This window comes from Diabrotica undecimpunctata, chromosome 9, assembly GCF_040954645.1.
Source record: "Diabrotica undecimpunctata isolate CICGRU chromosome 9, icDiaUnde3, whole genome shotgun sequence".
Taxonomy (NCBI): Eukaryota; Metazoa; Arthropoda; class Insecta; order Coleoptera; family Chrysomelidae; genus Diabrotica; species Diabrotica undecimpunctata.
The window spans coordinates 70,315,105-70,459,283 of NC_092811.1; the positions used below are offsets into that span (position 1 = coordinate 70,315,105).

Consider the following 144,179-nt stretch of genomic DNA (forward strand, 5'->3'; position numbering starts at 1 on the left):
TCTTTTTTACTATTTCCTAAGTCCCAAATGTTTCATAACATACAGGACCTGTTATTAAAATCTTTAGTTAAGAACAAATTTAGACACATGTATAGTTGGTTGCCTATCGATATGTACAAAATTTCATGTACTCCAGTCTACCTAAACCAATTTATAAAACAAATTTTTTCAATGTTTTTCAACATAAATATAGGACAAATTCACATTACAGACTACAACATTGATGGTTGATACTGTTATATTATTATAATTTTAATTTATTCAATTTTAAATAATGCTGGCATTTTTAGACAACTACCTAAGTTGCACTGACTACTTTGTTCCGACATCCGTCCTTACATGTCAATACTGTCATTTTTATCAGTTGTTATCAACAGGTCCTTGAAGACACTTTGTCTCAGGACCATATAACCGATGTAGAGCCATACGTTGCCATGTTACCAATTCCAACGGTAACTTAAACATCCTAATTTTTAATAACATATAATGTAACATATTTGTAAATTTACAACATTTAAAGGGTTTTCACCCATATATTTTAGTGGCTCATAGCATGTATAATTTGTAAGTATTAACCACATTTTGCATAACCTTAGTCAACATTTTAAATTTTACGTTCTTTGTAATTAAAGTGGTTATATACTTTCAGGTTACACTGATCATGGAATTTATATTCCGAAAACGTTCTGTAATATATTTGTGATATAGCCCGTTTAGGTATTTTATTATATACCTTTTACTAACGATTTGAAATAAAAAATTTTGTGATACATGGTATACAGCCAGCTACAGGAACTTAGTTTCCTAGTGGATTTCACTTGTTATTGTTGTATGTCTTACTGATGACTTGTCACTTGTCATAAGACAGATTAAAAAAGATACCTCATGTTAAATCCATAATAAAGAATTATCGTTTAGTGTAAATCTGTGTTTTACTGGTCTAAATACACAACAGTAATTTGGCGACGAGATTACAGCTACTCACGCAATTGTAGTAACATGATCTTTATAGGACAAAACGAAACCTCTCAAATACAGAGAGGATGATGTAACCACATATTTGGAAAGAATGGAGCAATTGTTTTTGTGGAATGAGGTAGGAGACGAAAAAAAGGTACCATTGTTCCTTACATTATTGGGAAAAGAAGCTTATAAAACTATAAAAGATTTTACTGTTCCAGAAGTCCCAAGTACCAGAACTTATTCACAGTTGAAATCCACTCTGTTAACTATAGTCCAAACTATAGTCCAAAAAAGTTAGTAATAGCCGAAAGGCTTTTATAATTGTCACCAGGAATCTCATGAGAATCTCACAGAGTTTGCTGAAAAATTAAAAAGTTTATCTAAAGACTAGTTTTGGCGAATTTCTGGATGAGGCTCTTCGCGATAAGTTCGTCTGTGGGCTGCAAATACCTCTACCAATAGAAGTAACAGAAGGTCAAGCTAAGTAAGTAGGAGCAGATGTAAACAAAGTCTGTAAAAGTAAATTTTTCAAGTAAAAAGTCCAGTAAGTTCGATAAGCACCCAAATAAAAGTAACGTCAAGCTTGATAATAAAGAGGAGCGTTGGAAGTCTTGTCCCAAATGTGCAAGGTGCCATAAGCCTGAAAATTGTCCTGCGAAAAATTGGGAATGTTTTCATTGTCACAAGAAAGGGCACACCAGCCGTGTCTATAAAAGAGTCAACTATTTGGAAGGTCCAGAAAATCAAGACAATTCAGCAGCAGGTTCTACATCTAGTGATGACTCATAGGAATTAAGTTTCATTGGCCAGATTCATAGTAAGAATGAAATACCCCATAGAGTAAGTCTTAGTGTAGAAAATACAAGTCTAATATTTGAGATTGATTCAGGAGCCTGTAAATCTGTAATGCATTTGTCAGATTATAAAAAACATTTTGGTTTTTTAGAACTTTTTCCCGGTAACTTATAGTCTTAAAGTAGTAACAGGGGATAATGTCAGAATATTAGGAGAAATTGATGTCGCGGTAGTCTATAAAAACTGTACATTTTGTTTACCTATTGTTATTTTAGATTGCCAGTACAAGTTCAATCCACTGTTAGGAAGAAACTGGTTGAGTATTCTGAACCCAGACTGGAAAAATATACTTCAAATATGCCAGGAGTCTGAAGAGTCAAACTTGAAGTCAAAAAGTAAGCAAATGGCTACAAAATTAAGTCAAAAATCAAAGTGTAGGTCAGTTGGTCATAATGTGTCACAATATATAATATTCAATATTTATTCCGAAGAAATATTTAACAAATGTATGGAAAATGCAAATGAGGGCATAAAAATAAACGGCGAGTTAACGAACAATATAAGATATGCCGACGACACAATGATCCCTGCCAGTACCATAGACGAATTACAGCAGGTAATGGAAAGAGTTTATTCAGTTAGTGAGGAATACGGCCTGAGCCTCAACATCAAGAAGACAAAGTGGATGCTGATAAGCAGGAAGCAACAGCCTGCTCGACAGTTACGGATAAGTAACATATTAATTGACCATGTAGAATCTTATGTGTACCTTGGCACCAACGTAAATGCAAAATGGGAACAGGCCACAGAAATTAAGGCGAGAATAGAACGAGCTAGAGCAGCATTTAGCAATATGAAAAAGCTCCTCATAAGCAGGGATTTGTCTCTTCCCCTAAAACTACGTCTAGTTAAATGCTACATTTTTCCGATCTTACTGTATGGTGTGGAGGGCTGGACGCTGACGGAGACGCTTACCAGAAAACTAGAAGCATTCGAAATATGGGTGTATCGACGCATTCTTCGTATATCCTGGACCGAACATGTCAGCAACATAGAGGTAATCCAAAGAATCGGAAAGGAGAAAGAAATCGTGAATACAATTAAATAAAGAAAGCTTGAATATCTAGGCCACATATTGAGACACGATAAGTACCGTCTACTGCAATTGATTGTCCAGGGAAAAATAGACAGTAAGCGAGGGCCAGGCAGGAGAAGACACTCGTGGCTCCAAAATCTGAGAAAGTGGTTCGGGCTCACATCGGTCGAACTATTCAGAAGCGCCGCAAACAAGATCAGAATTGCCATGTTAATACGGACAGGCTACTTGAAGAAGAAGGCTTACCAACAATTAAAACTAAGTAAACAGTCTAAAGAACTATTAACTATAAACACTCATATGAGTCTTTTTACATTGAACAGGTTAACATATGGAATTAATGCTGCACCAGGTCTTTTTCAGACTGTTATGGATAGTATTTTAGTAGGGTTGAAAAAAACTAAATGTTATCTAGATGATATACTTGTGTATGGTGACACCTTGGAAGAATGTCATAAAAATGTTTATAAGGTATTTGAGAGATTGTCTGAGTTTAATGTTAAGGTGAATGAGAAAAAGTGTATTTTTTATGAGACTAGTATTGAGTTTTTTGGGTATAGAATTGATGAGTTTGGTATTCATCCAAAGTCTGACAAAGTAGATAGTATTAATAAAATGTCTTCGCTTCAAAACATAACTAAATTAAAGTAATGTTACGTCACGTAACGTTACGTGAACGTGTAACGTTCCAACGAACATTCATTGGACGTCAATCTATGACGTGCCAACGAATATTCATTGGGTGCCAATTTGTAACCCTTCGAGGCTCAATTTGTAACATCCCAACGTTGAGCTGCTGTTGTCAACTTGTAACCGCAAACCTTAGTTTGCTGCTACAACCCGACTAACATCACTAACAACGTTGGAGCGACAAATCGTTTCCCGTTGGGACCAATTTTTAACGCCATAACCCCTAATGTATCAATTGCAAAATTGCTACATTAGACGTTATACGAAACACTCCCTGGCTAGCTCACTCAGGACGTGAATATGGCCTACTCTGGAGCAACACACGCAAACAAGTAAAAAGAAGAAACAATACACAGTTAAATTAACACATGTTTATTAAAATATTAAAAAAAAATGACAGAAAAATACATGTTTAAATATGATATTGAATTTAAATAAAAATTATTCGACTTCTTGCTACAGTGTTACATTATAGTAAAGAAAAATGTTTGTCACCAAATCCTAGGTTTTATCCTCGTCTTTTCTTCTATGGTTGTTAGCAAGCCATGTTGTTAGCTGTGGATTTTCTTGCCCCGGAGTCAACTCTCCTATCGGAATGATAGTGCCATTCTAAGGCCGGTTGGTCTTCTGGATGTTAATAGAATTTGACCCGCACCTGAGAAATGTATCCCGGAGGTTGACTAAAATGAAGAAAAACACACCTTGCTTCAGAAAATGGTGAAACCAAAATGAGAGACCTTGCTTGGGGGATGAATAGGTGACCAATCAAATTTAACAAAATTTTATCATTATTCACCCAAGCAAGTCGAGAAACAATTCATATTTATGTATTTATCAAAAGCAAATAAGTAAAAGTAAGGATATATAATATTTTAAAGCAAATGGTAATTACTTTTTACAACTGAAATATTCTAATATTAATTAAAAAGCGGATTCGGTAAAATGACAAGATATATTTATTGAAAAGCTAGATAATTTAGAATTTAGAAACATTTCTATATAGAAATGGTAGTTTGTCAAAAGTTAATTATTATTAAAATCAAAAGATATTATTAAGGATTTAAAATTAATATTTAAAACTATAAAAATATTCGTAAAACTTTTACATACTATATTAAAGAAACTATATATATTTCTTATCGCTAGTTTTTTATATAAAATAAAAAACATAAGAAATATCCATAAAAATATGTACCTACTTACATACCATAATCATAAATAATGATCTTAGAATTTTAAAGTTAAAATTATAAAAAGATTTTTATAGAACAGGTAGAATCAGGAAACCGATAAAATATATTATACTCTTACCTCCTAATCAGGAGACGACACAACAATTGGTTATTGTACTTTTACAGAAGTCATGAAGAAAATCGACATTTTTAGAAATAGAAGCCATTATATCGACTTTTGTATCGAACGGGAAGGGGGAAATGTCAACAAAAAGGAGTCTTTCACAGACAGTTAACCAATAATGCAATGACAATGTCACTAGCATTAAACTAAACAGAGAATAAAGATGGCACCTCTCGCTCCAAAGTAACAGAAATAGAGATGAAAATAAAATTCATTCTTTAGAAACTTGAGTAAAAGATAAAAATGATGATTATTAAGAAAATAGAAAAGGTAGATACTGAAATATATATATATATATATATATATATATATATATATATATATATATATATATATATATATATATATATATATATATATATAAGAAGATAGATTTGGACGCCAACTGGTTTTTACACCAAATACCAGTAAAAATGAAAAGAGAATAATGAATCAATTAAGTAACGACATAATTCTGATACAATCTATATCTGAGAAAATATATAGAAAAATAAGAGATACAATGGAGGATATAGAAGAATATGAATTATGACAGAAGATATGGAAATTCGAGAATAGAATTAACGAAATATATTAACATAAGAAAGAAAGCAGGCAATGTAGCAATTATAACGCTACACACTTCCACCACCCAGTAGAAAAATTTCTAAAGTACCTTGAGAAATTTTTCTCATCACTAAACTCATTATATGTTATGATCATCAAAATAATAATAAAGGTAATCTTTACCAAATAATAAAGTTTAATAAAGTTTAGATACTATTATTTAAACAAAATAAAGTGAAAATGGTTAACTTGTGATAAGATATAAAAATTAATATACTTATATTAACCTAAGTAAAAAAATAAATGACTATCACCCAACGAATTATAGTATCTGTTAAACTAAAATTTTAACTACATAATTATAAACTATGTATTACAGTATTGTAATACTATATACACTAAATGACTTTAGAGTGAGCACTCTGGGTATTATTTCATCCCCAACGAATTATAGTATTCGTCACACTAAAATTGTAAGGTAAATAATCCTATGCTATACCTTATAGCAATTCCTTACAAGGCTTTAGAGTTAATACTCAGGGAAATATTTTATCCCAACGAATTATAGTATTCGTCACACTAAAATTGGTCGTAGACCAAGAGGGAGAAAAGCTACGTTAAGGGTTATTCGCAATCTTTGGTACTGTACATCGATTATACACTGGGCCGATTGAAATCATGTTGTTATGAACGCAGTAGCCCATAATCCATGGTTAAACCTCGAAAGCGCTCCTCAGAGACGACAGTCCTGTGTACTATGAACCCCACGACGCCTATACCCTAAAGACAACCTTACCATTAAAGGAAGATCCAGTGGTATAAATGTACATCTCCACCACAGTTCGGTCCCATATATATGTAATTACATAAATATCATACAAAAACAACTAATATGGGGACGATGTATCTATCACCCATGTAGATAAACATCGTTAGAAAGACATTCTTTCAAGCATGTTAGTTCTTAAGGGAAGCTAATTTTAAACCAAAGTCATTATGATATTAGCAATATCACTAATGCAGTAGGTATATAAATCCAAATATTAGTTATCATAATACTAATCTAGATTTTAGTTGCATATATTGCATGAGATAGTATGAGTAGAACATGATAAGCAGTTAAGAAAGATAAGGTAAACATCAAAATATAAAAGAAATAAGTAAAAATTTAGTAAGACCAATCTAGACATCTATTAAGTATAAAATTTACACAAGATGAAAAGAAAACTGTACAAAATTATACTCAGTTGAACTGAAGAAGAAAAATCAGTCATAAATATACTTTGATTTAAATCCAAACGTTATGCACCTGTTAGAATAATAAAGTAATCTATACAGAAAAATTGTATAGAGCAAAGTTATACAAGAGGTTATAAAAAACAAAACCTTTCCATTGTCATTTCAAAGAGACACAACCCTACATCAGATTTCTAAATAGTAGTATGCATAAGGTTAAATCTACCTTGTAAATGCAATAAAAAAAATTCATTAAAATATAACACTCGAGAAAAAGAAAATTCATTGTAGTTATGCATTGATGAGGGCAATCATTGTGAACTAAATCAGAGAAACTTATTATGACTAAACTTCAATAGACTGGAAACAATTACATTGTTTATTAAAGATAAGAAGATAATGAGAATGAATTCTCGGCATATTGCATATGCATATTTATGGACTAAGGCAACTCAATAAAACAGCAAATTGACATTAAGCTAGTATAAGATAAAGTAATTTTTGTACCAAATAGTATCAAAAATTAAAGGTAGGTAAATATCAAGATAATTAAGTAACACAAGTAATTTTGATTGTCAGATAAAGATAAGTATATTCTTCACAATACCTAGTAAGTCAAAGTTCTACACAAAAGACATTAAAGACACTGCATAAAATTTGGCTTACTTATGATAAAGGAAAATACAAAGCAAAGATAAGATAAGTTGTGGTAATATCATATAAAATTGCTATAACACTAAACACTATCCAGGGATCTACACAAAAGAAATAGAACTAGAACTGCATAAATATAGACGTATGTATTTAAAATGTTAAAGACAAAATTCAAATGCAATCGAAAACTTCAAAGCTTCATAATCTTACACCAGAGGTTTCTATAAAAGAAGATATATGCATAAGATTACTTTCACTCCAAAAGATAAAGAATTATGCCTAACGCAACACCCCTAATGGGTAAATGGAAAATATTAACGACCTTGTTAATAGTTTTCCTGCAGTGACCTCAAGTCCTGCGAAGATAAATCATCCTAGGCAATTTTTATGTGCTTGTCCGAACAAATCTCATATTTGAATCCACTCAACGGAAAAATAAGACACTTGCACTAGGTATGAAAATTAGACATAAGTTATTACCGCAATAGTTTTAATAACACCATAAAGGTAATACAAGTAGCTAACTTGCAAAGGTAAGAGATAATGTGTTATTAAACGAAGATAAAGATAAGTAAATAACAATCAAACTTGTGGAAGGTAGTAGATAAATTTTCTAGCAAAGGTTCGCATAACTAAATATTTTATTGAAAAGTCCAGAAATAACGAAGATATTTGTTAACGCAGGTAATAAAAATATGTATAAGCTTAACAAAAGAGATAAGAAGATAATTTAAAATATATGCAATACAAGATATATGTAAGTTTAAATTACACTTAAAGGTAAGATATAATAGTATAACTGCAAGTTTTACTCAAAAGATATATTTTTAATATGCATTACTGATTTTCATCGTCACTAGAATCAGTGACATCTAATTTAATATCCCTGACATGAAAATTTCCAAGATCATTTCCATCTAGATCCTTTAAATTGTAGATTAATTTAGACAAAACTTTATTGACAATACAAGGGACAAATTTTGGTGCTAGTTTTGCAGAGAAATCATCGACAGCTTTTGATAGGACAAAATTTTTCTTCCAGACTTTATCACCAACGTGATATTTGACATCACGTCTACGAAGGTTATACCTGCTAGAATTCGTCCCATAAGAGTGACGTATTCTCTTTTGCACTTCTTTGAAAATAGAAGACATATTTTCTAGTGGTCTTGCTTGCTTTGTCTTCTATTGCACCAAAGAAGGAACCGTCCAAAGGGATATTTCTGGCAAAAGTTAGAAACGAAGGACTAAATTGTGTAACTTCGTGTTTGGCTAGGCGAATAGCCTGGGCAATCTTAAAGATTTCTTTGTCCCAATCTTTATGATTATCATGTATAAAAGAACGAATAGCTGTTACGATAGTTTTGTTAACTCTCTCAGTAGGATTTATTTGAGAAAAATATCTCGCATTATACCAAATTTTTTGTACCTTGTATTTATTCATTAAATTTTTGAAATCATTGGAAACGAACTGTTTCCCATTATCAACGGCGAAAATTTGTGGTACCCCAAAGATAAGAAAAACTTGATTTTCAATAAATTTAACAATATCTGTAGAGGTAGCATTTGCCATTGGATGGACAAAAACAAATTTCGTGAACCAGTCGACAACAACTAAAAGAAAACGATTTCCATTTTTAGATCTAGGATAAGGACCTAATAAGTCAGCAGATAAAAACTGAAATGGAAAATTAATATCCCTGTACTTTCCCATTAAACCAGCAGGAGGTACATTTCCTGGTTTACTAGCAGCACGGATTTTGCACTTACTGATATAGTTTGCGACATAAAGTCTCAATGATTGGGAGAACTTGGACGTCGTCGCTTTAAATTTGATTTTTCTGGACTACTGCTGGTATAGAACATTTGTGAAGAGAACTTTTTTGCGAACGAACTAGTTTGATTTGGAGTTACTTGATAGGGCTGACCATTGGTAGTAGAGTTGGTTGGCAAGGAAGAACTATTATATCTGGCGGCGATATTGGCATATGAGATTCTCTGTATTTGTTTACAAGCATCAAAGAAATTTAGATTTAATGATGACATAGTATTCTTGATTTGTTTTTGCCTAGCGAACTCAGGGCATGCACTTAGGTGTGTCGTAAAATGACTACTTTGACAGCGGAAACAGGTAGGAGTATATATATTTACTGTACAATCTTTTGTGTTATGAAAATCATGACATTTATTGCATCTGGGACGTGCTCTGCATTGAGATCCAAGATGTCCAAAACGAAGGCAAGAGAAACATAATAAAACTTCTTGAACATAAGGTTCGACTTCTTTAATTCCTTTATTAATTATGACATATGTTAAAAGAGTTTGTGCTTTAAAATTTACAATACATGATTTGGTTGGAACCTTGTCTATTACTGTTTTATCTTCGATATGTTTTTCTACCATTCTATTTATTCTTCTAACCGAAACTACTTCAAACTTACAGTGCATATCGTATTGTTTAATTTTATTTTTAATATATTCCTCAGAAAATTAATTTTTTTTTATTTTAATTAACGTGTCTCGACTACTAGCTCATTGACACGATGACAGTATAATACAATATAAAGTATATACAATTTTACATTTGACAATATACAGTACTTATTTTTTACAAATTTAACCGTTACACATAATTATTAAACTTTAGAGTTTACTAAGCACTTCAATGTCTTTTAAATATTTAAACAGGTTTACAAATTGCTGAGTTTCACTTAACATTTCTTACAAACCATTTTCTCCATTAATTTGCACATGGTGCACGTTATGAACTTTTTTAATTGGTATAATATATGATTCTCGCCACTGCTTAGGAAAATTATAACTGTTCCAAATACCGTTGTAAAATTTTAATAAAACAATGATGCAAGGAGTCGATAATTTCTTTGAGAATATGAAAGGAATGTCATCTGGACCAGAGGCTGTGTTTTTACACAAATCTAGTGCCGTCATTAGTTCCTCTAAGGTAAATGGTGTGTTAATAGGATCGATTTCTTGTACAGTTTTTATTGTGGAGGCCTTTCCGGTTAATGTGCCTGATGATATGTTAGGTGAGTATTGTCTTTTGGATTTTTGTTCAAACGTATCGTATCAGCTAGTAAATTGGCAATGCGTTGTGTGTCATTGATAAAGATGTTTTGATAGCTTATACTTTGAATATAAAAACTGTTCTTACGGCCCTGCATTTGTCTTATTTTCGTCCATACTTGGGCAGAAGGAGTGTTGGTTTTTAGTGATGAAGTATATTCTCTCCATGAAATTCTCTTGTTTTCTTTTAGCACGTATTTTACTCTGGCCTTTAGTTTTTTAAATTGAACAAAATCTTCGTTATTTCGAGTTCTTCGATATCTGTTTAATGCTTTTTTGCATTGACGAACTGCATATTCACAGTCTTTATTCCACCGTGGTACTTTCTTCCGTGTATAGGATGTAGAAGTTTTACCAATATGTAAATCAGCTGCAGAGATAATGCAGTGGATAAGAAGGTTCAGAGATTCGTCTACGTCATCAAAAGAGACAGAAGTGGAAGTTTTTTTTTTCGAGATACGAGCAGAAGCCAATCCAATCCTACATTATAATTGCTAGATTTATTCTCGCTATTTGAAATCAGAATTAGAAAGTGATTGCTATCAAAGAGACTGTCTAGGACATGCCAGTTTAATAGAAATGATGACTTTGGGTCAGAAAAGCTCAAATCAATTGCTGAAAATGTGCCAGAAGATATACTGCAGTATGTGCTTGATCCGGTTTTTAATAGGCAAGTGCTAGAACAATTTAATACATTTTCAATGACTTTTCCCATTCCAAACGTTTTATCAGAGCCTCACATAATATTATGTTCATTGAAATCACCCACAAGAAGATGAGGAGTGGGGAGTTGATGAATTAAATCATACAGTTCCTCTTCTGAAAGTTTGTAATTAGGTAGTACATAAATGCTACATACTGTAATTTTGCTGGGGCACCAGATGGAGACTGCGACTGCTTCGATGCCAGTAGTGAGTATGTGATGTATAGAAAACAGATCCCTGGAAACAAAAATTGAGGTGCCGCCACTGGCTTCGTAATTTTTAAGTTGTCCAATTTTGGTATCTTTAAAGTTTGTCTCTTGTAAACATATAAAATCTGCTTCTGTTTCTGCGATCAATTGTTGAATTCTTTCGTATCTCGGATAAAATCCGTTACAATTCCATTGAATTAATTTGAAAAGTAACTAAGTAATTAAAAGGTAGATTTTTGGGACTTTTGTGATGTATCTGAGAGTTAATCGTCGTCAGTTGATGATTGTGACACTTCAGCGTTGCTATTATGTGTGGTTAAATATTTCTTTAATTTTTTCGTTGTTCTAGTAACTCTGCCCTTAACAGATCTTTTTGTTAAAGAAGTATATATCTTATACATATCGTCCAACAGGACCTGTATATCTGTAGTAATTTGCAGAGCTTCGATTATTGGGTTGCCGTTGCCAAATGAGTTATCGAGGAATGCAATAATCTGATCAGCTGTTAACGAATAGTCATTCAGATTTGTGTTACAGAGATTTTGTATAATTGTCTTTGTGTTGTCTGATAGAATAGCTTCGTTTGTGGACTGCATCCTAGGTTTTTTCTTAACTAATTTTGGTTTATCAGTGCTGGAGGAGTGTTCAGGAGGGGGCATTACATCAACGTCGGATGTCTGGTCTTCAAGAGAATTTGTGTCATTAGTTGATGAATGCAGTCGTTTGACTATGACTGTAAGAATGTAGTTGCTTGAAGATTCTCAGAATTTGTATCAACTATTGTAGTGGTTGACAATGTTGATGATAAATCATTTGATTGCGGCAATGAGGTTGTTTGTGTATTTGTGTTAGGACATTTGTTTGCTGTATGTCTAGGCTGTTTATAAAAGAAACACTCCATATAATCTGTAGACAAGAATATTCTATATGCGATATTCTCAAGCTGTATTAAAAGTGACGTTTCAGACGTCAGACTTTTCAGACGTCTGAAACTCATAATATGCGAGTACTCATCTCCTGGGATACCTGCCTTTAATAATGATATAGGCGACACCATTTGAAGTCCGAAATCTTTGAGTGCCTGTTCTATGACCTCATTAGGTATGGATGGACAGACATTTGATATTAATATTCTCTTAGCTGGAGAAATTAGTCTTCTTATACTCAGCTCAACGGAATTTACAGTTACAGTGGAATGCTCTAATATAAGCTGGTCTACAAGTTCGGTTCCTGATAAGTAGATACACACTCGGTTGCTTGATATTTTCGATGCAAAACAAACATTTTTGGGATTAACGATGTTTCCAATTGCTTTAACGTAATCCAATAACACAAGATTGGGATGAGAATGTATGATAATTGTTTGTTCTTTTTTTGGAAAAATAGGTTTAGGCCTTGTTTTGACTGCAGCAACGTATGAAGTTGTAGGTGTATTGTTTTCTCCGTCATTCGTTAACATTATTGATTTAGTTACGTTTGAAGTAGTTTGTTCAATTTTGTTCAAAAATAAACAGTTCAATGCAACAATTATAGTCAGATATTACATATTACATTTACGCTTACTCGTAGGAAAGAGTTAACAGCAGTTTACAGTACACTACACCTTCATGTTTATATGTCCAAAATTTAGTCGAAAATTAAATTTAAAACATCAATGAATTGATTTTTTTGTTTTTGTAAATGGTGCGTTAATTTCTTGGAGTAGTGTAAAATATTCATTTAACAAAAAAGTGGACATAGTGTCTGTTTTATGTTGGCGTAGGTTAGACCATTCTTGTTCTCTTGAATGATTCTGTTCGCCCTTGTAACTGGTGCGCTGGTTTAACTTCGCTAGTGGACTGTATCTCTAGTAAAAATTAAAGGATATGTGCACAGATACCAAATTTATTATTATCCAAACTCTCATAACAAAATAATATCGACTATATCGGCAAGCCATCTGTTAACCTATTTTTTCGACCGACTGTCACTCTCGGCTGGCGGGTGGCGACTCTTCTCTTTTTCGGCAAGACATGAAGTGTCAACCGCCAATACAGCTAAGGCCCCGTCTACAAATGCGCGGCAAATTTAAATAATTCTCATTATTTTACATTTCTGAACATGCCCCCAGCCTTGAAAGACAATATTTCAACAAATATGAACTATGCAAAGATAAAAAATATATATAACATTATAAATCAAATAAACATTGAAATACAATCATTTTACATGAAATATTGTCCGTCTCGATTGGCAATAGACAAATTTTTGCCACGGCCCGTTTGTAAATTCCATTAACAGTTTTAATCGATACCACTCGCACTATATTGTCCTTTCCAGGGTGTAACTTGACGATCCGTTGTTACCGATTAAAATAAGGAAAAAGCTAATTTTTGCACATTAAAAGGGAAAAGCCTGAGATGGTGAAGCCAATATTAGGAATTATGTAAGATTTATGGTTGAATAAAATTTAAAATTAATTAATTATTATTGTAATAAGGTTAAATAAAGGGAATGTAACCAATACAAAAGAAAATATAAAATTTACTTGAACTACTACAATAGAATAGGCTTAGCTCAAGAGAATGAGAGTAGTCCTCAGAGAGGAGGTTGGCACGTTTGCTTGCCTGTAGTAACCTAAGGTTAGATCAATCCTAAGATGATCTTGAGATGGGCGCCAGTGAATTTTGAATATCACACCAATTTGGAGTATTCCTATGTAGTTATATATTAACTGAACAATAAAAGATGATAGGAAACAAATAAAAATCAGAAATGCTTTATACACTATATTCCAATCTTATGTACTATCCCAACCCTTATACTTATATACACTAACCAATTATTAAAATATATCCCCAAAATATATATTTACAAAAAAAAACAGTTACCTAAAAATATGACCCAAAATATAATTATATACAAAATTTGGTCTACCCAGTTCTCTAACAATGAGATAAAATGATCTGGGATTACTGTTTAGGATAACTCACTTGGAGTAAATAGTAATTAAAATATTTAAAAAAATAATTAAATGCTTATACAGGTTATAAAAAGGGCAGTTTTTAAAAATCTGAGCCTAGTCAGTTAAGACACTAGAACAATACATACATCAATCTGATATATGAGGGTATATACAAATTACCATAAAATTAGATAATATATCCTGACAACCTATTGAGTGTAATATAATATATTAATAAATAGATAAATTTAAAGTAAATAAGGAATAACAAAATTAAAGCAATTGAAAGGATTCAAATAGTTGAGGGTACTAACTAGGGATTGTGCACAAATCTGTTTCGTAACCCACTTAGGCTGAAGGCCTAAGTATCCGAGGATATAATATGTAATATAAAAAAATTTAAATTTGAATTATTAACAGCTTTAACTAGAAAGTAAATGTCCTTAGTAACCCTTTTGCTGGAAAGGCAGTTCCCTAATCCGCTGTCCAGGGTCTAGGTAGTGGATGGGCTTTAGGATGGATTAGCCAATGTTCTTTTTATCTGCCACGGACGGTAGACCAACCAGAAAATCAAACTAAAATTCTTCCCAACATAAATTCTTCCCAAATCCAAAATTAAAACTATTCTTCTCCCAAAAGAAATACCAAGATAGGTTCAATGATTGGAGACGGCAGGCTATAAAAGAACAGAAAAAAAAACTTTTTATTCTGTCTTCATATACTTATAGTTTTTGTTCACATGACAAAAACTGGAATATATTGGTCATTAAGTGACCTTGACTGAAATATTTAATATTTCCATACTGGAATTTACTTATATATGTATATAAAAAATAAGAATGATTTTTGGATAGGTCTAATAAGGTGAGAAGATTTAAATGATTGAAAACTGGCAAGTTTAAATGGAAGATGTACGTGTATTGAAAGTACTTACCAGAACCTCGGAGTGATTTTTCCCATAAAACAACGTAACTTTCTAAATAAGACGATACATAAACTAAATACTTCTTCAAACTCAAATTTCACATTTCCAAAAACCCATAAATAACTTAAAAATTATTCCATCTCCTAAGTCCTGCCTGCCGTGATAATTTAACTCATTCCTTCTTGAAGTTCTGTTCGAAAAATGAACATGGCCACTGGCCAGTATTCGTTGTCCCTTTAATGACAAGGAAATCGATTCTATTGTAAATCGATATATAAAATTGTATTATAAATTGCCTACTTTTACGGCGGCGAATTAGTAGCTATGTAGGGATTCGGTTTCATTATTTGAAAGATTTTGCTAACGTTCGAAGTGTTAGACTATTAACGATCGTATCGTTACACCGTCCTAGATTCCACTTGTACGAAGGCAAGTTGTCATCTTTGATTATGACCATAGCTCCCTCCTTGACACTAGCTGCATTAGTTTTCCACTTAGTGCGTTGTTGTAGCTCATTGATGTACTCTCTTGACCAACGAGTCCAAAAGTGTTGTTTACCCTCTTCAAGTTGCTCAAAATGGGACAGCATCGTCTTTGAAACAGCTTCAACATTTGGGTATGGTATGGAATTTATCGGACGACCAATAAGGAAATGTGCGGGCGTAAGTACATTGAAATCGTTTGGATTTGAGGAAAGAGGTGTGAGTGGTCGAGCATTCAAAATTCCCTCAATTTGCGATACAATTGTATAAAAAGTTTCGAAAGTAAGCAAACGATTGGACATAATTTTAATTAGATGATGCTTAACACTTTTAACCCCGGCCTCCCACAGTCCACCTTGATGCGGAGAGTAAGCTGGTATAAAATGCCAATTGATTCCCTGATTAACACCCAATTCCGTTTGTAAAGTAGATTGGTTGCATTTAAGAAAAGAACTAAGATCTTTCAATTTATTGTTCGCTCCAACGAAGTTACTGCCATTATCACTGTAGATGGCAGATGGTTTGCCTCGGCGAGCAATAAAGAGCTGTAATACTTCTAAAAATGCGGATGTGGTCAGTTCAGTGGCTACCTCTAAATGTACTGCCTTTGTTGCCATACAAACAAAAAGACAAAGATAGCTTTTGAAAACCTTGCAACCACGACCCTTACGATCCTTTATCATGAATGGACCTGCATAGTCAACTCCTGTATGATTAAAAGGAAAAGTTTGAGAAACTCGTGATGATGGTAATTGACCCATTAATGGTGTACAAATTGTCGGTTTACATCGAAAACATGTAACACATTCTCTGACAATTTTTCTTACTAAATTTCTACCTGAAATGGGAGAGTATTTTTCGCGAATGACTGATAACATTAGCTGCGGTCGAAAAGACTTCCCGATGTACAAGTGATATTAACATATCTAGTGATTGATTTATTTCGGTTAAGGAGAGATCACCTTGAACTCTTTCTTGTTTGGGTTTTCTGCAATTAGAAATAAATCTTAAACAATAAGCTGAAGAAATGTGTAGATTTTTCAAACTTCAAGAAGACTATCTGCTGAGGTGGGACTAAGATTAGATATATCTTGTGGCCACTTATCTGGAGCTTGTTTTAACCAGGGTGGTCCACTAAACCAATGTAAATTCTGAAGTAAATTAGCTGAAGTCATACCTCGTGTAAGAATATCAGCTGCATTTGTTGCTGTGGGTACATATCTCCATTTATCTACATTTGTGAGAGATTGAATTTGAGTTATACGATTCCCCACAAAAACTTGTAACATATGAGGAGAAGTTTTAATCCATGCTAGTGTAACTGTGGAGTCGCTCCACAGATAGTAATCATCAATTGAGATTGTTAACGATTTAACAACTTTCTGAAATAATTCTGCTAACAAGAGCTACTACTACTACTAAGGATTTCCACAGTTTTCACTGTCTTCCTTCACTCAACCGTTTTCTCCAATTTTCCCTGTCATTCCAGTCTCCATCTCGCAGGGTTCTTTTCTCCATAGCCTCGTCGATTTCATCTCTGAATGACCTTCGGGGTCTTCCTCTCTTTCTTCTTCCAATCGGGCTCCATTCTGTGATTTTGTTTATCCGGCGTCCTCTGTCCGCTCTTCTGACGTGGCCGTACCAGGATAGTCTCTTCTCCTCTATATAGTCGATTATGTCTGATTGCACTCCCATTCTCCGCTTAATCTCTGCGTTTTCAATTCTGTCTCTTTTTGTAAGTCTACAGCTTCTCCTCAGGAACTCCATTTCTACTGCTCTTATTCTACCTCTATTTCTCTTGTTTATTGTCCAGTTTTCGGACCCATATGTCAGGATACTTCTTGTCAGGGTGTTATATATTCTCTTTTTTGTCTTTATCGTAATGTTCTTATCCCACAACACTGAGTTTAGTTGTCTTATACACTTTCTTGTTTGTCTCAGTCTATTGTTTATATCTTCTTCTGTTGTTCCCTGGTTCGATATTATGGTTCCTAAATACTTGAATTTATCTGTTCCATTTATTTGTCTTCCCTCGTCTATCTCTAGGTTTCTCATATCCTTGTTTTCTGTTGTTAGGTATTCGGTTTTCTCTAAGTTTATTTCCATTCCGTTGTTTTTATATTCTTCTTCTAGTTTTCTGAGCATAAAGCTGAGATCTTCTTCATCTTGTGCGATGACTACTTGATCGTCGGCAAAACTTAAGGTGTATAGGTATTCGTCTCTTACTGGTATGCCCATTCCTTCGCACTTTCTCCTCCATGGTTTGAGTGTCTTTTCCAAGAATATTTTAAACAGAGTAGGGGACGTAGCACAGCCTTGTAGAAGTCCTTTTGTCGTCTTAAATGGATTGTAGGCTTTATTTCCACATTTAATAGCTAGAGCGCAGCACATAATTTCAACCTTGGAATGCTGATGGTTTTTAATGGTGCAACCCTTGTTTTGGACGTAAGTAAACTAGTTTGAATAGTGTTATTTGAATCAGTGGACCGTACATAGATACATGCACCATAGGCAGACTGAGACGCATCAGCAAACCCATGAATTTCAACATGTACTCGATCCATACAAACAACATGTCTAGGAATTTGAAGTGAGTTCAGTTCATTGAGATCTGTTCTTATAGAAATCCATTTATTGCGAATGTCTAGTGGAACCTCTTGATCCCAAGATAAATGTAAAGACCAAAGCGATTGAAGCAATATTTTTGCTTTAATAATTAAAGGACTAATTAAACCTAATTGATCAAAGATCTTTGCTATTTCGGATAAGATAAGTCGTTTAGTGAATTTTGTAACTTGGGGTAACACTACCTTCATAGAAAAGACATCCTTGTTTGCTGACCAATAAAGCCCTAACACCTTTGACGCTTCTGAAGAGCCAAAATAAAATTCATCAAATTCTTGTGTATGCTGAATATTTGTGAATACCTCCAAATTGTTTGATTTCCATTTTCTGAGATGAAATCCTCCTGATTTAAATATGTATGTATTTAAATTATTTTAAATATGCTATTTGTTGGCACAATATGATTCCTTGATTGACTGAATCTGCACCTGTAATTAAATCATCTACAAAGAAATCATTCTTTATGACTCGAGCTGCTTCTGGATTGGATTTTTCATTTTCGATACGTAACTGGACCAGACATCTCGTGGCCAAATATGGACCACTTGCAGTGCCATACACTACTCTGTTGAGCGCATATGTCTGCAGTTCTTCGTTAGGATTGTTTCTCCAAACAATTAATTGCAACGGATGGAACCTTTTGTGTACCATCACTTGTCTGTACATTTTACAAATGTCTGCACAAATTACTATGTTATGTTGTCTAAACCTTAACATAAGAATACAATTCATCTTGAACTACTGGACCTACCATTTGAATGGAATTATATGAACGTCCTGAAGATGACAATGCGGAACTATTGAAAACAACACGAAGCTTAGTAGTGTCACTTTCTTCCTTTAAAACGCCATGGTGTGGTGAATAATAGGTAATTTGAGTATCACTAGGAGTAAACCATGTCATGTGGTTTAATTCTTCATATTCTTTCATGAAGTCTGAATACAACTTCTTTAATTGGGGGTTGACTGCTAGCTTTCTCTCTAAACTGTAAAACTGTTTCATTGCTATGTCCTTTGAGTTCCCTAACCTTGATATTGGTTCCTTTAACGGAACTGATACAATGAATCGACCTGATGTATCACGTTGAACTGTTTTAAGAAATGTTCTTCCACTTGCTGTTCTTCTTTTGACAACTGCTTGTTGTCCGGAATGGTATCTAATTCCCAAAACCTTGCGACCTGTGATTCTAAATCGGTGACTTTCGTAAAATGACATTTGCTATTATTTGATGTTAATTTAGATAATCCAAGTGGACCTGAAATTATCCACCATAAAACTGTTTTTTGTAGCACTGGTAGATGTTTTCCTAAGTGAATCGTACCTGTACAAATGAGATTCCAATAAGAATCTGCACCAATGAGGATATCTATATTTTTGGGAATCGGTAATGAAGATTTAGAAAAATACCTATTAGGCAAATCATCTGTTATTTGTTGAATAACTAAACACTGAAGAGAACATGAAAACTGATTACTGTGAGACTTAACTGTTACATTACAAGAGGATTGAATCACAGACTGATTCTGTGCAAGTCCTGATATTGACAACTGAACCCTTTGTTGAGTAATCCCTAGGCGATCTGCTAAACCCTTTGATAAGAAATTAGACATTGAAGCATTATCTAAAAGTGCTGTACAAATATGCTGATTTCCATGCTTGTCAAATACTTGTACCAAAGCTGTGGCTAATAAGACCTGACCACTTGTTGAAAGATTACAAAAATTCTTGATTATTGTATCTGGTTTAGCTTCCTGATTTGATTCTGAAGCTTGATTTAAAACTTGCAACCCATTACTGACTGTACTCCTTAGCTGAGTATCTACTGGTACAGTAATGTTAGTATGTCTGTTTTGACAATATGAGGTTGGATCTGCTTCAAGTCGACAGTTTTGACTTGAATCCAAATTTATACTCTGAGGATTGTGAGCTGAAGAACAATATATACTACCATAAGCTGTAGTTGACTCTTTGCTCTGAGAACCTTGACCAGAAGTATAAAACTGACCTGATTGTGAACCTATGCTCTGAAAATTTTGAGCTGAAGTATTGACTTGATCTGAATGCGAATCTGTGCTCTGAAAATCTTGAGCTGGACCATAAACTTGATCTAAATGCGACCCTGTGTGAACTACATGGGTATGTTATCTTGGAATCATGCTACAAAGAATTGTGTTTCTCTGGACAGTGCCTACAATGACCATGCTTACAAGTAGTAGCTTGGTGTCCTTGACGAAAACAATTCTCACAAATCTTGAATAAACTTACTTTTTGCCTCCTCTGACTGACTGGCAATTGCAAAAATTCACTACATTTAAATAAAAAATAAGGTTTTTTGCAGTAATAACAAGATAATGTATTCTGCTTATCCTGTTGACCACCTGAACTTACCACAAACGCTTTCTGTTTAAAAGATGAAACCTTGTGCTTGATTTTATGTTTATTGACCTTGTCAATGAAATTTGCTCTATCTGATAAAAATGAAATAAAATCTTCCAGATTAGGAAAATCTGTATTTACTATTTGTTTCTCCCACTCATCAATAGTATCATTATCAAATTTACTAGAGACAATAAATGTAATTAATAAATCTGCCAAATGACTTTTATTAACGCCTAAACTTTCTAATGTTGCTAGTTTTATTGAGATTAAATCAACAATATCTCTATAGGAGCTTGAAACATCTGGTTTTAATTCTTTTATGTTCACTAATGATTTTATATGATTGTGAATAATTAAAGATTTATCATCATACCTGTCACATAGTGTTTTCCATGCTAACTCATAATTTTCGGCTACAAATGCTATGGATTTAATACATTGTGCAGCAGAACCTTCTAGTGATGCACGTAAATAATGAAATTTTTGAATGTGTTCCATGTGATCAGAATTGTGAATTAATGATAGAAACAAATCACCAAACTCTAACCATCTCTCAAATAAACCAGTAAATTTTGGCAATTCTATAGTTGGTAAACGAATATTTGACTGACCTTTAACTACAGACATGTTTAATTGTGACTTTTTTGACTCACCTTGTTTTGATAAATATTCATTGGCTTCCGAAATCACCCTGTAATATGTATTTTCAAAAGTTAATGTTTTTGATTCATCAAAGCTTTGAGCATATAAACATTGTAACTCTAATTGTAAAGCTAAAAATTCATTTAATACAAATTGTAATTGATCCAATCTAGTTTGTAACTGAATTGTTTCAGTTTCAGATGTTTTTTCTAATCTCACTGACTGAAAAAAATCTACAAATCTATTTAATTTACTAATTGCTGCGTTTTTTCTAATTGTAAATCTAGCAATTTGACTTTGTAATGCTATTTGAGTTGGCATATGTGGTAATTCTGGATTAACTGTGTCTTCCATCATGTAAATGTACAATCAAGAATAAAAAATGCAAACCACTCATCCACCTCAATAAATCCAAACAAATTTAAATGACTACTTACAATACCAAATCCTTAGTACTTCAACCTGTGAAAACGACATCCAAATCCTCGCTGTCTGGAAATGAAACCGGCTTCGCCTTGCGGTTTAACTCGTAAAAAACAGTGGTAGTTGATAAAAAAACTTGAAATACTTGAACCTTGTCGGCAACTTGCTGCTTGTTTGATGTTTGCTTGCAATAAATTAGGTCACCTCTGGCACTTCAGTAATGTAAAAACATCCGGCTCGAAGGACCAAATGTTTTATGTTGGCGTAGGTTAGACCATTCTTGTTTTCTTGAATGATTCTGTTCGCCCTTGTAACTGGTGCGCTGGTTTAACTTCGCTAGTGGACTGTATCTCTAGTAAAAATTAAAGGATATGTGCACAGATACCAAATTGATTATCCAAACTCTTATAACAAAATAATATCGACTATATCGACATGCCATCTGTTAACCTATTTTTTCGACCGACTGTCACTCTCGGCTGGCGGGTGGCGACTCTTCTCTTTTTCGGCAAGACATGAAGTGTCAACCTCCAATACAGCTAAGGCCCCGTCTACAAATGCACGGCAAATTTAAATAATTCTCATTATTTTACATTTCTGAACAGTGTCTTATGGTTCCGATGTACAGATATTGTTAAATCAATGTATAAATTCATAGTTTATTGTTTTTAGAATACCTTTGGAAACTTTAAAAGAGCTATCGCAAACAGGTTTACAATTGGACTTGGTCTCTAAGGAAAGCAACCAGCAAAGAGCAATATAAAGCTGTCTCCATACCAGAAAATCCTTGTTATAAGGATAAATGGGCCAAACCAATAACCACAATCTCCAGTGAAAAGAAAACAAATATTTTAAAAATTCTTTTATTGCATGTCTTTAGACATAATTTTATTTTCTTAAATTTAGGTACTTAGAGTTGGCAAGTCTGTTATAATTGATGTAACGGCTGTCATATTGGAATATCTTTGTCTTGACACGCAGCAAAACGTCTCCTTATTTAATTGAAGTTTTTATGTATTGTAATATTAAATGGTAAATTCAGGAATATGGTCAATGACCATTGATTAGCCAGATAGATATAGATAGATAATTAGTTTTGGTCCAATTCGAGAGGATGGAATGAATATTTGAAGTAAACAGCGAAAATTATTAAGTAAAAAGTAAGGTTAAACACGACATTCAGTGCCGAAATCATCGAGTTAGAATCTATGGAGAGGGCACCACGTGACTAAAAACGACCTCACTTCGGCCATATTGTTAAGATTGTTTTGACACTTTTGACAGATCGTATATGTTTGTTTACGTTTGTTGTTTTTCGAATATTTTTAGTTTTATAATACTTTTATAGAAACTGTAATAATATATTGTGATAGTGCATAGTAATGGTTTCTTGTTCTCAACGTAGTTGCAGTAGCAGAAGCAATGTTAATAAAAAATCTTCAGGAATAATGTTCTACAGATTAGTATACAAATATGTAAACAAAGTAATGCCCCGTACTTCAGAGAATAAATTAATAGTATTTGACTGTATTAATTTATCTTTATGTATAATATATCGTGTTTTTAGTGTTTACCGCGGGATAAATAAATCATAGTTTATTAAAAATGTATTGCACTTTTTTAGATTATGATTAAATCTTCTGAATAACTAGTCATATTTTTATAGTATTTTTAATATTATTGCCACTATATTGGTATCATCGTTAAGGCTGATTTATAAACTTTACGTTGGCGTTGGCGCTGACGTTCGCGTTACAACATGGTCAAATGGGAAATTCGTATGTCTATTTGTAAACATCGTTCGCTGTTGGCGCTGGCGTTCGGTTCCGTTCAAGATGAACCAACTTTATCCTTTGCCGTTGGCCGTTGTAGCACAGAATACACCTACCCTTCTGTGGTTGTAGTCACGATCACAGAACATAAAAAAAACTATATTTTGGTCATCGCAGCCAATAGCGATACCGAAAAAGTGACAAGGTTTGTCAAACAAATCAAACTAAATTATTTGTTTTTTGTTTATGTTTGTGTTTCCACGTGGAACAGTTTAGATAATTTAATAAAATAGATAATTTATTTAATAATAGAGTCGTCTGTATAGTTAAAAATGAAATCCAGCCACAAGAGCATTGGTAATGGTAAGAAATAATTTAAAAACAATTTTTCTTATATTTTAATTACTTTTATTTCAGTGGATATAGATATTGGAATTTTTATTGAAGTGATTCAAACTTATGAGTATGTGTATAATCTTGCACATAAAGATTATAAGAATTCTAAAAAGAAAGATGCAGCGTGGGAGGTAATTGCGGAAACCGGAACGCTAGTGGTAAGTAAAAGTAAAAATACAAATAGTTTTGTAAAATATCAATTTTTATTTTGGTTGTAGTGGATGAGTGCCAGAAGCTTTGGAAAAGCCTAAGGGACCGGTTTGTCAAAGAAAAAAATAAAATACATTCTGGAATGGAGGCACCAGAAAGTTCATGGCCACATTTTAATAACATGTTATTTTATGGCAATTTTTCTAGGAAAAGAAAGTAAGTTACACTAATGGGTTTCCAAAAATAAAAGTTCATTACCACTTGAAATATTCAAATTATTAACTAATTTTAATAATTGTTTTATAAAGAACATTTACTGCAACAAAAGCAGTTGAAAAAAAATCAGAAATAGTGAAGAAGAGAGTGGACCTTCTTCTGTTGGCTCTTATTCGCCAATAGAAATAATTTTCGAGGAGGAACAAGGAACCTCACAAGATGTGGGTTCAGCCAGCCAATATTAAACCTTAACCCCGACCACTTCAAAAGGCTTATTTACTCCAAAAGGTATTTTAGTCATTTTCTATTTATGTTTAGTACTTTAGCTAGTGTTTTTATTTTCTGACAGGATCAACCAAGGCATCAAAGCGGCATGATGCTAAAATTTCCAATTTAATAATGGTCGCTGAGAAAATTGCAAGTGGTCTAGCTACAGACAGATGTGAAAAAACAACTGTGAATAAAACATTTTCACAGTATGTGTGTGCACGTTTAGATGCAATGAATGCTGAAGATGCTGCTGAAGCAAGAAAGCAGATATGCGCATATTTAGAGTAGTTTTTAAATGTTATTAGGTTAGTTTATTGTTTTAGGTTATTGTTTACTGTGTAAGGTATATAGGTTAGTTTATTAATATAAAATAAAATAGCACTATTTTTATTTTTTTATTTGATCATGAAATCACAACAAAAACAATCATAAATTTAAAAAATAACATTCTGAGGAAAAAAAGAATGTACATAGAAGAAAAAAAGAAAACAAACAAATAGAGAAATGCAAGAAAACTCTCACAAATTGGATAACAAAATTTTATCAAAAACTAAACAAAATGCCAAGTTCATACCTAGACTATATATAGACATAAAGATTAATTATAAGCGACCATGAAGACGGGGAAAAATTTCAGAGAACAATTAAATAAAGCAACTAACAAGGTGATAGGAATTCAACATCAAGATACTTACCAATGAAAAATCACTAGGGTCAGACAAAATTACATCAGTTAATTAAGCAGGGTTGAAAAAATTTTTGAAATATGAATTCAGACACAAATAACAGATCAATTGTGTCTAAGTGTTACAGTCCCCATATTAAAATAAGAGACCCAATGGAATACAACTATTATTTATACATTACTATATATTAACACAAATCTTGGACAAGTGTCATGAATTTAATGTTAAAATCATCAACTGCTTGGCAAATCAACAAAAGCTTGGCAGACTGAGATGGGTAGGTCATATGGAGTGCATGTAACCTTCTGAACCAGCAAGAATCCTAATTAGACAACAAGTGGTGATAAAGCGACCCAAGGGGACCAAAACATGATATATTTTATTTATTATTAAAGGTACCACCTAATTATATACAAAATGATACATTAAATAAAAAAATATACAAACAATAAATAAAATACTTAGTACATGTAACAAACAGAAAAATAGTAAATTACAATAGTTGCTTTACACTTTGCTTACAAACATTACAACTCTGAGGCGTATAGTAATAAATCAAGGTCTATTTATTACCATTTAGAATCATTCTCTTCATTCGAGAATGTTTACCAAAATTACACCTATGGAAATTTACTGTAAAATTTTGAAATGACCAAGTAAATTTGAGAGGGACATTAAAAACAATAGATTATATATTATTGAAGCCAATTTTGGAATTGAGTAAAGATTGAATGTTTCTGAAGAGTATGAACATTCACCTAAAGGCTTGTGTAGTTTAAATTTAAATATTTAATAAATTTATTTTGGACCCTCTCTGAAGATTGGTAATATCGTTGATTGAATATTCGTATATTCAATCAACGGTAATATGTATTTGATATGAAGGTGGCCAAGTTTTTATGAAGAGATCTAAACAAGGGAATATAAATCAATCCATCATCATCATCATCATTGGTGCTACAGCCCTATAAAAGAGCCTCGACCTTCCCAAGTCTATTACGCCAGTCAGTTCTATCCACTGCCAACTGTTGCCAGTTTGCTGCGCCTATTTGTCTACCATCCTCATCTACACCATCCCTCCATCTGAGTTTTGGTCTACCCCTGTTTCTACTTCCCACAGGTTGACATAAGGATTCTTCTAGGAGGGTTGTTCTGCTGTGATCTTGCCAGATGTCCTGCCCATCTTAGTCTTCCTATTTTTATAAAGGATACTACGTCTTTACCACCAAATATATGTTTATATCTGTGATATATCTCGTAGTTGTACCTCCTTCTCCAAACACCATTTTCACAGATGCCACCAAATATTCTTCTCAGGATCCTTCGTTCAAATATAAACAGGAGATTTTCATCTGCCTTGGAAATGGTCCATGCCTCCGACCCATATGTCAACACTGGTTGTATAAGGGTTTTGTATATGGTTATTTTTGTTTTTTGGCTTAAGTTTCTGCTTCTCATATGTCTACTCAGTCCAAAATAGCATTTGTTTGCTAGGATTATTCTTCGCTTGATTTCTTCCGTCATGACGTTCTCCTTGGTGATCAGGGAGCCCAGTATGTGAATTTGTCCACCACTTCAAAGGTAGAATTATCAACCGTGAATTGGTGGCCGATGTTTCTGGCTCTATTGTTGGGTGTTGATGCCATTATCTTAGTTTTATTTTCATTTACTTGCAGGCCCATATTGTTTGAGGCGTGTGACAAGGTGGTATACATTTCTTCTAGCTTGCGTGATCTACATCATCTGCATATGCCAAAATTTGGGATGATTTATTCATCAATCAAAATCAATCCAATAGACTTAATTCTAATATATATATATATATATATATATATATATATAACTCAAATTTGGGAATGCCAAAAGTCCTTTTTTAAAAAGAATTTATTAGAGCTAAAACGACTAATTACAATAAAATCAGATTCTAAACTGAATAAAATATTAGTTAAAATAAAACATATTACAGTTTACACAATATTACGAAACATAGCGTCAGCACTCCTAAGTTCAATGTCTTTGACAATGTCAGCACTCCTGAGTCCATGGCCTGAATAAACCCATAGGCGTCGTTCTATAACTCCTCTTCCCCTAGATTGAAGCTCCTTGTGGGAGGTGAATTTTCGAACTGGAATCGTCTGGGTCCTGTATGTTTGACATTCTTATGTCTTCTTTTCTTTTGGTTTCTTTTCTTGTTCTTATCGGTATTTTCTTATAAATAATGTAGATGATTATTACAACGATGGCAAGATATAATATGATCGTCCAAATGCTGGGAGTGTGGTAATTTTCTCTTTGTTCCATGATGGGATTGTAATTTTTCCTCCATAGGAAATATTGCCAAAAACTGGTTCATCTCTGGTATGATTTCGATGTGATTGCCTTGGATGTCTGCCTTAATATATTGACAATTACTGGAGTTTTCTTGTAAGATTATTTCCTTTTCGCATATGTGTTCTTGATTATTTTGTAGACGGCTTGGACATTGGAAAATTTGACCGTGGGTGCAGATGTCGTTGAGAGGTATTATTGTATTTTTATTTTTTAGCAAATATCTTTTATTAGGTATTATTATTGCAAATTCTGACTCAATTTGTGTGGGTATAGGTAATAAATAGTAGAGATCAAAGATGTTCTCAAAATCGATAGGAATTGTCAGAAAATATTGAATTTGGTTTTCATCTATTTTACAGGTGATTTCCAGAATGGATTCAAAATCTAAAATATTTTCGTGTTTTAATTCAAATGGTAATTGTGTTTTCTAAAATAAAGAGATTCTTTGTATGCTAATTTTGATATGTTGAATAATATTAACGTAGTTGTACGTCTCTGATCTAAAGAATTCGCTGTTAGAAATGTTATTTTTAAGATACTCAAATTGCTTGTTCAGGTTGTCATATTCAGTTACAAGTGGTTTTAAATAAAAATGTACAAATATATGACTAGATTTTTGGAGTTTTGCGGTTCCTAATTTTATAGGTAGAATGCCTAGGTTGTGGGTGATATCCTTTATTTCGGCTGTTGTATGTCCGATTGTGACGAACCTGGAAAAATATAAGTTTTCCTTTTAGGTCGTTTTACATTTGAAAGGTGAATGTTTTCGGTAGTATTTTTATGCCGCTTAATGAGTTTTGCTGTTTTCTTAAATTTATTAATGGATTTAATATTTTCTTTTTGATATTTATTTTTAGTTTTTCCTTTTATTTGTCTGTTTCGCACAAATACTTCGGTAGGAATTTCTTTTGGTAATTCCTCGCGTGTTTCATTTGCTTTATTTATAACTTTTGCTTTATTTTCTTGAAGTTTTTTGTTAATATTAGAATATAGTAATTTCATTTTATCCTTATGATTAGAAATATAATTATTAATTAATTGTTGCTCTAGGTTAATGTTAAATGGGGAGTTGGTGTCTAAATGTCCCGTAACTAGTTCATGGGGTTTCATTTTCGTTACGGCGTGGATAGTACTGTTGTAAGCTAATAATGCATAGTTTACTTTTTGTTCTATTGGGTCGGATTTATACTCATTTTGATTGTTTAGTAACCTGATATGTTCTATAATAGTTAAATGAAATCTTTCAGCTATACCATTTGATTCTGGATGCTGGGAGGAGATAAAGTGGATTTTTACCTTGTGTAATGCTAATAAGTCTTTAATGACTGAATTTTTTAGTTCTGTACCATTGTCTGAAATGATTTGTTCTGGAATACTATGGTGAGTAAAGAATCTAATCAAAGCGTTTGCTACTTCGATACCTTGAGCAGAATTAAGTTTATAAAGTTGGGCATATTTAGAGAAAGAATCGACTATCGTTAGAAATTTGGTATTTTCAAGAGTTATGGAATCTAAATGTAAAATCTGAAATGGCTTAATTGCTGTAGGAGTAATGTTAAATATTGGCTTTATGGGATTCCTATCATATTTTGTTATTTGGCATATTTCGCATTCATTAATATAAGTTTGTATAGAAGCTCGTTGATTGGGCCAATAATATAATGATTTAATTCGGTTATCCGTTTCATCTAAACCTCTATGATTTTGCTTGCCTTCATGATAGTTTTGAATTATTTCTTTAATTTCGTTTATAGGAACATCGATAAGTTTCTTAGTGCAATTAATAAATGATATTTAAGAATTTTTAAAATATTTTTGGATAACAACGCTAAATTTCTCATATACTGGGTCTTCAAAATAAAGGTGATATTTTACTTTAGGTATGATATATTCTTTAATAAAATCAATAACATCACGCTCAAAATTGTTTTTTGAGAACTGGACAAGAATTCTTTGTCTTTTATCAAATAATTTGATTATAGTGGGACTAGCAGGATTAAAATTAACTTCAGAGATAAAAATTTGATTAATTCCCGTATTTACAGGGTTTTTGGAAATAGGAATTCCGGGGGTAGGATTTTCTACATTGGTGTGTATCGTCTCACCGTCATCAGGATTTTCTTCTTGTCTATTATCTTCATCTATTTCAACAATCAGCGATTCTGTATCTGGTTCATTATTAAGATCTTGTTGAGCTTGTTCATTAAGTGTTTCCATATATTCAAAAATATTTTTTGTGTTTTCCAAATTTTTTGTTTCATTGACGTTTACCTCTATTCTGGATAATGTATCACAATTTGTATTTAAAGATCCTTTTTTATAAATGATTTCATAATCATATTCTTCTAGCTTCAAGCGCCATCTTACTAGTTTGGAGTTGGGATCTTTCAGTGAAAATAACCACTGTAGTGGTTTATGATCAGTAATAATAGTAAAGCGTCGTCCAAATAAATACGGGCGAAAATATTTGACAGCCCATACTATTGCCAGTAACTCTTTCTCAATTGTTGAGTAATTGATTTCTGAGTTGTTCAAAGTTCTGCTTGCATAAGCAATTGGCAAGTCGGATCCAATCTTTCCTTGACTAAGTACGGCTCCTAGCGCAAAATTACTAGCATCTGTAGTGAGATTGAAAGGACGGGAGAAGTCAGGATACTGTAATATGGGTTCATTTATGAGAAGTTGTTTACAAGTTTCAAAACATTGGATGTAATCTGAATCACTTACATTGATTTCAGCATTTTTCTTCAGGCGAGTAGTTAGTGGTTTAGTAAGTTTAGAAAAATTTTTGATAAATTTTCTATAATAACCTAAAAGTCCTAAAAATCCTTTTAATTGTTTAGTATTTTTGGGTATTGGAAAATTTTTTATCGCTTTTATTTTGTCTGGGTTCGGCTTAACACCTTCTGGCGTTACAATGTGACCTAAATATGCTACTTCTTTTTTTAAAAACTCAGATTTATCTATTTGAATTTTGAAATTTGATTCTCTTAATCTTTGAAACACTTCTTTTAAATTAACTAGATGCTCCTGTAGACTTGTACTAAATATAATTATATCGTCAAGATAAACCAAACATTTTTCATTTTGTATACCTCTTAGGATATTATCCATAACCCGTTGGAATGTCGCTGGGGCGTTACTGAGTCCGAAAGGCATTCGCAAAAATTCGTAGTGGCCATTTTCTGTATTGAATGCAGTTTTTTGAATGTCGCGTTCATCCATCTCGATTTGATGAAACCCTGAAGCGAGGTCGAGTGTCGTAAAGTATTGACACCGTCCAAGTTTATCCAATAGGTCACTAATGTTAGGTAAAGGGTATCTATCACCAAGTGTGATAGCATTAAGACGTCGATAATCTATTACGACTCTAAACTTAGGTTTCTTGGAGGCGTCCATTTTTTTTGGGACCACCCATATAGGAGAGGACCAAGGGGAATCCGAAGGTCTAATAATATCTTGATCCAGCAGGTTCTGGATTTGATTTTGCACTTCCTTCCTATAAATTTCTGGATATCTATAGGATTTTGAATATACTGGTATATCGTTTGTTGTTTTTATTGTATGTTTAATTTTATTAGTAAAAGTTAATTGATTACCTTCGACATGAAAGATATCGGAATATTCTTTTATTAACTTTAATATTGAATTTCTTTCCTCAAAATTTATATGATCTGTTCGAACTTTAGAAATATCGAATTTGAATTCTTCAGCATTTATGGAATTAACATTTGGATTTAAAATTTGTTCGTATTCAGCGAACTTTTCCACCATGATTGGGGAAGTTACATCCAATTTAAAATAAGATTCAGAAGAATTCAAAATCGTGCAAATAGCCTTATTGTTTTTTACCGTCGTAAGGCATTCCGGAATTTCTAATTTACCGATTTGTGTATATGGTATAATTACATCGCCATTTGTTATATTTTCAACATTTAAACTGATAACTTGCTCGGTTCGTGGCGGCACTACTATACAATTCGTGTTGCCACTATTCCCGGCTTTATAATAATTCAATTTTATCTTACTCTGCGAAGTAATTAAAACGTTATTGGCCAAATCAATTTTTGCATTTAATTTTTTTAAATTATCGAGGCCTAATAAGCAGTGAAAATAGTCATGGAATTTAAAAACGCAATAACTTAAATTTAATTTATTTTTAGTATTAAAAATTTTCGATAAGGGAATTTCAGTACAGTAATTTTCCTGTTTTGCTCCAAGTGCTGTTGAAATTTGAAAGGGTTTACGAAAAATTGAATTTTTAAAATATTTTTCAGCGACTTCTGGGGTTACAAACGATTTTGTGCTCCCAGTGTCTATTAGTACTTTAAGATTATGCTCAGGAAATACAATGTACGGCAATTCACTTTCTTTATTTATCAAATTTAAAAGTTCATGAGTAATTATGGATTTTCCGAGGCTTTGTTCTCTAAAAAATGATTCTCATTAGTTAATTCAACTTCTTCGGTATCGCCAATATTATGTAGCTCCTCAGCTATGATATTTTGTGGTTGACTTAAAAATGTATTATTGAAGCGTCTTTGATTTCCAAAATTTGTTGGTCTAAAAGTATTTTGACTAGTGGTACTCATTGGAGTTGGGGCTTGAAATCTTTGATTTGGATTTGATTTAAAGACATTACTACTTCTGTTATTTGTAAAAATATTAGCTCCTCTGTTATTATTTGAAAAAGAGGTTGATGCTAATGGTTGTCTTGTTTGTTGAAATTGTGTGGAGTTTGTTATAGGTGGGGCTTGAATTCTTTGTCGAGGTTCATTGAATGTAAAGGATCTGTTCGTTTGGGGAAATTTTTGTTGAAAGTTAAGATTTGGTCTTGGATTACGATTATTTTGAAAATTTGGCTTCGTTTGCCTAGATTGTGAAGAATTATTTTCATTTAAATAAATTTGAAAGTCGTTAGTTAAAATACTTAGTGCAGAATTTAAATCTTTAGGGTTTTTAGTTCGCATGAAGGTGCCAAGTGGTTCTTTTAGACCACGTAATAATACTCGTAGGGCAAAATTTCTAAAATAGTTTGATAAAATTAATAATTCTTGGTCATTAGAACGTGTAGTAATTAAAGATATTTGTAAATTCAAAAGATGTTGGACTCTATTGAAGAATTCAAAGGGAGTTTCATTATTTTGCTTTAATTCTGACCTTTCTATACTAAGAGTATAAATATCTCTTTTATCAGCGTATGTATTTAGCAAGGCATCTTTAAGATCTTGCCAGGTCCTAACTACACATGCTGAAATGTTAATAGCAGCTTCACCTTTTACTTTTGCTAATATGCTAGACATAAGGTATTTATTCTGAAAATCATCTGAATCAACTGTATTATAAAATTTATTAATCAATTTTTCACAGATTTCCACGAATCTAGGAAGTAATGTATTTTCTCCGTGGAAATCTGGAATCATGTCAAGATATTCCTTTTTTAATTGTGGGATTGCCATTTTTCTTTTATTTTTTGAGTAAAAATTTAAATTAAAAGTACGATTATTTATTAAGGAGGAATAAGAACAAAAATTATCTTTAATAGGGAGTTTTAAGTCAGAATCTGAGTCTGATGAATCAGAATTTATTAGAATTTTAGGCTCTCTATACGACATAAGCACTTACCAGAGAAGAATTGTCCACTCCATGTAAGCTGGTTCACTCAGAAGGTTTGACTAGGCAGGTATCTTCGATATTCACTCGAAAAGTCCACTTAACACGATTCCTGTTATAAAGGGCTACTCAATCCACCCACAGGAATATAACACTTCCGAATTAAGGTCAATAAATCGTTGAAACGAACCGAATTTATATTCGTTAAACCCGTTTGACCTAGCTACTGACTGCGCCACTCAAATTTGGGAATGCCAAAAGTCCTTTTTTAAAAAGAATTTATTAGAGCTAAAACGACTAATTACAATAAAATCAGATTCTAAACTGAATAAAATATTAGTTAAAATAAAACACATTACAGTTGCAATTATACAATTCACAATATTACGAAACATAGCGTCAGCACTCCTAAGTTCAATATCTTTGACAATGTCAGCACTCCTGAGTCCATGGCCTGAATAAACCCATAGGCGTCGTTCTATAATATATATATATATATATATATATATATATATATATATATATATATATATATATATATATATATATATAATGGTGTAAGGTTTAATTTACTCCTTAACAAAACTTTCAAAAATTCTAATAATGAAGATTAACATTTGAAGTGATTCTAGATTAAGTTCAGTTAACAAAACAATCATGACATGTTTTACTCAAATCTTTGCAATGAGTAATCAATAAAGAAAATATTACAGTTTTCCAAAGAATATATGGCCCAGTACACAAATATTCGAGAGAAAGAAACTAGAAATATAAATAATGGAGATGATTCATTGAACAGGTCAAAGCACAATCAGGATTGTTGAGTCAATGATATTGGAATATAAAAAGTGTTTAAAAATCCAACAAGAATATTAAGTTAATATTAAAATACAAAAACATACTCCTACAAAAAATTATATACATTATAGTAATGTGAAAAGTAACAAACTAAAATTTATTTTAAAAATAATCTTTGTATGGCATTGTTTTGTTATGATATCTGTCCACTGTCCGATGAAAAATAGTCCGATAAATTGTCTCTAATGGAATATAACACCCTTTTTGCAACATTTGCAGACATTCTTCCAACCGACTCTAGTGGTGCCTGGTCATCCCTCCATAAACCATTTGGTTGATCTAATTGATCAACAAAATCAGATGGACCGTATATATTGTCATTATTATTAACAATTTCGTACATACAAAAATTATGTAAAACTACAACTGCTTTTATTATGTTGTCTACATTTTCAGGCTTTGCATTGATTTGTGTTTTTAATATTCTCCATCTGGCAACAAGAATGCCAAAAGTGTTTTCAATAACTTGACGTGACCTTGATAGTCGATAATTAAAAACTTTTTGTTTTGCTGTTAAATTTTTTCCTCCATATGGCCTCATAATATATTGTCTTAGTGGGAAGGCTTCATCAGCAACAAGGAAATAAGGAAATTCAATGTTAGATGTTTCATCCAAAACCGCAGCATCAGGAATATTGAACTGCTGTTGCTCAAAGTTTGTTCCAAATATGCTTTTTTTAAATATTCCTCCATCACTTCGGGATCCATAAGCTCCAATATCTACCATTGTAAATCTATATTGGCTGTCACAGGCTGCTAAAAGAACAATACTAAATTGCTTCTTATAATTAAAGAACAACAATCCACTTTTAGCAGGTGCTTGAATGGTGATGTGTTTTCCATCCAAGGCTCCTAAACAATGAGGAAAGTTCCATCTTGTTTCGAAACCATTTACAATGTGAAGCCAATCCTGCTTGGTAGATGGAGATTTCAAATATAAAGGATGGAGGGTATCCCAAATTACTTTGCACATTTCATGGATTATTTTATGAACTGTAGTATGTTCAATATGAAAAGTCCATGCTAGTATTTGCATTGACATGCCTTGAGAAAGAAACCTGGAACAGATTACCAACAATTACATTATTAAATTGTACAAAATATACAATTGTAGAATATGTACTCACTGTAACGTTAACAAGCCTCTCTTCAACAGAAATTCCATCAGAGCGATACTTTACATTTATTTTTGGTTTTACCATTTGCAGTAATTTTTCAAAGACTGGAACTTGCATCCTGGTATATTTAAAAAACTGCTGGGTATCCCAGTTTTTCATATTTTTATAATAATTAAAATTACCTCTGGTCTTTCGGTTCTGGTTAATGGGCCTCCGTTTGTATCGACGTTGTCTTTTATTTCGAAGGCTCAGTGCTGCTCGAATACAAAGTATCAGTGCCACTGTACCTAACAAAGGCCGAGCATTTTCATTTTCCATTTGTATTAATTTTCAAGCAAAAATTAATATGAAATCAAAAATGTAAGGTTAGAAATTGAGATATAAACACCATTCGCCAACGCCAACCGAAAGTTGATAAATGCAGTCTTAAGGTCCGCGCCCACTTGTCCGGACCGGCACGCAACGGAACGCACCACGACGATCGGCAATTTAATATCATCGTGTATTCAAATGACCCAGCGCGCACTTTAAGGAAACGGAACACATCGATACACACCGAAACGCGCCGAAATCTCTGAAGAGAATATTTTCGCGGTCAGTGTGTAGCGGCCCGTTACGTAGTGAATAGTGAGCGCTTCTACAACGGCACGAACCGGAAAAAATGGATGAAGAAAAATTAATAATACTTGTTAGTGGGTACAAGGAATTGTACGATCTTGGTGACAAAAACTATTCGAATCAAGAGAGGAAAAATAACTGTTGGAACGAAATATCAGACCACATGAAGCAGCCAAGTATGTATATCTGCATAGTATAATATATAGGTATATTAGCAGTTGTAAAAAATTTCTTTTAGTATTAAAGTTCAAAAAAGGGTTAATATATTTTATATTTTATTCATAATAGTTACAATGTGTATAGCATGCAAATATCTAACGGTAAGAAAGACAATAAGTTAAGATATTATATTGACTGTTGATTTCTGTAACCTATTCGTACCATTTGAGTTTGCCATTCTACTGCACCTACAGTGCAAAAGTAATTTTTAAATTCATTACGAACCTGTAATGCTTCTTCAGTGGCTCTACCTCCAACGTTTCTTAGACCTTGTATTGCAAACATTATTAGCCGTATTATTATCATCTGGGTCTATATCTATTGTATGAGAATCACTTTTCAAGAAATTATGCAGACAAGTTGCTAATATTACATTATCAATATGTTCTGGTGACATTTACAGTCTCCTCTAATATATTCTAAACTTTTGTATCAACATCCCAAATACATTTTCTGACAGCCTTCGTGCACGGCTTAATCTATAATTAAAAATAGCTTTAGTTTCATCCTGTCGTATCTGATTTCCAGGATATGGACGCATAATATGTTTTTGCAATGGAAAAGCTTCATCTCCCACAATAACATGTGGCAAAGCAGTGTTAATACCAGGAAGAATTTTATCAGAAGGCATTGATAGCTCTCCACGTAATAAAGCATTTCCCATAACAGAATTTGAAAATATTCCACCATCACTGTTCTTTCCATAAGCTCCTACATCAACGATAATTATTCTATAATTTGCGTCTACTAATGCCATTAAAACTACACTGAAAGCCTTTTTGTAATTAAAATACAGGGATCCAGTGTTGGGCGGGGTATCGAAGATTACATGCTTCCCGTCGATAGCCCCGACACAATTGGGAAAATACCATTTATCACAAAAGTCTTTTTCTATAAATTTTCCACATTTCTTCCGTAGGAGTAGGCATGACAATCGGTTGTAGCTTTTTCCAAATTGCTGTACACGTTGAATGTACAATATCTCGTACAGTGGTGTGACCCAGTCTATAGCTGAATGCTATTGTTTTAAAAGAATCTCCAGTTGCCAAAAACCTGAAATAAATGCAGCTACGTAAAAACTATAACCAATCCACATGAAATGTATAAAATTGAATTTAATGCATGTATTTTTTAATCTTTAGTGTCTGATTGCAAGGATAGATAAACACGGTTGCGCGATAATTATAGAAAGGCATTAAAATTTAGAAAAGGAAAAAGTGGAGATGTCGCCACCAAATTAAAACCATATAAATTTGAAAAGGAAATGGCCTTCTTAAAACCATTTATGCAGGATCGAGAACAAAAATCTAATCTTGTTGAAATTGCCAGTATTGTCAACAGTTTTGATCCTGTTTATGAGGATGAAGAAGGCAACGATCACATTGAAGACAGTGACAACGTAAGTGAATCAACTGAATCTCGAGAACTAACGCCTACACTATCAACAGGTACAACAATACGATGAAGAACAGCTACTTTCATTCCGAGAAAAAGAAAACATACTCAGATTATGCAACCTACTAATTCAGTTGCTAGCGTTCTTGAAAAATATTTGAAGTCGACAGCTGCTGCTAATGCAAGTTCAGGAGGTAATAGTTTGAGGCAATTTTTCATTGCAATGGCTGACACAACACAATCATTCCCACCGGCACGTCAAATTGAAGTTAAGTCGAAGATTTTCAACATCGTACAGCAAGAAGAATTAAAATGTTTGCAAGTGACAGATAGTTTGCAGTTTCATAATAATCAACCAGGGTTGCAAAGTAATTCCTGGACTGAAACTTCTAAGCTAACTTATACGAAACCAACAACATATTTAACAAATTCGTATTCAACAACTTTCCCAGACGTGCAAGAAGTTCACAACAATGATAATTAATTACATAAATAAAATGTAAACAAAAAAATAATAAGTAATTATGTATTCTGAATATCGTTATTTAAATGAAAAAAAAATACACTTACCTAAGAGTTACTGCTAACCGTTCATCTGGCGGAATAGACTTTCTAAATGTTGTATTTTGTTTTGTGAGATCAATTTTTATAATAGATAAGAGTTCTTGATATTTTTCGTAACTCATTCTGAAATATTGATAAAATTTGTCTTGATGATCGATTAAATCAGGAAATAAAGTAGCAAATTCACTTTCCGTATTTCGTTTTTTACAAATTTCATGCACCCATTTACTACGCTTCCTTTTTGAAATTTTATTTTGTTGTTCCTCTTCCGCGCACAACAAACTAACAATAAGAATTTTGGGATCCATCTTCCGTGAAATATATAAATACACTGACACTGACTGAGGTGATTTTGCAGATAAATGCGCGCTACGACATTTAATTCCGGGCTGTAGCGTTCCGTTCCGTTGCCGACCGATTCGATCAAATGAGCGCGGACCTTTATGATAGCAGCGCCAAGGTCAACGGTAAACGCCAACGTAAAGTTTATAAATCAGCCTTTAGCCACGCCTATCTACGCCGTTTTTAATACACACGTTAATATGCTATTAGTAGTAGAGCAACAGATTCTCCATATATATTCTAACTCGATGGCCGAAATCCATGCCTACGTCAGTTTGAAAGAGTTTATATAAGGTTACGACATTCAGTGCAGACGCCGATGTCAATAGGGAGTTTTTGTGCAAGCAAATACGTAACGTATCTTTTTGACATATAAGCATGCGCATTAATGATTGAACTAACGTATCTAGATACGTATTACCTAACGTAACGGGCTGATACGTACGTTCATACGCATCCCTATCGAGCCGAAAATTATCGAATGCACAAGGGGATCTTACCCGAACCCGATTACCAAAATCACAGAATACTAAGTTGTGATTAGTATTCTGTGCCAAAATAGAAAATAGGCAAAATATCAACATCCACTTTTCATCAGTACATGTGGCACGTGTTTTTTTTTTCACATTTGTGGTTAATTGTAATTATATTTGTTTTGATTAATAATGGAATGTAGTAGGAAACGACTTCACTTCAGCAATGAAGATGATTTGTTCTTGTTGAAGGAAGTCGTAGGTCAGAACCCTTATGAGCATCCAGAAAGGTGGAGTTTGATTCAAATGAATATGCTACAAATAACTGGGAAACATGCAAGCCTACGAGCTATAAAAGTACGTGTCAAGAACTTAGTTACTAAGTTTAACCAGAGGGATCAGAAACTTCAAATTAAGTAAGTATATATTTTGTTTGACCCTTTGGATAATTTAAGTAATTATTCTTTGTTATTGGAACTTCATATTTTATTTTTAAAATTTAGCTTATTATCTATGATAAAAATAAAACAAACAGATAGCCACAATCATTTTACTAGACAATGACTTAATTTCAGTAAAATTTTCAAATAAATATGGAGAAAACTATTTAAATTATGATGTACAATAATGTACCTTCACAATTAAAAGGTATAAACAAAATAAAAAAAATTCAAAACTAAGATAAAAGCAAATTTTTATATTTAAATAAAAGCAATTAAAACAATACAATATCATCATTTTTATTTATGTTTTTTAAATATAATTAATTGTATATTGTGTAAACATTGTTGTATTTTTTAATGTACTCTTGTATAAACATTTACATAAACAAAATTAAATACAAGCACTGAAGTTGTCCTTGTTTTTATAGATCAGGAGTTGAAGAAGAAATTTCAGAAATGGAAGATCTATTAAACCATATAGTTGGATTATCAAGGGAATTTGTACTTTTACCCTCTGTCAAGGGTAAAAGTCAGACAAACAGCCACCAACAAGGAATAACAACAAGGGAAAACGCATTAATAAATATATTTAATGACACATCTACAATTGATGGTAAGTTAGAGACTGTCTATAAATTAAACAAAGTTGTTTTAAACATTTTTTATATTACAGTTAATGAGGAAATAATTGATTGTGAGGCTCCAATAAATAATGAGGAGCCGGGAACAAGTCGGATGCTGAAAATTGAAGATACACCGGGGAAAAAAGGAGTATTTTAAGTATGTTATTTTTCATATTCACTAGTTGAAATATGTCTTCATAAATTTATTTGTAGCTCCCACAAGAAAACAACGAAATGTTGGTTTAAAGCAATCAACAATAAAGCAATCGGTGGTATGAAATCCGGAGTAGGGAACTGGCACTCCAAGAGAGGGAGAAAACTTTGCAAGAACAACAATTTAAATTAGAAAAATGGGAAAGGGAAAAACGTATTGAAATGGAAGAGAAAAAAATGAAAGTTCAACTAGATTTATTTAGTAACCAGCAAAAATTACTAGAGGCAATACTAAATAAATCTAGTTTTAATTTATAAAAAATATTTTTTTAATAATTAAAAAGGTCGTACTAAAAAATATTTAAAACTTTCATTATTTATACCCAAATATTCTTCCTATGATGAATCTATGCCAAAATGTGATGGTATTTCCCTACCATAAAGATATTTCTGACAATTTGTTAATAACACTCATACACTATAAATCTTTCCTATTCCTTCATGGGTCTTCGCAGTTCACAGGCTGTGAACGCCCAAGGCTTGGTTGGCAATTCAATAGTCCAGCCGACCAGCAGTTTCGACACATATTGTAGACAGGTCGTCATCAATAAATTTCTTACAAATACTGTAAATTTTTACTTTAAAGTCAGTTGTAATTTAATTAAATAAAGTACTGTTACTCTCTTAGTTGTACCTTTAAAAGGGCCTTTTTAAAAAGTACCTTCGAGAGTGACAACCCTTAAGTGGCGCATTCAGTGAATTAGTGGGAGAGTCTCCAGGAGATCCTCGTAGTTTTCAAACGTTTATCCGCTACCAAACCCAAATCCAGGGAAAACTGCAGCTGTTTAATCCATGGATTCCAGGCAAATTTACGCAGAAACATATTTATGAAGAAAGCTGAAAAGAAACATAAAGAAGAAAAGAAACTTATACCAAATAGTAAATTCAAGCATCATCCTATACCTGTAAGCAAATTTCATCCTATTTCTAATTTTAATATCATTTCACAAGTATCATCCTTTAGAATAAGCGATTCTCTTTCAACAATTTTTGAATCTAATATAAAATCTAGTTCTAATATAGAATCTAGAAAATATTAAACCAGATTTACATTTAGTTGACAATAATCATATTTTAAGTCCATAAATTCGTTTGAAATACCTTCTATAATTATTACACCAGCATCCATTTCAAATAATTCCAATATGGCACCCATTTTTGATGTTAATAAAGACCTTTCTATCGTACCAGAGTACGACGGCAATCCAAATGAACTCCACAATTTTATTGATGTCATTTCCATGCTTCTAAACCATTTCTGGGATCATACAAAACCCGAAAATTTTCAAAATAACAGGCTTACCCGAGGAATTATAAACAAAATTAAAGGAAGAGCCAGAGAAATTATTTCTGTATACGGCTGTAAAGACTGGCCGTCAATAAAATCAATTCTCATCCGGATCGATTCCGGTGACTGAACGTGTGAAGGTCGTTCTATATGTTGAAAATCGTTATTTAAGTTTTTAAAGTGAATATTTGGATTGTAAATTTACTAAATTTTGGACATATAAACAAAAAGGGGTAGTGTATTGGAAACTGCTGTTAATTCTTGCCTACGAGTAAGCGTAAATGTTATATTTAATATCTGACTATAATTGTTGCATTGAACTGTTTATTTTGTTTATCTTTGAACTTTTTTGTGCCCATTAGTGAAACACTAATATATTTCAAATCGCCTTTCGCTTTACGCCAATTTTATAGGCAACCAGTAATACGACATGGTGTGTTGTTGTTATCTAGATACTGGCCAATAATTACAACTATTATGGATAATCCTAAACCTGTTGCTTTTGACTACAAGGGCAACAAAATTGAACAAACTACTTCAAACGTAACTAAATCAATAATGTTAACGAATGACGGAGAAAACAATACACCTACAACTTCATACGTTGCTGCAGCAAAAACAAGACCTAAACCTATTTTTCCAAAAAAAGAACAAGCAATTATCATACATTCTCATCCCAATCTTGTGTTATTGGACTACGTTAAAGCAGTTGGAAACATCGTTAATCCCAAAAATATTTGTTTTGCATCGAAAATATCAAACAACTGAGTGTGTATCTACTTATCATAAACCGAACTTGTAGACCAGCTTATATTAGAGCATTCCACTGTAACTGTAAATTCCGTCGAGCTGAGTATAAGAAGACTAATTTCTCCAGCTAAGAGAATATTAATATCAAATGTCTGTCCATCCATACCTAACGAGGTCATAGAACAGGCACTCAAAGATTTCGGACTTCAAATGATGTCGCCTATATCATTATTAAAGGCACGTATCCCAGGAGATGAGTACTCGCATATTATGAGTTTCAGACGTCAAGTCTACGTTATTCCAGCTACTGACAACTACCAGCTTCAAACGTCACTTTTAATACAGCATGAGAATATCGCATATAGAATATTCTTGTCTACAGATCGTATTGAGTGTTTCCTTTGTAAACAGCCTGGACATACAGCAAACAAATGTCCTAACACAAATACACAAACAACCTCATTGCCGCAATCAAATAATTTATCATCAACATTGTCAACAACTACAATAGTTGATACAAATTCTGGGAATCTTCAAGCAACTACATTATTACCAGCATCAGGTGTCAAACGACTGCATTCATCAACTAATGACACAAATTCTCTTGAAGACCAGACATCCGACGTTGATGTAATGCCCCCTCCTGAGCACTCCTCCAGCACTGATAAACCAAAATTAGTTAAGAAGAAACCTAGGATGCAGTCCACAAACGAAGCTATTCTATCAGACAACACAAAGACAATTATACAAAATCTCTGTAACACAAATCCGAATGACTATTCGTTAACATCTGATCAGATTATGGCATTCCTCGAGAACTCATTTGGCAACGGCAACCCAATAATCGAAGCTCTGCAAATTACTACAGATATACAGGTCCTGTTGGACGATATGTATAAGATATATCCTTCTTTAACAGAAATATCTGTTAAGGGTAGAGTTACTAGAACAAGGAAAAAATTAAAGAAATATTTAACCACAGATAATAGCAACGCTGAAGTATCACAATCATGTGACAATCATCTATATGTCTGCCTCCAAGTCACATCTGAAAGCTCTTGACTCCGTACACAATACGGGTCTTAGGATCTGCTTAGGTGCCTTCAGATCTAGCCCAGCTCAAAGTATGTACTGTGAAGCTAACGAACCACCACTCTGGTTAAGGAGACAACATTTTCTGTTGTCATAAGCAGTTAGCTTATCAGCCAATCCACAAAATCCAGTCTATCAACTAATTATACAACCAAATAATTTCACTCATCATTCTCAGACCACTAGAGCTCTGCACAACCCCTTTCTTGCATACTAAATTCTATTCTCGACGGTTTTGATCTTTCTGCAACTTCACCCTTTCATATCGCTACACATCCTCCGTGGCATAAGCAACTTCCGAATGTCAACACTTCCCTTTGCTCTTTCAATAAACATGATACTCCTAAAGCTATAATTAAACAATTGTTCCTAGACATACTTAATCGAAATCAGTTTCATAAAGTTCTTTATACAAGTGCCTCTAAAAATGATGTAGGGGTGAATAGTGCTGTTGTGTTCTCTTTCAGCACTACAAAACTAATCAAACTTCCTGCCGTTTGTAGTGTATACACTGCAGAACTATACGGTATCGTCGAGGCTTTTCGTATGTTGGAACCAACTGATCCATCGCAATGTAGCGATTTGTACAGACTCCTTATCATCAATATAAGTAATCAAAATCATGTTCTCAGATCATCCTCTGGTAAATTTAATTAATAAACTTACGGATCATGGAGTAATTGTCACTATTGTCTGGGTACCTTCACATGTAGGAGTTGTAGGAAATGAGGCTGCAGATGTAGACGCAAAAGAAGCTTCTACTTTGGATATACCTATATCAAATATCCAGTTGCATAATGATATTAAAAAAATGTTTAAAAAGCGTATATATGACAAATGGCAAGCTAATTGTAACACAACTCCGAGTCACTTGCACGATATACAACCAGTTATACCTTCCTTAGAGCTACCACCTAGGCCCAAAAGACACAAGGTTATTCTAAGAAGATTAAGACTTGGACATACTCGTCTTACACATGGCTTTCTAATGGCATCTACTGATCCACCTTCATGCGGCCATTGCAGCAGTCTCTTAATAGTCAGACATTTTCTTATAGAATGTCCGCATCTTTCTGCTAAAAGAAAACAACACCAGTTAAGAGATAATATTAAAGAAATTTGTAAACCTGTTTAAATATTTAAAAGACATCCAAGTGAAATGAAATCGTAGGCTTCCACGGCCAGAGTCAGAATTAAAAAAAAAAAAAAAAAAAAAAAAAAAAAAATGCATCTTTGATGCTCTTGAATCCGAGTTTTGACGGAACGACCAGTTTCGCCAATATACACTTGTCCACATGAACAAGGAATAGAATAGACACCACAGGAAGATAGGGGCGGCAATGGGTCCTTAGGAGAGGGTAGATATTGTGAGATTTTCTTGGGTGGTCGAAAAGTAGTCCTGATACCTTCTTTGCGAAGAATTTTGCCAATCCTATCAGTGACACTTCGAATATACGGAAGAAAAGCCACAGGATTATTACCCGAAGATTCTGAATTTGTCGTCCTAGGGTGTAAAGGGGGATGTCGGTGTGTAATATTTTGAATTGTGGACTTGGAGTAACCGTTGGCGACAAGGGTTTTTTGCAGATGGCCAAGTTCTTCTCTAAGGTTGTCAGGTTCAGAAATCGAAATGGCCCGATGAATGAGAGAGTTGATCACAGAATTCTTTTGGGCAGGATGGTGGTGTGATGAAGCATGTAGGTAACGATTCGTGTGAGTCTTTTTTCTATAAACAGAGTGACCCAATCGGCCATTGGGCTTGGAGGTGACTAACACATCGAGAAAGGGAAGGGACCGATTATTTTCTACTTCCATTGTGAATTTTATACTCGGATGTTGTGAGTTAAGATGATCTAGGAAGGGAGAAAGGGTATGTTGACCATGGGGCCAGATGATAAATGTATCATTAACGTAGCGGAACCAGACTTTTGGTTTTAAGGTGTAAGATTCTAGGGCTAAAGACTCAAAGGCTTCCATGAAAATGTCAGCAATGACAGGGGAAAGGGGAGAACCCATTGGTGTTCCAGATATTTGTTTGTAGAAATTGCCTCTAAAAGAAAAATATGTTAAAAGGAGGCATTTTTCCGCAAGATCTGCCAAAACCAAAGACTTGTTATCATTGGTCAAGTGATCTCGCAGAACAACTAGAGAGTCATGTATGGGGATATTGGTAAATAGGGATGATACATCGAAACTGACGAGAATGTCTTGGGGATCGACCGTGAGGGAGGAGATTAAGGTGATGAAATGTGTGGAATTTCGGACATAAGAAGAGGTACGACCAGTATAGGTCTTAAACTGATTCGACAAGTACTTTGCGAGTTTGTAGGTAGGAGAGTTAATCGTAGTCACAATGGGACGAAGAGGTACGTTGTCTTTATGGATTTTGGGAAGACCGTAAATTCTGGGGCAGATGGAGTTTTTCGGAACTATGGACTTCTTAACATCATCGGAAAGATCGGATTGTTTGATGGCATGGGAAATTTCGCGTTCGACTCTAGGAGTGGGGTCTCGAGAAATTGTATTATAACAGGATGTATCGCTAAGTAAGTCGTTTACTTTCTCTATGTAGGAAGGAGTATCCAGGATGACTGTGGCATTACCTTTGTTTGCAGGAAGGATTATTATCTCAGAAAGAGAACGGAGATTTTTGAGAGCTATGAATTCCTCACGAGATATATTGGAAGTAGGGATTTTGGCTTTATCAAGACATTTAGCGACGTCAAAGCGGATACGGTCGGCTGGAATTTTGGGAATTGTGCGGAGTGCCGCTTCCACATTTGAAACTATTTCTTCGGTAGGAATTCTGGAAGGAGTGATAGCGAAATTAAGACCTTTAGATAGAAGACTGCTTTCTGCACTTGTTAATTGGCGAGAAGAAAGATTAACGACGGTGTTAGTAAGAGGTGAATGAGAAGTAGAAGTGGTGGAATGTGATTTTTTCTTAGATACAAGGGATTGGAATTTCTTTTTGTGAGTTTCGTTGCTTAGAAGAAGGATTTTATCGGCTTGATGATAGGAAATGCGGTCTAAAAGTGACCAATCATCGACACTAAGAATACTGAAGAGTTCAAGATGCAGCTTAAAAAGTTTTTGGGATTGAAAATTAAGGGTTTTTCGAATATGTTGAATCCGTTCACGAAGTAGAGATAGGCTGGCTCGATGTAGAATTCGGGAAGAAGATGAAGAGGAAATGTGATGTTTTAGAACAAGAAAATTGGGAACCAAGTTATTATCACGACATCTAGAGAGGAAGGTGAGCGAAGAAAGTAGAGATGAAACTTTAGAGCGAAGATTGGAGAACTCTGAGGTTTTGCGGAATATAACCTCCCCGTAGAGGTTGGTCAAATGAAATCGTAGGCTTCCACGGCCAGAGTCAGAATTATAGTTTATTCGTCTTCCGGGTTTGGACCGTGTCATTTGTGAGTGACCCAAAAGTGGGTTCATCTCGACGTTTCGCTACAATTGTATGTAGCTTCTTCAGGAGAACAAAAAAAAAAGAAAACAAGACAGGAAGATGGGTAGTTAGCAACGGTAACTCAGTTACTCAACGCAACCAGAGGCGAATACTAACTACCAAGAGTAGTAGTGTGTTCTTTTTCTTTTTTGTTCTCCTGAAGAAGCTACATACAATTGTAGCGAAACGTCGAGATGAACCCACTTTTGGGTCACTCACAAATGACACGGTCCAAACCCGGAGGACGAATAAACTATAAGACATCCAAGTGCTTAGTAAACTCTAAAGTTTAATAATTATGTGGTAACGGTTAAATTTGTAAAAAATAAGTACTGTATATTGTCAAATGTAAAATTGTTTATACTTTATATTGTATTATACTGTCATCGTGTCAATGACATCGTAGTCGAGACACGTTAATTAAAATAAAAGAAAAAAAAATTCTCGTCCAAAATTTTGCAGACCAATGTAACGAAACCTCATTAACTAGAGATTTAGTCAATCTTCATTAAGCTCCAAACGAAAACCCTCATCAACTTCATGAAAAAGTTATGAGTCTTTTAAATACTATTTCAAATCATATTGTGAATTTATATTTCAAATCATAAGTTAACAGAAGTGAAAAAGAATTTTTCCAACAACAAGCTCTAACCACATTTTTGGCAGGCCGAGAACCCCTAGGATCAAAAATTCGATCCATGAGATCACCGAATCTCGCTCTTGCTATCCAATATATTCAGGAAGAAAATAACATTAGATATCTCAAAAAAACTCATAATTATTCCTTATCATCTGCTAATAAACCATGTCGCACCACCAAAAAACTACCCGTTTTAAGAGGTTTGCGTAGGTTGGATTCGGTTTTATTTGCTTTTATTTTATACAGAATACAGTATTACATTTACTTAAATATTATTATATGCAATAATAACAAACTTGCAATATCAACACAGAGTTCGGTTCTGCATCGATAACTATAATGTTGTACTCAATGTGGGCTCCGAATATTTTTAACATTAACAAAGTTTAATGTAAGTTATAAATTGTGAATCTTAGTGATATATTGGAATAAACTGTAAGTGTACAAACTCTTTACATAATATCCAGTTAAATTAGCATTCAAATCAGCAAATTGCAATTATTTGTTATTGTTGTCAATAAACAAATCCAGTTTTACCAGCAAATAACCGCTTTTAGTAAAGACCGATATACCTGTTTTAGCAGGTGTACAGAGTCGGACTTACTTTTCATAAACGTTTATCGAAATGAATTTAAACATGGAATCACACAACAGTTCTACAATACAAGACCATCAAAAACAAATAAACACATCACAGTTATACTCATCGGCAGCGTCGAGAGTGCAATTTCCTTTAAAGTCCCAAGCAATTATCTTTAGTGCCTTAGAAAACACCAAACTTCAAGACTACCTTCTCCCACTTGGAAATATAATTCAACCGAAGAATATAATCTTCTCTTCTAGATTGTCTAATAATCGCATATGTATGTATTTATCCAATAAACAAATAGTGGACGATTTTATGAATAATCATGGTCAAATAGAAATACAAGGTGAAATTGTCAGAGCAAGAAGGTTAGTTACACCAGCGGAACGACTTGTGCTCTCCGGCGTGTGTCCTTCAATACCGCACGACTTGCTTATCAATGAGTTACAAAAAATCGGCATAGTTCCTGTCTCCCCCATGACCTTTCTCAAAATAAGTGCTTCTATGCCTGAATACAATCACATCCTTAGTTTTCGAAGACAAATCTATATCAGTCCACACAATCTAACACTACCAGAGTCATTTACTCTTGTTTTTGACAACACATATAGAATATTCATTTCTCAAGACAGTTTAGTTTGCTTTAGATGCAAGAAGTTAGGACACATCGCTTCACAGTGCTCCGAACCACTAGCTCAACTAAACCCCAACCAAAACAATGAAGCATCGGTATCCAGCGCAACAAATATATCCTTGCAAGCATCCAATGACATAAACCCTTCTCAGTGTGAACAAATGTCTATTTCTAATATCCCGGAGATACCGAACAAAGTAGATGCATCAAATAAGGACAGTCACATAATTAATCAACCAAAAATAAACTTTGATGAAATTATTTCACCTGAAGCAGATCCATCTTCAAAAGAATGTAACATTTTTCCACCACCTAAAGTCCAAGCAAAATCTAAAAAAGCTAAAATTAGTTCAGCAAGCACTTCTGAATGCTCATTTTCTCTCTTACTTGACCCTGCTAAAAACTTCATAGAAAATCACCCTCTACCTTTCCCTCTAAACGTTGATCAACTTAACATGCTCCTAATGAATATCACGGGGTCAACAGATCCTATAACCACAATTAAAGAATATACCACAGACCTATCAGCTTTGTCCCATATGCTCAGTCAAGTTTATCCCCATTTAAAGGAAAGATCCATAAAACGTAAATTCACGTCCATAAGGAAAAAAATCTATAATTATCTTAACAGTGAGACATCGGAAGCGGAAAGTGACACATCTCAGTTAAGTCAACATTAAATTCAAGTCTCTACTTCAGTGGAATATTGATGGTTTTTTCCATCGCCTTGCTATGCTCCATCATCTAATTGGTGAACAATCTCCTGATGTAATATGCCTACAGGAAACTAATCTGAATCCCCCAAAAAAATATAACTCCAACCAATATGACTGTTTTCGCAAAGACAGGATAACAAATAATAATTTTTCTTCAGGTGGAGTAGCCACATTAGTAAAAAAATCACTATCGGCGAAAGAATTTCCAGTGACTACAAATCTGGAAGTTGTAGTCGTGGAAATACAATCATCAAACAGGTATTTTATTTGCAACGTTTACTTACCCTCCAGTCGCCAAGTAACGTACAACGATTTAAAGGAGTTATTCAATCAAATACCATCCTCTCGCATCATCGTGGGAGATTTTAATAGCCATAATATTATTTGGGGCTCCTCTTATTCAAATGCTAGAGGAAAAATTGTCGAAAATATAATTTCAGATTTTCAATTGAATTTTCTTCGACCAATTTCTATCTTATATTAATTCTCTTCATAGTCATATTGAATTTACAATAGAAACAGAACAAAATCAATCCATAAATTTTTTAGATTTAAAAATTACCAGACTTAAAAACAAACATGACTTCTCCATATTTCATAAACCTACCCATACTGACACGACTATTCACAATTCATCATCCCATCCCACACAACATAAACTGGCAGCCTATCATAGTATGTTACATAGATTAACAGCAATTCCTATGTCAAAATACAATTTTGAGACAGAATTAAATATCATTAAACAAATAGCAGTAAACAATGGATACAACGAACAAACAATTAATAAAATGTTAAAGCAAAAACTACACAAGAAAGCCCTGAACTTAGTATTTCCACCACCACAGAAAAAAACCAGTACCTTCTGCTCGATTACATATACAGGCAAAATATCAACAAAAATAGCCAAACACATAAAAAAGAAAGGAATAACACCAGCTTTCAGAACAAATAATAACCTAGGCAAATATATTAAAAACAATAAGAGCCAACATAAAAAACACTTACACAGTGGGGTGTACAAACTTAAATGTGGCGACTGCCCAAAAACTTACATTGGTCAAACAGGTAGAAATTTTAATAAACGAATAGCAGAACATAAAAGGGCTTTCAATAATAGAAAAACAGATTCTACATACGCACTTCACCTTCTAGATCATAATCATTCTTTTGATGACGAATTTAAAATCCTACACATTCAAAATAAAGGCCTTAAGCTATCTTTGTTAGAATCTATGGAGATCAACAAATTAAAAAACACAGATATAATTCTGAATGACCAGCTTGAGACAAACAGTTCTCCCCTCCTCAACTTATTTCATTAGAGACTATAAAGTGTAAACCCATGCCAAAAACAGATCACTTGAGAAAGGCAATCAGCCGAAACAGCTGTAGTGATAATAATTTAAAATAAAAATTTGTGGAAGTTTTGAAAACAAAGTTTTCAGTGTTTTATTGTTACAGACAATTTAAATGATCCATTAGATCTACCTTTCACTTTTGAAGAACTGGAAAATGCTTTATCCGAATTAAAAAATACTAGCCCGGGCCTAGACGATATCCCGGCAATATTTCTAAAACATCTTCCTTACTCAGCAAAATTATTTATTCTTCAACTTTTTAACTTAATTTGGCAAAATAATAAATTTCCATCAATTTGGTCTAAAGCTATTATATTACCTTTTTTAAAACCTCAAAAATCAATCCTAGAACCTGACTCATACAGACCAATCAGCTTAACATGTTCTATGAGCAAATTGATGGAAAAAATGGTAAATCTTAGATTAACGTGGACATTAGAATTATCAAATCGTTTAGTTCCGGAACAAAACGGTTTCAGACAAAATCGTTCGGGCATTGACAATATTTTTGATCTAGAATCTGACATTCATGAAGCGCTAGCAACCAAACAACATTGTATTGCAATATTTTTCGACTTGAAAAGGGCATTTAATACTTGTTGGAAATTCAATATTCTGAAAGAACTACATTCATGGAATATTCGTGGAAATTGTCTGAAATTTATTAAAAACTTTCTACAGAACCGATCTTTTTGCGTAAGAGTACATAATACTTACTCAGAGGAGAAAAGTGAAGAAAATGGAACACCCCAAGGATCAGTCCTAAGCCCTACTTTATTCTTAGTGGCAATAAATAATATTATTAACAACCTTACTAAACCTCTAAAGGCTCGACTTTTCGCAGATGACCTTGTTGTCTATATCAAAGGAAATAACACCGAATCAATGACAAACGCTTTGCAATGTTTTCTAAACCAATTAGAACAATGGTCTCTAACGACCGGATTCAAATTTTCAGTAACAAAAACATCAGGTATACTCTTCTCCAAAAAGGTCTCATCAATGCCCCCTACATTAAAATTATACAACACTACGCTACCATTTAAACCAATGGCAAAGTTCTTAGGTATGTGGTTTGATCAAAAACTTACTTGGCAAGAACATATAAAACAAACAGTTTTAACATGTCATAAAAGACTGAATCTAATGAAAACATTGGCAAACCGAAATTGGGGATCAGATCAGGAAACTCTGTTGAGAATATATAAAATACTAATTAGATCTAAATTAGATTATGGATCAATTGCATATGCATCTGCTTCAAAAACACTACTTAAAAAACTTGACAGCATACACAACGCTGGTATTAGAATTGCACTCGGAGCCTTCCGGACAACTCCCTCCGAAAGCATACTGAGCGAAGCCGGCGAACCACCTCTAAATTACCGAAGAATGTACTTAGCTCTAGCGCATGCTACATCTATAGCCTCAAATATAAAAAAACCCCTCTACTGTAATACTTTTAGTAACAAATATATTAATTATTACAATAATAAGCCCCGTGCTCCCAAACCTTATTACGAGAGAATCCGATTATATAGCTCCAGACTGAACATTCAATTCCCAACAGTATTTCAAACGAATACCAATAACTATCTACCTTGGACTATTGAACAGCCCAAAGTCATTACAGCGTTAAGCATATATAATAAACATGAAACTAGTCCTATTATTTTTAAAGTTAAACTAAATTCAATCCTAGATCAACAATACAATGAGTGGATTAAAATTTATACAGATGCATCCAAAGGGGAACTTGGCGTTGGAGTAGCAGTGGTAACCCCAAATGACACTTTTCAATTTAAACTTCCTCTAAATTCAAGCATCTATACTGCAGAACTATTTGGTTTGCTCAAAGCCATCAAGCAAGTAAATATTAAAAACATCCCTTGTTGTCTAGTCCTTTCTGACTCTCTCAGCGCAGTCAAAGCTATGCAAAATGTATACCCTAAACACCCCATTGAGAAAATTATCAGGGCCGAATTAATGAAAGCTCAAGAAAATTTCAGAAGAGTCCACTTCCTATGGATACCATCTCATATAGGCATAGAAGGGAATGAAGAAGCAGATACTAGTGCGCGTAACGCTATCACCAGTGACGTATCAGAAACAGAGTGTCGGAGTATCGCAGGCGATCTAAAAGTTTATTTCAAAAATAAGGTGTTAAGTGCGTGGAATCGGGAGTGGAGTGACTCTAGTTCGAAACTCAGAACCATCAAAAGTGATATTTTTTCATGGAAGTGCACAGCCAGAAGTAGAAGATGCCAAACTATTATTACACGTCTACGGCTTGGACACTGTAGGTATACTCATGCCTATCTCTTCTCAAATAGTGAACCACCAAAATGCGAAGCATGCAATACAGTAGACAGTATAAAGCACTTCTTGATAGACTGTCCTAAATATGTAAATCAAAGACAGTCTTACAATTTGCCAAATAACCTGAAAGCACTACTCAACAAAAGTTTAGTTCCGGACAATTTATTAGGTTACTTAAAATGTATAAATATGTTACACAAAATTTAACTTAATTAATTGTTACAAATGTTCAATTGTTCACAAATTGTAATTAATTGTTACAATGATTGACTGTTACAAACGTTAATTTAATATTATTACAAATGTTACAGGAGTGTCGCTAATAACCTTTGGGTGGATGCGACTTTGTTTCTTTAAATAAAAAAAAAAAAAAAAAAATATCAACACAATTACATGACATTAATGGCCTACTTCATACTGTCTCTTTTTCGTGGCCTACCACCACTACGCCTTTCATCCAACAAATTGTTCTAATAGGTAAAGGCAATCTCTGACATACTCCCACCTGAGGAATATTCTGATAAAGTAAAATATTGCTCACAAAATCTAAAGAGACATACTACAAAACCATTATACAAAAAATTAAAAATTGCTAATAAGTATACAGTTTTTGACAATCACTACTCCAAATAACGTTTAGGCATTTTAGAAGCCCGTCCCGTACGTGTGATTTTCACTTCAGAAACCTTTGCACTATTTGTCGGAATACTGACTTTAAACACTCCCGCACTCTCACAGTATTCGTCTTCGGAACTGGAGTCTCTTGCAGCCAACTCAGGAACATGTGGGGTACCATTTAATTCACTGTCATCCTTCATTAACGTCTTCACATCATTCTGAAGCTCGAACTCAGGAACAGTACAACACTCTAGTGGGTAAAGACGCTGGACAGGTCTCAATAAATATCCCTTAGCTGTCTTAACTTTGCACAGTCGAACACTTCCATCTTTACCGGGAAAAAGTTCAACAACTCGTCCCATAGGCCAATCTAAACGTTTACTGCCATCGTTGCCGACAAGCACAATTTCATTAAGAGAGATCTGGCGGTGAGTTTTATTCGCGCAAACCAGTTTTAACTGTCCAAGATATTCCTAACGGAATCGCTTACGAAGTTCCTCTCGCAAAGTCTGAACCCGACGCACTTTCCGACACAATAAAGCATTGTCTATAGCATCACAATCTGGTAGCCCGCAGTCCACCTGATCCCGCAAAAAATCTCTGGCGTCAAGGCAACTAACTCTTGAGGATCCTCCGATAAATACGTTAATGGTCGCGAATTAATTATTGCCTCACACTCACATAACAAGGTTAGCAAAGTCTCATAGTCCAAACTGGCACGACCTAGTGTTTTTCTCAACAATTGTTTCATAACACCAATGAGACGCTCCCAGAATCCTCCCCACCAAGCTGCTGTAGGTGGATTAAAATGCCAACGAATACGTTGCATAGACATCTCACGAGTAATAACGTCCCAGTCCAGACATGATAAGGTATTTTCAGCACCCACAAAACTCGTACCGTTATCACTATAAATCGTTTTCGGCCTACCACGACGAGACACGAACCGTCGTAAGGCCTGAAGAAAATTAGAAGTTGATAGCGAACAACAGAGTTCTAGATGAACCGCCCTGAAAATCGCACACGTGAACATACATATCCAAACTTTTTCACCGGTCTTAAGGAACAGCGGTCCCGCAAAGTCAATACCGGTTACTTCAAATGCTACAGCGTCACGCATTCTGTTAGCCGGTAAAGGAGGAGTATGAACTGCTAGATGCTTTCCAATGTACCTCTGGCACAATACACACTTGGAGATAACGGATCTTACACTACGCCTTCCTGAGAGAATCCAAAACTTTTCTCGCAGCAAACTTAAAGTACCTTGGATCCCAACACGACAAGACTTTAAGTGATAATGCCTAATTAACTTAATGGTTACCTCATGTTTAGATGGCAGTACGACTGGAAAACGGTAATACTGTGTATCTTCTCTGTTACAAACTCTAGATCTCAATCTAATCAAACCCCCTTCTTCATAAAATGGGTCAAGATGAATAATCCTTTTATCATCCACACCTGAGAAGCTTTCCTGCTGCACTTTTGTCAAAATAAATTTCTCTGCAGCTTCAAACTCTTCAGAGGTCAACTCGCCTTTATACTTCTGGTCACCTTTGCGACAATTTTTTACAAAACGTTGAATCCAATCCACCATTCGTACCATCTTACTATACTGTGAAAAGTAGCTAAAATGTCAGTCACACGAATTATAAACATTAACAAGAGATGTCACCAAAGTCTTCCTACGCACGGCATTAACTTCTTCTTCATCACAAGTAGCCGCACTAGATGGCCACTTATCACGGCTTTCATATAACCACTTCGGCCCCTCCCACCATCTTGACTGAAACAAATGTCTAGAAGTGCACCCTCGTGATGGCAAGTCTGCAGGATTTACCGCTCCTTGTAGGTGATGCCAGCTTTCCATTGAAGTTAAGCTACGAATTTCTTTAACTCTGTTCCATACAAAAACTCCCCATTCTTCTTGGCGTTGTATCCAGGAAATAACAGTGCTTGAGTCACTCCAAAAAAAGGATTCTATATTTCCGGGCAAGTTCTCTGCAACCTGAACATACAAACGGGCACCTATAGTTGCAGCTAGCAGCTCCAGATGTGGAATAGTCATTTTTGAGGTAGATTTCTTAATTGGAGCCAATCTAGCTCTCGAGGCCAATAGAAATACAAATACTTTACCAGAATAACTCACTCGCAAAAAGATGGCACAAGCATAGGCCAGTTGGCTTGCATCACAAAAAATATGGATACTTAAATTTTGTAATGTCTCACCATTCATGTGTACCCATCGAGGCAATTCAATCTTCTCAAGATAAGGTAAATCTTTCAACCAAATTTTAAACTCTTCATAGATGACTTCATCCAGTGGTTCGTCCCATGCCAAGCTCTTCTCCCACAACTTTTGCAACATGAGTTTGGGCACTAATAGAGCTGGACATAAATATCCAATAGGATCAAACACTTTCTGGGCTATAGAAAGGATTCTACGTTTAGTCACTACCATATTTTCTAAGTCAGTGTCCTCTCTTAAGAATTTCAAATTAACTGTCAAAACATCTCATACAGGATGCCAGTTCATACCAAGAACAGGACATATCTCTTCAGTTCCACTAACTTCAGCATTTCTTGTACGCTCCCACCCTCTTAGTTCAAACTGTCCCTCTGCCATAATTGCTACAGACTCTGTAATAAACCTTGACACCATTTCTTCATCAGGTAAGCTTGTAACACAGTTGTCCACATAGAAGCTTTGACTTAACCTCTTCACAACATCTAAAGTATACAATGATTCTGATTTAGAGCCCTTTTCCAGGTATCTTGCTAAGTGGTACTCTAGTGTCATCCCTAATAAAAATGGACTACTCTTAACACCGAATACCACACGTTTATGACGAAAAACTACTGTCTGACCTTCTGTGTCAACCCATAAAAATTTGAGGAAATCACAGTCCCTTTCATGCACACCTATTTGTTGAAATGCTCTTTTAACATCAGAAATCACTCCTATTTTGTTTTCTCTAAACCTTACAAACATTGAAGGAATTAACTGAATTAGATTTGGACCTTTCTCTAAACAGTGGTTAAGTGAAGGTTTATTCTTTGAATGTGCAGATGCATCAAACACTGGACGTACCTTGGTAGTACTTTCTTCCTTTACTACTGGGCGGTGAGGTAAAAAATGTCCTAGACTGTTATCAACATCATTTAACTTTCCAACTAGCTCAATTATACCCTCAGCTTGCCAGTCAGCAAAAACATCATCATACCTTTTAAAAAGACCATCACGTTTCAGCTTTTGAAGAGTGGAATTTAGTCTTTTTTCCGACAACTCACAATTACTGGGGAGAGGAGGGTGCCCATCCAACCAAGGAAGACGAATCTCTTAGCGGCCCATCTTATCTACACTAGTATATATATTTAGGGATTCTACAGTATTCACTGCCTTCCCTCGCTCAACCGTTTCCATCTCTCTCTGTTGTTCCATTCTCCATCGTTTAGTCCTCTCTTACTCATGGCGTCGTCTACTTCGTTCCTCCAGGATTTTCGGGGCCGTCCTCTTTTCCTCCTTCCTATGGGGCTCCATTCGGTTATTCTTTTTATCCATCTGCTGTCGCTAGCTCTTCTTACATGTCCATACCACTTTAGTCTTTTTTGTTCTATATATGTTAGTATGTCTGTTTCTATTGATATCTACACTAGTCTGCATAAAAAAATCTCTAGCAGCTAAAGCAGCCTCCTCTTTGGTATATCTATCTGTAGGCTCTTTAATACCAATTGCTTCCCAAAACTCCCAAAGCTCACTTAAGGAAGAATCCTTTATGAGAAGATTCAATGTGGACATGACAACATCAGAATGTTTACTACTGGTAGGTATTTTTCCCATAAGTGTCCATCCAATGAGAGTTTCTATAGCTACTAGCCCACAATCTAGCTTATGACGACCCCCTGTATACAAATAACCAGCGACATCTGCTCCCAGCAACAGTTCAATTGGTCCAGGTTGGAGATCATCAGATAAATCAATATTAAGGAGCTTGTTCCCTCCATGGACCATGAAATACTGGAGCCACATCACTACAAATTGTTAGTTGATCTAAGGCCTCAACAGAATATGTAGAGTTCTTACCCTGTATTGTGACTTCATAACAGTTATGAGAGTTTGCAACTTCTGACCCTCCAAACAGACAATGAACAATTTTTTTCTGTCGTTTAACTGGATAACCTAATTTTAAAGCTGTGTCCTTTAATATATATGATCTTTGTGACCCACTATCAATTAAGGCGCGAACAACTCTACTATTACCAAAGATACCAGTTAAAGTGACTCTCAACGTTTGCAAAAATACATGACCTTTAGTTTGGTTACTCAAAGCCTGGTCGTTTATGACATCCTTAGAAGACATGTTCTCATTTTGACTATTACTATGCTTATCTTGACTTATTGTTAAATTAGGACACATCAAGACTACATGAGCTTGGCTACAGATAACACATCTTAGCCTTGTTTTACATCTTTTTGTCTGATGTCCCACTTTTAGACATCTAAAACAAGCCTTCTTCCCAATGAGAACATCCCTTTTTTGAACAAATGTCATTTTTTGTGCCTTAAAGCAATCTTCACTACCATGTGTACCTGAACAAAAGACACAAGCTGAAATTTCACAATTAATTAAATTAGCAGCAGTTGGAAAACCTGATGATCTCTTTACACTAGCTTTAGAGGATGAAGCCACTTCTTCAGATAATCCAAAACCTTCAGCAGCTAAAGCAATTCTTTGTTCATTCTCTACTTCATTTCTGAGAAAAGTCATCAACAGTTTCAACCTGTTTTCTAATGTCCCATCTCTACAATCAATATTTGTGGAGCGTTGCCATACCCTAAGCAATTCCTGAGGTAAACAAGATTCGATTAATGGAAAGAGCATTGCTGAATACTTGTCAGATGTGATACCTAATGTCTCCAGTGCTCGCAGTTGAGTTTCAATGCTGTCATACAGTTTAGATATTCAACATCTTTTGTTTAGATGCAGACTTACTCAAAATGAGTTTTAGTAACTCTCTAATGTATACTTCTATCTGTAAGTCTTCTCTGCCAAACCTGCTTTGCATACTTTCCATAATTTTACTATAATTGTCAGCCATAGCTGGATAGCTCTCTACTAGTTGACGTGCTCTACTACCTGGTACTGTGGCTTGAATTAAATATTCTATCTTATCATGGCAATCAATAGAATCATCCTCATGAATCGTTTTGAATTGTGCCCAGAATGCCAACCAACCTTTGATACTGCCATCATATTTTTTAAATTCAATAGTAGGTAATCTAAATTTTCTCATACCTGTTAACTCTGGCTCATCTGTATTCTGGGACACTGCACTATGCCTGCTGGATGCTTCAGTCTTCGTTTCTTCCATCAGCTTGTTATATCTGGTTTTACACTTGGAAAACTTTCTCAAATATACATCACAACTCTCTATCTCTGCTTCTAGCTCCGTTTCAGTAGATCTTTCAAATGATAATTCAGTAATTTGGGAGTCAATTGACTGTAACTCGTTAAACTTACATTTTAACAGTTCCCATGACACTTCTATTGACTCGTAGTCTAATGATTCTGCTTTCATAAGACCTTCTAATACGTTGGCCGTACGCGTAAAAATAGCCCTTAATACTCTTCTGGTTTTTTTTCTATTTTCCAATTCTGCTGCCATAGTGGGTTTGGTTCAAAACCACCGAAACGTTCTCAATACAAATCACAAACCAAAAGAACGCGGTAAAAACTCACTATCCCAAAACTAAAAAATTCACACCGAAATCCCAAAAACCGAAATCAAAAAGTCCTGTCACGGTCGCCACAATGTCGCACCACCAAAAAACTACCCGTTTTAAGAGGTTTGCGTAGGTTGGATTCGGTTTTATTTGCTTTTATTTTATACAGAATACAGTATTACATTTACTTAAATATTATTATATGCAATAATAACAAACTTGCAATATCAACACAATTACATGACATTAATGGCCTACTTCATACTGTCTCTTTTTCGTGGCCTACCACCACTACGCCTTTCATCCAACAAATTGTTCTAATAGGTAAAGGCAATCTCTGACAAACCATCTACGATTTCACAAACACAGAGACCCAATTTAACTCGACGGCAGCCTGAGGAGCCCCAGCCCCAATACACTTACAATGGTATGCTACGTTTGGAATAAAAACGTGTCTTCGACGTGCAGTTACGTCACGTCGATGCATCGAGATGTTGTATGTTATGGTGTGAGATAGTATTTTCAGTGATTTGAAATCTGTTTCGTGGTTTTTTTTAATAAGTTGTTGTTTGTTGTATATTTGGATTTGAAAAAAAACTATTGTTAACTATCCGATAGGTGATTAAAAGTACGTGTAAATTATTATACCTATTTAAAATGCCGTCGTGTGCCGTGGCAAATTGCGGAAATTATAACCGCAAAACAAAAGGAACTGACATTAGGTATTTCAAATTTCCGGAATATAATGAACTTTCTAAAAAATGGATTATAGCTTGCCGTCGAGCAGATAACATAAATTTAAAAAATGGTAAAAAATATTTGGAATAATATAAATTAGATGTATATATAATAAATGTTGCCTTTTTAGCTACAATTTGTTCCACACATTTTGAGAATGCGTGTTTTGAGATTTGTTTCAAAAAACAATTTTTGAATTATACGCCACGAAGTAGAAACTTGAAGGAAGATGCTGTACCAACTTTAAACCTTCCTGTAAAAAGACAATTAGTTACGGATTCATTAAGATCCGAAAGATTGGCAAAAAGAAGGCGATGTAGTATTGATAATATTTTGCAACCAATTCATAATTTTACCAACAATGAGCTTAAGAGGCGACATCAGCGCGTCATCGAGACGGAAAACGCGTTCCAAGATTGCAGCTTTAATTTTGAATATTTTTTCGAGATATTAGGCACAAATATACGTGATATAGTAAGGAATGGCAGTACAGAGTCCAATTTGAGAAATATGTTAATATGTGGAAATTACTCTATAATTAAATAAAATATTACAAAAACGAGTCTGTACCGCTATTAAGAAAAACAAACAAATACACTTTCTTCAAATAAACTTTTTTATCCCATGCCTAGATTTTGTGTCACATTGCAATAACTAAAATCGGTTATCTGTAACTAGAATTCGAACTTAACTGAGTGATTAACTGAGTGATTAACCAACACAGAGAAATAGTCACCGCCATCACATTTGCACATCTACGTCTCTTTTCTGTGTAAGTGATATGCTCTGTTATCTGTATCGATACCTGTTCATGCAGTAGTGTATTATTTTCTAATATATTGGAATTCGTTAGTGTTGATTCATAGTGAAAAATATTTTAATTAAATAAATTAATTAATAATTAACAATTTATTTTAGTATTCTGTCTGAACCTTTAAGTGGCCGAAGGATAATAGATATTGGTTATTTTTTTCAACAAATTTTTAGTTCAGAAAATCATAAGCTATTCAATTGCAATATTACAAATATGGAAGTAATACAAGAAATTAAAATAGGTTTCATGTCAACTGTTATGCTAAAATTTAAAATGTGTAATGTTACACAGCAGATATATTCTGAAAATCCTCAAAATGTGACATCTAAGACATGGACATTAACTCAGCTTACACTGGGAACTGTGTCAACGGGTTTTCCACGTTGCAAGAATTATCTGTTGCCATCAACATGCCTTGTATTGCAGAAAACACGTATGGTCATTATCAAGACAATGTGACAAAACTAATTAGATCTACTAATTTCAAAGTTATGCAACAAGCTGGTCAAGAAGAAGCAAGACTAGCAACAAGTTTAGGGGAAATTGAGGAAAATGGTATTCCTTATATAACTGTAGTAGCTGACGGAGCTTGGTCTAAGCAATCATATAAAGTCAAATATAATGCTGCTTCTGGAGTTACAAGTACATTTATTGTTTTATTACTAATTTAATCAAGCGTTCATATAATGCACATGATCAATAAGATGTATACAATTTGTTACTAGTATTTAGTCTTCTAAGCTTGCATCATTGGATATCGCACTGGTAAACTTTTGTATTTAGGAGTACGGAACAAATATTGCAGTTTTTGTGAATTTCACATCAATAAAAATAATACAGTACCTACACACAACTGTGTTAAAAACTGGACTGGAACACCCAATCCAATGGAAGCAGACATTATTATAGAAAGTTTAGAAACTCTAAAATGAGATTTAAGAAATGGATTAAAATATACAACCTTGGTATGGTTGGCGATGGTGATAGATCAGTTTAGTTGGAGGTAAATGTGTAAATGTTTCAAAGAGAGGGTCATATCAGACGAGCTGTGAAGCTGCTGCAATTTCGTATAATGCTGGGCCGGACTATTACTCTATAATTACAGAAACACCCTTGAACGAACAACGAAATATTTTTACAAATAAACATATACAAAAAATGAATTAACGAAGAAAACGTTCCGCTAAACTAAATAGTGATAGAAAAGTTCGTCGTCTAATGTTGCGTAATAAAAAAAAAATATTTCTAAGTAATTAAAAAAAAACATGAACGTTTTTAGGTGATACCGAAATTTTTTTAAGGCACTTTTCACACACTTGAGTGCCATAAAGAAGACAATCAAACCATTAAAGTATATTTATTTGTCAAATTTTTTAGCCAGTCTCTCTGGATCCGCCCTTGCACTAAACTTACAGGAAAACCTTAATTACCAAATTAACGAGAATAAGTGAATTTATTGATATGTGGCAACACCAATCCAGAACCCATCGTCTCGATTCGCGAGAAGTTCCGAGTTCTCTTCTCTCCTCCTCAGACCCAGACCTTACTCGAGTCAGTTTAGTCAGTCCTTCTACGCCTGTTAAATTTATTGTGAATGTTTATGTTGCAGTTTGCGTGTATTAATTGCAGTTCACGGTATTAAAATATTCCAAGCAGTAGGTAAATATACTTAAATTTATACAAAATCATGAATAAATTTTTAACTGGGTGTAAGCGAGCATTCGATACTAGTGAAGCATCAACCAGTATACAGGCGAGAGTGGTTCCAAAAATAAAATCAAGAAAATATTCTCAAGATTACTTAAATTTTGGGTTTACGTTTACTCAAGTAAATGAAGAAGAACGGCCTCTATGTATCATTTGCTCAAAAATTTTAGCAGCAGAAAAACAAAAATCATTTTTAAAAAAACTGTGACTGTGAATGAAAAAGCTTTACTTGCCTCTTATAAAACCTCCCATCAAATAGCTAGATGTAAAAAGCCTCACACTATTAGTGAAGAGCTTATTTTGCCAGCTGTAATTCAAATTGTAGAAATTATGTTTGAAGATAATTTTGCCAAAAAAGTGGAGTCTATACCTTTATCAAATGATACTGTTGCCCGTCGAATTTGTGATATAGCTGAAGATGTACAGAATCAGCTACTCTGGAAGTTGCGCGACAAGCTGTTTTCAATTCAGCTTGATGAGGCACCAGATAACAATAAAGATGCTCATTTTATTGCCTAGGTTCGATTTTGTGATGGCATATCATTAGTAGAACTACTTTTTTGCAAACTAATAGAACTGAAAGCAACGTCGCTCGCATTATTTGCTATCTTAAACGATAAATGAAGCAAAAATAGAGTGGAAGAATTGCGTCAGAATATGTACAGATGGTGCTCATGCAATGTCCGGAAAATTTCGTAGCTCGGAGAAGCCCTGGCTTCCAAAGAAATGTCTCCTGGTCTGAATATTGTGCTAACAACGGTTGTAATAGTAGTTAATTACATAAAAATGAGACCTTTGAAAACCAGAATCTTTTCTGTACTTTGTAAAGACATGGGTGCATTACATTCAGAATTATTATTTTATTGTGAGGCAAGATGGTTATCAACGTGGGAAATTTTTACAACGTGTTTTTGAATTAAGACATGAAATCGCTATTTTTCTAGAAGAAGAAAATAGACCGGAAGCCGAGATGTTTCGAGATAGTTTATTTTTGATGAAATTGAGATATTTGGTTGGCATATTCGAGAAACTAAATATTTTGAACATTCAGCTTCAAGGAGACAATAAACATATATTTGATACGAGTGATAAAGTTAATGGTTTTTGTAAAAAATTGGAATTGTGGAGCAGAAATTTAAAGTAAAAAAACCTAGAAATGTTTGCGAAAATGTGGATGAATGTATTAAAACTTACAAGGTTGAATAACAACACGTGAATGTTGTTTTTGTAACCATTGAAAATCATTTAGCGATGCTGACTAAAAATTTTAAAAGATATTTTTTTGTCGACGACAAATTAATACGTAGTTACGAGTGGGTTAGGAATCCGTTCCAAATTACACCGGAAGGGCTCTCTACTGCCGAAGAAGAAACCTTCATTGACTTAACATCAAATGATGAAATCGAGAAACAGTTTAATAATAAATCCCTTTTTGAATTTTGGGCAGGAGTAAATGATGAGTTTTCTGCACTGAAAACCAGAGCGTTCCGTATACTATTGCCGTTTTCAACATCCTACCTTTGCGAAACAGGATTTTCTGCGGTGGCTGATTTGAAGAGCAAATATAGATCGCAGCTAAGTATAGAAAAAGAACTGAGAACGTCTATTTCTAATAATACACCCCGTTTCGATAAACTTTGCTCTACAAAACAAGCTCAAGGAAGTCACTGATTTATTACTAAACTTGTTCATAATTTAGTGTTCAGTGCTCTTTATAATTATACCTGTTATATCAGTGTTCATGTGTATTTTATTTTGTAAGAATTTTGTTTTGCTTTGATTTTAGTAAATTAGTCAATGTTGTTGATGTTTTTTTTTTCGAATAGGCTCACGCCCCCCATTAATAATACCAACGCGCCCAACAGGTTGAGAATCGCTGGCGTAAGACAACTTTTGAATCAATCAATCAAGTTTTCCAGGGCGTTGGATTGGAAGAAGAGGTCCATTAGAGTGGCCGGCCTGATTACCGGATCTTTCGCCTTTAGATTTTTTTGTAGGTACACCTAATATCAAAAATATACGCCACTCCACTCGTAGATGTAAATTGATTAATTTTATGAAATTTTATTTATAATTAATGTTTATAATAATTTATGTTTTGTGTTATTACTGATGTTCAACCAATAAATTAGCCAAAATTATCTTCAAAGTTATTTCGTAAATTAAAAAAAAATTATCACGTAGGGAAAAAAACCTTTAAAATTATGTGCCACTCGACCACACTTGCTATTTTAAAAAAACTTAGGGGTTGATGCGTGGCAGTAGGGGGTTACATTTGATTGCATGAAATGCATCATGCATGATTGCATGATGATTTTTGCATGAAAATTTGTCCCCTTCCCGATACAAATTGACGTGTTTTTTTATTTTGGAAAAACTCTCGCTTTCTGAGTTTCCCAGTTGGTAAAATTCTCGTTGGAACACACTGTATATTATTATTAAATTTATAATAGGCACTTACTCATTCTTAAGCTAAGATGTTTTATACTAATTTTCGTAAAAAAAAGTTTGTTAAAATTTATATGCTTATGTTTATGCTTTTTTGTATAATAAATAAATAATAAAATATTTTCATAAAATCTTTATGCTTTTTTTGCGTTTCTTTATGCTTTTAAATCCGATCAGAACTCTAATTATCACAATATTATGCCTTCGTCTTTGATAATGTCACGTACTGCCGACGCAATGTTACCAAATGTTCGCAGAAATTTCGAAAGACGGTGCGGCTACCATTTCTCGAATTAATATTGATGACGCGCTGATGTAGCCTCTTAAAGAAAAGGAGAATATAAACGTACCATCTTCGTAAGTTATTTGATATTATTTAGGCTTTTAAAAAAATAATTATATAAGTAATTTTATAACATTTTTAGAAATGATCAACGACAAATAGCAGAACGTCAGCAAACAATTTTTAATCTGAAAAAAAAAAGATAATTTCAAACTAACTAGCATTATAGAAGAGATAAGAGAAGAAACTGATAATGTAAAAAGTTTTTTGTTACTCAAAAAAACTCATTTGTTAGAAAAATTGTTTACTACCGGCCAGATAGAAAGGATATTACTTCCCGAAAGAAAAAAATTGCGATGGTCGCCATCCGCTGTTTCATTGCACAGTGTTAGTCTTAAAGCGTATCGATATCTTAAGTCTTTAGGTTACTCCTTGCCGGCGCTTTCTACTTTACGAAAATGGGCTTCCCCATTTTCATTAGAACCGGGTATATTAAGTGATGTTATTACGTTGATGGGTAAAAAATATCTTGAGTTCAATGTTAATGAAAAACTGTGTGTCTTCTCGCTCGATGAGATATATCTATCTAACAAAGTAGATATCGAGAAGAAGGAAGACAAGGTAATAGGACCCCATAAAAATTGTCAAGTGGTAATGGTACGAAGTCTTATTGGACAATGGAAGCAACCTGTATTTTATAATTTTGATCAACCCATGACAGAATATATATCAAAGTCTATAATTGAGAAACTTTATTCTGTTGGATTTATAGTATTTTCTGTAGTCAGTGATATGGGTACAGGAAATGCGGCACTTTGGTCAAAAATGAATATAGTCACGATAAAAATCCATATTTCTATCACCCAAGCACTGATAATTTGAAGATTTTTGTATTTGCTGATGTGCCGCACTTAATCAAACTTTTGCGAAATCACCTACTAGATCACGGTTTTTAGATTAACGATACTTTAATTGACAAAACACGTTTTGAACAATTGTTTAATATCTACAACAGAGTTGACTTTAGCTATAAACTTACAAAATTTCATTTTGATGTAAAAGGTTATCAGAGACAAAAAGTTAGACCTGCTATTCAACTTTTTTCTAATACTATTTCAAAGGCAATACAATATTGTGGACAAAAGGATTTTATGCCACCGAAAATACCTTGGAAAGAAGCTTCTAATATTGCACTTAATAAATAATTAGTTTGACTTGTTAAATTCTAGATCAAAATTTGTAGAAAATAATCCAACAAAAAAAATCATTTGATGTAGACATAGAAAATCAGAAAAAATTGTAACAGCAAGTGTCAGACATCATTAAAGTCAAGTCGTTTTACCCTGTCGTATTTCGGATTAACACCCGAAAAATAATTTAAGACTCTAGTTACTGCCACTCTGTTATGCTTTCCCTTTTCTACCTGCTTTGTGGTACCGAAGCTCCTACTGGTCGGCTGTAGTACTTGAGGATAAATCAGCGCTACCAAAATAATTTTTTTATAAATCGTAAAAAAACGCAAATTGAATGCTTTGTGATGATTATTTATTGAAAAAACTTTTATAATTTTATTTGAAATAAAATTATCTCGAGGAGTGCATACATTCCTTGCGGTCGCATACCTGGATAAGTTGATAAGGATAAGGATTAGTTGTTATATTTGCAAAAATAGTAAACAGTCTGCAGAGTCGAGGCTCTCCATTGACCGGACTCATCGGCCAATGACCGACGCGCCCTGCCACCGAGGCCCCGCCCCTCGTGTATATATTCAGAGAGCTCCGAAAAATCTCGCTATTAGTATTTAACGATCGCCGGTTTTCAATAGTTACAATGGATAACGTACAAGAAAACGATAGAACACCTAAATATAAGTTTTTATCTCCGAGTGAGCGTCGAATTGTGTTGAAAGTGAAAAATTATTTTACTTTAGAAAAAATCAACATGGAACCAATAACATCAGTACTAGCAGTTCAAAAAAGGACAAGTGCAGCTTGTGGAATTTCAGAACGGACCTTGCAAAGAGTTCGCAAAATGAGTGAGGAGGAATTAAGTAAGGAAAATAAAAGGATTCGTTTGTATCCGAAAACCCTCGACTTGCCACAAGGTATTAAAACCTCAATCAGAAATATCATTTATGACATGTACAAAGCAAAACAACATGTTACAAGAAAGACACTTATTAAAAAAATAAATGACAGAAAACTTTGTGATATGGGTTTGACCAGTTTATCAAAAGTATTAAAAACTATGGGTTTTAGATACAAAAAAACCAATAATCGTAAAGTGTTGTGCGAGCTGTACAATTTTGTTGGAAAAACGTGGAAATTTATAAGAAACTATTTAAAAAACAAGAATTCCGAATTTGCCAGACAATTTGTGTTTCTTGACGAAACATGGATTTTTGCTAAAGGAAATAATACCAAATCATCCTGGCAAGATGATTCTACCAAATGCTATTCGAGTACTAGTGCGAGTAATGGCAAAAGATATATTATATTGCATGCAGAAAATACGGAAGGTTTTATAGCCAATGCTAGTCATATTTTCTTCGACAAAAAAACTAATGATTACCACGAAAATATGGACGCCGATATTTTTGAACATTGGTTTGAGGAATAATTATTAAAAAATCTGGAAAATCCGTCATTAATAGTCTTAGACAACGCTTCGTATCACACCAGAGAGGAGGAAAAGTTTCCCACAAGCAGCTGGAAAAAAGAAGACTTAAGAAAGTGGTTGTCGGAGAAAAATATAGAACACGAACATCTAGTTTTAAAAGCTGAATTAATAAATAAGTACAAAGAACACATTACTGAGAAAAAATTTGTCGTTGACCAAATGGCACTAAAATATGGTCATGAGGTCCTAAGACTACCACCATATCACTGCCAGTACAATCCAATTGAATTGGTGTGGGGCATCACTAAAAACTACTATGATAAACATGCATGTAACAATGGCGGAAATGTATTGAGCATACTGAAAAAAAAATTAGAGTCATGTGAAATAGAACAAGTTATTGATGAAGTAAGACCTTTAATTATTCGTAATGATAAAGATTCAGATGAATCGGATAGCGAGTCAGATAGTGATGATACCTGTCCATAGATTAAGACGTAGATAGAAAAATTAACACAAAAGGGTACCAACAACCAAAAAAAATAAAACAAAAACCGCATGCAGGAGAGATCCGGAGGCACGCCGCACGACGCTGTTGAATGCAAGCACCAAAAAAATTAGATTAGCAAGTAAGGTAGATTAAGGACATGACTGGACGAATGACTGGGTATTTAGACGACGGATGAAAGGATTCGATGCTTGCTCGCTCTCGACTGCACTTGGTGCAGAAAAGGGAAAGCAAGTATCGGCACATACAACCATCATTAGATCGCCGAACAATTGCTTTGACCGGTAGTGATAAAGCCAAATGGGCTAACCTACTACTTAAATGTAAATACACGGAAATCTCCCATTGCCTGACGGGGGATACCGCGAAATAGTCGAGACCTGGCTCCAAAGACCAGGGGGCGGAGGAACGCCGGGGCTGGTTGTAAGGCAGGAGGACAACCTACCTCGGTGGGTTTGGGAAGGTGTGTGTGGGAAGTAGGAATAAGTCTTTGTTTTATATAGATATATATTTTTATAGATGTATTTATAAAATATATAAAAATAAAAATATAATACAAAATTTTGAACACCCAGTATTAAAATTGGCAAATTTTTTTATGCTTAAATAAAAATAGAGTTTAGTACACGCTGAAAAAGAATTTTTGTTTTTTCAGCATAAATATTAACCACAATATTAATTTTTGAAGTTGCATGTGTAATATGAAAAATTTTTCAAAAACTTTAAATATCTCAAAAACGGCTATTTTTTCGAGAATGGTAGCCCAATAAAAATCGATCCAGAATTTTACGTAGATTTAAAAAAAAATAACAAAAAGTACAGTTTCTATTTAAAATAAGAAACTTAATGGCGACTTCCGGTACAACCAAAAGTGCTAGAAGAATGCAAATATTTAAAAAATGAAGAATGCTTTTCATAACCCATTATTCCAAGTTTGCAGAAACCAGTGACGACCAGAACTTTGAAAACTTTTAACCAACTTTTAACGCTGACTACCTGAGGCAAATCTGAACAGACACTTTTATTACTTATGCGATAGGCTAAAACGATCCTACTATAGCACCATGCCTGTGGGAAATAGAAAGTCTTTAATTCCATTTCAAAATTGTATTCTTTTAACAAACAGGTCAATGACAGAATTATTTGATTATCTACATAAAATAGATCCTCTAGAATTTAAATATCGCCTTAGATCGTTCATATTAGGTAATAATTCAGTTGCTGTTTTTACTGAAAGTAGAAAAACAGAAGAACATGGTGAACATTGTTTATTGACTCCTTTTGAATCTAGCCATGACCAATTACAAATTGTAGATGAAAACTGTTTGACAGGAAACATGTTCATGAATGTATCAATAATTACACCTACTGACTCTAATTTTTTGACACAGAAATAAGCACTTCATACTCTTTCATCGAGCCTTTCTACCCCGAAATAAATGTATTAGAAACCAGGTCCAACAGCGAAAATTTACAGTTGCTATCAGTTTGAATGCAAAGAAACTTAACAAAGAAGCCCTAAAATATATTGCAGGATATGTTGCTTATACGTTTAAAAATATATAAATATTTAGGCTCTACCTGCGAGTTGGTCACAACAAACAAGTCCAATGAATGGTTAACTTTTATTTCAAGAGGTGGCCCTTTAAATCAGAGTGATGATTTAATGAAAACTGCAGAAGTACTGGAAACATTCAATTTAATTCATGGAACGTCGCTTTCTAAAGAAAAAAAATATTTTCATTGATAGCTGACCGTACTGTTGCCAAGCCTGGGAATGAATTAAGTATACCAAGATTATGAAGTTATTTATTGCTTTAGTCGTACCAGAAGCTACATAAGATTACGAGAAATTAATAAGCAAATTAGTTTTGAAAATTTTAAAAGAAAACTGGAAATAAAAATGTTAAAATTTACAAACCGTAAAATAAATAAATAAGTACCTACCAAGTCCACAAGGAAACAGAGTTCCTGTATTTGGCTGTATACCATATATTAAAAATTTTTGAATAAAATCCTTTATAAAAGGTATATAAAAAATTTTTTTTTGTATTTTTTGTATTTTTGGTATTTTTATATACCTTTTATAAAGGATTTTATTCAAAAAAATACCTACCAAGTATTGAAACATTATTCTGTTAAAGTGCTTTCTATATTGAAATAAATATTCTTAAATTTCAATCACATTGAATTTTTTTTATTAATTTCATTTCTATAAATTCTTACAAAAGTATTTTTGTATCTCAATATCGCCGTTTTATTTACAACTGTATCCGATTTAAAAATTGTAAATTAGTAAATACAGAATGAGATAAATTAAAAATAAAAACACTCAACCTAACCAACATCAAAAAACTTATTGGATTTGCATCGATCTGACGTCACTGAAGATGCGTGTCGGCATACCGTTGTAAGTGTATCGTTGCCACAGCCATTCTTTAGACCAAATCAAATGCCTTTGCAACAACATCCATTCAACAAGAATCCAAGAGGGACATTTCAACCCCCTAGATTCCAACAAAATCATCAAATCACTCCATATGCACAAAATTCTAGGGCTAATCAACCCAATTTTCATAAACCACTTCCATCTCAAGCATATAAGCTAACACCTATGAGCGTATCAAACCGGCTTTAATAGACCCCAATCTCAAAGAAACTTCCGCTTTTAACAAACAGCTAACCCCCGATTCACCGTAGAAGAAATCTGTGCGTTAAGTGGTTAATATTGAACAACAAGAGAAAAATAATTACGATGAAGATAGAGACAATGACACATACCAAGATTACCCTTATTATAAACAAGAAAGCCAAGAATATAAGGAAGGTGTAAATGTTCAAACGTTTCCAGAAAAAAAGAAGAAACGTAGTAGAATTGCATTCCTATGCTTACAAAAGAGAGCTTCCTTACATTAAAATTCAAAATCCCCCTCTTAAACTTCTTATTGATACAGGAGCCACTAAATTGTTCCTTAATCATGATATAGCCAAAAAATTCTATTAAAAATCTCTATTCTATTAAAAAATAATATTAAATATGAACCATTTATCGTTACATGAATTTTTCAGAATCATTCAAGATTATTGTGTAGAAATTCCAATTTTTCCCGAATTTAATTTCAAATTTCAAAATTTTATCTTTTCAAATTTCACATTTGACGGTCTTATTGGCCTCGATAGTCTTAAACTTCTGAAAGCAAATCTCGATTTTGCCCAAGCTAATCTTACTACGGAGCATTCTATTCTTCCTATTAATTACTATGTACCAAACAAAGCCCAATTCTATAGAGTCCAACTAGAGCCCCAAACAATTACCCAAGTCAGATTGCCAGTAAAGAAAACATCAGGTACAATAGTCATTCCAAGACAAGAAGTCGAAGGTACCATCCTAAGAGAAACTCTCACCGTTGCATGGTAATGTAAACATAGCAAGGAAATAAAGAAGGAAAAATTAAGGGATAATTAGCCTAGTAAAGAGTAATAATTAATTAAGTAATTATTATATATTCCAAATTAATAAAGAATAAATTCGACACAGTTTAACGTATACATTTCAAATTAAAAACAAAACAATTGACCCAGTTTAATACAAGCCTGAATGTTTAAAAAACTACGACACTTAGACCTTTTTGGAAATTAATACAAGGTACGAATTGTTAAACAAGTGATAAGAATTGAGCTGACTAAGAAGTTTTAAATAGCGTGATCCAGATTAACACATGGAATAGATGGCATAATCAGCGAAAACGTAGAAACAAATCTCCACTTCGGACGTGACAAAAGAATCTAAGGTACGAGTTGGCAATAGATAAAAACAAACAGAAGTGGGTCAAACGTCCAGTAAGAGCGCGGCGCCCGCGAGTGGCCTACGCGAGAGGCGCGGCGAGTGAGCGCGCTATTTAACTCGACGGGATAGTGTGACGTATAAGTGCCGGTAACCGGAGATTCGAAGGTTCGTGACAGCGTGCCGTTTTGACTTCTCGAAAACTGACGGATCTCGAATCCCTGTAGGACTGGAGGCGTATTCATTAGCTAGAACCTAAATACGCTAAGGTAACTAAGTTCAATATACTAACCCAAGGTATATATAATGATACGGAATTGTCCGACCTTTAATTCCTTGCTTTGTCTCTTCTCGTCTCCCTTCGCGCCTGATCGAAATATTATTGGTCATAACTGATATTTTGTAGTGTACAGTCTGTTTAATACATTGTAAACTCGAAATTTGTTTTTGTTATTCCTGGCCGTTACAGGTAGAGACTAGAAGAGATACACATTTCCGCTTATGCAGTGCTTCGGCTTCTAACGTAAGCCCATAGCCTCTCACTCTTTGCAGGACCTGAGACCGAGAAGTCCTTAATCCCCTTCCTTCCAAAAATCTCCCTACCGTCTTGTAAATCCGCGAGGGCGGAACCAGTCAGTCCAGACTAGTGAAACCAGTAAGCCTTGCCCCGCTCGCAGGGATAAGTATCCCCTAAGAATTGTAGATGCATTGATAAGGATATTGAGGCAGACGTCTTCTACAATGGTGACAGCCTTTATTATAGTGGTGACAATTTATTAGAGGGGTTTATTAGATTTATATTTACAGCATCAATCCTAAATTATTACAGCAGCCACCCTAAATTATTACAGCATGTAATCAACTTGCCTAGACTGAGCTAGTCAATAACACCGATGAACACATTCAAGTAGCATTAACTGATCCCACCAAAAGCCAACCAATAAATCTCGAAAGATATCATATATATACGTCAGATATCATACCTACCGAAGACAGTATTTAATTATATATATTTAAATATATATATATATATATATATATATATATATATATATATATATATATATATATATATATATATATATATATAGATCTAGCGGTTAATGAGAGCTCCGTACTAAAACGGTATTATACTAACTCCAGGCGAATATACACCGTGTATATTATTATCTGGGTAGCGCTTTATGTGGACTCCGACCAACACGTCGGATTACGTGGACTCTGTAATAGGTTAAAACACTTTTGGGATCCGTATACATTTCTTTGCGTACCCAACTAAACTCCTCCGATGTTGCCAATAATTTGATTAGTCGTAGATTTTTAAATTTTACAGCAGGTACGTTTTGGAACTTCAAATTTATTTAAATATCAATCAATTTAGTCATCGAGAAATTTCACAAATACGTACTTGGTTAATGTAGTTAAATATTTTAATAATTATAATTTATATTACTTGCTTTAATTATAGATAAACTGAAATTAGTGTCTATTATAAACTTTGAATAGGCAAGTGTCCATTTTTATGTACTAGAACTTTTTTTAATACATTGGCACTGAAATATTTATTATATTATAAATGTACTTTCCGATGTTTCGATTGCTATAGTGTATGACTTACAATATTTGTTTCATCAAGCAGTAAAATTTAAATTATAATAATTTATAAATCAATCTTAAAATTATAATTTTTTACTGTCTAATTTAAATATTTCGATTTTTTAATGTAGGGAATTCAATATACCACTATACTTTAGATACACATAAACACATAGATATAATATTTCGGTGTCTTATGGTATAATTTTAGCCAACATATCTATTACAATTACATATAATATGTTCGGCCTTATCGTTTTAAATACTTTGTCGCTTGTGCAAGCTATCATTGTTTTCAATGTTAAATCATTGTTTTTTGTATCTTGCGTTGTCAGGCATATAATTTTTAATTTAGTAGTACATGTATGTATAATATTCTTTTTTCTGTCACTTGGTTTAAATATAGTACACTTACATTCTTCTTGCTTATTTATTTTTATTCGTAATACTTATAAAGTATGTAATAACGTACCCGTTGTTGCAAAAATCAACTACGGGTACGAAAGATATTAGGTATTAGGGGTAGTATTTGTCAATCGAAATGCCGCTTACGACATATTAAATTAGAGAAAATTTCTCCAAAAATTCTATGACGTCCCCTTAGATAAAAACATCACTTGTTTTATTCACAATCTAGATTGAATTGCTCTCTTCTGTTGATTCGCTTGTATTTGTTTTTCATTTTGTTGATTTTAAGTAAAACATTTTTCGTGTTCTCTTCACTTTGTTGAAGATGTCGCAGACGGGAGGGAGTTTCTTATGAGATCAATATCATTACCATATGCTAGAAGTGCTTGGTACTTTGGGCCATTAATGGATTGCATTTTAAATAGGCGATTTCTATTTTAGTAAGCTGTTCTTTAATTTTTTGAATATTTGAATTGAGAATCTGTATATTATTCGACTGTTTTATAACAGTGTTTCTTGTGTTATAGAATATAGTGCTGTTTATATAGTGCTGTTTAATAATAATAAAGTTCAAGCAACAATTCATATATGCAATAACTTGGTACTGATATCTCTGCTCCCCCATACCAGGTAGCAGTCCCGAAAACATTAAAACTGCTACACTCATGCTTCCTATTATCCAACGATTAGCCAGTCCAGGACTATACCCTTATTATGGTACTAATATTGCTGCTGTCCCTTATAAGTGAATAAAATATGCAAGGAAGGTTTTGGCAATTTAATAGAATTTTGTATGTTAGAATATTATTACTCCGAGAAAGTGAAAAATATCTATTTGTTATACGGATTTAATCTATAGATGAAATATTAGAATGCTATTAGCAGCAAATAATATGGCAGATAATATGCTGGAATTAGCAGTAGCATGTACTAACAGTGGCCATACCTAGTCCACTGTTAGTACATGCTTTTAGAAAAGAGAAAGCCAACTTATCCAATTTAAAAGCAGACAAAATCAATTCCAAATATGGATCGTAAGCCAATCCCTTATGTAAAGACTCTAAAGTAATAATTAGTGAAACTGTAAGCCAACAGCATAAAGTGCTAGTACTAGATATACAAGTAAAATATGAAATAAAACCAAAATATCGAGGAGAGTCACAAAAACAATTAACTGACGTTAACAAGCGACAAAGTAGTTCAATTTAGAACAGAAATAAAAAAAGAATGTGTTGGAATATGGAAAAAGGTCATAATGAAATTTGGAGAAATGTGTCAAAAATTATTAAAGAGGGTGTAACTAAAATACTTGAAAAAATCTCAGAAAATTGACTTAAAAATTGGTAAATATAGATAGTCAGACGATGTTTAAGACAATATAAAAGACAAGAGAAGATTATATAAGGAGGGACAAGAAAAAATATCAGAATAAGATTATCAAAAGTATCAAATAGATAAAGAGGAAGCAAATGTGCGGTAGCACAATCTAAGGTAGCAGCGCATGAAAAGCTGTACAATGAACTGAGTACTAAGAAAAAAACATATACAAAATTGTTAAAAGTGGAGCAAAGAAAACCAAAGATTTTAATCAGATTAAATGTATACGAGATAAATACATTAAACTATTTATGCAAGGAAAGGATCTAAAAAATAGCTACAAGGAGTTCTTTAACGACCAATTAAACTAAGAGATTGAGAAAGCATCTATAGAGGCAACAGAGACAGTAATAGCAATGGTGCCGAAAATGACGACCGCGGAAGTAATTCAAGAGCTACATAAGATGAAAAAAGAAAAGGCATAGGTCCTGATGGCATCCCTGGATATATATGATCAGCATTAGGAAAATCAGGAACAAGTTGGCTAACAGGACTATTTAATAGAATTTTGAAAGTAAGGCGAATACCGGATGAATGGAGAAGTAGCATTTTAGTACCTGTATACAAAAACAAAGTAGATGTTAAACTCTGTACAAACTATAGAGCCCTAAAACTACTCTGTCACACCATGAAACTGTGGGAGAGAATAATTGATAGTAGGATAGAGGAAGAAACAGAAATATTAGGAAATCAGTTTAAATTCATGCAAGGCATATCAACAACGGATGCAATTTTTATCATAAGGCAAGTAATGGAAAACTAATGTTAGAACAAGTGAGGGTAAGACTGATAAATTTCATTTGAGAATAGTATTGCATCAGGGGTCAGTGCTAATCCCTTATCTCTTCTAATTAGTGTTGGAAAAATTAACGAAAACATGTTAAGGACATATCCCTTGGTGCCTTATGTATGCTAACGATGTGGTGTTAGTAAGAGATAAGGAGAGATAATTGAATTAATGATTGAGACAATGGAGATGGGCGCTTGAGCAAAAAGGTCTAAAAATAAGGTAAACAAAAACAGAGTATCTAAAGTGTGCATTTAAAAATCAACATTAGATATTGATATTGGATACCCTATACTATTTAATCAACGGAAATACTAAGATCACACGGGGAGAATAATATGCGTTATTTCTGGTTTCGTCAAAATTTACGCTGAAATTACTAACAAGAGAGTGCTCTCACTTCCACATGTTGAAATTGATATATAGTACCAACAGATGCTAGTCATATACCATCAGCACTAATAAAATGGAAACTATCAAATTAATGTCAATTTCATTTAATCAAACGTACTAACCTTAAAAATGATCATTTAAGATAACACACCTCAAAAATATTGACAATAAATTAAAAATAGCTTAAGCGTTATAAAAGTAACAGAGCAGCAAAGCTCACAGCATGAGAATAGTGCCTCGTACTTTTATAAAGAAATTTGTTGACAGACAAATATTTATTTTTTTATATACTAGGTTCTAAGAAAAGTGTACTCAAAACGAACAAATATTATCTAACAAGTGTTTTATTCCAGTTTCATATGAAAGCACCAGATCTTAGATATTATAAATTTCGTCATAGGTGCAAATTATAAATGAAAACCAAATGATAGAGCATATAGTGAAATATAAATATCTTAGCTCTCTATTGCTCGACTTTTTTGTAAACTTGTTTGTTTATAAAATGTTTTAATTTGTATATGTGCTCAAATATCCATTTACAACAACTAGTAATTTTTTTAGATTTTTTAAATTTTGTTTGGGGAGAGTTTTGGGAGTGTTTAGCAAAAACTAACGAATTAAGTTATATACTTTATTATGTCATTCAAAAAAACAAATATTTGTAGTTAGTTGTAAAACATAAAGCAACTTTACATTTATCGCACATTACTTTAAAGTATTACAGCATCCTGGTTTTTTGCATCTTTCCTTTTTTTCAGAAATTACTGGCCAGTGGAAGGTTTGGTCAAGCCTAACTTCCTTTGGTAGTACAATAGCAGTAGATCCTCTCCTCTGTTTTTTTACAATTTCGTTCTCAATTTCACTGAGCCTGGGACGTCCTTTGTTTTTGATCTGATCATTGCTTGCTAACAGTACGCTACATAAGTGGGACTTAAACTGTAACAAAGGTAACTGGTTTTTCTTTTTAATTTCAAAGTAATCGCAATCACGACGATGCAACAACTAGCTGTTAACAACAGCTAAATCCAGAAGGTGAAAAAATATTTTTAGATACCACTTTTTAGATCTTATGTCTGTTCGGTAAAGAGCAATTAGTGAATCCATAAGATCGACACCTCCAATAAATTTATTATAAAATTGTACTGAATTTGGACAGCATACAATAATTCTTGATTTTTGTTTCTTATCGCACCTCTTGACTAACGAAGTAGGCTTAGAACCAACAAATGTACTAAGCAAATGAACCGGTTTATTATCGTACCACTTTAACGCTGTTTGTCTTATGCCATCTACTGTAGCGTGCTTTTCTTCTACAGTACCTCTGCCCTGTTTCTTCATATTCTTGTCATCAGAAAAATGGCAATAAGGCAATCTGTTTGGAAGAACAGTTCCCAAACATTGCAGTCCACGTTTTTCCATTTCAATCTGAATGCCATTGAACCAGTTGTCAAAATATACTTTATAGTATTTGTTTGGTTTGATTATCTCACACAATCTTATTACTACATTACCGCTGGTGTCTACATTAGGTAAATGAAGGGCATCTTTAACAGTTCCTGTATATAATTCCCAGTTATAAACAATACCATTGCTATCACACAAAACAAATGCCTTGTATCCCCATTTTTTGGGTTTGTTCTTTATATATTGTTTTAAAGAATGTGCCTCTTTGAATGGTATCATTTGTTCATCAATACACAATTTTTCACTCATTGGAATACTTTGAAAATTTTAAAATAGACCGTTGATGAATGGTCTAATTTTGTATAACTTATCATTATTGTTGACCATATTTTCGTTATTATTGAAATGCGTTTTAGTTTTTATCTCTTCCCAGCAATTCCTAGATATAGTATCGACTATTTGAGCAATACGTGTTTCCTTCTGCCAAAATGATTTTGTCCTTGGCAAGCCATATATTGACATCAGTAGAACAGATCCAATAAATTGGTTTAATTTCTTTGTTCTACAATGTTTTCCAGCCTATTGGTAGATATCATCTTTTTAAAATAATGTAGAGGGGATTCCGGTTCTAATAATTTGCATGTTGGTAAATTACCTTTCCATTCTGGAATTGGAAATACTGTTCGAGAACCACTCTTCCACTGAATGTTTTTTACGATCATTTTTGACCTTTTGAGCACATTTTGTTCATTGTGTTTTTCAGTTTTATCGGTATCGCCCTCATCTTCATCATAGTCTACATCTAAATTGGTATCCTGGTCTAAATTTGCTTCGTACAAATCGTCTTCATTTTCCATTTTATTTGATTCTGGATCGATTAATATCTGGGTACCTGGAAAATTTATTATTACTTTCTTATTATCACTATCAAAGTCAGAGTCTTTGGATTCCTCGGATATTTACTGCTTTTCCCGTAGAACGTTTTTGTATCCATCTTAAAGAAATAATTTAAAATAATATGGTAAAGTGTGGATTCAAAGCAACATACCTGTTTTTTATCACAGTACTGACACAACACAATAAAATAAACAAATGTCAACGGTAATCAATATCTAAATGCTGATATAATGCCTCTGTATGTATTTTTATATAAATTGTACACAATTTATAACAATAAATCACCATCGAAAATACAAACTAATAAGGCAGTCATGTCCATTTGACATACTGTTAAACATTTCCATATAGGTTTCGTCATAGGTTCATAGAGTGTATGAAAATGTATAACCAAATATTGCCTGAAATTAACAGAGGGCATACTAGAGTCGGAAATTGTTTTAAAAAAGTTTTCTGCATCAAAAACTCCTTTATTACCTTGAGTACACACGGGGCTATAGAGGGTTAAAATAGCTGTATCGAGCGAGGATAAGGTTATTGATGAGGAAAAAAAGACCTATCGCTAAGGAAGTGAGAAAGTAATAGGCAAACGCAAAGAGCACTTTAATTACATTAAATGAAATATGCATTACAATCTATCATGACACACATATCTTGATACACATAAAACAAGACAATTAATAAACACGTTAAGAGAATCTTAAGAAATAATAACCAAAATTTAATTTTTAATACACAAAAGAAATAATGATATACAGAAGATACACAAATTAAAAAAACGTTATCCCCTTATTGTACGCAAGAGAGATACCTCTAGGAAAAATCAAAACGATCGAAAATATATACCAAAACAACACAATAAAAGTAAAAGTAGAAGAAGAACTAACCGACCCTATTGAAGGTGACAATGGAATAAGACAGGAATATTACCTAAGTCCTCTATTATTCAACCTAATTATGGATGAAATAATAAAAAATAAGAACTAAAAAAGGATACCAAATGGAAGAAAAACAAATTAAAATAATCTGCTGTGCAGACGACGCAATACTACTCTTTTAAAGTGAAAATGATTTACAACGTATGCTGTACCAATTTCATATAACCGCCAGAAAATTTAACATGTTAATTTGCCCAAAAGAGACAAAATGCATGGTTACAACAGCAAATTTACTAAGATGTTAATTGGAGCTGGAAGGTCATATAATAGAACAAGTGTTAGAGCTTAAATATCTAGGCATCACATTATCTAGCTACGGAAAGCTCGAAACTAAAGTGGAAGACCCAGTGAATAGAGCAAACAGAGCCACAGGCTGCATAAATGAAACATTATGAAGAAATAAAAATATCGAAACAGAAACGAAAGGCAGAATTTACAATACAGTCATCAGACCAATAATGACATACGCGGCAGAAACAAGATCTGACACAGAGAGGACAAAAAGGATATAAAACAGCAGAGATGAAAACACTTAGAAAAATTGATGGTAAGACACTATGGGACAGAGCTAGAAGTACAGATATACGACGTAGATGCAAGGTGAAGAACATCAAAAACTGGTTAAGAAATAGAAGAGTAGAATGAAACGATCATATAAGCCGAATGACAACAAATAAAACAATAAAGACGGCAAGAGACGGTTAACCCATAGGAAGACGATCAGTAGGACGACCACGAAAACGATGGAAAGGCAACTTACTGGAGGCACATTGAAAAACAGACAGTTATGTCTATATGAAAAGAAAAAGTAGAAGAAGAAGATACACAGGATAACCATTAAAATAGTTGCAAGAAAGATAAAATAAATCAGTCATATTAATGTAGAATAGCAGAGGACAAAGTATTTGTCATAGCTTTGGACAAGTACCCAATTGAAAAAAGAACACAGGTCGTTCAAAAAAGACGGAACTCTAGAAAGAAAATAGCATAGATTTAAAAAAATAAAAGCATAAACATGTCTTTTTCTACTTTTTTAATATTGAAGATACGTAAATAGAACATTGAATTAAAATGTAACCTTTGATATCAAATTCTGTGATAAACTCATCACCTGAACAGTGGCGCCGATGTATGTAGTTAAGATTGTTTACACTTATTTTACCTGTTTATTTTTTTATTATCTATATATGAGTTGTGACAGATATCACAAACTTATTTATTTTCCACAAAGAGGTTCTTTAGAACCTAAAATTATTACTATACAAATCTGATTCGACATATCTTCAAAAAGTAATACACGGCATGTAAAATTTAAATTTTTAATAAAAAGTAAAAGATTACGCATTACTTACGGGGTTTAAAAAACGAGCCTTTAGGAAGATTGAAGTACTAATAAGACCACCGCAATCGGGCATACCCCGGGTAATGATTAATTAATTAATCGGCTAATTCTTCAGTCACCCCTTTAATATGATTTTGTCAAATTGGTCCTTTTGAGGACCAACTATTCTAATAACATATGTCTATAACTGTTAAGGGTATATCTAAAAATCAAGAAACTTTACTTTATTTAAAATTATCAGACATATGAGCTAAACACGAATCTGACTAATTTCTAGTACAGGAAACACATATAGGGCCTAAACTAGGGTATTTGGTATATAGCTGATCGCTGAAAATCACATTATAGATATAGACATACTATTTCTATCGGAAAAAAAGCAAAGAATAACTCAAAGTAAGAAAGAACAAAACCAGTCAGCTAAGAGAACCTTTTAATGATTTTGAGCTTGGATCCACCATCTACATATTTAATGAAAAATAATACAAATACCGACATTGAGGATCTGAGCACAAAGCTTATTACGAAATCTGGACCAAAAACACTACAATGGCTTATCCAGATGATGAACAACTGTATTCAAATTAGGAGATACCCAAAATCTAGAGACAAGCCAAAGTTGTTACCTTGCTTAAACCTGGCAAAAACTCCAACGACCACAAAAACTATCAGCCGAAATTTTTAGTTTGTCAGCTATTCAAAGTAATGTACATCACAAATACTAAATCAAAGATGGGTACGAAAAATATCGGGTATCAGTGGTGGTATTTTTCAATCTAAATGCCGCTTACGACACCTTAACTTACAGAATATTTTTTCAAAAACTATATGATATCCCCTTGGATAACAAACTCACTTATATTGTCTGCTTATGCCTACACAAGAAAATATTTTTTATATCACTCAATGGTAAGAATAGCAGATGAAGAACGGTCTTGCTTGGGGTAGCATAAAGGCACCTACACTGTATAACATTTACACAAACGAACGATCCATACCGGTAGATACTAGGACTTCTATTATATAGACGATACACCTATTATTGCACAATAAAAATAAACTATGAATCAATTTTCAGCCAAAACCCCTGAAAAGCTCGTGTGTGCTCCTTCAATTTCCCTAACATAGACGCTTTCACAAAACTGAACATCCAATAATGTCATGATTGTTGAACGTAGACTCCCTATAAATTCCTTGAAAATAGTTTGTATCGCACGGGGTCAGTCACAGATTATTGTTTAAAACTAAGAGGTAAATTGAGGACCAGAAATAATATTGTTCCCAAGCTTGTCAGCTAAAAATGAGGTGCACATCCTTCCACCCTTAAAACATAGACGCTTGCACTATATGCATCTGCCGCCGAATATACCTTGTTAGACAAATTAACCATTCTTTGTTTTTGTGCACACTACTACCAATTTTAACACAAAAATATCTATTGTAGCTCTTAACCATATTTATTTTGAGATAACCGTTCATCGAGATATCATATGTAGTACACAAATAAGACCAGAACTAAAATAATAAAAAAGCTTTATAAAAGACATCGCAGAAGATTGGATGAAATAAAATTAGTTTTTATTAATTAATCGGATGCTTACATAAGACGTACAAAGACATACTCACGTAAACAAAATATATTACGAAATTTCTGTAATTAAAAAAAACATCGAGTTCGGCATTGAACTAATAAAATTATATTAAATAAAAGAACAACATTTTTAAAAATGCAGAAAAAATAAAATTTCCTATGCAAGCGAATATTCCATTAAATAATAAGCCCAAATCCTTTTGTATCTATATACCTGTTTTTAAAGAACCAGTTACCTTTTAGTAAGTAGTTATACCAGGTAATAAGATATCCTCTGTTACTCAGTGTAATGCGTATTAGATTACACTGTCTACGAACAGTAGATAAAAATAAGGAGCCCATATGAACCGTTCAGGGTATATGCTGAAAATATACGGTATAATCGCACAGTTGCCAAACTCTCAGAGCTTACTTAAACCGATAAACGTATGGTTCAAATATACATTGAAGAAGATCTGTACGACCCCTATAATATATACACGTGAACTAAACGATATACATTTATGATACAGGGGTATTTACGGGCTCCAAAAAATTTTTATAAATTATTAAACTCTACATGTTGATGAATCGACAGAACCAATATTATGGAATGGTCAAGTGAGCTCCGTATATCGGTATCCACTTGACCACGGAGCTCAATTGAACCTGAATTTTAACATGGGCGGAGTCCACTTTATGCCGTAGATATATATATATATATATATATATATATATATATATATATATATACATATATATATATATATATATATATATATATACATATATATATATATATATATATATATATATATATATATATATATATATATATATATATATATATTTATATATATACTGATTAGAGAATCCATCCATGACACCAGACGAGAAATCGATCAGATAAACTCGAGAATATTAAAACTTCACCTGATTCTTGGCAACACATTACATCCGGTACTATGGAACATATTAGATACGCTCAGCAACTTTCGAGCAGAGACAAACGCCGACTTAACAAAAACAAAACAAATTAAGAAGTTCGAGAGACTATTATTAGAACAACAACCGAGAGAAACGCCACAACAAGATACCTGTAAACTGGTCTATAATTTTTCGAACTTCCCACTAGATGAAGCCACAAAGAGTGTTCTTTCGAAAGGTTTTAATTTCGCAGTAGCTCCTGCACGCATACCGATTGAAAATATTATATGCGAAGTGGAAAGTTCAATAACCAATATACCATCCGACACGGCCGAGACTATACGCCAAGACGTGTCACGCATATTACGAACAGCTAAACCGCCAAAACGAAACTTAACACACGAGGAAAAAGGGGCATTAAATTCATTGCACAAAAATAAAGAAATCATTGTACTTCCAGCTGATAAAGGCAATGCTACGGTGGTTATGAATGTCATAGACTACGATCAAAAGATGAAAGATATTCTAGACGATCCATCATACGAGAAGATATCGACTGACCCGACAACATATCTAGAAAAAACAACAAAAGCAAAAATACAAACATCTAATATTAATAAAGAACATCATTTTCAACTTATTCCACGGGAAAAATCATCGAGATGTCCAAAACTGTACGGTCTACCAAAAGTTCACAAGGATGGATTACCACTACGACCAATAGTGAGCTCCATCGGATCACCGTTACAACCACTGGCAAGGTTCCTGGCTGAAAAGCTACAGCCTTACGCAGAAGAAGCTGATTCCTACGTTAAGAACGCAGGCCACTTCATCGAGCGTATAAAAGATGTTACTCTTGGGCCGGGACACTTGTTAGTAAGTTTCGATGTTGTTTCACTTTTCACCAACGTTCCCATCAATGAATCCTTGGAAATTATAAGCAGAAAATATCCAGTACCGCAAGATACCCTAAATTTGACGGTTTCCATGTTCTTGGTTTCCATGTTCTTGGCAATCTTTGGGCATCGTCTCGAGAATTTAAATTATTTTCTTGTTTTTCTATCTCTATGGCTTCTCTGATAATTCGTTTTCTCTTGTTTTCGACATTCGCTAACATTACCGTATGTTTAAGGTCAATTTTGTGTCCTGTAGCTAAAGAATGCTGGGCTAGGGATGACGTCGTTTCTTTACGTTCGATGGCATTGCGATGTTCTTCTTGTCTTACTTGGATCCTTCTATTTGTCTGTCCAATATAGGCTCTATCGCATTCTCCACAGGGAATTTTGTATACTCCTTGGTTTTCTAGGGGAATCTTTGTCTTGGCAGATGGTAATATGTTCGCGATTTTTCTGTCGGTGTTGAAGACAGTCTCTATTTTGTGTTTTCTCAGGACCCTGCTTATCTTCTCTGTTGTGCCTTTAATATACGGTAGAGTGGTTTTGGCAATCGGTTTTTCGTCTTCTTTTATTTCTTTTGTTGTTTTTTGTGGTCTTCGTGCCATTTCGATTCTGTGTGTGGAAAAGCCGTTGTTTTTTAACGCTTTTGTAACTTTCTGCATTTCTTCTTTCTTGTGTTCTTCGTCTGTTAGTCGTTCAGATCTTATAGTCAGAGTTTTTATGACTGAATTCAATTGTGCAGGATGGTGGTGTGAATCTGCATGTAGGTATCTGTCAGTGTGAGTTGGTTTTCGATACACTGTATATCCAATGTTGCCGTTTTCTTTCTTTATTATTAAGACGTCTAGGAAAGGTAGTTGCTGATTACTTTCTAATTCCATCGTAAACTTGATCTTGGGATGGATACTGTTAATGTATTCTAGAAATGCAGTAAGTTTGTCTACTCCATGTGTCCATATGATGAAAGTGTCGTCCACATATCTAAGCCATAGTTTGGGTTTATATTCTGCTGTTCTTATTGCCCGTTCCTCTATGTCTTGCATAAAAAGATTTGCTATCACGGGAGATAGCGGTGAACCCATCGGTGCCCCTTCAACTTGTTTGTACCGTTGATCACCATATATAAAATATGTGTTGTTTAAGCAGTGCCTCGTCAAATTTAGGGTATCTTGCGGTACTGGATATTTTCTGCTTATAATTTCCAAGGATTCATTGATGGGAACGTTGGTGAAAAGTGAAACAACATCGAAACTTACTAACAAGTGTCCCGGCCCAAGAGTAACATCTTTTATACGCTCGATGAAGTGGCCTGCGTTCTTAACGTAGGAATCAGCTTCTTCTGCGTAAGGCTGTAGCTTTTCAGCCAGGAACCTTGCCAGTGGTTGTAACGGTGATCCGATGGAGCTCACTATTGGTCGTAGTGGTAATCCATCCTTGTGAACTTTTGGTAGACCGTACAGTTTTGGACATCTCGATGATTTTTCCCGTGGAATAAGTTGAAAATGATGTTCTTTATTAATATTAGATGTTTGTATTTTTGCTTTTGTTGTTTTTTCTAGATATGTTGTCGGGTCAGTCGATATCTTCTCGTATGATGGATCGTCTAGAATATCTTTCATCTTTTGATCGTAGTCTATGACATTCATAACCACCGTAGCATTGCCTTTATCAGCTGGAAGTACAATGATTTCTTTATTTTTGCGCAATGAATTTAATGCCCCTTTTTCCTCGTGTGTTAAGTTTCGTTTTGGCGGTTTAGCTGTTCGTAATATGCGTGACACGTCTTGGCGTATAGTCTCGGCCGTGTCGGATGGTATATTGGTTATTGAACTTTCCACTTCGCATATAATATTTTCAATCGGTATGCGTGCAGGAGCTACTGCGAAATTAAAACCTTTCGAAAGAACACTCTTTGTGGCTTCATCTAGTGGGAAGTTCGAAAAATTATAGACCAGTTTACAGGTATCTTGTTGTGGCGTTTCTCTCGGTTGTTGTTCTAATAATAGTCTCTCGAACTTCTTAATTTGTTTTGTTTTTGTTAAGTCGGCGTTTGTCTCTGCTCGAAAGTTGCTGAGCGTATCTAATATGTTCCATAGTACCGGATGTAATGTGTTGCCAAGAATCAGGTGAAGTTTTAATATTCTCGAGTTTATCTGATCGATTTCTCGTCTGGTGTCATGGATGGATTCTCTAATCAGTGCTAAACTAGCCCGTCTTAGGATGTTTTTGGTTTTCTGGTTCTTTTTGTGAAAACTTAGTTTCATGCTTTTAGGAATTACCTTTTCGTCCCTACACCGTTCTAAAAAAGTAAGATTGCATAGCAGTGTACTTCTTTTTGATCTCATTTTCTCGAATCTTCGGATATCTGGTAGAATTTCCTCCCCGTGAAGGTTAATTATGTTAGTTTTGATATTTCCGCGGGAGCTGTATGTTATATCAATGGTATTCCGGGTTTGACTCCGCGTTAAATGTTGTTGGTTTTGATAAAAACCATTTTGACGACGTTTCGGCAAGATCTCACTTGCCATTTTCAAGTCTCTCTGGATGGTCTGCTTCTTGTCGATGTTCGAGTGGAAGTGACGCTACGGGTGTTGGGCAGCTGGCTTTTGTAGTTACTGTGCGTTGCGCGCGCTCTTGTAATTGGTCCAGTGCGCAGGTCAGTGGGCGGGGTCTTGGTCGATTCCGTTCTTTCGTTATTCTTCGGGATAATTGGTTTCCATGTTCTTGGCAATCTTTGGGCATCGTCTCGAGAATTTAAATTATTTTCTTGTTTTTCTATCTCTATGGCTTCTCTGATAATTCGTTTTCTCTTGTTTTCGACATTCGCTAACATTAAACATACGGTAATGTTATACGCATTAAACGCACAGTAACTACAAAAGCCAGCTGCCCAACACCCGTAGCGTCACTTCCACTCGAACATCGACAAGAAGCAGACCATCCAGAGAGACTTGAAAATGGCAAGTGAGATCTTGCCGAAACGTCGTCAAAATGGTTTTTATCAAAACCAACAACATTTAACGCGGAGTCAAACCCGGAATACCATTGATATAACATACAGCTCCCGCGGAAATATCAAAACTAACATATATATATATATATATATATATATATATATATATATATATATATATATATATATACAGTGCTAGTCAAAAGTCCGTTCCCCTCCTCGTATCTTTTGAACGGTTTTACTTATAATAGTGAAATTTGGAGGGAGGTAATAAACAGACGTAAGCTTCTTAACTAGTCATAATAAGTGACGTAATAGTGACAGATGACGTTATAGCGCCACTGTGACAGATAATTTTAAATAGCACCTTATGGCAAGTGATACCTTGTTTGAAAGGTATTGAAAATACCTATTCAACCATACTAATTTTATTTAAGTTTAAGCTCAATTTGATGAATAAATTAAATAAATACTAAAATTGTAGTTTCGCATTTAATTAATAAATTTTAAAACCTCCACCACTGGTTACTTGTCAAAAAGTTGACATTTTTCAATTCTCTAATTGTTTGTACGTCAACATCAACTTTTTTGACAATTAACTAAAGGCGAACATTAGAATATTTATTAATTAAATGCGAAACTACAATTATTTTAATATACCTATTTAATCATTTTAATTTTGTTTGGGTTTAAGATGATTTTGACGAATAAATAAAGAAAATAAAAATTAAAATTCTGGTTTGACATATAATTAATAAAAATTATAACGTCTGCCTTTGGTTATTTGTCAAAAAATTTGACGTTTGTCAATTCTCTAGTTGTTTTTAGTTTGCAAAAGCGTTTATAGCTCAACATTTAGTTTCTCTTTCTACTTAGTTTAGTCAATTCTCTAGTTACTTTTAGTTTGCAAATGCGTTTATACCTGAATATTTAGTTTCTGTTTCTGCCTAGTTTTGTCAATTCAAGTTTAGTCAAGTTGTTTTTAGTTAGTTGTTCTTAGTTAATATTTAGTTTAAATATTTTTTAACGAGACGTTTAAATTTTTACAAAGGCAGAATGGTACGTACTGTAGCCCACAAAGTAGCAGCTGTGTTAATTATTGGTGAATGTTAAAATAATTTCCATGCAGCGGAACGTCTTTTTAATGAGAGGTACCCCGATTGCCCTACATCGAGAGCTTATTTGAGGAAGCTTCTTCGGAAGTTTAAACAGGTAGTGTTCAAGATGCTAAACGATCTGGTCAACCAACAATTAGTGACGACAAAAAAATTAACATAATTTCAGAAATGGTAGTGAACCCTACTTCTTCTACAGCCCAAGTTGCATCTATCTATGGAATCAGTCAAAAGACAGTACACCGAGTGTTGGCTGAAAACAAATTTCATCCATACAAATTAAAAATTGTGCACCAACTTTCAGATGATGACCCCGACCGAAGACTAGAATTCTGTGAAAATATGTCCAATAAAATTAACCAACAGCCCAATTACATAAAAACAATTTGTTTTAGTAACGAAAGTACTTTTTCTCTCAATGGAAATGTTAACACACACAATGTGAAGTATTGGAGTGACACAAATCCTCACGTCTTTCGTGAAACATATACTCAATTTCCAAAAAAAATAAATGTTTGGGCAGGTATTTTGGAAAACCACATAGTTGGGCCTGTTTTCTCAATACTAACTTAACCGGTAAAGTATATCTGGAGATGTTACAAAATGCAATTGAACCATTAATACTTGAAATTCTGGAGAATAATCCGGATGAATCAGAGAAATCATCAACACCCAACAATAGAGCCAGAAACATCGGCCACCAATTCACGGTTGATAATTCTACCTTTAAAGTGGTGGACAAATTCACATACTTAGGCTCCCTGATCACCAAGGAGAACGTCATGACGGAAGAAATCAAGCGAAGAATAATCCTAGCAAACAAATGCTATTTTGGACTGAGTAGATATATGAGAAGCAGAAACTTAAGCCAAAAAACAAAAATAACCATATACAAAACCCTTATACAACCAGTGTTCACATATGGGTCGGAGACATGGACCATTTCCAAGGCAGATGAAAATCTCCTGCTTATATTTGAACGAATGATCCTGAGAAGAATATTTGGTGGCATCTGTGAAAATGGTGTTTGGAGAAGGAGGTACAACTACGAGATATATCACAGATATAAACATATATTTGGTGGTAAAGACGTAGTATCCTTTATAAAAATAGGAAGACTAAGATGGGCAGGACATCTGGCAAGATCACAGCAGAACAACCCTCCTAGAAGAATCCTTATGTCACAACCTGTGGGAAGTAGAAAAAGGGGTAGATCAAAACTCAGATGGAGGGATGGTGTAGATGAGGATGGTAGACAAATAGGCGCAGCAAACTGGCAACAGTTAGCAATGGATAGAACTGACTGGCGTAATAGACTTGGGAAGGTCGAGGCTCTTTTATAGGGCTGTAGCACCAATGATGAATCCGGATGAATTCGGCTTGGAAATAACGTTTCAACAAGATGGTGCTCCTGCACACCATTATGGTGCAGTAAGACGTTACCTAGATGAGGAATATCGTGGTAGATGGATTGGACGACGAGGTACGATAGAATGGTCAGCTCGGTTACCAGATCTCACACCATTAGATTTTTTTCTGTGGGGATACTTGAAATCTAAAGTTTATGCTACAGCAACCGACAATATTAACATTTTGAAACAACGAACTGTTGAAGAATGTAGGGCAATTTCCCCCAACACATTTGAACGAGTACGGCAAGAGTTTAGAAATAGGATGCATTACTGTCAGGAAGTAGATGGAGCACATTTTGAACACTTACTAAATTTACATAATTTCAGAAATGGTAGTAGTACTTCTTCTACAGCCCAAGTTGCATCTATCTATAGAATCACTCAAAAGACAGTACACCGAGTGTTGGCTGAAAACAAATTTCATTCATACAAATTAAAAATTGTGCATCAACTTTCAGATGATGACCCCGACCAAACACTAAAATTCTGTGAAAATATGTCCAATAAAATTAACCAACAGCCCGATTACATAAAAACAATTTGTTTTAGTGACGAAAGTACTTTTTCTCTCAATGGAAATTGTGAGGTATTAAAGTTACACAAATCCTCACGTCTTTCTTGAAACTCATACTCAATTTCCAAAAAAAAAATTGATTTTTGTGCAGGTATTTTGGGAAATCACATAGTTGGGCCTGTTTTCCTCAATACTAACTTAACCGGTGTAGTGTATGTGAAGATGTTACAAAATGCAATTAAACCGTTAATATTTGAAATTCTGGAGGATAATCCAGATGGATTAGGCAACTTGGAAATAACGTTTCAACGTGCAACGTGCAGTAACACGTTACCTAGATGAGAAATATTGTGGTAGATGGATTGAACGACGAGGTATGATAGAATGGGCCAGCTGGGTCACCGGACCTTACACCATTAGATTTTTTTCTGTGGGGATACTTGAAATCTAAAGTTTACGGTACAGCACCCGACAATATTGACATTTTGAAACAACGAATTGTGGAAGAATGTAGACCAACACATTTGAACGAGTACGGCAAGAGTTTAGAAATAGGATGCATTACTGTCAGGAAGTAGATGGAGCACATTTTGAACACTTACTATAAGAACTGGTTGTTAAATATTTATTAATTAAATGAGAAGCCACAATTTTAGTATTTATTTAATTTATTCATCAAAATGAGCTTAAACTCAAACAAAATTATTATGACTGAATAGGTATTTTCAATACCTTTCAATTGAGGTATCACTTGCCATAAGGTCCCATTTAAAATTATCTGTCACAGTGGTGCTGTAACGTCATCTGTCACTATTACGTCATCTGTTATGACTGGTTGAGAAGCCTACGTCTGTTTATTACCTCCCTTCAAATTTCACTATTATAACAATAACCGTTCAAAAGATACGAGGGGGGGAACGGACTTTTGACTAGCACTGTATATATATATATATATATATATATATATATATATATATATATATATATATATATATATATATATATATATATATATATATGTTACGAGCAATGTCCGAAATTGGACAATCCTAGCATTGTACGGAAAATATTGTCCACTTCTAGCATTGCACCCCTTTACTGTACAGTCTCCGAAATAGACATGAATATCGGACTTTGTATAAAAGAATTGCTGTACAATGTTCGAATTTCAATAAGTAGCGATGCGTCAAAATTTGGGAGAATATGACAGATATCGATTCATATCGATTTTTACGATTATTCCCCATTTGTTTTTTGTTTTTAAAGTTAGAGGCAAACAGAAAAAATCGTCACTGTGAGGCGTGAAGTTATAAATCCATAATTAAATTAATCACGGTTTCTGATTTCTGGATGGTAGGATTAAATTATTCTTGGAATAATCTACCAATCAGTTTAAAATGGTCCAGGAAGATATTTTTAATTTTAAAGTAAACGAGCTAGGTGGTACTATAAATAGTTTTCGAATTAAGACAGAAACAGATTATAATACCCTTATTAGTGAAGTTATGGAAGCAAAAAATAGAGAAACCAAAACTTCATCAGACTATAGACGAATTAAGAGGTATGATGTTTTAAAAGTAGGAGATACATATAGGTTGATTGTTCCCATGTGCAAAACAGACATTAATATTAAGTATTTTGTATGCAATTCTAAATTGTATGGTATAATAAACAGTGCTCACATACAGACAGGTCATGGTGGCATTCATAAATTAGAGTACAATTTAAAACAAAAATATGCCAATATAACCAGGGATGTCATAAAAATCTTTCTTGAAAATTGTGAGGTGTGTATAAAGAAGAAAACACTTCCAAAGAAAGGTGTTGTAGTAAAGCCTATGGTGTTCAAGGAAGTTAATGAGCGAGGACAGGTTGATCTCATAGACTTTCAAACATGCCCAAGTGGGGAAAATAAATTTATATTAAATTATCAGGATCACCTGAGTAAATTTGTTAGTCTACGCCCTCTCAAAACAAAAACTGCAGTAGAGGTGGCTACACATTTAGTAAATATATTTTGTATTTTTGGAGCACCTTCTGTCCTCCAGAGCGATAATGGGCGTGAGTTTGTAAATAGTATTATAGAGAAATTAAAGATGATGTGGCCACAATTAAGAATAGTTCATGGCAAGCCTCGACATTCCCAAAGTCAGGGAAGTGTAGAGAGAGCCAATAGGGATGTGCAAGAAATGATTGTTGCATGGATGGAAAATAATAAAACAAACAAGTGGGATGAGGGTTTATGTTTTTGCCAATTTCAAAAGAACAATAGTTTCCATCTTGGAATCAAGCAAAGTCCCTTTGAGGTGATGTTTGGTAGAAAACCCAAGTTAGGACTTGAGTCTGGTAACCTACCAGTAGCTCTTAGTGTCAGTATGGAGGAAGAATTAGAGCAGGTCATTAGTTCAATGAATGTTGTGAAAAGTGGTGAGAAAACACTTTCTGAAGCTATATTAAACGAAAATGAGGTCCAAGTAGAAAGTGCCATTGTTGAAGACTCATCGCCAGATATAGAATTTATTGACTTGTGTCCCATGCCTGATTTATTAGAAAAAATTAGAAAGCCAAGAAGATCCTGAGTCTACATCTACACCTGAATCTCAGCCAACTGTTGAAGTAGATGAATGTAACCAAATTTCTGCCATAAAAAGTAGTATTTCAAAAAACAAACATCTGGCAGTTATTGCTTTAGAAAAGCAAGCAAAAAAGATGAAAGCCAATACAGAAAAAAAATTTCCACCTATTGATGGAGGCTCTTCAGTTATTGTACCAGTGCCTTCTTTAGAGAGGGGGAAAGGGGACCAGAGAAATATCCTAGGTGTTGTCTTAGACAATACTGATGGATTTTACAAAGTAGGAACTTCAAGTGGTATCCTGCCACAATTATTTGCAAGGAACCAAATTGCTCCTTGCAAGGCAATGTTTATGTCTAATACTGATGTTCCAAATACAGAATTGGCATTAAGAACTATAGTTAAGAAACAATCAAGGTTTGGTGGTCAAGGATTTATCAAATGCAATTGTAAAAAGAAATGTGTAGATGGAAAATGTCATTGCCGCAAAAATGGACTTATATGTAACTCAAAGTGTCATTATTCACTTGATTGTTTAAATAAATAAAATAAAAGTTAAAGTTCTTTTTTATTTATATTTTATAATAAATTAATAGGATAATGGCATATATTAGTATTCAATTTTACTAAAGTTATTTTTTACTTTTATAGTGTTATGTATGTATGCTCCATAACCAATTTGTTGTCAGTTTTTGAACCACTATTAAAGTGGAACAAGAAGTTTTGTTAAAGGTTACAATTTTGCTATGTCTTTAGTTAATTTATTTCATAGTACATATTTTTATTTCACTTTTGCATTGAAAATTTAAAACCTTTTATGAATTTCTCAGATTTCATTATTTCCTTTATATTGAATAATTTTATTCAATACTAGTGGAGCATTTATGTGGTAACTTGTGCATTACTTTCACTGATTTCCTAATTTTTACTGAATTTTTATATAACATTTGTCAGCATCCATCACTATCCTATTTCCTTGGTGCAAACTTTACACCATCCTAAAAATATGCATTGATTTATCTCACAATAGTTTTTCTTTTCGAATAACATATTTTATAACATGTTATTGAATGTCAGATATTGAATATATAAATTTAATCTGCATATTTTAATTTTTTCTTAACTTTATATAATAATAAGATACTAACACAAGAAAATAATATAAAGCAGTGGTGGAAATGATATTTTGAAAACTTATTAAATGTAGTGTCTGATACAGCAGCAGTAGTACAATTAGATACTGTCATTGCAATGGTACTTGACATTAGAAGGTAAGAAGTTAAACAGACCATAAAAACAGTTAAGAAAGGAAATCAGAAATAACTAGATAATATCCTTAGATACCCTCTAAGGCATTAGATGAAAGTGAAATACATTAGCTCATAGGATTGTTCAAAAAAATTATGAAAACAGGACAAATACCAAATTAGTGGAGAAACAGCAAATTAAAGCCAGTTTACAAAAATAAAGAATTTATATAAGGTTGAATGCTCGAATAAATGAACTTTGATAAAATGAAAGGCAGATATCGAGCACACTTTTCTTAATTTAATCTTGCCCAAGTACTTTCGCTATCTAAAGCATCATCAGGGGCATTTTGTCAATTTTGAGCTATCCAACAAGTGCAGAATGTAATAAACATAAAACTGTACAAACACTACACTAAACAAGGACAAACAGTTTAAAATTACTTATTTAAAAATTGGTTAAAGCTACATTCTTGTGGCAACAGGAGAGAGAATGAGAGAATTCTCTCTCCTGTTGCCGACAAGAATGTAGCTTTAACCAATTTTTAAATAATTTTAAACTGTTTGTCCTTGTTTAGTGTAGTGTTTGTACAGTTTTATGTTTAATGTTATGTTTATTACATTCTGCACTTGTTGGCTAGCTCAAAATTGGCAAAATGCCCCTGATGATGCTTTAGATAGCGAAAGTACTTGGGCAAGATTAAATTAAGAAATGTGTGCTCGATATCTGCCTTTCATTTTATCTAAGTAAAAATAAAGAAGACATTTAAAAATGTATAAACGAAGTATAGGATAATAACATTAATCATGTCAATGTGAAAATTTGGGAACAAGTCATTAATATACATATACAGGGTGTTGCAGGGATAAGAAACCAAGAGCTACTACATAATTAAAATAAAAACATTTCAAATTTTATTGGAATCTGGATATATAAGTCTAGTCTAGTAACCCATAATTTCAATGGTAACTTATTAACTACACAGCAGACTTTTTGTTTTATTATTTATGAAATAACTGTTAGAAATTATTTTAAACTATTTATTTGTTAAATATCTGTAATAACAAAAAAATATAAAATTTCACCAAATTAACCAATAAAATGTTCAAAATGACCTCTATACAATGATATAATCTATGTTCAAAGCCTCTTTATACATTTGCACATACTTCAGGTATCTACATTGGACATTATTTTGCAATGCTGCAAGATCTGCAGAAAAGTTGTATATACTTTTGATTTAAGGTATCCTGTCAAAAAGAAGTTCAACGGCAAAATATCCAGTGATCTGGTCAGCCAATCTATTGGAACACTTGCTAATCCAACACCCTGTTTACTGTCACTCCAATGATGACAAATACATAGCTTAACTTCAACATTACAACATAAAGGTTGGAAAAACACATAATTGATATGGGTTGTTACTTATAATTTCACTAAATTGTTCACAAAATTGGAGATAAATATCAGGATTATCTTTGTTTAATCAATGAAGTAATCTGATTTTATAAAAGTGAACTGCAGCGGATTTTACAATTCGATAAACACTAGATGCTGATTCATGAGATGTCCCATAGACTGTTAATTATTGTCCAGTTGTACATAACCAAATATCTCCACTTTAACTGCTTCATTTGACATTCGCATTGTGTTTTCTATTTTTAATGTCACCTGTTTACTCTATACATTTTTTCTTTCCCTCATTCTCTCTCTTGAATCTTTGAAATGTTTCACTACCATTTTGATACCATTATCACTTATTGTAGAACACAATTTCTTCATCATATTTTTTAATCGTTAATGATTTTTAACAAAACCGTTAATTTCCCTTCACTACTGAAGTCCAGGAAGAGATTTCTCTGAGATTGGGTTCTACCATTACCATCATGGAATAATTAATAATGTTGGCGAGTTGGCCTAAAAGTTCGGGATACGAAAACCGTTTTCTGTAGTTGGAATATTATTATTTATATTTTAGTTGCACACAGCATTTTGGCGTTGCCGATTCGAAAAAGAACAACTTTAAATATATATAAATAGAAAATATAAACATATTTTGCATAATATTAACCAAAATGTTCGATTTTTGATTTAGTGTGTCGGCTGTCAATAATAATCGATTCGAATCGATGAGCATTTCGATTGTCATTTTTAATTTTGACCATTTCGGACATTGTACAGTTTGGAGGTACAATGCTAGAAGTGGACAATAATTTCCGAACAATGTTAGGATTGTCCAATTTCGGGCATTGCTCTTAACATATATATATATATATATATATATATATATATATATATATATATATATATATATATATATATATATATATATATTTATATTCCTAATTTGACATGAGAAATTAAAAGACCATATTCATATGTAGAATTCAATTTAAAATAAAAATTTTCATATTTCTCAACCACGAGCATATAAATTTTGAACACCCTGTATAAGACAAATTTTGTAAAAATAGTTATAACTAGTTTTTAAGCAAGTGATTATCGAAGTTGTGTACTAACCACAAGAACAATGCATTTCAAATAAGCGATTAGGGAGCTGGAGGAAGAAAGTGTTTTTCAAACGGTTTATCCAAACCAAGAACAATGGGTAATTTTACTTAATAGAAGAATAGGTTACTTAGTTTTTCAAGAAATGCGGATATTGGATACATTATAGATAGTTACAATATACCTGTGTATTACAATTTGTAAGGATAGATTAAAATATGAATAGTATAGAAAATAGAATTAAAATATTTGGAATATTATTTTTTTTTTTGGAAATCCATTATGGCATGTTTAAGAAGGAGAAAATAGTTTTGTGGAAAATATGTCATGACTAAAATTTGTTTTGATTGGTTATAAAATTAACTCAGGAGGGGGAATGATGAAATGGAAGGATGAAATGAATAAGTAAGGAAGGCAGTCTGTTTGGTTGGATCGAAGGGGAGAGTCCAGTTTGTGAGTGTAGTGAACAGAAAAAAATGGCGGGTTGGTTTTGTCAAAAGTGACAAGTAGGATATCGTTTTAAAAAGAGGAATTATGCCAAGTGGAGAAAAGATATAACTTCTTGAGTATAAAGTATCCAGTAATTTTAAGTTTTTCAAAAGGTTGGAATACTGCATCAGGAGAAAGTCGGAACGAGTACCGTACGAGGCAGAGCAAGGGAAATGAGAACGAGATTGCAGAGCAGCAGGGATATTTTTGGAAAACGTGGACAAGTTTCTTTAGATCGCAACATCAGAAAATAAGGAGAGGTGTTTGTATGAAGACATTGGCTAATCATCAGCGAAGGTCAGTTTAATTTTGTTATGACATGAATGTATGATTTGCGTATTAAATACCACACTGCATATTGAACTACACATTTCATTATTATAAAATCATTAACCTCAGGAAAATTTGTTATTTAGACAACAGATTACAGTTTCTTTTTGTAAGAGAACATTGATAAAATAAAATTTTAATATCAAACAAAATTTGGAGACAAAAGAAAATAAGATTCCTAGTTTCGTAATTGTCATATAAAAATAAAGATAGATAAATAATAAACTTTACAATATTAAACATTGATTGCAGTTTGATAAAATAAATGACTTTTATAATTTAGAATTGAAATTCCTGTGTATATTATTTTATTCATTTTTTTTTATCCTTATTAAGAAGCCACTGAGAAATATTTTGAAGCCACGAAAGAAAGTAAGTGTTGATAGTGTGATTTAGCCCTGAGATATACAATTTATTTAGGTTTGATTTTTTTTTATTAATTGCCGGAGAACGGCAACGCTTTATACATTTGCACATACTTCAGGTATCTACATTGGACATTATTTTGCAATGCTGCAAGATCTGCAGAAAAGTTGTATATACTTTTGATTTAAGGTATCCTGTCAAAAAGAAGTTCAACGGCAAAATATCCAGTGATCTGGTCAGCCAATCTATTGGAACACTTGCTAATCCAACACCCTGTTTACTGTCACTCCAATGATGACAAATACATAGCTTAACTTCAACATTACAACATAAAGGTTGGAAAAACACATAATTGATATGGGTTGTTACTTATAATTTCACTAAATTGTTCACAAAATTGGAGATAAATATCAGGATTATCTTTGTTTAATCAATGAAGTAATCTGATTTTATAAAAGTGAACTGCAGCGGATTTTACAATTCGATAAACACTAGATGCTGATTCATGAGATGTCCCATAGACTGTTAATTATTGTCCAGTTGTACATAACCAAATATCTCCCCTTTAACTGCTTCATTTGACATTCGCATTGTGTTTTCTATTTTTAATGTCACCTGTTTACTCTATACATTTTTTCTTTCCCTCATTCTCTCTCTTGAATCTTTGAAATGTTTCACTACCATTTTGATACCATTATCACTTATTGTAGAACACAATTTCTTCATCATATTTTTTAATCGTTAATGATTTTTAACAAAACCGTTAATTTCCCTTCACTACTGAAGTCCAGGAAGAGATTTCTCTGAGATTGGGTTCTACCATTACCATCATGGAATAATTAATAATGTTGGCGAGTTGGCCTAAAAGTTCGGGATGCGAAAACCGTTTTCTGTAGTTGGAATATTATTATTTATATTTTAGTTGCACACAGCATTTTGGCGTTGCCGATTCGAAAAAGAACAACTTTAAATATATATAAATAGAAAATATAAACATATTTTGCATAATATTAACCAAAATGTTCGATTTTTGATTTAGTGTGTCGGCTGTCAATAATAATCGATTCGAATCGATGAGCATTTCGATTGTCATTTTTAATTTTGACCATTTCGGACATTGTACAGTTTGGAGGTACAATGCTAGAAGTGGACAATAATTTCCGAACAATGTTAGGATTGTCCAATTTCGGGCATTGCTCGTAACATATATATATATATATATATATATATATATATATATATATATATATATATATATATATATATATATATATATATATATATATATATATATATATATTCCTAATTTGACATGAGAAATTAAAAGACCATATTCATATGTAGAATTCAATTTAAAATAAAAATTTTCATATTTCTCAACCACGAGCATATAAATTTTGAACACCCTGTATAAGACAAATTTTGTAAAAATAGTTATAACTAGTTTTTAAGCAAGTGATTATCGAAGTTGTGTACTAACCACAAGAACAATGCATTTCAAATAAGCGATTAGGGAGCTGGAGGAAGAAAGTGTTTTTCAAACGGTTTATCCAAACCAAGAACAATGGGTAATTTTACTTAATAGAAGAATAGGTTACTTAGTTTTTCAAGAAATGCGGATATTGGATACATTATAGATAGTTACAATATACCTGTGTATTACAATTTGTAAGGATAGATTAAAATATGAATAGTATAGAAAATAGAATTAAAATATTTGGAATATTATTTTTTTTTTTGGAAATCCATTATGGCATGTTTAAGAAGGAGAAAATAGTTTTGTGGAAAATATGTCATGACTAAAATTTGTTTTGATTGGTTATAAAATTAACTCAGGAGGGGGAATGATAAAATGGAAGGATGAAATGAATAAGTAAGGAAGGCAGTCTGTTTGGTTGGATCGAAGGGGAGAGTCCAGTTTGTGAGTGTAGTGAACAGAAAAAAATGGCGGGTTGGTTTTGTCAAAAGTGACAAGTAGGATATCGTTTTAAAAAGAGGAATTATGCCAAGTGGAGAAAAGATATAACTTCTTGAGTATAAAGTATCCAGTAATTTTAAGTTTTTCAAAAGGTTGGAATACTGCATCAGGAGAAAGTCGGAACGAGTACCGTACGAGGCAGAGCAAGGGAAATGAGAACGAGATTGCAGAGCAGCAGGGATATTTTTGGAAAACGTGGACAAGTTTCTTTAGATCGCAACATCAGAAAATAAGGAGAGGTGTTTGTATGAAGACATTGGCTAATCATCAGCGAAGGTCAGTTTAATTTTGTTATGACATGAATGTATGATTTGCGTATTAAATACCACACTGCATATTGAACTACACATTTCATTATTATAAAATCATTAACCTCAGGAAAATTTGTTATTTAGACAACAGATTACAGTTTCTTTTTGTAAGAGAACATTGATAAAATAAAATTTTAATATCAAACAAAATTTGGAGACAAAAGAAAATAAGATTCCTAGTTTCGTAATTGTCATATAAAAATAAAGATAGATAAATAATAAACTTTACAATATTAAACATTGATTGCAGTTTGATAAAATAAATGACTTTTATAATTTAGAATTGAAATTCCTGTGTATATTATTTTATTCATTTTTTTTTATCCTTATTAAGAAGCCACTGAGAAATATTTTGAAGCCACGAAAGAAAGTAAGTGTTGATAGTGTGATTTAGCCCTGAGATATACAATTTATTTAGGTTTGATTTTTTTTTATTAATTGCCGGAGAACGGCAACGCTGCGGTCAAGCGTATGAAGTGCAATTGGCTTGCTCCTGCATTAAACCCGAAAATCGAGAGGTGCAGAGTGAAATAATTGTGTCAAAGCAGCAATAAGTGTGTGTAAAGTTACAACGCGTATCGCAGTGGGAATAAACCGACAGTAAGTGGCTAATTATTAACAATATTAAGCAAAATCAGTTGTTCCGATACGAACAATTTCTGTTGTTTAATTTAGCGATAAGAGCAAAGGAACTAATTCGACCTCGGGATTCTGACCGGTAGAAAAGCGGTGTTGCCGTAATGCAAAAATAGTGAAGAATTTAAAGAGATCAGAATTATACAATTTATTGTGAAGAAAACTAACTGTAGATTAATAGAAGACCGATCGATAAAAGCAAGACTTACGACGGGTTGACCGGGGTCTACTTTTTACGCGATTGGGTAGTTGAACTGAGCCACTATCACTAGCACAATTAGAAAGCAATGAGTAGTGAAGACGAGTACACCACGGATGAGGGCAAAAGAAGGAAAAGCTCACAAACATTTGGTTTTGGAAAGTGCTCAAAAACTAAAAGATCTCCAGACATGAAAGAGAAAAAAGAAGATAACTCAGGAAAAATAATGGATATGATCCAAGGCTTGCAACGATTTATAGAAGCAGAAATGAAGGAAATAAAACAAGAACAAAAAAAATGTCTAACAGAAATTCAAGAGCTGAAAAAGGAAAATACGCAAATCAGGAAAGAAAATCAAGAGATCAAGAAAGATCTTATACAAGCAATGGACAGAATTGAAAGACTTGAGAACGAGAAAAGAAGAAATAATGTAGTAATTCAGGGACTACCAATAGAAACAAATAACGTAGAAACAGTGAAGAGCAATATGCAAAGATTTATAAGTACGCACCTGAACATTGAGATTGAAATAGAAAGAGCAATTAAAATAGGAGAAAAGACCTGTTTATTAGAACTAAAAGATAGTAACCAGAAATACACACTTATGAACAATAAAGCCAAACTAAGAAATATTAGAGAACACAAAGTATATATAAATGATGATATGAGCGAACAGCAGAGAATTATTCAAAAAGAAATTAGAGCTAAAGCTAAGGAAGAAAAGAGTAAAGGGAATACAGTCCAAATGGGGTTTCAAAAACTTATTATAAATGGAGAAGTATGGACGTGGAACAGGGAGATGAAGGCTCTCAACAAATCCACGAAGAAATAGCAGACCATCAGCCAAATAGAACTGATCAACATGGAATAACAAGCAAGGCGAGAATAAGGTTTAACGATATAATTGAATTAAACAAAAAAGAAAACTGTAACAAAGAAAATTTAATACAAGATCAAAGTGCAAATAGACTACAAACGTACATAAAAATGGCTACTTGGAACGTCAGAAGCCTCAATGGAAAAGAGAAAGAATTAATAGACGAATTTGACAAAGCCCAATTAGATTTTTTGGCAATCACGGAAACTAAGAAGAAAGGTCAAGGAATGGTTGAATTGGATAAAGAACATGTATTTTTGTACAGTGGAGTCAGTACCGATAGTAGAGCGGCAGAAGGTGTAGGATGCCTAATGAGAGCAAGCTATATGTCATATGTTAAAAATTGGAAATTTATATCACAAAGAAATTTAAAGATAGGGATAACACTAGATAATTCAGAAATAACAACTAAATTAGTCACATATGGCCCTAATGATGACGAACCATTGAAAGTTAAAGAAGAATATTGGGAAGAGCTCAATGATGCTATAGAAAATGTGAAAGGTAGAATAGTCATTCTAGGCGATATGAATAGCAGAGTTGGTAAAAGAGACGATGATAACATAGATATTTTGGGCATGCAGGGGGAAGATACAAGAAACGATAATGGAAGAAGGATGATAGACTTTTGCATGGAGAATAATTTGATTATCACCAACACATTTTTTGAACACAAGGATATACACAAGGTCACGAGAGAAGTCAGGAGCAGAAATGAAAAATCAATTCTAGATTATGTTCTCATTAATAGAGAATTTAGGAAAGAAGTCACAGATGTCAGAGTTAAAAGAGGACCGGAAATCTATAGTGACCACTATATGGTAATGGCAAAGATAAGACTACCTCAAAAAACCCCTAAAACCACTAAACAAAGAACGAAAAATAATAAAGTGAACGAGAATATTAAAAACTATAAACTAAATGACCAAAAAATCGCGGCCATGTTCAAAAGTAAAATAGAAGAAAAACTAGCCAAATTAACGAATGCACATAGTACTGAGAACTTACAGGAAACTTGGAAACAATTTAAAGAAACCATCGTGACAACAGCAAAAGAAACGTGTGGAATAAACCATGTAAACAGAAATAAGAAGCAAACACGATGGTGGGACGATGAATTAAAAGCCCAAATAAAATATAAAAAACAGAAATGGAAAATATACTTAAACAAGAAAACAGAAAATAGTTACGAAGAATATAAACGACAAAGAAAGGTGGTGAAAGAAATGGTACTGAAGAAGAAGAAGAAAGCCTGGGATGAGTTTGGAATGAAGATGGAGGCAGATAGTCGTGGTAACCAAAAATTGTTTTACAAGGCACTAAAGACGCTAAGAAAAGGTAAAGAAACAACGATGAAACAGGTGAAACGTAAAGACGGCACACTGATTATCAGTCCAAATGAGATTATGGAAAGATGGAGACAATACTTCAGCGAACTCCTAACACCAAGACAACCGAAAGAGGAAACTGTAATGATAGAAGTAGAAGGAGAACATGGACAAGAAAATGATATTCAAATAGAAGAAGTCAAAGAAGCAATTAATAATACAAAGAGAGGTAAATCAGCTGGTCATGACAAAATCACTGCTGAAATGTTATAGACAATGGGACCGAAAGGAGTTGAATTTTTAACCAAAATTATGAACATGGCTTGGAACCGATGTACAGTCCCCGAAGATTGGAGAATTGGCATAATACTACCAATCTTTAAGAAAGGAGACCCAAGTTCTTGTGAAAATTATAGAGGAATTAATCTACTCAGTATCGTCTCCAAAATATATGAAAGCATCCTAGAAAAGAAATTAAGACACATCGTTGAACCACATCTGGATGAAGTACAAAGTGGGTTTAGGAAGGGACACAGTACGCAAGACCATATATTTACGTTGAAACAAATAATTGAGAAAGCTAGAATAAAGAACACAGAAATATATATGGCATTTCTAGATATTGAGAAAGCATTTGACAGAGTGTCCCAGGAAGCAGTTTGGAAAAGTCTGCAAAATAGAAATATTGACCATCAACTAACAGGTGCTATCAAAAGTCTGTATCAAAATAACAAGAGTTATGTGCGTAAGGATAACTTGGAATCAGAGATGTTTGCAATAAACGAGGGTCTAAGACAAGGAGGTGTTATGAGCCCCATACTGTTCATATTGATTATTGACGACATAATTAAGGAAACAAAAGCAAGTATACACAAAGTACATATCGGATATAGTAAACTACGACCGGTTGGTATAGCTGAGTGTGCATTCGCAGATGATCTCATGTTATGCGCTTCCAACGAGAGAGATCTCCAGAAAAATATAGATAGATGGAATAATGAGCTGGCAATTAGAAACATGAAGATTAATGTTAAGAAAACCAAGGTGATGTTAATAGCGAAAACGAACCGAAATGTTAACATAGAAATTAACCAACAACTCATAGAACAAGTAGATGCATTCAAATACCTAGGGGTTACAATAGACAGAGAAGGTACCATGCAGAATGAAATTACAGAAAGAATAAGTAGTGCTTCAAAAGTGTACCATAATCTTAGTAGAGCATTCATAGGTAAACCTGAAATCAGCAGAAGAACCAAAATGACAGTTTATAAGACAGTATTCCGACCAATCTTGATATATGGAAGCGAGAGCTGGGTTTTAACAAAGCAATTAAAAAGCAAGATACAAGCCATTGATATGAAATATCTAAGACGAGTCAAAGGAATAACACGACGAGACAAAATAAGAAATGAAGATGTTAGAGAAGAACTGGGCATAGAATCTGTACTACACGCTATTGAAACACAACAAATAAAATGGTTTGGTCATCTGTGCCGAATGAGCGACAACCGACCCGTTAAGCAAGTCTGGAAGGCTAAAGTGAAAAAGTTTAAAACCAGAGGCAGACCACGGAAAACCTGGGATGACGAAGTAGGGCAGATTTTGAAAAGTAGGGGAATGGAATGGTCAGAAGCTCAAAATAAGGCAAAAAACAAGCAAGAATGGATAAAATTCGTGCACAGAATAGAATAGGAAAAATCATTGGATTTGAGATGTAATGTAATGCATATCTGTAACATGTATTTGTATTTACCTCACACCTTAGGGTAGAGAGGTGTTCGATTATATATATATATATATATATATATATATATATATATATATATATATATATATATATATATATATATATATATATATATATATATATATATATATATATATATATATATATATATATTCCTAATTTGACATGAGAAATTAAAAGACCATATTCATATGTAGAATTCAATTTAAAATAAAAATTTTCATATTTCTCAACCACAAGCATATAAATTTTGAACACCCTGTATAAGACAAATTTTGTAAAAATAGTTATAACTAGTTTTTAAGCAAGTGATTATCGAAGTTGTGTACTAACCACAAGAACAATGCATTTCAAATAAGCGATTAGGGAGCTGGAGGAAGAAAGTGTTTTTCAAACGGTTTATCCAAACCAAGAACAATGGGTAATTTTACTTAATAGAAGAATAGGTTACTTAGTTTTTCAAGAAATGCGGATATTGGATACATTATAGATAGTTACAATATACCTGTGTATTACAATTTGTAAGGATAGGTTAAAATATGAATAGTATAGAAAATAGAATTAAAATATTTGGAATATTATTTTTTTTTTTGGAAATCCATTATGGCATGTTTAAGAAGGAGAAAATAGTTTTGTGGAAAATATGTCATGACTAAAATTTGTTTTGATTGGTTATAAAATTAACTCAGGAGGGGGAATGATGAAATGGAAGGATGAAATGAATAAGTAAGGAAGGCAGTCTGTTTGGTTGGATCGAAGGGGAGAGTCCAGTTTGTGAGTGTAGTGAACAGAAAAAAATGGCGGGTTGGTTTTGTCAAAAGTGACAAGTAGGATATCGTTTTAAAAAGAGGAATTATGCCAAGTGGAGAAAAGATATAACTTCTTGAGTATAAAGTATCCAGTAATTTTAAGTTTTTCAAAAGGTTGGAATACTGCATCAGGAGAAAGTCGGAACGAGTACCGTACGAGGCAGAGCAAGGGAAATGAGAACGAGATTGCAGAGCAGCAGGGATATTTTTGGAAAACGTGGACAAGTTTCTTTAGATCGCAACATCAGAAAATAAGGAGAGGTGTTTGTATGAAGACATTGGCTAATCATCAGCGAAGGTCAGTTTAATTTTGTTATGACATGAATGTATGATTTGCGTATTAAATACCACACTGCATATTGAACTACACATTTCATTATTATAAAATCATTAACCTCAGGAAAATTTGTTATTTAGACAACAGATTACAGTTTCTTTTTGTAAGAGAACATTGATAAAATAAAATTTTAATATCAAACAAAATTTGGAGACAAAAGAAAATAAGATTCCTAGTTTCGTAATTGTCATATAAAAATAAAGATAGATAAATAATAAACTTTACAATATTAAACATTGATTGCAGTTTGATAAAATAAATGACTTTTATAATTTAGAATTGAAATTCCTGTGTATATTATTTTATTCATTTTTTTTTATCCTTATTAAGAAGCCACTGAGAAATATTTTGAAGCCACGAAAGAAAGTAAGTGTTGATAGTGTGATTTAGCCCTGAGATATACAATTTATTTAGGTTTGATTTTTTTTATTAATTAGATAATAACTTGATTAATTAATAAAAGCAGATTACATCCACAATCATTAATAGAGTTCAAAATAGAGCACAATAATATATATCTATATATATATATATATATATATATATATATATATATATATATATATATATATATATATATATATGAGGCGTTCAGCGCCAAAGTGACTTAAGCGACAAAAGTATTAAATTGTCTTTTCTATTCTATCGGCTTCTGTGAGAGTTAAATTATGATACCAAAGTGGTATAAACGACAATTTAAAGCGGGAATATTATAAGTTTAATTGAAAGTTTATTCTGGCAACATTGCCAAAACGTGATCATTTGATGCCAGAGTGACTTAAGCGCCAAACTCTATGTGACTATTGCTTTACAACAGTACCACTGTTTGTAGTGATTTATTAATTCGTTTGTTGTGTTTTATTAGTAAAATGTCAAGTTTTAAGAGTAGGACTGATAAAATCTTAAATATATGTTCTTCAATGTGTAGTTCAGTGATCACTTCTGGTAAGTTTATTTATTAAGCATTCTAATGTTATTTATTTTGTTAAGGTTTAACAGATAAAAAGAAATCTTTGATAATCATACTTTATCAAAATAACTTTGAAGTACATGTTTTATAATCACATCCAATTTATTATTAATATTTAAAACGAGCCATTACAGCCAAATATACCACTTATTTTTACTCATAGATACACTTGTTTAAATCTAAAACGTCCAAAAAATATACAAGCTTATAGTAATTTGTATTATTAATCATTCGTAATGCTCTAACAAAATATCCGTTGTGAATTTTTGGATAAAAATAGAATAAACCACCAAATTGGCACTTAAGCTACTTTCGCATTTTAAAATTTATTTTGTAGTGGTGCATAACACACACTTTGGTAGTTAAGCTTCTGTGGCAATGTCTTCTATGCTCAGTTTAATTTGTAGAAACAAGTTTAATAAGATTTATTTTTAGGTGGTTCTGATCATGGACCCTAAAGTTGATAACCAAAAAGAAAATATAAAAAATTTAAACAAAATTGATGATTTTGAAACCATAAAAACAGATGTTTGTAACGATGGTAATGATATTTGTCGATATACGGAATTAAATAGTTTATCTGGAAGTAGTGTAATTGAAGAAGCAGTATCTCACGATATTTTATTAATAGACCAGTCAAATAAAAGTTTATATGGCAGTTTTTAGTTCCAATATCGGTATTTTAAACAATGAATATTTTCAGTATAATGGTATTGACTTAAATATTCAAGATAATAGTTTCAGTGATGTATTATTTTCTCCTGTAGAGTTACCAAGTAATATTTCTGATATATGCATTGACCAAAATACTAAGGAAGATATTTGGACCAACCCAATGCAGCGATAGTTTGTGGAGAATTAAAATGAACCACGAGCTGGATGAACTAATGCAGAGCGCAGATATTGTCAGATTTGTAAAATCACAAAAACTTAACTGGCTTGGTCACCTAGAAAGAATGCCAGATAATCGAGCTGTAAAAGTAGTCCAGAGATGGAAGTCCCAAGGAAACAGAACAAGAGGAAGGCCCCGTAAAAGATGGATAGACGACGTAGAGAGGGATCTTAAAACCATGAACATCAGGCAGTGGCGAAGGAAAGTATCCGACAGGGCAGAATGGAAGAACATTGTTAAGCAGGCCAAGACTCACAAAGGGTTGTAGCGCCATTAGAAGAAGAAGATATGCATTGAACTTAATATAGATAAGCAAGATTTAGATCGAAGGCTCATTGATGAAAATAATGATGCAAATAAAGATATAAGCTTCATACCTAAAGATGGCAACTAGTACAATGGCCACGAAATACAAGCCTGCTTCAACATTGGAGGAAAGCATCACTAACGAAAATATTAGAGCAGTTTTACAAGATCAAACTAATAGTCAACAAGGTATACCAGTAGTATTCGATGAGAAGCTTAATGTTTTAAGTGTTTCTAACGAACAAGTTTTAGACATGGAAAAACAAATACCAAAAAAACGGAAAAGGAATGAAAATAAATGAAAAAAAAAATATACGTAAGCGTTTAAGAAATAGAGGGGAAGAGTACACATCAGTAAAAGGAAAAAACTATTAATGCGAGATCGTATAGATTTTTTTTTGTGTAAATGTAAATTCAATTGTGAAAACAATTTTTCAGATGAAACAAGAAAACATATCCACAGCAATTTTTATAATTTGAAAAACTGGGAGTTACAAACCATGTATATACAATCAGTAGTAAAAGTTTGCGCAGTAGGAAGAAAGCGCACAGAAAAAGAAATAAGTAGAAGGGCATATACCCGCAAATATTTCTTAAAAAACTCGGAAAATAAGGAAAAAGAAGTACGCAAAAATGTTTTTAAACACACATTGCGTTTAAGTGACCAACGAATAGCCTATGCAATAGCAAAAATATCACCAGACGATAATAGAGGAAGGCATATACCCCATAACAAAACCAAGCCAGAATCTTTAAAACTAATTCAAAATTTTATTCAAAAGTTTTCAGCCTACCAACCTCATTATTCCAGAAAGAAAAATCCGAACAGACTTTATTTATCACCAACATTAAATAAAAAAATAAAGTATAATCTCTATTTAGAGCATTTTAAAGTGCGGGAGCCAGAAATAAAACCTGAAGAGTCATACATATTCAGGAAAGTATTTAATGAAGATTTTAATCTTTATTTCCATCCTCCACAAAAAGATACTTGTAAAACATGTAACACCCTAAAAAATAAAATTGAATACTGTGTAAATGAGGCTGAAAAAAATAAACTAAACAATGATTTAAATGACCATCATGTTTTGGGAGAAAGAGCACGACTAGCTCTAAACACAGATCAGTATTACAGCAAATCAGATGACTTTAATACTGTTGTAATTTGTTTCGATTTAATGAAAACACTCCCTACACCAGACTTAGATGTTAACATTGTATACTATAAAAGGCAACTGTGGACTTATTTACTTGGAACACATAATTTAACTACCGAAGAGGTCTTTATGTATTTATGGCATGAAGGTTTAGCTTCTAGAGGACCTGAAGAAATAGCTTCATGTCTATTATACTTTTTCAAACATAATATGGGTGAAAAAGATAATGTAATTATGTATAGTGACCAATGTGCAGGACAAAATAAAAACATAAAAATGGTCACTTTGATGGACTACGTAGTAAATAATAAAAACTTTAAATCACAGAAAATTGAACACAAATTTTTAGTACCTGGTCACTCATACTTGCCCTGTGATCAGAATTTCGGAGTTATTGAGAAATCCAAAAAAAAACTATAAAAATATATGTTTGCCACAAGATTGGTCCAAGGTGGTCACTTCTGCAAGAAAAAAGAACCCATTTGTTGTTGTCGAAATGAGTTCTAACGATTTCATTTCTCAAGCTGAGCTCGCTGGAAGAATTACAAATAGAAAAACGAATATCGAGTAGGAAGCGGTACACTGGAGAAAAATAATGCATCTCCAAGTTAGCGAAGGAAGTGATCTATTAATGCTATATAAAAATCATTTGAACGATAAAATTAACTTTCAGAAAGTAAATTTAAAGAAAAGAAAAGCTCCGACTAGACCAGATACTTTACCTTTGTTATATCCCCGTGGAAGGAAAATTGACGAGAAAAAACTTAAGGATATCAGTGATCTGATACCTTACATTCCACCTATTCGCTCCGTGCGTGACTGACGTGACACCTACCGCCTTCATCTGACAGTTTTGGACCTACAGATTTTCAGGTTAAACATATGACATATGTTTGACATTGTTAAATTCATGCGAAATTCACAATTATTAATAATTAACTTTTTAATTATATTTTTTCAGTTTATGTACAAAATAAATGTAGTATTAAAAACTGGGTTTCTCAAAATTCATCATAATATAACTTTTCAACCACAAACGGAAAAGAAAGGGAAAAATCTAGTACTGGCAAATCAAGTTTGTCACGTGAAAGAGCATATATTTAAAAACAGTTATAGTAAAAGTTACGATATAAAAGCTAAAGTCATCAGGCACTCTGCAGCCTTGAAGCCTTATAAAATATCATTTAAAGTAAATTATTTAAATTTTTCCTATTTCAAGTTATGTGATATTTACTTTTTCATATTGATAGCATGGATCCATCTTTTTCTTTTCTCTAATTCGACCGCGTTATGTAATAACGGATTAACCGCCAAAAATTCAAAATCGAGATAATAGTGCCATCTTGCAGCTAGGGTGCAAATCTATGTATAAAAATAGGTTTGGTGAAAAAAAAATTCAAAAAAAGCGATTTTTGAACGCCTGTATTAAGCGAAATTTTTTATTTTATTAAAAAAAGCACACAATAGGATTTGTAATATCGAATTAAACGCCAAGTTGATTTTACAGAATTAAAAACACTTACAACAAAAATTGTAATATCAAATCAAGCGCCAATAATGGTATATAATCCATTATCATAAACAAAAATCCGAATCTTTTAAATGTAATAACGAATCAAGCGCCATGAACAGTCGGTTAGTTCTTTATTACAAAACACAACATATTGTCTAACGTTCAAGATATCGAATTAAAAGACATTCTTTGTCAGGTAATTCGTTATTTTAAAACAAAATGCGCGCTCTGTTGAATCATTGTATCACTGTACCTCAGTCGTTAACCAACAAGTGATCAGAGTGTTGTCATTTTTTATCAGGTTACACGACGTGAATAATAAAATAATTAGCTTAGTTCTACTTTTTTAATCTATCAAAATGAATAATCCAAGCCTTATGAATAAAAGTTCTATAAGTTACAAACTTATATGTACAGCTTTAGAAAAAAGTGCAGTCTCTTTTTCCTTGGAAAAGAATGAAAATTTATTACCGGAGCCGGAGGTACGTATTATATATAATTACATTTAAGTACAGTGAGTCCATTTAAACTACCTTTTTTACTACCTTTTAAACTTTCATCATTATCATCATCCTTCAACCCCGATCTATCCACTGCTGGATGTAGGTCTTCCTCAGTCTTCTCCATGTATTTCTGTTTTGTGGTGTTCGATCCGTTTTATGTCATCAGACCATCTTGTTGGCGGACGACCTCTACTTCCATATGCTTCGCATCTTGGTCTCCAATGTACGATTCGCTGTATCCGTCTGTTATCCGACATTCTAGCTACGTGCCCCGTCCAGTTCCACTTAAGGGTCATAATTATTTTTATGACATCTTGTACTCCTGCTCTCCGTCTTATTTCCTTGTTCGTAATCCGATCCCATGAGAAATGCCAACATCGAGAGTTCCATGACTCTTTGTGTAAACACAAAATTTATTACTACTTTTATAGGTTACTGTTAGAATTTCGCACTATATCAACCACATGTAAGTACTGGCAAGACGCACTGATTTTAGGCTTTTATTTTGAGACACATAATATGCAGTTCTGACTTAAGGACATATCTCAGTTTGCCGAATGCCACCCAACTGAGTCATATGCGGCGGCTTATTTCGCACGTTTGATTATCTCTTCCTATGCGTATCTCATGCCCCAAGTACTTATAAGAAGTGTTTTTTTCGATATGAATGTCATTTACTGAAATCTTTTCGCTTAACACAAGATTTCTCATGACTTGTGTTTTAAACTACTGTAACTTTACTTAACTAGGTACTTTTTTAGGTGCAAAAAGCATACGAGGCAAGTGAGTTTCTAATGAACGCATCAATAAACTCGACATTAAATAATGAAAGTAACTGCCCTAATGAAGTCAGTTCTATGGGAGAGGAGAAATTACCTGAGGACTCAGTATTATTGGATATATCCTATTCTAATGTGAGTATTCCCTGCACTAGCCTATATGTCTCAAACCATTCAACGAGTCCGCATTCTTTTGATTTATTGCATGGAAATAGAAGTTTGAGTATACGATATGGAAAACAACACAAACGTTACTAGATCTGAGCAAGTTACAGCCGAAAATTTTCAGCTAAACTTCCAACAAAACGTAAAAAGTAGTACACAACAAGTGCAAGAAACAAACGAGGAAGCCTTTTGCTTAGAAAACGACAATCATTTAACAACACACGCAAATAATGAAGTCAACTGTTTTCGCTTGAAAATTATTTATTGGTGTGTCTAATCTGTGTTATTTCATTTCGATAATTTTTTTCAGGTCATAATATATAATTAAACAGACACTTCTTGCTTAAAATATTTTAATTTTTTAAAATAGTTTATTTTAAAAAGTCATTTCAAAAAGTTTTAGTCATTTTAAAAAGTGACCTATCCACCAGCAGTTTATGCTTTAAGTGCCACATTCATGAATATCAAGAAGAGCCAAAGGAGGCTAAGCTACTTTGGCGCTGAACGCCTTATATATATTATGACCACCCATCGTATTTAAGAAATTTATATTTAAGATTTTTATTTTAGCGTAAATATATGCCGAATTAAGCTTAATTATGGTTTAATATGTATGTATATTTTATAAGATTGTAAACATTTCTCGAGTTAAGATCTAAGGTTAGTGAAAGAGCGCGCATTTTCAGTTGTGCTACCGTTTACTCTGGACCGCACGCAGCGTTTAAAAGACGTGTTATTTTATTTTTTTAACAAATTGGTAAGTTTTCTGAATATTAGTATTATAACTTAATACTCTATTGTTTTAAATATGAGGTTTTTTTTGTTAAAATATTTGTTTTTAAAACGGGGTTTCAACTTTTCCTTGTTTTAGAAATGGGGAAGAAAAAGATCTGTCGCCTAAAAAAATTGGTGAAATTAAAGCACTTTTAATGCATGGAAATCTTTCCTAACGCCAAATTGCTTCCAAAATATAAGTTTCCAAGACATCTGTGGCAAATATTGCACAAAAATTGCAGAATTATGTGATCTTAACACCGAAACGTAAAGGTAAATGTGGCAGAAAACAAGTTATTACAATTAAATTTAGTCAAGATTATAAAGAAGGATAGATTCCAAATAAATAAAACAATTACAGAAAAGTTTGTCGAAGGTGGCGTCCAAGTATCGACGCGTACATTGCGTCGAAAATTAATGGAGTTGGGGTTCAAAAGCCTACATCCAGCTAAAAAGCCTCTTCTTACAGAAAATATGAAGAAAAAAAGACTAGCTTCGGCAAATAAATACGAGAACTTTACTGTAGAACAGTGGAAAAAGGTTTGGCATTTTTATAGTCTGTAAAAAATGATTAAACTAAATGTTTTCATTTTGTACCTTTTGAAAGTACCTTTGAAATATTAATCAATAAAGCTCAATATATTAAACGAAGACCAGAAGAAAAGTATTTAACTGAATGTGTTATTAAAACAAAAATAATGTTGCGGTCTACCACTAGCAGTAAGGGACTTGGTAGACAAATAGTTAAGGGGATAGATAATGCGACAAGATCAATACATATCAACATTACAGGATAGATTGATACTTCAAGTACATGAATGAGGAATGCATATTTATGCAAAATAGAGCACCATGTCATGCTGCAAAATCAGTGAAAAAACTCCTGGTTGAGAATGGTATTCCTCTCTTGGACTGACCGGGAAATTCTCCTGACCTTAATCCCATAGAAAATGTTTGGAAACTTCTTAAACGGGAAATTTCCAAAGAAAAAGTCACAAACAAAATTGTTTTAATCGAAAAACTAATATATCATTAGAACCGCAACGAAAAACCGAAGCAAAGTGCCTTTAGAGCATTGAAATTATGCCCCGACGGGTACAAGCGGTAATCAAAGCCAAAGGGGGTTCACAAAATATTAAAAATTATATAAATATGTAATCTTCTCAAATGTTTTATTGCTGTTTATTATTAAATATATTATCATTATGGCATTTTATATAAGAAAATTGAATTTCAAAATAAATTTCTAAACAAAAAGTTGTGAAGAAGTCAATTTTTGTAAAAAATCATAGGTGGTCATAATAATACGGCCAGTGACTTTATATATATATATATATATATATATATATATATATATATATATATATATATATATATATATATATATATATATATATATGTATATGTATTGATATGATTGGTGTTTATAGAAAATAATTTATAAGTTACACTACTAGATAATATTAGATATAAAAAGTATTTGGTTATTTTAATAAGTTATATACTAGAGAATTTTATAAAAATATATTTATGTGAGGGCATTTTTAAGAAATTAGCATATAATAATTGTAAAAAGTTGTATTTTAATAATTATAATATTGTAGATATATTTAAGTGAGCCATGTGCATAGGCAACCAACTATACAATGAAGTGACGTTTAAGTAATGGTTGCGAATATAAAGTGTGGTTATAATAATATGTTGTTTAAAATGTGTAGTTTATTAAATTAGAGTGTTAGTTACTAATTTAAGTGTATATTCTGATCTGAAAAGCCTAAATGTCAACAAAATTCTCGATAGAAAAGTAAGGAATTCTCTAGATCACCGGAGATGGCTTTGTTTGCGAAATGGACTGTTCCAGAAAATTCAGACATGTAGGAGATGGAACAAATCGAACATGATTTCTTACCAGATGGTTCTGGAAGATTGAAAAGGTATAAATACTCGGTGATTTGGATTCAAGATGTCCAGTTTTAGTATGAAAGTTAGTTAGAGTCAGTCAATCAGTTACATTTCAGTAAGTTCAAGATAGTCAGAAGGTCCAATTGTTCAATATAGTGAGTTAAATGAAGATTAAGAAACAGTATAAAGAAAATATTATTGAAGATTAAAAATTATGTTATGTATAAATGGTGATTGGATAATGCAAGAAGTATTAATTGAAAATTAAATTTATATAATATATTTGGTGATTGGATATTGGTATACTGAAAAGAAGAATAAATATAAATATATAATATATTTGGTGATAGGATATTGGTATATTGAAAAGAAGAATAAATATAAATGCTGTTTGCTGGTTTGCTTGGTGGTTTATAAATGCTGGTGAAGAAAAATATCTTAAATTGGTGGAAGCTGATAATTGGAAAAAGTAATTTCACAAAAACAATGATAACCGAAGCTGAGAAGAAGACATTGAGTGGTGATTATAATCTATATAGTGGAAAACAGTTCATTTAAGCATTCAGTGACAGAAAGGTACAAAATTTTGTTAATATAATTTAGTTAGTGTCATAACAATTTCAATTTTGAAGATAGTTTGTTTAAATTTTACATTGTCTATAGAATTTAATTAGTTTCATAAGAATTTCAATTTAAAGATAGTTTATTTTAAATTTACATTACATTTACATGGCAGCTTTGATGTCATTAATGATGCAGATGAACAAGACAATGGAAGAGAATTCAAAAGAAGTCAAAGAAGACACGAAAAAAATGGAACAGAAAATGGAAAAGAATACGAAGAAAATGGAAAAAATACGAAAAAAATGGAAGAGAATACGAAAAAAATGGAAGAGAATTATAGAAAATTAAAAAAGAAAATAGAAGATAATAATAATAAAATTGTAATACAAATAGAAAAACAAATAGATAAAAAATTTGAAGCTGCGGAGAAAAAAGTAGCAAATGAAATAAAAAATATAAGGAATGACTACAAGAAAAGGATAGAAAATGAGAGGACAGAAGTAAAGAGGATTATTCAAGATAATAAGATAGATATAGAACAGAAAATAGAGTTGCAGAAATGTAACTTAGAAGTAAAAATTAACGAAGACAGGAGAAACACAGAAGAAAAATTAGACGATATACAACAAAATATCCAAATAAATAGTAATCAAATAAGAAATGTGGAACAGAGAATAGATAATATTTCACAAATGAGAGACATAGGGAGACCTTACTTAAATTTAACAAATGAGACTGGGATTAAATTCTCTGGTAATATAAAAAATTTGCATCCTAGAGTATACATAAATAGTTTAAAATATAAATTAAGATTAGTGAATAATATTAATGATATTAAAGATTATATTAGAATGACTTTAAATGACAATGCAGCAACTTGGTTTGCTAGTATTGAAAATGATTTAGATAATTTTCAAACATTTGAAAATAAATTTTTAAATTATTATTGGGGTGAATTAGAGCAAGCCAAGTTTAGAGAAATTCTATATTTTATATATTATATTATTAAAAATACTCATTGCTCATCATTCACAAACAACACATCATAACAGTATATATATATATATATATATATATATATATATATATATATATATATATATATATATATATATATATATATATATAATCAGGCGCGGCCCCCTGCGAATGGAGATGCTTTCTGAGTATTCCTAGCAGCTATACCCAGAGTAGCAGGGATACTTGCCGTGGAACAAAAACTGACACCTGGCAGTAGGTATAAAATATGCAATCCCATGAAAATGGTGAATAATGATTTAAATTTAGGATCGCTGCCTGGGGATCGCCAGGCACGTCTGGAGTCGGCACTGGTCGGACGTGACAGCATGCGGGACGTCAGTGGCAGGGTGTTGAGGAGGCGGGCCCCTGTCATACAATCAGCTACAGCCCAACAACAAGAAGAACCACAATCGAGCCAAACAACAGCAAGAGCTCTACTTGCTGAAGGTGCTGCACTGGAACATCAGCCGGCACTCAATCAAGCGGGACGACCGAAGCAGCACATGAAATGGACTGTGTCTATAAACGAAAACATTTTGCGCTTATATTACAAGGTGACGAAACTCGGTCAAGAAACGATCGGCTATCGACAACATATGTATGCCGAATTTTGCAGGGAGTACCCAGAGGTTCAAGTATCTGAACAGAGAATAGCAGATCAATACCGTGTAATTATAAGAAATAATAATCTTATCCCAGAGGCTAGACGCGATACCATCAGAAGCGAAGTCGAACGGGAGATTCATAATCCAGAGCTAGTTGTAGATCAAATCCCTATTGAAATCCGTAATGAGCAGACTCCTGAGCCTCTCGTACAAGAAACTCAACCTGTTAATACGCAGCAGGACAATAACGAGTAGGGTGATAACCAGGTAAGTGAAATGGCACGTGCCGTACAAGAGTTTAATGGGACCAACCCTCTTAGCAGACCACTGCTACCAAAAATAAACTCTTGTAAGAAACTAGGTGCTCTGTTACAAATTGTGAACACTGAAGTACTACCCAATTACATTGTGGAAGCTCATACATTGGAATATTTGCATATGCTGATTTACTGTGCAGCAACAGCAATTGCTAATGTTATGGACATTAAGATCAGAGCAAGACGAGGTACTAATATTGAAAGGAATGGTAGCAGAATTGCACCTTGGGAAAAACGGCTACTAGGAAAAATTGAATCATTGCGTAGGGACATTGGACAAAAAACGGAATACATCCAAGGAATAAGAAGTAGAAAAATTATCAAGAGAGCTGAAGAGATATTGCGGAACACTCTAAGGCACTCACAATATGATCCAGAAAATAACACACCGCAACAATGCCTGGACACACTAAAACAAAAACTTTTCGTTTATTCAGGCCGCCTAAGGAGATACAAAGTAAGCAACAACCGAAAATGAGACAATATATTTTTTGAGCATGCAGAGAAGGCGTTTTATAGGAAACTTAATTCCACTATAGAAAATGAAAATAAATCATACCCAAGCCAAGAAGAAATTCATGAGTTCTGGGTATATCAACTTTTAACGCCAGCTACCCATAACACCAATGCTGGATGGATTGAAGACACAACGAACAACTGTCAACATTACAATAATATTCCTTACTTACCCTTCATCTCCGAAGAAGTCTCAAATAGTATCAAAGAGCTTCATAACTTAAAATCTCCTGGACCAGATGGAGTTCAGAACTTCTGGTCAAAGAAGTTTTGGAGTGTTTATGAGTGTTTGTCAGTATTGATAAACATGTTATTGTTTATATTGTATTATACATTGATATCATGTTATCTCTAATCACCATCATTTCTTACACAGGGAACCACTTACCTAATACCAAAGGATCAAAATAACAGCCAAGATCCAGCCAAGTACCGCCCAATTACTTGTCTTCCAACTTTGTACAAATTGGTCACATCCTGTGTAGCCTGGCGTATCTACCAACACTGTGCTCTGACCAATATCATAGAGCCTCAACAGAAAGGATGCGCCAAGGGCTCCATGGGTTGTAAAGAACAACTTATTATCGACTCAATCATTTCTAACCAGGCATACTCCAAAAAAAGAACCTTTTTACTGCCTTCATTGACTACAAGAAGGCCTTTGATTCAGTGCCGCATGAAGGGCTTATAGATATATTGAAAATATATAAAATCGATGACAATCTAGTGACCTTTTTAAAGCATATAATGGCAGAGTGAAAAACTAAAATTCACCTTCAAATACCTGGCGAAACCAATATCGAAACTGAAGATATACCAATTAACCCTTTTCCAGGAGGACTCGTTGAGTACAGTTTGGTTCTGTTTAACGATGAACCCACTATCTCAGCTACTGAACTCCACTGACTCAGGATTTAGCATCATAAATACCAATCCTGTTGTGGCGAAGCTTAATCATATTTGTACATGGATGATTTGAAATTAATAGCTTCCACTCGAAACCACCTAAATCCGATGCTAAAAACTGTAGAAACTTTCTCAAATGATATAAGCTGTAAAATTTTTTTGGAGATACTCCAACATGCCAAGTCACCTAGGGCTTGATAACACGGAAAGAGTCCCACCAGAGCTCAATCCTTTTGATACCGTAGGTATCTGGGATGAGTAAATTTTCCCCTTAGAGGGAGTGTGACATAGTATGGCTAAATCTGGATAATAATATTTAAAATTATTATAAATTCTACATTCCACATCTCGGCTCGCTAATTACGAAATACACGAGAGAGGCTAATTAGCCCAAGTGATGCCAACGTTGCCAAATTATTATGTTTTCAGTCTTCTGTCAGTGACAACCACAAGGCAATGTGATGTGAAGTATGTGATTTGTTGTTGTCACAGAGCACTGTGGACTGTGGGTACAGCTAGTTGTATTATTGCATTATTTCAAACAGATTCAAAGATCAATTATACCTGAGTGAGTGGTTGATATCGTTAATCCGTGTGACCTATAAAGTAAATTAACTGAAATATTGGGCGTAATGTGTAGCATCTGTGAAAAAGTATTTTCCAGCCTATCTAGTTTTAATAGACATGTAAGAAAAGTACACAACCAAATTCCACCGCCTGTTTCTTATGGAAATTCAAGTTATTGGAGTTATAGGTGTCTTGAACACAACTGTAAACATGGATTTGCAACAAATAAAAGTTTAATAGAGCACCTAGTGTTCTAGCACCTAAAGCACCTAAAGTTCATATGATGAATTTCGACACAAAATTTTATAATATGAACAATTTAAAAGGTAATTATTGTTTCATTCAGTTTACTAGAGACATTATCCTACAAATATATGAGGCAGTGAAAGAAAAAGTGGCGCAAGTCACCTGACCATTTTGAGATTTTTAAAGATTTACTGAAAATGTAACAGTTTATGAACAGTTACTATTCCATCGAATGATTTGGAACATTGAAATTAACTACACTTGTACAAAAAGTTACTCAGGTACACCTATTTTTCTTTCACTACCTCATATATGCTGGGGTCCATCTTCTTCTTCTTTTCGTAGCACTACAACCCGGGGTGGGTCTTGGCTGACTGCACAACTTGCTTTCATCTTGAACGGTCGCCCGTAATAGTTGTGTCAGTGGGTAGCCCCATTGTTCCTAGATCTGACCATATATTGTCTCTCCATCACATTCGTGGACGTCCTAAGGACCTTCTTCCTGTGGGGGATTCCTCCCATATTAACTTAGCAAGGCGGTTATTAGGGAGTCTATGGACATGACCAGTCCATCTTGGACTTTAATCTCTTGGACTATGTCGCTCGCTCTATAAATCTGCTTGACCTCAGCATTTGTTCTCATTCAGTATTGGTTGATATTAATGTCGTGATAAGGCCCAAAGATTCTTCTAAGGATTTTTCGCTCAAAACATCAAAGTTTTCTTTCAGTTTCTTTGGTCAGGGTTCACGTCTCATACCCATACATGAGCACCGGTCTAATTACCGTTTTATATATTCTAATCTTTAATGTTCGTGTTAGGCTTTTAGATTTAATAGTATTATGGAGGCTGTACATACATTTGTTTGCTGCCTGAATTCTTCCCTTAATCTCTTCCGCGATATCGTTATCTGCAGTGATTGTTGCTCCGAAATATTTAAAACTCTCCACTCATTCAATTCAAAGTTATATTCTATTATAGTCTATTGGGTCTATTGTCACATTTTGCCCTATCCTAGCTCGTTTCTTTTGTTTGTTGATGCACATATATTTGGTTTTCTCTTCTTTTACCCTTAAACCAGTTTTCTTTGCCTCTACAATTTATTAAAAGCCTCCTTTAAATTGGTGACTGTGTTTCCCACAATGTCAATGTCATCTACGTATGCTAGTAGTAATTTTGGTCCATTTACTGTCAGTAATTCTGTTTTAAGTTGTGCTGCTCTTACTACTTTCTCCAGGATGATATTAAAAAGGAGAGGCGACAGCGCATCTCCTTGTTTCAGGCCACTGCTTATTTTGAAAGATTCTGAGAGTTTGTTACCTATTCCTAATCTAGATCTACAGTTATTCACACATAACTTAACAAGCTGGATAAGTTTTTTTGGAACTAAAAGTTCTCCATTGCATTCCACATCTGATCCCTTTTAATGCTGTCGTACGCTTGCCGGAAATCTATGAAGAGATTATGGATAGTTCTATTGAATTCCCATCCTTTTTCAAACAGCTGTCTTAGAGTAAAGATCTGATCTATGGTCGATATATGTTTTCTGAAGCCGGCTTGGTATTCCCCCATGAAATTTTCTACAAACGGTGTCAGCCTACTTAATAGGATGTTCGATCGATAAGATTTTATATGCCATATTAAGTAAGGAGATGCCTCTATAATTAGGGCACTTGGTTTTGTCTCCCTTTTTATGGATAGGGATTATTACACTTTCACGCCATTTTGTTGGTATTTTCTCTTCGTTCCATATAAGTGTTATTAGTTTGTATATTTGTCTATGTAGAGTTTCTCCTTCGTACTTAAGGAATTCAGCCAGTATATTGTCAGAGCCTAGAGCTTTTCCGTTATTCAATTTGTTAATTGCTTGCAATGTTTCATCTATTTTGGGGTCCTCTATCTTCACCCCAAAATATATATTTTCTCCATGTTCTTCCTCTTGATGTATGTTTAGTAAAGTCTTGAAATATTCTTGCCATGTTTGGAGCAGCAGTTCTTTTTCATTTATTATTAATTCATCATTTTTTCTGAGTACAGACACGCATCTAGGTCTAAAGTCTTTCTTTTCATTTGACACTGATTTGTAAAATGCTTGACTATTTGACTGTTGCCTATTATTTTCCTTTTCTTTTCATTTCCATTTCATTTAATTTTCCATTTTTCTAATTAGTTTTCTTGCTTCTCGGCTTGAAATTGCATAGTTTTCTTTACTTTCTGCTGTTCCTTGTTGAAGCATAATGTTTCGCTTTATCTGTCTGTCGTGTAGTTTTTCTTGACATTCTCTATCAAATCATTTCCTTGTTCTCTTCCTGATTTTTCCTACTGTTAGTTCTGCTGACTCCGTAATTGATTTTTCCATTGTTTGCCACAGCCTTTCGACATCATTGCTCTGGTCTACTGTATTTAGATGCTGTTTAATTTCTTAATATTGTTCTGAAGCTATTTTCTTGTGGCATTTTAAAGTAATTAATATTTAAATAGGAATAAGCCACAATTAAAGGTTAAAGTTAGTTTATTAACGTTTCAATTTCCACTTCGGAAATCGTTCTCAAAATACAAACATTAGTAAATTTACTAATAATACTTTAATTGTATTTACATATTCAAGTGTCTAACCCCCAAGTTTTAAAGTACAGTACAGTGATAGACTTGCTAGCTACCAGACGTATTTCTATCAACAAAACTTTTGATAATTACCGGTATCGGTTATTAATTATTTAATTTCTACTTTGTAAACTAGTTTAATTTTTTTTTTGTAATATAGTGTACGGAGTGTAAATAGCTCCCCCTAAATGGGGGAAGCTGTAAAAAGAAAGATGCCGTTAGGTGTAACTATTAACCAGACAATGAGTGCAGATAACTCTAAAAGTGATGCGGAGTCAGAAAATTATTTATCGGTCCCTGTACAAGATATGGATACCACTTTAAGTTCTGAGGCAACAGCTGAAACCAGTCGTCTGGTCATTAGTGATAACGAAAAGGATATTTATAAACAAAACAAAACACCTCAAGTTTTTAATCTAAGGAATGGGGATAAGTATAATTTGAATAATATTTGTGTTTTTATCGAACGAAAAAATATTAAAAATGCCGGCCGTCTTCATCCCTTATTTGTGGGAGATGTCTTACACAAAAAACTAAATGTTATCATTTATTAATATTATTAATCAAATTAGATCTGTTGGAAAAAATAGAATAAAAGTTAGTCTAAAAACATGTTCTGATGTCAATGCCTTAGTAAACAATCCTCTTTTATCAGAAAATGATCTTGTAGCGTTTATACCAAATCATTTATTAGAAATTAAGGGTTTGATAAAAGATATCGATACTCAATACGATACGAAATATATTTTAGATAACATAACATCTCCTTCAACAGTAGTTATGCTAAACGTACACTTAGTAGAATAGAAAAGGATGGTGATATACAGTATGTCCCAAAAAAAAACATTATTGTAACTTTTGAAGGGAACACCTTACCTAATTATATTTCAATAAATAGTGTATATTTTTTGTTTTTTAGCAGAGTTACACAGTACTTTACAGATGTCTACGCTATGGTCACATTTCTAGGCAATGTATAAATATTGAAGAGTCCTTCTATAGTCCTATATCCTCCGTTATTATTGTTTCAGATTCCGTGTCAGTTCTCACAGCCATTTTTTCCAACCACATACTCCAATTCCTACATAATATTAATTAAAAAATTAGTGAAACACTTTAAAGTAAATAAAAAAAATGTGATATTTATATGGGCCAAAGCACACAGTGGAATTAAACATAATGAACATGTGGACCAACTAGCCAAATTAAGTATTTATTCAGTGGATACCACAGAATATCTACCCAGTATTTCTGATTTGGTTGCTTCACGCAAGGTATTTTTGAAATATAAATGGAGTGATCTATGGTCTGAGTTTTGTTTTACCAACCCAAATAGATACACTTCTTTACACACAACTGTTCCTGTTGCACATTGGCACAGAACTTATAATGTCCCTAGGCGTTATATAACAACCATATCTAGGCTTAAATTTGAGCTTAAATTAGATCATGTAATTGTTGGTTGTGCCAAATATAATTTGGAATCCAATATTATACAATAATATAGTTCATATTACCGGTAAATCTCCGTTTAACCTTTTATCTGTCCTAGCGACTCAAAATAGATTAATTTCTTCTTCTTCAGGTTCCTTCTTCTATCGGAGGTTGGAAATCATCATCGCTATTTTAATTTTATTGGCCGAGCTTCTGAATAATTCTAATGAGCTGCAACCCAACCACTCTCTCAAATTTCTTAGCCAGGATATTTTTTTTGCTTCGTCCTGGGTTTCTCTTCCCTTGTATCTTCCCGTGCATAATTAATCTAAGTAATACGTACTTCTCGCCCCTCATTATATGACCCAAATATTGAATCTTTCTAATTTTAACAGTTTTATAGTATTTAGCAGTTTTATAGTATTTAACAGTTTTATAGATTAATTTACGATTGCATAATCGATTTTTTGACCAAATGTAATATTTTTCTTTAGTAAAAAAAATTTGTTTTTACTTTTTATCTTTGTTTTCTCTCCTTTATATGTTTAATCCTATTTACCGTTGCCTAGTTCTCTTAATTGTATGTGTTTATGGATATATATGTGTATGTATATATATTTTTTCTCTTCTTTTTTAATTGTTGTACTGATTTCCCAACTTTAAATTGATCTATTTTAGTATATCTTATAGTAGGTATTTTTTTATAATGTATGGGCCACCATTTTTTGAATTCCAAAATTGTTTCATTTTTTACCAATTCTATAGAAAAAAGAGATTTTCATGACGATTTTTTTATCAATTCGTAACATTCTTCAGGAAGAAAAATTCGGTTCTGCTTGCGAATGAGTGTTTTCGCTATCTCGAAGTCTCTATCGCATGGGGGAATGAGTAACCTCTGATTGGAAAATAATGAAAAATGTGATTGAATTTTCCTGAAGAAGCAAGAGCGAGAAGGAATCTTATAACCGTGTGATTCTTATTTTGGCCTGTACAACCATCTGAAAATATATGGACCTCTTTTACATTTTCAGAAACTTTATTTTCAAAATAATTTTCCAGGAAGGTGCACACTTCATTGGGTCCTTTGTGGGTCTCGCCCTCGTGATAGGAAAAAATTTAGCTTCTCCTATTTTTAAGTTGTTTATACTGAATTCAAACTGCCGATTATAAAAAATTTCGTGTACAGGTATGTCAGGTATCGGCAAATTTTACATATAATCCATGGAGATTCCTAGTATCTCGTCCGTCTCTGAAGAAAGTTTTTTAATCTGCTCTAGTTTTTTTATAAAATTTCTTAGCCATATTTTTGTGAACCAATAGTTCTGCAACAGCAACTTGTTTTGCAATGTCGTTGAGAGTAGTACTTTTAACTTTATGGCCAAGTTCTTCACAAACAGAACATACATCAACTTAAGGACGACCAATAGAGTATGTAAAATTTTCATTTATGATTTAATTATTTATATTTCGCTTTAGATTCCGAAAATTTTTCGATAAACATTTTATGTATTTGTTTGGCATCCAAAGTAGCAGGTAAATACTTTTTTAATATATTAGCATAATGGACTTCCTTTACATCAAACGATTGTATGTGCTTACGTATTTGAAAACACAATTCATCTGGTATCAAATTATGCCTAGATTTAACAGATTTACCTCTATTATCTCTTGGAGTGGATCCAGTCACTAGTAGGTGGCATAATCTTCTGACATGCTTTTCGCCAACACCATATAAATTTAAGACAGCTTTCTTGCATACTTGCTTACGTACTCCTTTTAAACAAACATGAAACAAAAAACATTGGGTCTCTCAATACGTTTAATGGCCTTTTGAGATTTTCTCATTCTCTTAATGGGAGTTACTTCGATCGAAGTATGAGTTTTGTGAGTTTTTGTCATCAAAGTCATGTAACGACGTAAACAACGCATTCTTGTCCATTTCCGAAAAATGTTCACAACACTCCTTGCGACAAGTACAGTCGATTCCAGTTTTTCGCGCCATAACTTGTTTTCCCACGTGGTTAATATGGGCTTGGCCCTTAACTTTAGACTTCTTAATAACTTCAATTTTATACAGGACCCGATTAATAATACCTTTCTTTCTTTTCCTTTGTTTATTTTCAATAATGACACTGGTTTCACGATCAGATCTACTTATTTTTGTATAAACAATACACAATGGAACCTAATCGTACTAAAGATAATCGTCAACTGGTCTAGGAAACTAGGACGGTCCGCAGTGAAGGAGCTGCTAAAAAAGCCAAAATATCTTACAAAGTTGAACTAGAAAGAAAAAAATTTTTTGTTAACTCGCCAAATAAAATTAGTTTGCTTAATAAAATTGCTGCTAACATATTTCAAAAAGAATTATGAAAATGTCCTTATCTAATAAATGTTTCTCTGAAATTTTAATATAATTTTGAAAAAAATTTCTTAATACAAAAACAATTGAATTTATAAATAAGTTAGAATAGCGACCAGTTACAATTAAGCCTCAATGTCATAAATACCAACTTAAAATTTTTATTTTTGACAATTATATTGCCAAAAATAAAATTTTGTTTAAAAATTATTTTTTGTTTAGTAACAAAAAAGAAGAAGATGTATTCACCATTGATAGATGTCTGAAAAAATGTAACAAATCGTCGTGTTGGAATAACAAAGTTGTATCTGCCATTTTTATACAAAATGAGTTATTGGTAGAATTTAATTATAATTATAGTTTTGCTTTAAGTATGAAGATATCCGCACCATCTACTGGACGATAGCTGAAATAACAGTGTTACAAAGTTCTATCTTATGCAGTTTTGCTGCTACTTAATTTAACAAGGTGGTATCTACTGAATTTCAAATAAATAATTTAAAAAAGTGCTATCTGCAGCCACTGTGTGATCACATATTAATTTAGTTGAACCGTTAAACCGTCGACCCGGTAATAGACACGAATATTAATTTACTTCTAAAGTTTTGTCTTCTAAAAAAGTATTTAATACGTTCAAATAATCTAAATAAAATGGGTGATAGCGGAGATAACAGCATAACCACGTGAGATTACGTTTATTTTAATTTAGAAGTAGACCTTCCTAACCTAACCTATATTATTACAGAGATGCAGATGAAACCATACATAATTCGTCTCTTTCCAACAATGATCTAAACAAAATGGGTGATAGTGGAGATAGCACGATAACCACGCAAGATTACATTTATTTTAATTTAGAAATAGACTTTCCTAAACTAACCTACATTACAGAGATGCAGATGGAACCATTAATTCGTCGCTTCCCAACAATGGCTTAAAGATGACAAGAAAACGAAAGAGAAATTCATTAAAATGGAAAGTAAATGAGAGGAAAAGTATGTGCCAAGCAGGGAAATCATTTATTAATGTCAGGGAGAAAGAGGTTCGAGAAAGGAAACGCACATATAAAAAAAATTGTTTAAATAATTGTAAATTCAATTGTGGAAAACAAATTTCCGAGAAAGAGGCACAGGAGGTGTTTAATACATACTGGAATTGGTCTCAAAACGAAAAATACATATATTTGAGCCATACTATAAAAAAAAGTTTAAAAGCCAGGGGCACCACGGAAGAGCATTCACGGCGAATGTATACATTTTCGTATTTCATGCTTACTCGTGGGGAGCAAATTCGGGTATGTAAAATTTTTTTTTGGGAACATTAGGTATTTCACAAAAACCAATATACACAGCCCATGAAGAAGGATCTATGCCTAAGAAAGATAGGAGAGGCAAAACAAGTAGTAGATCGATATCTGATGATAAAAGGGACGACGTTAAAACTCATATTAACTTATTTCCAATAATTGAATCTCATTATTGTCGACAAACGACTAAACGGAAGTATTTGGAAGCCAGTTTAAGTGTAGCAAAATTATACGACTTGTACTTGAAGTGGTGTGAAGAACTAGGAAAAGATCCAGTTAAATTATCGTATTATCGCTTTGTGTTCAACAATGAGTTCAATTATGGTTTTCATATCCCTAAAAAGGACCGTTGTGTAAAGTGTGAAGACTACAAACTTAAAAGTTATGACAAACTTTTGACAGAAGAGGAACACCGGAACTTTGAAGAACACATTGAAATAAAAAATAGTATGAGGCTAGAAAGAAATACTGATAGGGAAAACGGAACACCTGTTCTTAGTTTTAATTTACAGAATGTGATAACGTGTCCAAGATCGGAAGTTGGCCATTTTTTTTTATTTGCAAAAATTAAACATCTATAACTTGATTGCATATTACTCTGTAACAAAAACTGTTTATTGTGCCATATGGACAGAAGAAAAACAAGGAAGGAGCGGCAACGTGCTGGCTAGTGCTTTTCATAAAATTTTGGATAGAGTTTTGGAAGATAATAATATCACTAATCTAGTCACATTGAGTGATTCTTGTATATCTCAGAATCGTAACTCATTTATTTCATTTTCTGTTATGGAAGCACTGAGACAGCATCCGGAATTAGAAAGTCTTACCATGAAATTTTCTACACCATGTCATGGAGCAATTCAAGAAGTGGATAATGTGCATAGTAACATTGAAAGATTTATGGAAAAAGTGGAATTTTATTCACCACTTTCATTTATACGCAATTTGAAGTCTGTAAATATAAGGCATCCTTATCGACTTGTCCGTAGAATAGAGTCTGATGTGATAATAGAACAAAAATTAGGTAACTAGTTTAAATAAATCAGCAATGCAAGCTCTATCTAACTGTGTTTTTAAAATTTTTCTATTGCACATGAATTGCAAAATATAAAATCGAATAACGTCCCATGTCTTGTTCACTACGAAGTAAAAGAAACTTAGTGAACATAAGACGTCGTGCCGAGGAATAGAGGTAAGCGCGCGCTCCGTCTGATTATCATTCCAGACGTTTTTGCTTGGAGAGTGGTTGTGTTTAACACTTACACTGCCACCATACTGAGAAAAAAGGGTCCTTCTGGCCGTAAATATTTTCCCTATACACACACAATTAAAAACTAAGCATATATGTACACGTTTCTTTTCAAAAAAACGTTAATTTGCGTTTGTTAGAGATGAGAATCACCATATGATTCACGCGGCCTTGTTGGCTGATATCGTTTATTACAGCCGTGTGCATCATATGCCGAAACACAAAAACAAGTCCATATAATTCACGCGGTCTTGTTAACTGATATCGTTTATTACAATTTTATGCCCATTCCCACAAGATGAGTCATTTCTTGCAAAAATGCAATTTCGCAAATTTCGCTATAAATGGATATTATTCATTTCCAAGCATTAGCCCGTAGGTGTTAGTCGATTTCTCTGAGTATTTTGTGTAAATCTTTATACTGTGAAAATGAATTACGAAAAAGAACAAAAAAAATTAAATCGTCTGTGGCAGGAATATCTTTCAGATGACGATAATGAACCATTTGAAGATGAATCAATTAAACAAAAAGTAAAATTAATAAATCAACCAAGTACTCGTACTTCTGGCACATCAAGAAATATATCTGATAGTGTAATGGAAACAATAAATAATGTTATTGAAAACAATTTAGAAGAAAGTGAAGATGAGGATAAAGAAAGTGAACACATTGATAATAGTGCGAATTTATCGTGGAAAGACGTGAGTGGACAGTATATGAAATTATTTGATTTCACTGAAATAGATGCTGGTGTAAAAGCAGAACTACATGGTGAATATTTTGATAAAGGTCCTTTAAATTTTTATGAGTTATTTCTTACTGACGAGGTATTGGAATTAATGGTGACGGAAACAAATAGGTATGCAAATCAGCTAAAAAGTACTGTAACATTACCCCATGCCAGAATTTCTGAATGGCATGATACAAATGTTGAGGAAATAAAATGTTTTATTGGGATCTTGATTTGGATGGGCTTATGTCGTTTTCCTACAATTGAAAGTTATTGGTCGAAAAGTAGTCTGTACGATAATAAAATGAAAAGTTTGATGCCTCGCAACCGTTTCCAATTATTACTCAAGACATGGCATTTTCATAACAACGAAATAGTAACATATCGTCGGTTAAGAGTGTAAATTTGCTAAGTCCACTTTTTGGACCTTTTGTGATTTTTGCTTAGTCATATTGTAGATAACATTTCTCATTATATAGTGAAATCTGATAACTATATTTTATTTATATTTCAGTACAATTTGGTTGCACGAAATTATGTTTTATATTGTCGTCAAAAACGTAAAGTGTAATTCTGACAAGTCCGCTGTTACTTAGTCTTAGTCAGTTGTAATGGTACATCGATGCCGTACAGACAGAAGTTAGTGCAATAGTAAGGTTATAGCCATATTTGATCAAATTTATTAATTCAAAATAGCCTTCGTTGGTGTAAAATACTGAAACGTGAGTATTTCTTTCATAAAATAAAATAATATGAATATCACTGTGATTTGTTTTCTGTTACTTTACTGGTTTTGAACCACACGTGTTTGTGCATGGACTTCGATAGTTCGTTTTCTATCTACTAGCTATGCATTTTTTTTGAGTGGATCATAATAATATTGTTATAATAGTTTTAAAATAAATAAACAGAGTTTTCTTTTGGTTATAGATGTCTCGTGGAAAAAAAATCGTCGATTTGGTTACTGCTCTTCAAAATGATATTGACATCAATGAAGAATTTCAAGCTCATCCATTTCAAGCTGTTGTAATAGAAGAAGTTTGTAATGAGTTTTTAACTGCAAAATCGAGTAGTGGCGAAGAGTTTTCTGACGAGACCTCAATAATTGAAGAAAACACATTAGTAGCTGATTCTATTGTTATCAGCAGTGGTAGGAGTTCATCGCATCAGGATACAACTGAGATTGAGAAAAACTTACGTATCCGTGACAATGAAGATGAAAGTTCCTTCAAACTGGTTCCATATTCGGATAGTTCTGATAGTAATTGCGTATTTGAAGGATATCCAACTAAAAGCCAAAAAAAAAGAAAAAGGTTTCAAGTAGATAAAGAAAATTGGGTTTCATACAGGATCTCAAACTTAGGAAACATGGATCTCCATACCTAGGTCGAAGTCTTAAAAACGGTAAATGGACGTACAATATAAAAAGAGAACCACGTACCATGAAACCGAGGTGCTCCTGTAAAAAAAGTACTGACCAAATGAAGTGCACATTAATTTCAGAAACAGCTCGAAGAAGTATTTTTGATCATTTCTGGAGTTTGGAATGGGGAGCCAAAAAAACACTAGTTGATGATGTTGTATCATTTTTACCAATCAACAGACCAATAAATAGAAAAAGTCGTGACCCTTCCAAAAGATCGCAATCAATTCAACATCATTTAAGAATCGATGACAATAACCTAAGAGTATGCAGGACCATGTTCCTTAACACTCTCTCAATTGGTAGAATGACCATATTAGAATGGAAAAAGAAATCAAAAGAAGCAAAGAAACAAGAGGAAAAACAGAAAGAAACGAGAAAAGTAAGCCATTTGGTCAACGTCAAACAGGAGCGTTCAGCGCTAAAAAGTTTTATAGATTCAATTCCTAAAATGGAATCTCATTACTGTAGATCAACTAGCACTAAACAATACCTTTTGCCAGAGTGGCAGTATAAAAAAAAATTATACAAATTTTATGTTGATGACTGGTGTAAAACCAAATCTATCAAACCACTTTCTATTACAACTTGGAAGTATTAGATTCCGAAAGGATTTCTTTATTCCGACCAAAAAAAGAACAGTGCGAAAAATGTGCCGCATTCAAAGTAGGGCATATATCTGAGGATGAATAAATTTACATCATATTAAAAAGAATGAGGCACGTCAAGAAAAGGATCGTGATAAAGCTAATGAAACTCTTGTTTTCACTGTTGACTTACAAGCTGTACTGATGGCTCCTACATCAAAAAGTTTCTAGCCTTTACTATAAAACAAAATTGTGCGTACACAATCTTTGTTTCTATAACTTAAGGAATAAAGATGGATTTTGTTACATTTGGAATCAGACGGAAGGTAATGTTTCTGCAGAAGCGTTTGCCACCATCTTTTCCAACTTTATCACCAACAAAATTTGGCCTACACTTCATCGAACTACTGATTACGGAGACAAAAAAATAATTTTGTATAGCAATGACTGTAACTACCAAAATAGAAACGTAACTGTTTCAAACGCCTTACTAAATACAGTTATGAAGGAAAACATTACTATTGAGCAAAAGTACTTAGAAGTTGGGCACACCCAAATGGATGCATGCATTCCACAATTAAAAGGTGTTTAAAGAGCAAAACAATCAACGTGTCAGCAAATTACGTGGGAAGTCTATCTGCCTGAAAGATCTCCAAAAAATATAATGTAACTTATTTAAATCATACATTCTTTAAGTCAATGAAGAAAATTCTTATTATGTAATTATTTTAGGTTGTAGATATGCGTGCGTTAAGATATAATACAAACGGTCAAATTGATTATAAATTACGGTTTGGCGATGATTAGAAATTATTACCTCAGAGGCTCAGCTCCGGAATTGTACCTTGTTCATTACTTCAACTAGACCAACTCTATTCTGAAAGACTGAAGATTTCAAGTAGGAAGTATAATGACCTACAGGATTTAAAACATATTTTACCTAATGACTATCATACTTTCTACGATGATTTACCTCATGAATAATATTATGTAAAACAATAACAACATAATTAAAATGATTTTTAATATAACAGTTTATATACTTACTTATAATTTTTTTTGTCAAGTCCAAAATATTTAATATTACATATAAGGAAATTCTGCTAACTTCCAAAAAGTGTAAATAAAAATTAATTGCGTTGATAAAATCGGTTTATGGATGTATACATATATTACTTGGAATTATATTTGATGTTATAAATATTGCTAATTAATAGAACAATAATTTTTCATTGCTGCTACAGTTTTTATGCTCTCCTGTAAGATCTGTTATAATGGACTTAGCAGATTTATACTCTTAACCGACGATATGATAGATTACAAAAAATTTCTCCTTTGACAAACCCGTTGATAAAAAATTTTCAAAAACATGTTGTTCCCAAAGAGAATATATGTATAGACGAATCATTAATACCATTCAGAGGACGGTTGAGTTTTCGGCAATATATTAGTAATAAGAGAGATACATTTGGTATAAAACTGTACAAATTATGCATTGAAAAAGGATACACCTATAATATAATTTATTGCTGCAAGAATAAACTACCAAATCAATCGTCCTCTGAAAATACCGACTTTGTCTAATAACCTACTGGATAAGGGACGTACAATTTATACAGATAATTATTACACCAGTATTTCTCTAGCCCATAAATTACAGAACAGAAACACTCATTTAGTTGGAACTCTGAGAATCAACCGAAAATTAAATCCCAAACATATAATTGATACAAAATTGCAAAAAGGACAAACAGTTGCAGCTGAAAGTAATACAGGAGTGGTGATTTAAAAATGAAAAGACAAACGCGATGTTTATACTTAAGTACAAAACACACTGCCGAACTCACAGAAGACAGCCAAAAGCCAAAAGTTGTAACTGACTGCAATAAACATAAAATATAGATAAATTTACGCACTTTCAAAATATCTTTTAAAAAAGATTTTATTTTTAAAATAGTACAACTAAGTTTTTACTTCAAAAATTAAACAATAAAAATTCTTAATTACAAAATGAAACGCATTGATCAGAGAATGATAATGGAATAATTAAAATATAAAAATTGAAAAATCAAGTTTATTGTCCCTTGGTTTGCAATTGCTGAGCTTGCTATTCCTTGGAGTTCAACGAACAATAATGTTAATAGTCTGGGAGCTAATGGTTACATTTCTTCTCCCTCGGTGAGATTTGACTTCGTCCTCGAAGTTCTTGATACTTCTGCTACTAGTTCTTCTAAAATTTGGATTTGGGCTGTGTCTAGCTTAGGTACGAAAAGGATTTTGGAAATACGTTTTCTTTTCTTCAGTAGGAATATTGTTAGGATCGATGACACAAATAAGATGATTATTAGTGCAGTGATGCTGACTACAGTGGAAAGTTGCGGTAAATTAGCGATCATCTCGATAGGTTGAATTTGTCCATGCGTTTCTGGGATTCTCAATTTTTCGATTATGATTTCGTGGTTTGCAATAAGTTCCATGGGTATGATATCTGGTACGTGGATTTCTTGATTTGACTTTCTGTTGAATTTGATGCCATCTATGGTAATGGATTCATTTGTGGTAAGGATGCTGCTGGATTTAATAGTTTGTTCTCTAATATTTATTGGTTCTACTATTCCCAATAGTATCGCATTGTTGGTTTCTTGGAAGAAATTTTCTTTGGCTATACTTTTGGTGCAATTCTTGACATTTGGTATAGTACATTGGGATCTTACTGGTTTTGTGCATATCATGTTCTCAGCTTGTCTCGTGCAGGTCTCGAACCATTTATTATTGGAATGATAATGTGCTGGTGGAAGAATCATAATATGGTCTGCATTTGGAATAGGATAAATTTTAAATGTGTTGTGGGATTGTTCGTAGAGGATAGGAATTTTGATTATTATGAGCATGGTTCGCTGTGTGACACAAACTAATGTTTTGGAAAGTTCAACTAATTCATATGGGTGTTCGTCATTTACTAATAAAGAATTTCTGGGATAAATTTTTAAGAGATCGGCTTTAAGAGTTTCAAGTTCCTTTAATGTAAACAATTCGATATTAGAGATATCTAGATGAGATAAGGAGATGGTTCTGATTAATTTCATCAAAAATTCATAAATGTTTTGAAGGTTTAATATTTCGTTCTGTAGTGCGACATATCCGTCGAGGTCAACTGACAGCTTGTTAATAGTGGACGTAAGCAAAGCATTATTTTTATTTAAATTTATCAAGAGTTTTTCGAACCTCGTATCGCTGGCTTGCCCATACGAGATCTGATTATTAAGCGTTTTAATTATCTCGTTTTGTTTCATTTCTATAGCGGTAATATGAGTTTTTAGAAGGTCTAGATCTGAGTCATCTGGGTTTCCTGTAATGTATTTTATAGCTGTACCTAGAAAGTTGAAAAGTCCTCTTTTTTGCGTTCTTTTACGTGTAATTTTGTGTAGGTCATCTTGTGCTTGTTGTTGTAAATGTTTGTATTGAGAGTATAATGTCGAAAGCGGTCCTCTTTTTAGGTTGTCTTTAAAATAGTCTAATGGGCTAAAAAACAGAAGAATAAGTAAACTTGTTAATGACAATGGAGAGATAATCGTGGACAAAGAGAGTATCAATGATACCTGGAAAAATTACATAAGAAATTTATTTTTTGATGAGAGAGAGAACCAGCCCCCAATACCTACGGAAACAGGACCACCTATACTAGTGGCAGAAATAAGAGCAGCCATAATATCACTAAAAGAAGGTAGAGCTCCAGGACCAGACGGAGTACAATCTGAATTTCTTAAACTTCTTGATGATGAATCTTTAAGAGTACTATGTAAAATCTTCAATAATATCTATGACACAGGCAATATCCCAAAAGATTGGCTACTTTCAGAATTTATTACCTTACCAAAGAAACAGGGAGCAAAAAAGTGCGGAGAATATAGGCTAATAAGTCTAATGAGCCATACATTAAAACTTTTTCTTAAAATTATACATCGTAGAATATACAAGCTATGCGAAGAGAGAATACAAGACACACAGTTTGGATTCATGAAGGGCGTAGGTACAAGAGATGCACTGTTTAGTCTACAAGTATTATTTCAAAGATGCAGAGATATGACTTGCGATATTTACACCTGCTTTGTGGACTACCAAAAAGCATTTGATACAGTTCAACACCAAAAAATGATGGATATTCTAACAAAAGCCCAAATGGATGATAAAGATCGGCGTATAATACAAAATTTATACTGGAACCAATCAGCCACAATAAGAACGAATTTTGGAGGTGAACCAACGGAAATGATCCAGATTCTACGAGGCGTTAGACAAGGTTGTATACTTTCACCTATATTATTTAATCTAGGAAATCTATTCAGAGGAAATATTTAGTGAAGCCTTGGAAAAATGCGAACATGGAATACTTCTAAATGGAGAACGCCTAAACAACATCCGTTATGCTGACGACACCGTTATTTTTGCAGACAGTTTGAACAGTTTACAGCAACTGATAAACAAAGTAAATGAAGTAAGTGAAAGATTTGGACTTCAAGTAAATATAACAAAAACTAAATTTATGATCATCAGCAAAAATAAAGTTAGAGACGCTCAACTACTTATCAATAATACACCAGTGGACCGAGTAAAACAGTATAACTATCATCTTGGAACAACAGTAAATGAACAATGGGATCACTCACAGGAAATAAAATGTAGAATAGAGAAGGCTAGGAGTGCATTCAATAACATGGCCAAACTCTTTAAAAGCCACAATCTTAATCTGGAGATAAAAGTAAGGCTCCTACGATGTTATATCTTCTCAATATTGTATTACGGAGTTGAATCCTGGACACTAACTGAAGCAATGGGGAAAAAACTTGAAACCTTCGAGATGTGGCTATACAGGCGAATTCTAAGGATATCATGGACAGACAAGATAACCAACGAGACCGTATTACGAAGAGTGGGCAAAGAAAGAGAGGTGATGTATACCATTAAAAGGAGAAAGTTGGAATATCTCGGACATATAATGAGAAACAGCACTAAATACAGATTACTGAAGGTAATCCTACAGGGTAAAGTATTCGGAAAGCGAGGAATTGGGAGAAGGAGAATATCATGGTTGAAGAACCTGAGGAAATGGTTCTCCACAACAACAACGAATCTATTTAAAGCATCAGTCAATAAAATAATTATAGCCAGAATGATTGCCAATATTCGGAACGAATAGGCACTGAAAGAAGAAGAATGGGCTAATGTTTAGGATTTCTTCTAGTTTTTCTAAGTCAATGTGAAGAAAGTGTCTGTGGTAGTGAGAAATTTCGTGAGATTTGCCAATATCTTCGGCGAAGTATCCATTATTGGGGACTTCCAGTATTTTGAGTGGATGTCCCAGGGACAGGGTTATCCTGAAAGGAGATTTTGTTTGAAATATTTTTGTCTACATGTTTCCTGGTTCGTTTTACAAATTTAAGGTGGGTGCTAGTTTTATTTTGTTTATCTGTCTTTCCGGTTATTTTAGTCTTTTCTTGTTTGTCGGGATGCATTGTGGAGTAAGGGGCTTGTAATTTGGGTTTGTGTTTTTTCTTAGATACATACAGAGGTTGTGAAAGATCGACTTCGGGTATTTCTTCGGCGTTTTCATTATGTTTGTCTAAAGCGTGTTGTCTTTTTTCTTTTTGTTTATTATAAAGTTCTTGGATGAATGGTTGTAATTCGTCTTTGTGGTTTTGGTTGTATGTTTCGTACACTGGAAGGTCGAAATCGAAATGTATTTCTTCGGCGTATGGACCGTAAAGGATCGAGAAAGGAGAATAGTTGGTAGCACTGTGAATAGATTGGTTGTAGATTAAAACGGCATGTGTGCGAAGTTTTTCAATAAGTGTGGAGTGGAAGCGTTCTACGGGTGAATTAGAAGATGAGTTGTTGGCAGTAGTAAAATGTATTTCTATTTTATGAAGGTTTAGGAATTCTTTAATGACTGCAGAATTGAATTCTGTGCCTGGGTCGCAAACAATTTTTTGGGGATAGTTATGATGAGGGAAGTAGTGCCTTAGTTTACTCAGAATAGAGATCGAGGTTTTGTCAGGTAGTTTATAACATTGAGCGTACTTGGAGAATGAATCTACAATGGTCAGATAAAGATTTTTGTTACAATGAAATATGTCTACGTGTAGTATGTGGAACGGTTTTTGTCCCAAAAGTGGTCCTAATTGTGGCGGTTTGTAAGGGTGTCTTTCGTACTTGTTTTGTAAGCATATTTCACACGAGTTGATAAAGTTTGAGATTGTAGTTTGCATAGAAGGCCAGTAAAATTTATGTCTCAGATGCTTGTAAGTTTCTACTATTCCATTATGGTTATCAGTGTGGTATTTTCTGATACATTCTAACTGTTGTGTTTCGTCTTCGATGTCTTGTAATAGTTTGTTGCAAAATATTGTTTTGACTGTGGAATTTATGTTTTCTTTAAAATAGTTACATATGAATGGTCGGAATTCGTGTGGTATTTTTATAGCAAATTTTTGGTTGGGCCTAAGTAAATGTTGGAAGGTTTCTGGTAATTCGTTTTTCCAATCATCAGTGATAGTTACTGTATGACGGTGTTTGTTAAAAATTTTCTTATAAGTCATTTTGTATTCGTCAGAGTGAGGTTCAAATATAATTTGGTTGGATGACAAGTTGATTGGTTCTTCTGATATTTCTATTCCTGTTATGGGATTTTCGACAGAGGTGTGTTGCGTGTTTTCGTCCGTTAGGTTTTGGTTTTTGTCAAAGACGAAGAATTCATCGACGTCAAATTGGTCATTAATATCCGGTGGTTCAGCAGAGTTTGAACTAGTGCTTAAGGCGTTTATTTGAACTCGGCTGAGAGCGTCGGCTACTTGATTTTCTTTTCCTTTTTTATATCGGACTTCAAATTAAAATTCCTCAAGTTAAATCCTTTGGCGAGATAATCTTGAGCAAGGGTCTTTCAATGATAAAATGTTGGCCATAAAGATATGGGCGGAAGTGTTTACAAGAATCTACCATGGCAAGTAATTCTTTTTCGATTGTGGAGTAGTTCTGCTCTGCAGTATAGAGTGTGCGAGAGTAGTAGGCGATTGGCTGATTATTCTGAGATAACACTGATCCAATAGCGACATTAGATGCATCAGTGGTCAATACAAATGGTTTAGAAAAGTCGGGATATTGGAGAATCGGGGCGTTGGTTAGTAACTGTTTACATTTTTCAAAACATTCTAAAAATTCTGGATTAGTGGGGTCAATGATTGCATCTTTTCGTGTGCATCTTGTGAATGGAGAGGTGATCTTTGCAAAGTTTTTACAAAAACGCCTGTAGAAGCCAATGAGACCTAAAAAGGATTTTATTTCTTTGACAGTCTTGGGTAGAGGGTATTTTTGGATAGCTTCGATCTTACTGGGGTTTGGTTTTATACCTTCGGGAGTAACTATGTGACCTAGGAAGGCAACTTCTTTAGTCAGAAATTCAGATTTATCTAGTTGGACCTTGAGATTGTTTTTTCGAAATGTGTCAAAGATTGTGGAGATGTGGACCAAGTGATCTTGTAAAGATTTTGAGAAGACTATAACGTCATCCATATAAACAAAGCAAAATTTGTGTAGGAAGGGTCTTAAGATGTTGTCCATTAATCTTTCGAAAGTGGCAGGACTATTCTTTAGTCCAAAAGGCATTCGTAAAAATTCGAAGTGGCCGTGGGGTACTGAAAATGCTGTTTTGTGAATAGAGTTTGGGTGAACTTCTATTTGGTGGAAGCCTTGAGCGAGATCTAGGGTAGTGAAGTATGTAGCTTTTCCGAGATTGTCAAGGATTTCATCAATTTTTGGTAAAGGATACTTATCTCCAATAGTATTCTCATTGAGTTTTCTATAATCAATCACCATACGGAATTTCCGTTTTCCTGAGGCGTCAGGTTTCTTGGGAACAATCCATACAGGTGCTGAGTATGGCGAAATTGAATTTCGGATTATCTTGTTGTCCAAAAGTTTGTTTACTTGTCGAGTGATCTCTTCTTGCATAGATTTTGGATGTCTGTAGCCTCTAACATAAATGGGTGATTCGTCCTTGGTTTTTATTTCGTGTTTCACAGCAGATGTGAAGGTTAAATTCTTTGAATCATCGTAAAAAATATCTTTGTATTTTTTACAAAGTTTTATGATTTTACTTCTTTCTTCTTCGTTTAGGTGTTCTGTTCTTATTGCTGGTTCGTGAAATTCGGTCGGAGGAGGTGAAATTTCATAATTGTCTAGAGTTTCGACGTGTAAAGTGTCTAATTGCATAGGTTTTTGGAGTATAATGTTTTCTAAAAATCCGTCACTTACATTGTGGATTGAGTTAGGTATTTGTAAATTTGCAATTTCTGTGGCGTGAATAAAGACTTGTCCACGTTGTATGTCAACGGGTATTTTATTGTATAAAGTATAGAAATTAATTTCGACATTGTGAGTGGTTAAGTTTAGTATTTTAGTTTTATAATTAATTACGGCTTTAAAACGTTCAAGCTCAGAGATTCCTAAAAGAATATCGAAATCTTCGCTCCAATCAGCGATTCGAGCATCTATGGGTTCGTAAATATTATAGACTTGTAGTAGAGGTGTTTTTATGTTTAGTAAATAATTTTGGGTTGTTTTCATGGATGTCAGTGTGAAGGGTTTTTCGTAAATATGTGAGGGATCAAAATATTTTAAAACTTTTGGTGAGACAACTGTGTGGGTGCCACCAGTGTCGATTAATACTTTAATATTTGAATCAGGTAAGAAGAAGAACGGTAGTCGGGGGTTAGCTTGGAGATTACTTAGATCGATATTGGTGGAGGATCTTCGTCTGTTGGATCTTCGAGAAAATCCTGAGAAGTTTCTTCAATTAATTCTTGGGGATAGTCATTGTCATTAACTTCGAAATATTCAGGGGCGTATCCGAAATTTTCAGGGGTGTATTCGAAATTTTCATCTGAGTTTGCATTAATGTTAAAATGATGCGTACGTCTAATAGTGGACGCATCCAAATCCATGGGTTCATTTCTTGTGGCGATAGTCTGTACCTGAGTCATTGGGGTAGCATGATATCTTTCAGGTTGGGGATTTCGGATTTGTCTATTGAAATTGTTATTATTTTGTGGATTATTTCTAAAAGAATTAAAATTAGAGTTAGGAGTTGCATTGGCGTTTGGCCTAGTAGCAAAATTTGTATTCTGATGGGCATTGTTTCTTGATGTTAAGTTAGAATTCGCTTGAGAAAAGTTTTGTCTCGGATTAGAGTTGAAGTTTGGTTGTCTCTGATAAGAGTTGGAGTTTAGTTGTCTCTGATAAGAGTTGAAGTTTGGTTGTCTCGGATAAAAGTTAGAGTTTGGTTGAAAAACATTTCTTGTGGGATTTGGGTTATTGTTAAAAAATGTCTGGTTTGTATTAGCAGGTTTTTGTTTTGGTAAAAATGGTTTGTTATTTTGTTGCGTCTTTAAATAATTCATATATTTCTGTTGAGATTTGTGATTGTCATAAACTATACATTTTTGGAGCGCTTGTTCGAGCGAAGTTATTGTAAAATGCGACAAATATTCGGCATATGGTTCATTAATACCTGTGCAAAATGTTTTTAAGGCTATATCTTTAAAATAGGGAGTCTTAAAATTAACAGTTTCAACGTTATCATTTAGAGTTGTATGCTGTAATAAATCGTTTAAATTTCTTGTAATTCTCTGGTGTTATTGATCATAAGATTCGTGATTTTTCTGGACAGTCGTAGAAAGTTGAGTAACTAGAATATCTTCGGAGCGTCTGTCTCCGTACTTAGCTAAAAGCGCTGGCCTTACTTCAGCCCAAGCTGTTTTGTTTGAATAATTAAGAAAATCCCGCGGTTCGCCTTTGATACGAGCAATAATGTTAGAGTTTAAGATAAATTCTTGCGAAGCTGTAAGCTGTTGGCCTACCAGGAATGTGATCAACTTATCGACCGATTTTAAAAAGGTAGATAAATTATCTCCGGTGGAAAATTCCGCAATGTAGCACATAGGCTAGTAATATCGGCATTTAGAAACGGCATTTCAACTTCTGTGATAATAATAGTAGGGATTTGTTGAGTAAAATCGGGATCGGCGTTAATACGGGTGTTAGAATCAATTTCAGTATATAATGTGAGATTTTCAAGCAAAGTATTTAAATTATTAACAGAGTCTTGCGAAATATCAATGAAAGTGCTCATAAATCAAAAATAGGAATGAAAAGGAAAATGTACTTACAGTAGGATGATCTGTTGGGATGTCCTGCACATAATCTTTTCTTTTGGGTTCGGATTTCTCGTCTAACAACTTCGTTGACCAAGGAAACTGCTTATGTTTCTTGTACGAGCTGTATCCTGTTCGCAGCGCCAGATAAATTTACGCACTTTCAAAATATCTTTTAAAAAAGATTTTATTTTTAAAATAGTTCAACTAAGTTTTTACTTCAAAAATTAAACAATAAAAATTCTTTGATTATTACAAAATGAAACGCATTGATCAGAGAATGATAATGGAATAATTAAAATATAAAAATTGAAAAATCAAGTTTATTGTCCCTTGGTTTGCAATTGCTGAGCTTGCTATTCCTTGGAGTTCAACGAACAATAATGTTAATAGTCTGGGAGCTAATGGTTACATTTCTATATACATCGATATGTCTGACCAAATGAAAACATACACCACCTCATTGAGAAAGGGAGTAAAGTGGTATAGAAAGTTAGCAATTGAACTGCTTGTGGGTACTACGTTAGTAAATTCCTATATATTACACCAATAAGTTTCAAATGAGAAAATGACTATAACAAAATTCAAAGGGAACCTTGGAGTAAGCCTAGTAAAGTCCATTCAACAAACCCTAATCCTAACGACAGTCATTTGTTGGAAGACGCAGGTTCCAGTAATCGTCGAAGGTGTGTTGTTTGTTAAGAAAATATTGCTAAAACTGGACGAAAAAACGCTCAATTTAAAACTCCTCAGTCAAGATATCTTTGTACACAATGTAATAAGCATTATTGTTTGAGTTGTTTTTTTGAAATACACAAATGTACAAAATAAACGTAACTTTTAAAATTTTGCAATTTTTATTAATAAATAACGTTTTTGTTAATTTGTTATTAAAATAAGAATGTATGAAAATAATAAGTTTCCTTAAAAAATAAATAAATAATAGTTGACTTGAGTATACAGTTTATCAGTAACCCACTTTTCAGGTTGTGAGAATCAAATATTGGTTAACATATTTCAGAGGCCAAATGGAGTTTCTGTTGCTTACAGCCGTCTATTTTTAAAATGCATTAACGATACATTGATATGAGAGACCACAACTGCTTCTCGCAGCTTTTATAATTTGTGATGCGTGAGAATCGATATTTGATTCTCGTGGCTGTAAAGTCATATTACCCGTGCATCACGTTATGCTTCTCATGGCAGTGAAAATGTGAAGAACTAAGTTCTAGCTAACAGTAGTTCTTTATTGTTATATAAGTGAATCTAAACTGATAATAGTGAATAATAATATCTATAATTGTGTAAAATGTCACGATCACGTAAAATACTTAATATGCTAAACGAAAACAGTTTTGCCTGAGTCTTGTGCCCAAACTTTAAATGTTTCGCCGATTACTATAAGAAAAAATATGACTGGTGAGTCATATTTTTGGTAAGTTTTTGTACTAAATACTCTATTTAAAACCAAACATTAACATTTAAATAAAAAAAAAACAGAAAGGATAATTATAATAGTGCTTTTCAAAAAATAGTTTTTTGTTGAACTATATCCACATAGGACGTTATTCGATATAGTTGTGATAATAATCTTTGCATGCATTAAAATACTGAAAATTGTGTTCCGTAGTTAACTATAACCTTATTATTAGCTTTTTACAAGTTTAACCTTATATGCAAAATGTCGAAGAATATTTATCAAAAGATAGACCATTTTTCTATAGATTGTGATGAAATATTAAATGATTCATATTTACATAGGACATTTTTCACTGAAAGTTCTAAGTAAAATTATAAGTTCTATGTAACATCCGGACATTTTACTCGGTGATGAAATACTAATAAGACGTTTTTCGCTTTAAAATATTCCAAATTTAAAGAAAATGCTTGCATATTAAACACTGGATAGATAAATAAATGCAATCAATTGCTACCACACTGACCAAATTATAATTTTATGATTATTCCATAGGTATGATGGTTTTTTTCTTTTTAGTTACCGAAGATATACAAGAATATTAAAAATTATTACCTGTAATTCCTGGTGCGGAAGAAATTGATTCAGAACTACAGGGAATAGTTGAAGATGTTTTAAAGGAAGAGAATATTGTGGACTACAATGCTCTGGAAGATGAAAGTAATCCTTTGACTCCCGTTGCTCTTGAGGCTTT

At 33.4% G+C, this 144,179-nt stretch overlaps 6 protein-coding genes across 6 annotated transcripts; 2 read left to right on the forward strand and 4 right to left on the reverse strand.

The window, feature by feature from the left end:
• Positions 1–15,545: 15,545 nt before the first annotated feature.
• Positions 15,546–16,301, reverse strand: LOC140451107 (uncharacterized). Its single transcript, XM_072544835.1, has one exon. It carries the CDS (start codon positions 16,299–16,301, stop codon positions 15,546–15,548), a length of 756 nt encoding a protein of 251 aa, XP_072400936.1.
• A 37,761-nt stretch (positions 16,302–54,062) lies between these two features.
• LOC140451108 (uncharacterized) lies at positions 54,063–55,118 on the reverse strand. Its single transcript, XM_072544836.1, has one exon. It carries the CDS (start codon positions 55,116–55,118, stop codon positions 54,063–54,065), a length of 1,056 nt encoding a protein of 351 aa, XP_072400937.1.
• A 30-nt stretch (positions 55,119–55,148) lies between these two features.
• Positions 55,149–55,973, reverse strand: LOC140451109 (uncharacterized). The gene has a single exon (XM_072544838.1). The coding sequence runs from the start codon at positions 55,971–55,973 to the stop codon at positions 55,149–55,151; it is 825 nt and encodes a 274-aa protein (XP_072400939.1).
• A 54-nt stretch (positions 55,974–56,027) lies between these two features.
• On the reverse strand, positions 56,028–58,395 carry LOC140451110 (uncharacterized). The gene is made up of 3 exons (XM_072544839.1): positions 57,597–58,395; positions 57,165–57,544; positions 56,028–56,762 (listed from the first exon to the last, which is right to left on the reverse strand). Exons 1-3 carry the CDS (start codon positions 58,393–58,395, stop codon positions 56,028–56,030), a joined length of 1,914 nt encoding a protein of 637 aa, XP_072400940.1.
• A 33,669-nt stretch (positions 58,396–92,064) lies between these two features.
• Positions 92,065–93,246, forward strand: LOC140451111 (KRAB-A domain-containing protein 2-like). The gene has a single exon (XM_072544840.1). The coding sequence runs from the start codon at positions 92,065–92,067 to the stop codon at positions 93,244–93,246; it is 1,182 nt and encodes a 393-aa protein (XP_072400941.1).
• A 130-nt stretch (positions 93,247–93,376) lies between these two features.
• LOC140451112 (uncharacterized) lies at positions 93,377–93,787 on the forward strand. The gene has a single exon (XM_072544841.1). It carries the CDS (start codon positions 93,377–93,379, stop codon positions 93,785–93,787), a length of 411 nt encoding a protein of 136 aa, XP_072400942.1.
• Positions 93,788–144,179: the final 50,392 nt, after the last annotated feature.

Bases quoted from the DNA above. Each gene is read 5' to 3' on its own strand.
- LOC140451107 (XM_072544835.1), bottom strand. From the start codon at position 16,301: ATGGCAACAAAGGCAGTACATTTAGAGGTAGCCACTGAACTGACCACA.
- LOC140451108 (XM_072544836.1), bottom strand. From the start codon at position 55,118: ATGGTACGAATGGTGGATTGGATTCAACGTTTTGTAAAAAATTGTCGC.
- LOC140451109 (XM_072544838.1), bottom strand. From the start codon at position 55,973: ATGGTAGTGACTAAACGTAGAATCCTTTCTATAGCCCAGAAAGTGTTT.
- LOC140451110 (XM_072544839.1), bottom strand. From the start codon at position 58,395: ATGCTCTTTCCATTAATCGAATCTTGTTTACCTCAGGAATTGCTTAGG. The intron at 57,545-57,596 runs GTAAGAACTCTA...AACAATTTGTAG, and splicing joins TTATGAAGTCACAATACAGG to TGATGTGGCTCCAGTATTTC. The intron at 56,763-57,164 runs GTAGATATCAAT...ACTCTTCAAAAG, and splicing joins ATTTTTTTATGCAGACTAGT to CTGAAACGTGATGGTCTTTT.
- LOC140451111 (XM_072544840.1), top strand. From the start codon at position 92,065: ATGGTCCAGGAAGATATTTTTAATTTTAAAGTAAACGAGCTAGGTGGT.
- LOC140451112 (XM_072544841.1), top strand. From the start codon at position 93,377: ATGAAAGCCAATACAGAAAAAAAATTTCCACCTATTGATGGAGGCTCT.